This window comes from Heterodontus francisci, chromosome 9 (genome assembly GCF_036365525.1).
Source record: "Heterodontus francisci isolate sHetFra1 chromosome 9, sHetFra1.hap1, whole genome shotgun sequence".
NCBI classification, from domain to species: domain Eukaryota; kingdom Metazoa; phylum Chordata; class Chondrichthyes; order Heterodontiformes; family Heterodontidae; genus Heterodontus; species Heterodontus francisci.
The window spans coordinates 80,859,803-80,985,552 of record NC_090379.1 but is presented as its reverse complement, the minus strand read 5'-3'; the positions used below and the strand labels follow the sequence as shown (position 1 = coordinate 80,985,552).

General features: G+C 42.4%; 1 protein-coding gene across 3 annotated transcripts; it reads left to right on the top strand.

Annotated features, from left to right (window-relative positions):
• Nucleotides 1–6,045: 6,045 nt before the first annotated feature.
• On the top strand, nucleotides 6,046–92,357 carry aqr (aquarius intron-binding spliceosomal factor). 3 transcript variants are annotated; one of them, XM_068039379.1, is made up of 36 exons: nucleotides 6,046–6,407; nucleotides 8,959–9,069; nucleotides 9,564–9,620; nucleotides 10,040–10,080; nucleotides 11,135–11,170; nucleotides 11,301–11,421; nucleotides 23,399–23,539; nucleotides 29,490–29,558; nucleotides 29,809–29,909; nucleotides 30,184–30,245; nucleotides 39,433–39,497; nucleotides 39,733–39,849; nucleotides 43,145–43,258; nucleotides 46,359–46,462; nucleotides 47,856–47,958; nucleotides 48,063–48,183; nucleotides 48,304–48,445; nucleotides 50,104–50,282; nucleotides 50,738–50,905; nucleotides 51,520–51,689; nucleotides 52,970–53,211; nucleotides 53,500–53,643; nucleotides 55,339–55,408; nucleotides 55,558–55,668; nucleotides 59,902–60,011; nucleotides 65,714–65,849; nucleotides 70,587–70,796; nucleotides 73,091–73,228; nucleotides 82,040–82,111; nucleotides 82,560–82,747; nucleotides 84,009–84,180; nucleotides 84,441–84,611; nucleotides 85,407–85,492; nucleotides 90,151–90,325; nucleotides 90,432–90,545; nucleotides 91,879–92,357. In XM_068039379.1, exons 2-36 carry the CDS (start codon nucleotides 8,995–8,997, stop codon nucleotides 92,065–92,067), a joined length of 4,314 nt encoding a protein of 1,437 aa, XP_067895480.1. In that variant the 5' UTR covers nucleotides 6,046–6,407; nucleotides 8,959–8,994; the 3' UTR covers nucleotides 92,068–92,357. The 3 variants fall into 3 exon arrangements, with proteins under 3 accessions (XP_067895480.1, XP_067895482.1, XP_067895483.1); XM_068039381.1 differs by lacking the exon at nucleotides 6,046–6,407 and adding an exon at nucleotides 6,413–6,485; XM_068039382.1 differs by lacking the exon at nucleotides 6,046–6,407 and adding an exon at nucleotides 6,583–6,635.
• Nucleotides 92,358–125,750: the final 33,393 nt, after the last annotated feature.

Below are 125,750 nucleotides of genomic sequence, written 5' to 3'. Positions count from 1 at the left end.
GTGTGGAAAGAGCAAACATTGCACCACGGCCTCTGCCAACCAGGTGCTGGACTCCTCCATGCTCTTTGACAGTGACAGGAGGCTGTTTGGTAGGGCAGTCAATGCATCCAGCTTCTCAGTCATAGAGTCATCAGTGTGCATCCTCATCAGTGTTCTCATCCGTGACTTCTCGCTACAGTGAGCTAGCATATGAATCATCCATTACCCTTTGTGTGACTGCAACCCACTTGTGCCGGTGATTCACAGGTGGTGGCACTGATAAAATTCAGCCCTACAAGTGTATCCTGGTGTAGTTAAACATCTTTCAGGGCTCTTCTTTTACAATGCAACTTACTCCAGCTTTTATTTTCAAAGTTAATATTTCAAATATTTCATCCTCCCCCTTCTAAAGCTTTTCTTCAAGGCTCTGTTTACAATTTTGTTTAACTTTAAATGTATCTTGGCTTCGCCTATTGTCATAAGTGTTTTATTTTTTTTAAACTAGGAGGTCCAGGCACAGCCCCCCATGATATTACGTGCGGGGGCTGATTTAAATAAAGAGGGTGGAGTGGCCGCCCCTGATGATGTAAAGGGGGCGGTCGCCGCGTCCCCAGCAACGGCGTCGGGCGCTACCGGCGTGGGACGGCTGCCGCCAGCAGTAAGTTCATTTGCATCTAATTTTTGTTAATTTAAATATTTAGATGAAGGCCCCGCCGCCAAGCTGCTGGGGATGCGGCACCGAGGTCCCCGTGTCGCTGGTAATATGCAGCAGGCCCTTCTCGACATCGGGGGTCGAGGTGGGCCCCCCCCCCCCCACCCCCACCCCCCACAATGACCCACACTGTCGAGGGATTGGTAAAATTCAGCCCGTATCATGTGGAGCACATCTCTCCCCACACCCAAATGCTAAAATATATTTGCATAGCATTACCCATCACCACCCCAACAAACACACAACTTCACCAAAAATCCTGTATAGTTACCCACTGTTATAAAAGTGGCCCCTATGCCCACAAATTTTATGGCAACAGTTTTATTCCATACCAGATGTGTTTTTAATCAGGGATTTTATGTTAGTATTTCTTTTTTTGAGTATATTTTTTACATATGGACTAATTTTGCTGAGCTTTGAAATGCAGATGGTATTTCAAACAGCCTCCTTACAAAATGAAATAAATTAGCTGTTGCCCGTTAACCTGTATTGAATATAAAATGTGAATGCCACATACTGTGAATCTACCGGATACTTGATATGGGCATCCTGCATGGGAAACTATCATATAATAAAAAACAACCTTGGATTTATTGGAGCTGACTTATATAGTGGGGAGGGGAGGAAATTGTTAATATCATGTATATTTACTGTCTATTCTGCTCCCCAAGCTGGGAATTGCGTGTCAATTCTTAAGTACAACAGTTGCAAGATTTACTGAAGTGAAATTTTCTGCTATCTTGTCAAATCCATGACTCCTAAAACTATTCTACATTTCTATGTGAAGCTAAGCCATAGTCTGAGCTGGAGAATGCCTATTTACATGTATTTGTGCTGTTTCGAAGGGAATTAAAGATAAAATTGTATCTAGCTCTTTAAATTGTAAACTTTGACTTCTTTTGCTAATTTAAGGGATAAACTCAATTTCCAAGAATGTGAAAGATCTTTGTTAAGGAATCACAATGAATAATGTGGGTAAGGGGAGGTGTAAATTAGGTGTACAGTAGGTAAGAATTGAGACCAGTTCATCTGCAACTATAAGACCAAAGGTACGGTCCTCAATTACAACTTGCTGTTCCATTGGTATTTATTATTAAGATAAACAGAAAACTTTGGAAATACTCAGCAGGTCAGTCAGCTACTGTGGAGAGAGAAACAGCATCCGCAGTATTTTGTCTTTTGCTATTTATTACTATTGGTTAAGCTTTAATTTGCTAACAAATATAGAAAATATTTCAAGCCATTTTAAAAATAACTTTTACTTTAGCTCTTGTGTTGGAGTCTGAGGAAGCACAGCAGGGTGAAAGATCAGCATGTGAACTGGTGGTTTTATTAATGCTAACAGTTATAATAAGCTTACATTCCACATTACTGCCTCTGACCCTGCTGAGGTACCTCAGACATCACTTCATAAGGGGCTGTAAGCTAGATGTCCTCAAGTTGCCATGAATGTCCCACGTGACCAATCAGGAGTCAGGAAGTGCACTTAAGTGTGTTCAGACTTTATTTAAGGACACATGTGCACTTTGTCCCGTGGCAAGGGTGGCCTCTCAGAGGTGCTGACCTATAATACAGCTCAAAGGAGTCGTAGAGACTGACATTTTTGAGAAGTCAAATTGCAGCTCCTAGCAGAATCTCAGTACTAAACACCCATTTAGGACATTGTAACATTTCCTTTATCTTCGACCTTTTAAAGATCATTTAAACTTTATATTATATCAAACATAGATATGGGGACAAGATTATGCTGACAAAAATAAGGCACTAGCTCCTCTAATGATTGTTAATTGTCCTCTTTTCAGTGGATTAAATATAGTTGGCACTGCACAGAGATTTGGTCTGCCCTTATCCAAAGGACTGTTTACGACAGTCCCTTTGCTTGGGATGCACAGTGAAGGCAATAATGCTTCTGCAGGAGGAGAAAGAATGAGGTGAATGCTGCTTTGGATGGAGAATGAACATCCTCAGAGTTACCTGCCTTACATTTTTTAATTTAAAGAAGCAATATCAATTAAAGCTCCATCAAGAACATTGGAGTAAATTTTTGTTTTTGCTTAGATGGTTATCAGGTGATGAGCATCACTGCTCTTTATAGAATTTGCATAAAGATCAGATGACCCACTCTGTTCATTTACCACCCTGGCAATGAGGATAAAAATCTATCCAATCCCACCCCATGATATATTTTACCTATTTTAATGTCATGAAGCCAGCAATTTTATACCTTTCTGAAGTGAAGAGTTCAAAGTAATGTGAATGGGAGCAGACCATCAGTGAGGCTTTTATATCTGTATCTTTATATCTGGCCAAAACCTGAATACAGCATTCTGGGTGTAGCCTCATCAAGGCAAGATAGAATATTTAACATCACTTCCTTGGATTCGTAAGTCACACCCTTATACATCCCACAATTGGTTTGCAGCACCTGCAAATGTTGAACCAATAGTTTTAATGGCCTCTCCACCAAAGCCTCCTGATCCCTTTCCTGTATTGTTACACCAAGCTTGCTGCCATTCAATATGTACTGCACACTCAATCTGGTTTTAACCTAATTCCATATCTTTACCCTCATTATGTGTTGAATTCCATTTGCTACCTCTTTGCCCAGTGACGAGGCCAGTCCAGGTCCCATTCAATTATTGCACATTGGTAAACATCATTAGCCACTGCACCCAGCTTAGAATCATTGGTAAAGTTAGAATCTCGGGTAATATTCCTCACTCCAAGGCATTTATAAAAATCATAGTGTAATAGTCAGACCAGACATTTTGTGTCACGTTCAGCTCTCATCACCAAGACACAAAAGATGCATGAAAACACTGGAGGCAGTTTAGAGAGAAACCGAGAGGCCAATCCCTGGTGTCAGAGGTCCACTTTATGAGAAAAGACTAGAGAAAATTAGAGGGTTAAATTGGTTAGTCCCAGTAACAGTTGTGGGGATTGCGATGCATGACAGGCCCACACTCATCGACTGGAATGCACACAGCTTGGCAACCTCATATTGCCTGCTCATTATAATGATTTCTGCAGGAAGCAAGTGCTTCCCATGCTGTTCATTGGCTACACACTTCAGCAGGGGGCCCAAAGTCATTACTCATTTGCGCTACTTAGAGCTAGTCTGAGCCTCTTAGAGGGAAGGTGTATTGTGGCTGCAGCAGATGCTGGGAGTCATTCTACAAGTGACTCTGGCTTGGGGAAGAGTGAAGAATAGCTAACTGTAGGAGAGATTGGGCTCCCAGGTTTACGGACAATGCACCAGAGGTCCTGGTGGAAGAAGAATAGAGGAGAGATGTCCTGTATTCTCAAGGAGCAGGAGGTTCTCTAGACACACGATAAGAAGGCAGTGGGATCAGATAGTCATGGACATCAATGCCAGGAGTCTACCCCTGAGGGCCTGGTTGCAGTGCCACAAAAAATTCAATTACCTCACACGAATGGTCAAGGTCAGTGAATGTATCTTCAAATGCCATATCCTACCAACTGCACCACTAGCTGAGACACTGCTCAATTCACCACATCCCGTCACCCAACAATCTCTATCAATCTGGACTCATACCTAACATTCATATGCTTCATCTCTGCCTCACACACTTAGCACTGCTGGAAGCCACAAATCTACTTTCTCCCCGTCCCTCCCCACTACAACCTTACCTTGTCCACTTTTCATTTCAGATACCTAAGAACTACAACCTGCTCAGGCAGCAATGAATGAGCAGGAAGACAGTGAAGATGAAGACATATCTTCACACTAGCAACCACCAGCTCATATACTGCACAAATTAGAGAACAGCATTGAGGCGAGACCTGCACTTGGTGAGACTTGGGGGGAAATTGCACCCAAAATGCAGTTGAAATTGTGCTGGTTATGTTCCTGTTCAAGATACCAATAAAATTAATTTGCATAATCAGAAATGTAAAACCTTCCATGAACCAGCCCAATCAGGCACTGTAATAGAACAGAATTTTTTTTCTTTTTTCCATTAAAAAGTTTTCCTTGGTTAGCTGGTGCAGTTTTATTAAGAGCTGAATACAGGCTTCCCATTAAAAATAAACATTTTTAAAGCAAATGTCTGGTCCTCCACCTGTGTTGAATTAATAAACTATACACTGTTGCATGTTGTTGTATTAGTAGCATTGCAGGGCATTCTAGAGAAAGTATTAGACTCAGGATAAAATCAACGAACAACTCTTTTACTATACTCAATCTACACAAGCCTCCTAAGCTAGCATCCTCTGTGCTACTATCTCTTCTTCTGTTCAAACCATGTGACTGTTATATCATCACTCTTACAGTGGGAGAGGTCGCTCTCACTGTCTTCAGTATTAACCCTTTACATCCACATTTAATAATTTCATTAGTGTACACTAGTTAGTTTCCTAATAAACTAAATATTGTTTGATATGAAAAAACTTTCAAAATGTCCCTACTAGGGCCTGCGCGTCTAAGAAAATGAGCACAATTTGAAGGACCTTCCTGAATCAGCACAATTGGCAGAATCTTACAATATTGACCTGGGGGGTCGTGGTCAGTTTTATGGGGGTGAATTGAATCGTGAATGGTTGTGGAAAACATGAATGTAAGTGATTTGGGGCATAATTTATTTACATTTAAAATTCCCAATCTTTTGCGCTAGTTCAGTTGATTCTACGTGGATTATGCTGATAATACTGGCATAAACAAGAAAAGACTCAAATCTTTATTAAGACAAAAATTTCATGTACAAGATACGATGTGATAGTTTGAATGCATAATTCACAGATATTGTAATCCTTTACATTTTGGATGTTTTCAGTGGGATTGTGATAACAGCTGAGGAAAACTAAAACTGGAACTGTCAGTACAATCAGGAATTGTAACCAAATTATAAAAGAGAAAGGCTTGCATTTATGTAGCGTCTTCCATGACCTCAGGACATCTCAAAGAGCTTTACAGTCAAAGAAGTAACTTTGAAGTGTAGTCACTGCTGTTATCTAGGAAAAGTGGCAGCGTCCACAAATAGCAATGTGAAACTGACCAGATAATCTGTTTTTTGTGATGTTAAGGAGTAAATATTGGCCAGGAGAACTCCCCTGCTCTTCTTCGAAATACTGACATGGGATCTTCATGTGCATCTGAGTGGGTAGATGGGGGCCTTGGTTTAACATCTCATCCACAAGACGACACCTCCAAAACTACAGCACTCCCCCTCAGTACTGCACTAGATTGTCAGCCTAAATTTTTATGCTCTAGTCTCTGGAATGGAACTTGAACTGACAACTTTCTGACTCAGAGGTGTGAGTTCTACCGCTGAAACACACAGGCGGTGTTTCACAGACAGGGCAATTGGTTGAGGACCGGCAGCTGTGTGGCCTGTTACTCTGTGTGCTCTTCTTCAATGAAGAAAGTCAGGCAGGTAACGGCCTGCGACGCTGCTGTTCCAGGGGAATTGACGCGGCGAGCGAATTCTTCCCCCTTAGTGTAAAAACTTTCTACAAAAGTCTTTGAGATTAAAAAAAAAGGTGTGAGGAGTTCCGTTTATAAAGCAGTTAATTTTGTTAATCCCTCACCCGGGTGCCTCTTGACATTGCGGGTGGCGGTTACATCAAGAATTGGTGCCTTTGTTGGGTCGGAACTGAGTGTTTGGGTCGTTGTCGTGGGGGGGACAGGTTGAGCGGCCGGAGCGGAAGCGCATGGTGACGGTGGAGCCGAGAAGTGAGACCGAGGAACGGAACCAGAGTGAGTAACCGACCGACCGACCGGGGAAGGGGCCGGGGGGCCGGGGGCCCGCGGGGGAGTGGAACGGACTGGGAGAGAGTGAGTGCGGGTTAGGGAAAAGGCCGGGGGAGTGAGTGACCCGGAACCGGGCGGGGGGGCGGAGATGCGGTGGTGGGTATGAATGAGTGCGGGCTGGGGAAAGGTCCACTACCTCCTCATCATACCCGCCCTCGGGGCATGGATGAACAGGTTCATTTTAAAATTCAGGCCGGGGGGTGGTGGGGAGAGAGGGAGAGTCTTCCCCACTGCTCCCGGGTGGGGGTCAGGTTAACTTGCTTATTTCCCCTACATGGTGGGTGGAATTTTATGCTGTTCCCTCACGGTGGGTTCAGAGACAGGAAAGAGTTTGGAATTTGTGCTGGGGGCAGGTGGTGGGTGACCGCCACCATTTCATCTCCCCCACTGTGAGCATAAAATTCCCCTCGTGTCTATTTACTTATATCTCTCTCTGTCCTGCAGTTTTGCACTGGGCAGGAGGCAAAAGCTGTCTGTAACCTACAATCCACCTGATAGAGGCACAAGATATTTCAAAATGTTCAATAAATTATATAAAATGTTTTTAAGTATAGTCTCTTCATCTGTTGGTGCACAATAGACATTTATTGATGTTTCTTCATCACAGGGATTGTCTCAATCCCCATCAACAGCAAGTATTAAGGAAGGTTTAGGTTTCTGCAGTAGTGGGTCTGGTACCCTACAGTATTGATGTATTAGTCTGTTGAAAGTGGTTTAAGAGTGCAATTAGTTGTCTGACTATCATAGTTTTGAGGGCTAAAGGGGCAATTTTTATGTGGGGTGTGCATTATTTTCGTTACTGTAATTTCATGTGTGAATGGTGTTGCCGTGAGTTCTGATGTAATTTTGTTACCACTGTGATTTCAAAGCACAAACCCAGATTTTGCAGAAGTAATGACGGGAAAACTGTCAGCTTTCACTGTTGTTTCTCTTCTGAAATTGATAACTTTTGGAGTCTGCATATATGCAGAATAATGCAAAAATCAAGAAGTTGCTGTTGTTGATTCTATGCTCCTCTGTAGGGTGTGCTGTTGAAGTCCCCAAAGAGTGCAGTCAAGTAGAAATCACTGAAATGTTGAAAACTTGCCCTTTTATGCTATTAGTCTCTCTGTAAAAACCCTTGAAAAAGTTGCAACTTGTTGAATGTAGTGTACTGAGCTCGTAATTACTATCAAATAGCCTCACTGGTGTGTAAAACTAATTTTATATTTGTGGAATGTCAAATTTCTCCATTATGATAACATTTCATAAAAATTTTTTAGTGTTTACTTATGATATTGCAATGTCTGCCTTAACCCCATGTGTATGTCTCAATCATTTTTTTCATTCTAATATTTTAATTGAAAGTGAAAAATTCACTATTATGCCTCCTGGGTTGCTGTCTGAAAATAGTTCATTGTGATGGGCTGCTTACCCTGCTTAATGACAGCACTATCACTGGATGTCAGGTGGTCGCCTTGATATGGTGCCAACTGACGACGGGAAAGGGGAACACCATGCCGCAAAGATAGCTAGATCTTTGTGGGCAACTTTCTTCGCCACTGGCTGTGAAATCCAGACCATAGTTGTGAGGTAGTCACTGATACTGAGATTGAATTATAGACTAAAGGAATAGTTGTCACCTGTGCCTAATATGTAAAACAAAAAACACTTTTATTGACTGGCATCTACTCATTATGCTTTTAATGTTATGCAGGTGCAAAATTGTTTCCCAAATGCCTCTAATTTCTAGAATTCTATGTTGCAAAAATTAAACATTTAAATGGAGTGTTAAACATAGAATATCGCATTAAACTTAAATGGGGCATGCAATGTTAATGGCCACTTGTGTGTTGGTTTGTGCACTATAACATATTCATAAAGTTAAGCTGATCTAAAAAAAAAGACTTGGACTTTTCACGGCCACTAGACATCTCAAAGCGCTGTACAGCCAATGAAGTGCTTTTGAAGTGAAGTCACTGTTATAATGTAAGAAGCGCGGCAGCCAATTTGTGCACAGCAAGTTCCCACAAACAGCAATGTGATAATGACCAGATAATCTGTTGTGATGTTGATTGAGGAATCGATATTGTCCAGGACACTGGGGATAAATCCCCTGCTGTTCTTCAAAATAGTGCCATGGGATCTTTTACCCATCTACTCAAGTGGGCTGTTGGGGCCTCTGTTTAATGTCTTAGCTGAAAGTCGGCACCTCTGACAGTGCAGTACTCCCTCAGTACTGTCAACCTTTAATATGAAATTCATAAAGTTGAAACATATTTCCAAATATTTACAGTAATTTTGTAAAATTGTACCAGCCAGGAAAAAAAATGAATTTGCAACATATTTTTTAATATCAGTGATGCTGATGCACTTGATCATTCCCTAAATTCTGAAAAACAGAAATGGAAAATGACTTTTTTTCTACTCAGGCCAAGAGTACGTGAAAGATTCACTTAATTTTACAGATTAAATTGAAGGTAACACAAATTCTTACAGCCTATATCTTTCTTCCCAGTTTTGACACTCAAATAGCTAGCAGATTAATCAGAAAATGGAGACTGTCCCTCAAGGAAAGAAAATGGTGGCACCCACTGTATCTCAGATTAATGCTGAATATGTTACTCAGGTAAGATGTTGGTGGTATGAAAATGACAGAGCAGTATTTACATCTAGTCTTTTTTTTTGTATTTCATGACTGAAAAAAGATTAGTCAGATCTTGACACCTATAGATTTTGTAGATCACTTGTAGAAGATGCTCTTACTTTTAAGATTAAATACAGGATTGATCACACAAATGGTATGCCCATATAAGTTACGTGGGATGAATGTTATGCTATCAAGTGCCCTGTTTATGTTTAATTTAGTCCAGAAATACTGTTTTATTAAAGGGGTAAAAAGTTTCATGGTGGGTGAGTGGCTGAGGCCATCCTTATTAAATGTGACGCAGATAATGAAATATGGAGAGTATACCTGTTTTTAATCCAGTGGATGCTGTGTCAGATAAAAATATAAAAACTTTACAGTCAAAGTTGTGGTGTGGATTTGCACAGATCCACATGCCAGTTTGCGCTAAAGTAATGGTTTGGAAGTGTTTATAATATCTATCTTCATGTTTTCAGCTGTCAAATAGATATTGGGCACCTCACGTGAAGAAAAAAATGACATTTGATTCTAAGGTAAATCACGCTTTGTTTTCTTATGTTCAAAACACATGCACTGTACAGAACTTTTTGAAATGTGGTAGCACCAACAAAATATAAGATTTGTTATCACAATTCATGGCCAATGGAATATAGAAATCTCACATTTATGTTCCTGATGTCGGAAAATATTTCTCAATTGCGGATCTAGATAACTAAAGGTTATTGTGTAACTGGAGCTTGTAATGCAAATTAAATGGTCCATTGAAAGCACAATCCTCTTTCCATTGCTCTGTATGTAATCTAGCTGGACCACATGTCAACTGAACCGTTCAATAAATCTGTGTCTCTGCCCTAACCCCACCCAAATAAAGACTAAATATTTTTGTTGAGGCATTGGGAATAAATTGGTATTCTGGTATTATGTGTTCCCTTTTCTTTCTATGCCATAACAGGTCATTGAAGATGTGTATCAGAAAGAAATTGTAAAGACAAAGTAAGTTGCACCCACTTGAGACCGGGCTTTTTATTTCTGCAGCATACATATTACTTTGTACTAAAGAACCTCAGAATTCTAAAAATGCTCTGCATGACATCACGTCATTACGTTGGTCTTACTAGGAGAGGAATATTTTTGATACCTGAAGGTTTTCCACTGTAACTTGTTTATTGTTACAAATTGCCAGTGGACCTTTTATCCTATATTCTTTCATGGGATATGGGCGTCACTGGCAAGGCCAGCATTTGTTGCCTATCCCTAATTACCCTTGAGAAGGTGATGGTGAGCCGCCAACTTGAACTGCTGCAGTCCATCTGGTGCCGGTTTTTAAAAACGTTCCCTCCATAAAAGATCTGGTGTTTTGAAATTGAATTGAATGTGTGCATTTTGCACTGCTATTGAACAGACAAGGGTGGGGGTGAATAGATATTCCAAAGTAACCATAAGATGACAGTAACAACATTGCAATTCGCCATAAGAATTTGAGGCGAGGCAAGACAATGACAATGCACCACATGCCCTTTAATTTTCAATATAGTTTAAGGATGTAAGCATCAGAATGAACATATGGATCTTCATCTTTAATTACAATCCAGTTGTGTGTCTTGAAAGGCCTAATTTAAATGTGTGGCTTGTTTTCTAACCAAATATAAACTTTTCATTAAGCCCTGATGCTAAAATGTATAACATATTGGTCTCGAAAATGAGCTTTAGTTCAGTATCATTTTTTGACTTTGAGGAGGGAAAGAAATTATGGATTTAATTAGTTAAATTCTCACCCACTTCCTTGAGTTTTCCTTAAAGAAAAGAAAGGGAAATAAAACTTGTCACAATTAACAACTTTTTAAGAATAATTTTTGTGCTGAGCGAAGTGAAGAATCTTTTTTCTTGAAAGTATATGTACTGTGTTTCAGTGTCCATTTTAGTATTTTGGGAATTTGCGCCTGAGACTTTGTAATCTTGATGGCAGGGTTCAGGCAATACTGTTTTAATGTAGTATTTATTCAAAAATATATGCAAACAGCAATTAAATATTGTTCCTACTTTTCAGATTTGCTATTAGAAAAATTATGCTGCTTGAATTCAGGTAAAGTTTTGTTGATTTGGGATTGTTTTTAAAGAAGCAACATTTAAAAAAAAAAATGATTTTTAAGACAGTATTTTTAATGAATGTTATGCCTCCAACTTACTTTGTATTTTTTTTGTAATATTGACAGCCAGTATCTGGAGAACTATCTCTGGCCAAACTATTCCTCCGAAGTATCTAGCAATGCCTACCTGATGTCCATTTGCTGTATGGTGAATGAAAAATTTCGAGAAAATGTTCCTGCTTGGGAGGTAAGATGCAGCCAGTAATCTGTTTGTAGAGTTGAGCGTTGCTCCCTAACCTTTTATGAAAAAGTATATTCGGTGTTAAAGCCTGAGGGCCTCCCCCAGGAATGCTGCACCAAGAAGTGGTGGGGTGCATGTCTGAGCCTGTGATTTCCCCAAAGCAAACTGCTGGTATTGTTGTCAGTAGTTGCAAACTGGCACTCCTCGCCCCAGGAATAGAAAGAAATAAAATTACAGGAATGGTAGTCTAAATAGTTTTATTTTAGTAGCATCTTAACATTTGCTGCCTTTGTTTGAGAACTAGATTTAAAAAAAAGGGGACTGCATTGAATCTCAGCTAGCTCAGCATTTCACTGCCGAGTAGGTTGTGACTAAAGATCCAGAGCTATATAGGGCATTGAGAATGCTAAGGAAACTGGTCAAGCTGAAATGACTCCTGGGCTGTATTGTGAGAATCATTGCTATACACAGATGAGAACAGCTACTGTTTACTCAAATGAAAGCACATTAAGTTTGTGTGTGGGTTAATTGAATATTTTCAACAAATATTGCGCAAACACGACACATTATTTATTGTTCCACAAATGGGATAATACTTTTCATGTTGAGTTTTCCAGTTAGTCCTAAAGGCTGTCCGGGGACACTTGATACTCAAGTTGAAAATTGTGTTTTCCCATTTGTTCATGCAGATCATAAGATTAGGTACTAAAGGAGGAATAAAAAGCAAAAAATGATGGAAATATGCAGCAATTCAGGGAGCATTTGTGGAGAAACAGAAAGTTAATATTTCAGGTCAATGAAATATTAACTCTGAGCTTTCTTTTGGGAAAAAAGGTCATTGACCGTTAACTCTGTTTTTGTCCCTCTACAGATGCTGCCTGACCTGCTGAGTATTTCCAGCACCTTCTGTTATTACCTCCGATTTCCAGCATCTGCAATATTTTGTTTCTGTACTAAAGGAGGAAGTTCCTTTTTATAGCACTGCCATAAACAATGTGCATAAAATGGAATGTTCACAGTAGTCAATAACAGTAGTACTTAGAATCGCAGACATATTGTTTTTATACAACCAGTACAAATTACTTGAATACTGCTGAGTCAAAATGTATTTTTTGATCAACTTATCCTGTTATTACATTACCTGCATTTATCCTTATTTTACTAATTTTTTACTCTAAAGTTTCTGTTTGCACACATGATGCATGTCTCTGACCCATTGAGCATGACAATTCTTCAACAGGTTTTATCCAGTGGATATGTGACTTGGGCCGGACTTTTACCTATCTTAATCGGGTCCGTTCTGAGGCCTGTGGGTCGTAAAATGGCTTCCAATGACGTCGGGTCGGGTCGGGTCTCCGGTGTTATCACGTACAGATGCCATTTTACGATCCAGGCAGCCGGGCACGATCGAGTCGCCACTCCCACGCCCGACCGCAAGTAATTTCAAGGCACTTAAAGCAATTGAGAAGCCAATTGACTGGAAATTTACATGGCCGTTTGATTTTACGGCCGTAAATTGGGTCACTGATCATGTCGGGGACCCGGCAGCTTTAAAAGGGCAGAAGGCAGGTAATCAGTGAAGGTGTTGGAGGTAAAGTTTCTGGTGTTACTTATCGATGAGAATTTTGGTGTGTCATATAAATGTAAACATTTGTAGCTTGTGCAGAGGGCTCCAACTGAGTCTGATTCATTGCAGCTCGGGACCTATCTGTCCTGAGTCAGTGAGTGGAAGGAAGGAGGTTGTGTGTGCCTATCCTGACAGCTGGTGCTTAAGAGATTTAATAATTGAATCTCTTAACCAGTCCAACGATGGGAATTGTGCATTCTGGAGGCAGCACTGCAGAGGAGGAGGGCCATGCCCAAATCAGGAACAGGAGGACAGCTGGGCATGGGCATGCGCAAGCAGCTGGCCAAGTGGCTCCCCGTTATGTGGGAGGGAGAGCAGGTGGCAGAGTCGGGTGAGAGCGAACACATGTCAGGAGACGCGCCTACCCAACAGGCAAGGTATACCATCTGAGCTAACTGCAGCTGTCGGAACGCCAGTGCAGAAGAAGGCTGTGTCTGTCACGTGAGACTGTGACATTTCTCTGTGAGATGGTGGCAGTGGATGTAGCCTCAAACTGCCTCAGTGGCCATCCAATGCCAGTCGCTCTAAAGGTGACTGTCGCTCTTAACTTTTATGTATATGGCTCTTTCCAAGCTTCGATGGCAGACCTGTGCGGAGTCTCCCAAACAGCTGAGCACCACTGCATAAAGGTTGTGACTGATGCGCTGTTCAATTACAATTACATTAGTTTCAAAACTGACAACACCAGCCAGGCTGAACAAGCAAGAGGATTTAGCACAATAGCTGGGTTCCCAATAGTTCAGGGTTTTAGAGACTGTACTCATGTGCCAATTAGATCACCAGCAGGTCATTCAGGGGCATTCATCAACGGAAAAGGCTTCCATTCATTGAACATTCAGCCTGTATTCGATCATCGCAAGAGAATCATGCAGGTTTGTGCACGGTAACCAGGGAGTTGCCACGATGCATACATTCTGAGAAACTCCCAGGTGCCAGCTCTTTTCAGTTCACCGAACAGACTGGAAGGTTGGATACTTGGCGACAGGGGTTATCCTTTGAAAACATGGCTGATGACACCGGTGAGAATCCCAAGGGGTCATGCTGAGGAACGCTTCAAAGAGAGCCATGCAGCCACCAGAGTGACAACCAAACAAACAGTTGGCCTGCTGAAGATGAGATTCAGGTGTCTGGACCGATCAGGTGGAGCACTGCAGAACCCGCCAGCACGGGCATCCGGGATTATTGTCATTTGCTGTGCCTTGCATAACCTAGCGTTGGAAAGGGGAGACGCCATTGAGGAGGTTCAAGGTAACCGTGAGGCGTCATCAGATGAAGATGGAGTTTCTGATGAGGCCGATGGGCAACACCCACATGATGGCAGGGGAGAGGAAGCAGAATGTCCTCTGGAAATAAGAGCAAGAGAGACCGGAGATGTCCTAATAGGCAGGCGTTTCTCTTGAAGGGATCTCTCCATAGATTTCACTTTGTGGCATGCACTGAGCCATTGTGAGAGGGGAAAGACACACACATCCAAGGGAAGAGATGATCAGATTAAAAACAATATCATGTCACGATGAACCCAACCCAAGTGTGTGACATCTCATATATAACCGCTTCAGCAGCGCAACGATGTCTGATGCTACCTCATGGATGACATATGCAAAGTTAAATGTTCAAACCACAAATTTATTTACAGGGATGTAATGTGCAATTGAAATAAATAATTGGAAGGTAACCCAGTGAACCAGGAGTGATGTTACTATGATTTCCTAAAATGTTTGTGGGTTCTCTTGCATGTGGACGATCCCTCACCAGAGGCAGGTGGCTCATCGGGCTGCTGCCCTGCTCTTGATGACTGTGATGGACATCCTCTGCCTGCTCACGGCCTTGCAGACCGCAGCATGTCGGAGTGGTCATGAGAAATATCAGGTGCACCCTCTAACCTGGGAATTTGCGATTGGCATGCCACTAGCGGAGGGAGTTAGGGGCTGCATGATGCATCAGGAGGTCCTCGAGAGGAGCTCCCATGTGCGATCGGCTGCTGCCCCGTGCCCTCCTGAGGCTCGACTGGTTATCCAAGCAGACCTCAGAGGGATGAGCAGCCTCGACCTGCCGCACGCTCATCTGAGTTTGTGCCCTGATGGCCTGGTTCAGGGAGGCTACGCTCCCCCTGAGATCACGGATGGTTTCCAGTACTGGCCCCTCCACTGCAGCCGCCAGTCTGTCAACGGAGGATGCCAGATGGACAAATGCCTGAGAGTTTGCAGCAGACATGCCCTGGATGGAAGTTTCCAGGGTATGCGCTATGGCTCACAGCGTCTCTAGCAACTCTTCCAGATATTCATGCACCGCATGTTGAACCTGCAACATCTCCCTCTGAATGGATGTTCTCAGAGGCGCGTCATCAGCTTGTTGCTCTGCACTGGCCTGGCCTCCCACACTCCTCTGAGTGTGTGAGGCATTGGCCGGTTCTGCCTCTGGTGGCTGGTCCGGCAACTGTGATGTGCTGACACCCGAAAGTGACATTGTTTCCGTGTAGACAGTAATCCCAACCGTGGTGGAAGTCTCTGCGCTGGCACTTGGTGAGGTGCGATGATGTGACAGTGCACCCTCATCATCCGAGGTGGACTGTTGAGTCCCCGAGACCCCTCCTGGCCGCTGATGTGTTTCACCTGCAGGGAAAATCAGATTGATCAGTTTGATCAACACCACAGATTGAAGCGCATGTCCCTTACTGCAGTTTGCACACATTTGTGTAAATCAACTTTTATTAGCACACTTAAGGGCATGAGACAATCGCCACTTCAACTGCCCCCACCCCTCCCACCACATGGGTCACTCCCTCTTGACGACCAGGGCTGCCAACCTCTCCACCTGCCACAGCGCATCCTCTGTCCTCCCCTGCCAGCATCAAGGCATCCTCCTCCATACTTGTCAGTATGCTTGATTGCTGTGGCCACCACTGGTCTGGTTCTCTCCCGGGCATGGTGAGCCCTCTTCTCCTATTTGAACAAGCACACCTAGTTTAGACATATGGTTTGGTCTCTCGCACCCTCACCTATTGGGTTAGTTGTTGCATTTCAGCGCGTCTGCAATGCAGTGCCCAAATTGAACGCTATTGGATCACCATGCATCCCAGACCTGCCCATCCTGCATCCCAATACAATGCAGCAGGCAAGGACTGCTCATTGCTGGTTTCCACCTTGCTTAGTTAGGAGAGACAGACCCTTCCCTGACACATTCACAATGAGGTTAATGAGGAGTACACCTTACGCAGGCAGAGCGAAGCAGGACATTGAGTCGCTTGCGGCACTGGAGCCATGTCCTCCATACCACACAGCAGCTGCTGACCTCCTCGGCGACCTCCAGCCAGGCCCTCTTGGTAACTTCTGCGGGCCTTCTCCGGCCATCGGCGTTGAATGTTGCGTCCTGCCTCGACTCCACCGCCTGGAGGACGACCTGCAGAGATTCCTCGGAGAATCTGGGAGCTGTGGTGAACCTTCTCCCCTCCATTGCTCTGGATTTCTTCTGCAAATGTTTGCCCCTTTCCTGCCCCTGGCCACTGTCACTCTTACTTCACTTCTTCACTTTCCAGTCAGCTGGTCACCTTGACAGTTTTACTCACAACTCCTCCTCCGTTGTATTCCCTTGAGTGGCTGTTCCATTGTACTGCTGTCTGCCTTTTTAAAGGACTGACATTGGCCACGCCCCCAAATCCACTGATTCAGCTGGCTACACACACCCTGTTGGGTGCCGAATATGCCGAGGTGCTGCAAATTGGCAGCCCTGCGCGTGATGCCAGTGGGTGGGCGGCATGGGGCGGATTCGGTTTTCTCGGCTGCTTCCAACCCAGCGCCCTGGAGTCGCAGGCAGCCATAAATTTCCGGCTGCGGGCTCTCTGTTCATTATTTCAAAACTGGCATTGCATCAGGAAGTTGTGACCCCAATTTTGTTACCACCATTTTGATTTCACTTAATGATGAAACGTCTAAGATTAAAACCCAAATTTAAAAAAAAACAAAATAAGTCCCCTACCTGGAATTTATTATGGCTGCTGATCACTTTTTTTTAAAAACCTATGTATTACTGCACTGATTAACTGCAGCAAACTGGTAGCTTAATTGCTAATGAGAACTAGTAGTCATGGACATGTGATAGTGCATCTCCATTGGCCACTATAATTTGCTGCACAGTACTCTCATAGCACTGCACCTTGGTGATTGACAACACTAAGTTGAAACTCTTTTTAACAGTTCTGCAACCAGCTTGTAATGTTTTGTGGACTGCATTAAGTCAACGATTGAAACAGTTTGCTTCCCAGCACTTGGTTTCATTGCTCAAAGATTGAGACTATTGCAGTTATCAGACATTGTCCATTTTTGATTTGTTTTCCCTACATTCTCCTGTATGGTGTTAGGAGCCTGGGAATGAATTGCAGAATATAGTGTAAGGACATTCAGTGATTTTCTCTATCAACCCGTCAAAACAATTGGTAGTCTGATACATAGTGTCTTTGCACCTACGATATTTTCATGTGAAAAGTGAAGGTGGCTTTTTTTTATATTCATTCATGGGATGTGGGCGTCACTGGCTAGGCCAGCATTTATTGTCCATCCCTAATTGCCCTCGAGAAGGTGATGGTGAGCTGCCGCCTTGAAATGCTGCAGTCCATGTGGTATAGGTACACTAACAGTGCTGTTAGGAAAGGAGTTCCTGGATTTTGACCCAGCGATAGTGAGAAAATGACGATATAGTTCCAAGTCAGGATGATGTGTGGCTTGGAGGGGAACTTTCAGGAGTTGGTGTTCCCATGCATCTGCTGCCCTTGTCCTTCTAGGTAGAGGTTGTGGGTTTAGGAGGTGCTGTCGAAGGAGACTTGGTGCGTTGCTGCAGTGCATCTTGTAGATGGTACACACTGCTGCCACTGTGCGTTGGTGGTGGAGGGAGTGAATGTTGACGGTGGTGGATGGGTGCCATTCAAGCAGACTGCTTTGTCCTGGATGGTGTCGAGCTTCTTGAGTGTTGGAGCTGCATCCATCCAGGCAAGTGGAGAGTATTCCATCAAACACCTGAATTATGCCTTATTGATGGTGGACAGGCATTGGGGAGTTACCGGGTGAGTTACTCGCTGCAGAATTCCCAGCCTCTGACCTGCTCTTATAGCCACAGTATTTATGTGGCTGGTCCAGTGCAGTTTCTGGTCAATGGTAACCCCCAGAAAGATGTTAGTGGGGGATTCAGCTATGGTAATGCCATTGAACATTAAGGGGAGTTGGTTAGATTCTTTCTTGTTGGAGATGGTCATTGCCTGGCACTTGTGTTTCGTGAATATTACTTGCTACTTATCAGCCCAAGTCTGGATGTTGTTCAAGTCTTGCAGCATCTGGGCATGGGCTGCTTCAGTATCTGAGGAATCGCGAATGGTGCTCAAAATTGTGCAATCATCAGCGAACATCCCCACTTCTGGCCTTATGATGGAGGGAAGGTTATTGATGAAGCAGCTAAAGATGTTTGGGCCTGGGACACTACCCTGAGGAATTCCTGCAGTGATGACTTGGGACTGAGATGATTAACCTGCAAGAACCACAGCCATCTTCCTTTGTGCTAGGTTTGACTCAAACCAACAGAGAGTTTTCCCCCTGATTCCCATTGACTCCAGTTTTACTAGGACCATGATGGGACTTGACTAGGACTTGATGCCAAGCTCCGTCAAATGCTGCCTTGATGACAAGGGCAGTAACTCTCACCTCGCGTCTGGACTTTAGCTCGGTTATCCATGTTTGAACCAAGGCTGTAATGAGGTCAAGAGCAGAGTGGCCCTGGCAAAACCCAAACTTAGCGTCATTGAGCAGGTTATTGTTGAGCAAGTGCTGCTTGATAGCACTGTCCACGACCCCTTCCATCACTTTGATGATTGAGAGTAGACTCATAGGGTGGTAATTGGCCGGGTTAGATTTGTCCTGCTTTTTGTGTACAGGACATACTTGGGCAATTTTCCACATTGCTGGGTAGATGCTCGTGTTGTAGCTATACTGGAACATCTTGGCTAGGGTTGCAGCTAGTTCTGCAACACAAGTCTTCAGTACGATTGCTACAATGTTGTCAGGGCCCATCGCCTTTGCAGTACCCAGTGCCTTCAGCCATTTCTTGATATCACATGGAGTGAATCAGATTGCCTGAAGACTGGCATCTGTGCTTCTGGGGACCTTAGGAGGAGGCTGAGATGGATTATCCACTCGGCACTTCTGGCTGAAGATAGATGCAAATGCTTCAGCCTTGTCTTTTGCACTGATGTGCTGGGCACCCACATCGTTGAGGATGGGGATATTTGTGGAGCCTCCTCCTGTTGTTTAATTGTCCACCAGCATTCACAACTGAATGTGGCAGGACTGCAGAGCTTAGATCTGGTCCGTTGTTTGTGGGATCACTTAGCCCTGTCTAGCGTCTAGCGCATGCTGCTTCTGCTGTTTGGCATGCAAGTAGTCCTGTGTTGTAGCTTCACCAAGCTAACACCTCATTTTTAGGTATGCCTGGTGAAGCTCCTGGAATGCCCTCCTGCACTCCTCATTAAGCCAGGGGACAAATGCTGGTTCAATGTATTGGTATAGTGGGGGATATGCTGGGCCATGAGGTTACAGATTGTGGTTGAATACAATTCTGCTGCTGCTGATGGCGCATAGCGCCTCATGGATGCCCAGTTTTGAGTTGCTAGATCTGTTCGAAATCTGTTCCATTTAGCACGGTGATAGTGCCACACAACACGATGCTGGGTATCCTCAATGTGAAGACGGGACTTAGTCTCCACAAGGACTGTGCGGTGGTCACTCCTGCCAATACTGTCATGGGCAGATGCATCTGCGACAGGTAGATTGGTGAGGACGAGGTCAAGTAGATTTTTCCCTCTTGTTGGTACCCTCACCAGCTGCCACAGACCCAGTATAGCATCTATATCTTTTAGGACTCGGCCAGCTTGGTCAGTAGTGGTGCTACCGAGCCACTGTTGGTGATGGACATTGAAGTCCTCCACCCAGATTACATTTTGTGCTTCTTCCAATTGGTATTCAATATGGAGAAGCACTGATTCATCAGCCGACGAGGGGCGGTAGGTGCTAATCAGCAAGAGGTTTCCTTCCCCATGTTTGACCTAATGCCATAAGATGACTTGGGGAGTCAATATTGAGGGCTCCCAGGGCAACTCCCTCCTGTCTGTATACCACTGTGCCGCTACCTCTGCTGGGTCTGTCCCACTGGTGGGACAGGATATACTCGGTGATGGTGGTGTCAGGAACATTGTCTCTAAGTTATGATTCCGTGAGTATAACTATGTTAGGCTGTTGCTTGACTAGTCTCCCAATTTTGGCACAAGCCCCAGATGTTAGTAAGGAGGGCTTTGCATACAAACGTACGAATTAGGAGCAGGAGTAGGCCACTCGACCTCTCGAGCCTGCTCCACCATTCAGTGAGTTCATGGCAGAACTGATTGCTCCACATTTCCACCTACCCCCCCCCCCCGATAACCTTCCACCCCTTTGCTTATCAAGACTCTATCTAGCTCTACCTTAAAAATATTCAAAGACTCTACTTTCACTGCCTTTTGAAGAAGAGAATTCCAAAGACTCATGACCCTCTGAGAGAAAAAATGTCTCCTCATCTCTGTCTTAAATGGGCGACCCCTTATTTTTGAACAGTGACCCCAGTTCTAGATTTTCCCACGACTGGAAACATCCTTTCCACATCCGCCCTGTCAAGACCCCTCAGAATCTTTTATGTTTCAATCAAGTCGCCTCTTACTCTTCTAAACTCCAGTGGATACAAGCCTAGCCTGTCCAATCTTTCCTTGTAAAACAGGCCACCAATTCCAGGTATTAGTCTAGTAAACCTTCTCTGTACTGCCTCCAATGCATTTACATCCTTCCTTAAATAAGGAGACCAGTACTGTACACAGTACTCCAGATGTGGTCTCACCAATGCCCTGGAAAGCTGAAGCATAACCTCCCTACTTTTGTATTCAATTTCCCACGCGATAAACGATAACATTCTATTTGCTTCCCTAATTATGTGCTGTACCTGCATACTAACCTTTTGCAATTCATGCACCAGGACACCCAGATCCCTCTGCATCTCAGAGCTCTGCAATCTATTACCATTTAGATAATATGCTTTTTTATTTTTCATGCCAAAGTGGACAATTTCCCACTGTCCCACATTATACTCCATTTGACAGGTCTTTGCGCACTCACTTAACCTATCTATATCCCTTTGTAGCCGCCTTATGTCCTCTTCAGAAGTTACTTTCCTACCTATCTTTGTGTCATCAGCAAATTTAGCAACCATACCTTCGGTCCCTTCATCTAGGTCATTTATATGAATTGTAAAAAGTTGAGGCCCCTGCTCTGATCCCTGTGGCACACCACTCGTTACATCTTGCCAACCAGAAAATTACCCATTTATTCCTACTCTCTGTTTCCTCTTAGTTAACCAATCTTCCATCCATGCCAATATGTTACCTCCTACACCATGAACTTTTATTTTCTGCAATAACCTTTGATGTGGCACCTTATCAAATGCCTTCTGGAAATCTTAGTACAATACATCCACCAGTTCCCCTTTATCCACAGTACATGTAACTCCCTCAAAGAACTCCAATAAATTGGTTTAACATGATTTCCCTTTCACAAAACCATGTTGATTCTGACTGATTACCTTGAATTTTTCTAAATGCCCTGCTATACCATCTTTAATAATAGCTTCTAACATTTTCTCTATGACAGATGTTAAGCTAACAGGCCTGGAGTTTCCTGTTTTCTGTCTCCCTGCCTTTTGGAATAGAGGAGTGACAGTCGCTATTTTCCAATCTAACAGAACCTTCCCCGAATCTAGGGAATTTAGAAAAATTAATACTAATACATCAACTATCTCACTAGCCACTTCTTTTAACACCCTAGGATGAAGTCCATCGGGACCCGGGGACTTGTCAGCTCGCAGCTCCAACAATTTGTTCAGTACCACTTCCCTGGTGATTTTAATTTTCTTGAGTTCCTCCCTCCTTTCCATTTCCTGACTTACAGCTCATACTGGGATGTTACTTGTATCATCAGTAGTGAAGACTGATGCGAAATATCTGTTCAATTCATCTGCCATCTCCTTATTATCCATTATTAATTCCTCAGACTTAATTTTTATAGGACCAATGTTCACTTTAACTTTTTTTTAAATATCTATAGAAACTCTTACTATCTGTCTTTATATTTCTAGCTAGCTTTCTCTTGTACTCTAATTTTACCTTCCTTATCAATCTTTTAGTCCTTCTTTGCTGTATTTTATATTCTGTCCAATCTTCTTAGCTGCCTCCCACCTTTGCGCAATTATAGACTTTTTCTTTAAGTTTGATGCTAACTTTAACAGTTTTAGTTAACCACGGATGGTGGGTCCCACCCTTGGAATTTTTCTTTCTCGTTGAAATGTATCTATTCTGTGTATTCTGAAATATCCCCTTAAATGTCTGCCACTGCATCTCTATTGATCTATCTCTTAACCTGATTTGCCAGTTCACTTTAGCTAGCTCTGCTTTCATGCCCTCATAATTACCCTTATTTAGGTTTAAAATACTAGCTTAGACCCACTCTTCTCTCCCTCAAACTGAACGTAAAATTCAGTCATATTATGGTCGTTGCTACCTGGGATTGACGGGGCTGAGTGCGCCTTTATTGTTTCCAGTGCCTGGGTCGATGCCGGTGGTCCATCCAGTTTCATTCCTTTTATTAGGCTTTGTAGCGGTTTGATACAACTGAGTGGCTTGCTAGGCCATTTCAGAGGGCAGTTAAGAGTCACCCATATAGCTGTGGGTCTGGAGTCACATGTCGGCCAGAAAGGACTTTAGTGAACCAGATGGGTTTTTACAACAATCGACAATGGTTTCATGATCACCTAGCTTTTAATTGCAGATTTTTACTAAATGAATTCACATTTTACCATCTGCCATAGTGGAATTCAAACCCATGTCCCCAACACAGTAGCCTAGGCCTCTCATTACTAATCCAATGACTTGACCACTATGCCACCGCCTCCCCCCTAATGTGAACTGAATTCGAAGAGCATATGCAAAATGTAAAGACAAAATAAAAATCCCAGAACTTCAGATATGGCTCCTGAAATTTCAGTCCTACATATTGAAAATGGCGAACATTTGGAAATAATTTTGGCAAATCTCACAAACGGCATCTTTTGGAAGCTGCATTTGATCATAATCATAAAATCTGGTCCAATAGTTGCTCTTGGCAGCTTTCTATAATCTACAACGTACGACGGGAATTGTTTTACACTGGAGTTCATAAACTTCTTTCGCAGATACTGTTTAACATAGTTTATTCCCTTTCCCTTGATCTAATGAAATGTCTTGTGCACTTTTTATTTTAGACATTTACACAGAAGCCCGAACACTTTCCCTATTTTTTTAAGTGTATTTTGACTGCATCTCTTGCTGAAGAAAGTAAAAATCTTACACTGCGAGAACAGACTGTCCTCCTGGTCTTTCTTGATCACTGCTTCAACAGCTTGGTAAGTATGACCTTAATAAATTGAATATGTTCAGTTCTTCATATCACAATACTTGTGTTAGCAGTCAACTTCCTCCCTCCTCTGGTTCATAACAAATTGTTTCGAGTAAGCATGAGACACCTTGTAGTGTAGTATATTGGACAGACTTTATTGATAGGAACAGGAGTAGACCATTTAGCCCCTCAGGCTGGAACAGGAGTAGACCATTTAGCCCCTCAGGCCTGTTCCGACACGCCAGTCAAGCCTCAGAAACTCCTCAATTCACTACGCTCCCATCAGTCAATTATCAAGTATCATTTTTAATCAGGACTCGCGCCTTACATTTATATAACGTAGGAACAGGAGTAGCCATTTAGCCTTTCAAGCATATTCCGCCATTCAGTGGAATCATGGCTGATCTGTAACCTAACTCCATATACCTGCCTTTTCTCCATATGCTTTAATGCCATTGGGCAACAAAACTCTATCAAACTCAGAATTGAAATTTACAATTGATTTGGCATCAATTGCACTTTGTGGAAGTGTTCCAAACTTCTACCACCCTTTGTGTGAAGTGTTTCCTAATTTCACTCCTGAAAGGTCTGGCTCTAATTTTTAGACTATGTCCCCTAGTCCTAAACTCCCAAACCAGTAGAAATAGTTTCTCTCTACCTTGTCTGTTCCCCTTAATATCTTGAAAACTTCGATCAAATCACCCCTTAACCATCTAAATTTCAGGGAATACAACCTTAGCAATCTCTCCTCTTAATTTAACCCTTGGAGTCCAGTATCATTCTGATAAATCTATAGTGCACTCCCTCCAATGCCAATATATCCTACCTAAGGTGTGGTGCCCAGAACTGCTCATAGTACTCCAGGTGTGGTCTAACCAGTGCTTTATATAGCTGAAGCATGATTTCTACTCCCTTGTATTCTAGTCCTCTAGATATAAAGGCCAGTATTCCATTAGCATTTTAGATAATTTTCTGTAGCTGTTGATACACAGCACATTGATCAGCTCAATTGTATACAGAAAGAACAGTTTTTTAGTTTCCGTATCTTTTGTGCCCTCTGAAGAATCATTGGAAACCATGCTCCTTTATACACTATATTCCACCTACCTCAAAGGTGCATGTCACAGATAAGACCTCATGACATATGTTTTTCCAAATCTTTCGAAGACAGACTATTCATCTAAGCAGTTGTAGTTAGAACATAGAACAGGACAGCACAGTACAGGCCCTTCGGCCCACGATGTTGTGCCGAACCTTTAACCTACTCGAAGATCAAATTAACTACCTACCCTTCATTCTACTATCATCCATGTACCTATCCAAGAGTCGCTTAAATGTCCCTAATGTATCTGCTTCTACCACCACCACTGGCAGCGCATTCCACGCACCCACCACTCTCTGTGTAAAGAACCTACCTCTGAGATCTCCCCGAAACCTTCCTCCAATCACCTTAAAATTATGCCCCCTGGTGATAGCCCTTTCCACCCTGGGAAAAAGTCTCTGGCTATCCACTCTATCTATGCCGCTCATCATCTTGTACCCCTCTATCAAGTCACCTCTCATCCTTCTTCGCTCCAATGAGAAAAGCCCTAGCTCCCTCAACCTTTCTTCGTAAGACATGCCCTCCAGTCCAGGCAGCATCCTGGTAAATCTCCTCTGCACCCTCTCGAAAGCTTCCACGTCCTTCCTATCCTGAGGCGACCAGAACTGAACACAGTATTCCAAGTGTGGTCGAACCAGGGCCTTATAGAGCTGCAGCATAACCTCGCGGCTCTTAAACTCAATCCCCCTGTTAATGAAAGCCAACACACCATACGCCTTCTTAACAACCCTATCAACTTGGGTGGCAACTTTGAGCGATCTATGGACATGGACCCCAAGATCCCTCTGTTCCTCCACACTACCAAGAATCCTGTCTTTAAGCCTGTATTCTGCATTCAAATTCGACCTTCCAAAATGAATCACTTCACACTTTTCCAGGTTGAACTCCATCTGCCACTTCTCAGCCCAGCTCTACATCCTGTCAATGTCCCGTTGCAACCTACAACAGCCTTCCACACCATCCACAACTCCAGCAACCTTCGTGTCATCGGCAAACTTGCTAACCCAGCCTTCCACTTCCTCATCCAAGTCATTTATAAAAATCACAAAGAGCAGAGGTCCCAGAACAGATCCCTGCGGAACACCACTGGTCACCGAGCTCCAGGCTGAATACTTTCCATCTTCTATGGGATAGCCAATTTTGTATCCAGACAGCCAACTTCCCCTGTATCCCATGCCTCCTCACTTTCTGAATGAGCCTACCATGGGGAACCTTATCAAACGCCTTGCTAAAATCCATATACATCACATCCACTGCTCTTCCTTCATCAATGTGTTTTGTCACATCTTCAAAGAATTCAATAAGGCTTGTGAGGCATGACTTGCCCCTCACAAAGCCATGCTGACTGTCTTTAATCAAACCATGCTTTTCCAAATAATCATAAATCCTGTCTCTCAGAATCCTCTCCAATAATTTGCCCACTACCGACGTAAGACTGACTGATCTATAATTCCCAGAGTTATCACTAATCCCTTTCTTGAACAAGGGAACAACATTTGCCACCCTCCAATCATCCGGTACTACTCCAGTGGACAGTGAGGACGCAAAAATCATCGCCAAAGGCGCAGCAATCTCTTCCCTCGCTTCCCGTAATATCCTTGGGTATATCCCGTCTGGCCCCGGGGACTTATCTGTCCTCATATCATTCAAAATTTCCAGCACATCCTCCCTCTTCACCTCAACCTGTTTGAGCATATCAGCCTGTTCCACGCTGTCCTCACAAACGACCAGGTTCCTCTCACTAGTGAATACTGAAGCAAAGTATTCATTTCGGACCTCCCCTACCTCCTCCGACTCCAGGCACAAGTTCCCTCCCCTATCATTATCAGCCCTACCCTCACTCTGGCCATCCTCTTGTTCCTCACATAAGTGTAGAACGCCTTGGGATTTTCCTTAATCCTACCCGCCAACACTTTTTCATGTCCCCTTCTAGCTCTCCTAAGTCCATTCTTCAGTTCCTTCCTGGCTACCTTGTAACCCTCTGGAGCCCTGTCTGATCCTTGCTTCCTCAACCTTAAGTAAGCTTCCTTCTTCCTCTTGACTAGCTGTTCCACATCTCTTGTCATCCAAGGTTCCTTCACCCTACCATCCCTTCCTTGCCTCATCGGGACAGACCTATCCAGCAGTCGCAGCAAGTGCTCCCTAAACAACCTCCACATTTCTGTTGTGCGTTTCCCTGAGAACATCTGTTCCCAGTTTATGCTCCCCAGCTCCTGCCTAATAGCATTGTAATTCCCCCTCCCCCAATTAAATATTTTCCCATCCCGTCTGCTCCTGTCCCTCTCCATGACTATAGTAAAGGTCAGGGAGTTGTGATCGCTATCACCAAAATGTTCTCCCACCGAGAGATCTGCCACCTGGCCTGGTTCGTTGCCAAGCACCAAGTCCAACATAGCCTCCCCTCTAGTCGGCCTATCTACATATTGAGTCAGGAAACCTTCCTGGACACACCTGACAAAAACTGCTCCATCCAAACTATTTGCACTAAGGAGGTTCCAATCAATATTAGGGAAGTTGAAGTCACCCATGACAACAACCCTGTTACTTCTGCACCTTTCCAAAATTTGCCTCCCAATCTGTTCCTCCGTGTCTCTGTTGCTATTGGGGGGTCTATAGAAAACTCCCAACGAAGTGACTGCTCCTTTCCTGTTTGACTTCCACCCATAATGACTCAGTAGACAAACCCTCCTCGACGACCTCCCTTTCTGCAGCTGTGATACTATCCCTGATTAGCAATGCCACTCCCCCACCTCTTTTACCTCCCTCCCTATTCCTTTTGAAACATCTAAACCCCGGAACATCCATTCCTGCCCCTGTGATATCCACGTCTCCGTAATGGCCACAACATCGTAGCTCCAAGTACTGATCCATGCTCTAAGTTCATCACCCTTATTTCTGACACTTCTTGCATTAAAATAGACACACTTCAATCCATCATACTGGCTGCAACTTTGTCGTGTCAATTGTCTAACCTTCCTCACAGACTTTCTGCACTCGGTATCTGCCTGTTCAACAGCTACCCCATCCACTGATCCGTAGCTCCGGTTCCCATCCCCCTGCCAAACTAGTTTAAACCCTCCCGAAGAGCTCTAGCAAACCTCCCGCCCAGGATATTGGTGCCCCTCCAGTTCAGATGCAACCCGTCCTTCTTGTACAGGTCCCACCTTCCCCAGAAGGTATCCCAATGATCCACATATCTGAATCCCTCCCTCCTACACCAGTTCTGTAGCCACATGTTCAGCTGCACTTGCTCCCTGTTTCTAGCCTCACTAGCACGTGGCACCTGTAACAATCCTGAGATTACTACTCTGCTCGTCCTGCCTTTCAGCTTCCAACCTAACTCCCTATATTCGCTTTTCAGGTCCTCATCCCTTTTCCTAGCTATGTCATTGGTACCGATATGTACCACGACCTCTGGTTGCTCCCCCTCCCCCCTTAAGAATCCTGTGGACTCAATCCGAGACATCCCTGACCCTAGCACCCGGGAGGCAACATACCATCCGGGAGTCTCTTTTGCGACCACAGAATCTCCTGTCTGTTCCTCTAACCATTGAATCTCCTATCACTATCGCTCTCCTATACTCCCCCCTTCCCTTCTGAGCCAGGCTCAGTGCCAGAGACCTGGCCACTGTGGCTTTCCTCTGGTAGGTCGTCCCCCCCCAACCGTATCCAAAACGGTATATGTATTATTGAGGGGAACGGCCACAGGGGATCCCTGCACTGTGCGCCTATTCCCTTTCCCTCCCCTGACGGTCACCCAGCTACCTCAAAGCTACTTCCCTCAAACAAGACTTCGTGATTGAACTGTTCCCAGCCTCTTTTAAGAACAGGCTTATCAACCATTAGTTTTCTATACTATAGCTAGTGAATAACTCTACCTATGTTTATTCCCTTAAGTTACACTTAACTTACTCTTTAATCACTCATGGCTGACGTCATTGCTGTTATTTATCTCCTTACACAAGCACTTCAAACAACAGAAGACAAATTATACATTCTGCTCACGACACTTCAAAACCATTCTGTCTCTCTTAGAAAACCTGCTGCTCCGAGGTAGAAAGAAGGTCAACTTTGAATCCTTAACTCCCCAAGATATGCAATATGTAACTGTCCAGGAGGTCCAACACTTTGCGTCATGGTTTTTAGTTGGTTTTATTTCTCAGCAGAAATGACCCAGTTGGTCTGACTTTTGAGAGACTGGATCAATTAATTAGAAACTGACTAGTTTGCTTTTTCCTATCTTGCTGTTTGTGTACTGTGATAGTGAAAAATATGGCTCCAAACTGCTTGAATTTTAATTTCACTTGTGTTTTGTATAATTTTGATATTGGTTTTATTCATGAAAAATTTAACTGCAAAACATACAAATATTTTCATTTTTGATCCCCTTAAGTTTTGAGTGAGGTTAATACTGTACTGTGCCACAAGAGGGCCTCAGCTGAGCATATTAACTTTAAATTTATTTTCTATGGTGGTCTATTTGGCAGACAAGAATTGAGCATCATGTTAACCAATTTGACTATAGTTAAGTAATGCATAAAACTTTAGAAGGAGTATTCATGAAGATTTTCATTCTCTATTATCCACTAAACTGGTTCTTTTTCTTGGGCAAAGTCTTATTTTATAATATAATTGAGTTTTAAAGGAGATATGGCAACAGTAGGATTGGATTGATCATGTTCCCTTTCATATTTCCCAAAGTAATTTTTTCTGGAATTGGGGCTCATAATATTGCAATAAAATTAGCATTTACTTGCCAATGAATTAGTCTTGAAAGCATTGTTTCCATCAGTGTAAATGGTATTGTTTGTGAAAATGATTTCAGCCTGTGAAATACTTTGTTGTCCTCTAACAGGAAGTGGATCTAATTCGAGAACAGGTGCAGCGGCTTATCTCTCTGCCAATGTGGACGTGTCTGCTTTCGGTAAGTTCAGTGACCATTTAAAGTCTACATAAAAAAATTAATACAGATTAGTGACATGAACTTGCTGAGAAGTTTCTTTGAGGTTTATTATCTTTGAGCAAAAACTATTCCATTGCCTGAAGTACATAGTCATATATTTGGCATAATTATAGGCTTCGTTCATTGAAATATGGGACTAGGACAAGATTCCTGACTAAGGTGTCACTGATTGTTAAACTGTCTGTTAATATTAAATCTGTATTTTTATCAGTCACGACTTGAACATGAACTGAAAAAGACACCAAAGCTGAGGAAGTTCTGGAACCTAATTAAAAAAAAGGAAGAGAAAATGGATGAAAAATCTGCAGAACAGTAAGTCTATTGTAGTCTCCAGTTGCGAGTTCTGGACTATCCATTCTATAATTTTGTGATCAGTATAGTCTTAGTGATTCTCTGTTTGTTCATGCTGCTTGATAAAAACATAGCTACTGTATCCTCAAATATTGCATATTCTTCACTGGACTTTGTTCTGAGTTACCTTTTTGGGGAGGCCAAAGTTTATTTTGAGAAAATACTATTTTGTGAACTCACTTTATGTTGCACTGCAAATTCTATGCTAACATTATCTTTGTTTCTTAACCTAAAGGGCAGATCAAGAAAAGCAATTCCTTTCTCGTCTGATCAGAAAATTCTTTGGCGTGTTAAAAGGTAAGCACCTTTTGTTATTGTCTCTCTTGACTGCCATTCCATAAACTGTTAACAGTGGGCCCAAAATACTGATTTTCTGTGTTTCGAGAAAAGTTGTAGTTCTGGTGTAGGGGACAGAAATTTGGGGCGCCAAGTCAGCAGCACAATAAATTGTGGTAGAATTGGTTGTTGGCAGGCTAAGTGCCTGCCTCCAGAGTGGTGTTATGTTAATAACAGGAACGTCAGAGCAAAACCAACCATCCCTGAAATTCTGCCATTTACCCCAGAATTGCACCTGACTTGAGTTAAACCTGCAGAAAAGAGGGGTATGTTACCATTATGACTTGTTAAATCAGAAAGTGATTGCGTTCACAGGTTTTGTATGAAATATCAGCTTTGAATGAAGCAAATTAGAAAAATATTTTTGTAACTGTGCAAATAAGGAATGGTCTGAAAGCTGCCTTTTAGAGGTTTCAGGCAGGAAAGTCTTCCCATCTTTCTATCATGCAGCTCGAACTGCAGGGTTGACTTATGAGCATTCCCATATGTGCCTTTAAAAGGGAGGAAAAGAGAGAAGCACTTAAGATATGACTGCACGAAAGGAGAAGACCAGTTATGAAATACCTTTTCAACAAAGTCTGTGGACTCCCTTGGAGAAATCTACTTAAGCAAACATAGTCAATCTTGTCTCCCATTGCAAACTGACCTCTAAACATCCTCTCAACAACACATAATTCAGAACACTGGTCTTCATATCTCTCTGTGCACATATAGCTTGCTTCATATTACCACTGTGTCCATCCTTGGTTGCCCTCTGTGCTGTTCTTAAATCTGTCCTGATGGTGCTGGTGCCGATGTGATGAATGAGGGCCAGAGACCCGAGTGGTGCTTGACTACATGCTGCTATTATGAACTTCTTGGGGATAAGGTAGTTCCCTTCTCGTGGCTTCTGAGTCCTGAGAGATTCTAGATTGTGACACTACTGCAGGTACATGAGTAGCCTGGTTCCATATCCTAGAACCTACTCGAGCAGGTAACTGAGGGAACTGACTGGGCAAGTCACATGAGCAGTAGAGAGGACAGTATCATGAAGGTGATCGCTCACCACTTGTGCTGGATCATGGATCTGAGATCACCTTAGTTCTGATGACACCATCAGAATTTTGGGTCCAGTTTTAACATTTCAGTAGTTTCCATTTTATGATGATGACATACTGGTAATTTTTGCTTATTACCATGCAAGTATTTGATGGAAATACTGAATCCCAACTCCTAGCATAGTTCAGTGCCTCTGTGTTTTTTTTAATTGCTGCGGTAACGTGTTATTATACATTTTACACATGAAATTTGAGAAAATGTTAACCTGTAGTTATTCCAGTTTTGCATTTTTTTTGCTGAATTATGTATTTACCTTGTATATTGGATTGAATTGTAATTTTCAGCCCTCCCTTATCCTAAGCTTCAAAATTCAACTTTAAAAGTAATATATATTAGATGCAGACAGTTGAGTGTTTAACAACATTTTATATAGATCTCTGATTGCCATGATTTATTTTCTTGGCTATTGACTGTTCGATTAAATTATCTGCTTTTAATTCTATTTATAATAAAACATTCATTTTTAGTTTAGATACCGGGTAGTAAAATTCAAAATCGAACTGATCAACATTGAAATTGTTTAGTTTAATCCAATAAAAGTTTTACGCTGCCTCAATCAAAAGTTAGTCTGCAGCAAATGTCTTTGCTTATATACCAGTCTTATCAGGTGAAGGAGAAATGTGATATGTACCGAACGGCTGGCTCTACAGAGAGTGGCATGGACTCAATGAGCCGATTGGCCTCCTTGTGCCATTATGACTCTATATATAGGTCATTTATGGTTTGAAACTCTTGAGGTTATGTCATACCTTTTTGCCACTGTGCTGTAATGGTGTGGGCTTTGGATGATGGGAAATTATATTTTAGTCTTTACAGAATGAAGATTTTATTAAAGGTTTATTCCATACAAACTTGGAGATATCACTCATAGTTTTACTTTTAAAAAAAAAATCAAATTTATTATTTCATAGCAATCAACATTAAAGTTCTGAAGGTGAGCATTCCTGTAATGGTGTTAGAAATCTTAGAATTTACAGCACACATGGAAGCCCTTTGGCCCTTTGTATCTGTGCCAATGTTGTCATGAAGGTGCTTCGATTATTAATATTTTTTGAGTACTCGTGTTTAAAAGATTGTGAAAATTGGTTCATTTGAAAGACTGAGAAGATGCCTGGATTTTGTTTTTTTTTAAAAGGAGGGACACTTTGTCTCTTCCAGTAAGCATTTAAAAAAAAAAAAAAAATCCAATGAACTAAATAAATATAAGGAGCGTTGCTGGCTATTGGAGTTGTTTATAGAGAAGTCTCATGTCTAGGTTTATGGTTGTCAGGTGTTTTGGCTTTCTGTTTTGGGGCTTGAACTGTTTGAATGTTCATTTGGGGTATCATCTGCTAAGAGAGAAGCCACCCAACTCATCCTTTTCCACCTGTTTTGAAAAATATCCTGAGAATCCAGTGTGATAGCTGAAACTCCCGAAAAGCCTACAAGACTACTTCTCTGTGTCCTGAACAGAACTGCTCTAGAACCGATCCCAGTGACAGCTGTCTGCGTATACCTGGATGCCAGACCAAAGGCCATCTGGAACATTCCATACCTTATCCTGTTTCTTCAAGAATTGACAATACTTGGCCAAAGTATTTTTTTAAAGTTGATCTCTACAGAGCCAGTTATTTCATTTTTCTTTAACCAGTGTGTGTGCGTGTGTGTTAGGTTATTTTAGAAGGCTAGATATTTATACTTTGATATTTCGAACTGTGTGTTCCTAAGCTTTGCATCTTTATTGAATAAGTCTTATTTTATGATAAATCAATAATGTTATTGTTTATTAAACAAACCTGGTTAGCAGACTTTTATTCTGAAACTGATTGTCAGCTGACGAGCTATTAAGTATGGTGGAGCACTTGAAGATAGGTATTAGACCAAGAGCAAGGAGCCTAGTGGCCCGACAGCTGAAGTTTGAAGTGACAAAGCCAGAGGGACGACTGGAATCGGAAGAAGACAAGTTAACACTGGCACAGATACAGTTGGACAGAAAGAAGTTAGAGCTAGAATTTCAGGGGAGGGAAAAGGCAAGGGAAGGGGCATTTCAAAGGGAGCCAGGCGAGAGAAAAGGCAAGAGAAGGAGAATAAATGGAAAGAAAAAGGGAATACCAGCTTAAACGGCTGTAACTAAAACAAAAGGGTGGCCTTGACTCCAGGGAAAGTTCTGATGCGGAAGAACCTCAGGAAGCAACCCAGGCAGACTTGTATAGAATTTGAGAGGGGAAAGCAAAATAACTTTTGATCGTGGATGCGGGCCATGTATAAGACCCTTGGGGAAATAGTTCTGTGGAGGAATTTAAAAATTCACTCCCTCCATTCGTAAGAACCCATGTAGAGAACCAGAATGTTTTACCTGTCAGACCGACAGCTGAGATGGCTGATGATTACGAACTTGTCCACAAGTCCAAACCCTTTTTCCGTCACCCCCACAAACCCGAGAAGGATAGAAGGTGGGAGGGTGAAAGGAAGGCAGGTAGTCAGGGACGAGAAGGGACAGCTGGGAACGTACCGGGATCTCCTCCTCAGGCAAGAAAGGAAAGTGCTGAGGATGGGAGTGATCTGGAGGACTAATTGTTTCCATTTCCACATGGTGGGATACCTTCGTATGGATTGCTGGAAGTTACGGGGCTAACCCATGGGACTTATTGGGGTACACAACACCAATATAGAGAACAGGGCCATGACCGAGAGTACAACAGATCAAGCTGTAACTCCGACTGCAGCTGTAAGGCCAAGTAAAAAAGCCTCCGAGTGTGCGAGGGACATGAACAAGATACCTGAGAACTACAGGGATTTCTTGTCAAAAGGAAAATTAACTCCTTATTCCTCAGGTGGGCAGGTAAACCTATAGTTATACTTAGGGATACAGGAGCCACCCAAACTCTTTTGCTGGGGAAAGGCATGACTTTTCCACCTGAGAGCGCATTGAATGCTAAGGTTTTAGTGAATGGTATCAGCGGGGAGTATATACCTGTACCTTTGTAATGGGTGCACTTGGAGTGTGACCTAATGTCTAGAATGGTAACTATAGGAGTTTCCATAGTTTGCATGTAGACTAAGTTAACCTACTCTTGGGGAATGATTTGGCTGGAGTGAAGGTAGTAGCTTCTCCAGTAGTCATGGAAAGACCAAGTGAAGTCAAGGAGACAGAGTAGTTGCAGGAAAAGGTTCTAGGAAGTTTCCTTCATGTGTAGTGACTTGAGCAATGGCTAAACAAGTTCCATGAGGTCAAGTTGGCACCACAGACAGATATTTGGCTATTTGAAACTTTTTTTGTGGGATTTGGATAATCCGAAGGAAATTCTCAGTATGTCTTCTTTGATCAAGGCTCAGCAAGCTAATCCAGAGTTAAGTAAGGTGGCACAATCAGCTCAAACCAAAGCTGAGGCAGAGGGAGTTCCAGAATGCAACTATATTAAAAGTGGGATTCTGATGTGGAAGTGAAGACCTCCTTACAGATCCGCAGACGAAGAATGCACAATGGTTCACCAGATAGCGGTACCACCCATGTATCGCCAGGAAATATTAAGGATAGCCCACGAAATTCCTAGGGTGGGACATGTAGGGATCCGGAAGATCCAAGCACGTATAAGTCAACATTTATACTGGCGAGGTCTTCACAAGGAAATGGTGCAGTTTTGTAAAATGTGCTAGATTGTGGGAAAGCCACAATGTGCAATAAAACCGGAACCTCTCATTCCTATGCCAGTTTTTGGGGAACCATTTAGTCTGGTGGTGGTTGATTGTGTAGAACCTTTACCAAAACAAAATTGGGACACCAATGTATACTCACTATCGTGGATATGGCTACTTGGTTCCCAGAGGCCATTCCCTTGAGAACAATTTCTGCTAAGGTAGTGGTAGAAAAGTTAAACCAGTTCTTCACTTGATATGGATTACCGATTGAGATTCAGTTGGATCAAGGTTCCAATCCTTTTGTCTAAAATTTTCAGGCAGTAATGAGTAATCTGGGTATAATACAGTTAAAGTCCTCTGCATCCCATCCACAGACACAAGAGGCTTTTGAACAGTACCATCAGACCCTCAGAATGATGATCAGGGCATACTGTCATGAATATCCCCATGATTGGGACAAAGCACTGACATTTCTTCTGTTTTCCACCAGGGATTCACCGAATGAGTCTACTGGTTTTAGTCCTTTTGAATTAGTTTATAAACATGAGATAAGAGGTCCTCTGAAACTAATCAAAGAAAGGTTTTTAGAACAGAGGGACAAACCTTCCATGTTAGATTATGTATCTGTGTTCCAGGAGTGGCTTATAAGAGCCTGCAAAGTGGCTCAGTAACACCTTGAAGCTTCCCAAACAACCATGAAGAAATGGGCAGACAAGCATGCCAGGACCCAAACATTTCAACCAGGGGATGAGGTGTTAGTATCACTGCCTTTACAGGGTGAACCGCTGAAGGAACGGTTCAGTGGTTTATATAGAGTAGTCAAAAGGATTGGTAAAGTAAATTATTTGATTGACACCCCAGATTGCCGGAAAACAATTCGGCTGTGTCACATCAATATGTTGAAACAACATCACCGCCGGGAGGAGGATAAGCAAGCACATGTATGTCGGGTAGTAAGGACAGCGAAGGACAAAAGGGATAGTGAGGTTGAGGCAGAAGGAGGCCCAGACAATTCCCAAATTGAACCACGTACTATCCTGTTCGCTAACACTGAATTGTTAGGGAGATTGGACACGATGCTTTCATATTTTGATACAGTACACTGAGAAGACCTAACAAGGCTACTCACAGCATTTAAAGGAGTCTGTAAGGACAAACCAGGATGTACAATCTTAGCCGTATATGATGTGGATGTAGGAGAATCCTCTCCTATGAGAGAGCATCCTTGTCACTTGGGTCCAGAGAAACAGGTTCAGATGAAAACAAAAATCCAATATATGTTGGAAAACCACCTAATTGAACCTAGTCAAAGCAGCTGGAGTTCCCCAGTCATGTTATGCCTAACGCTGATGGTTCAACTAGATTTTGCATAGATTACAGAAAGTTTAATGCAGTAACAAAGGCAGACTTCTACCCAATTCCTCGTTTGGAAGACTGTATTGACAGTGACAGTGTCACATTTCTTACTAAAATAGATTTGTTAAAGGGATACTGTTAGATTCCTTTCACACTCCGAGCTAAAGAAAATCGGCCTTTGTCACACCAGACAGTCTTTTCCAATGCCAAGTGATGCCATTCGGGCTACAAAATGGCCCCAGCAACTTTCCAGAGACTAATGAACCAATTGGTAGCCAGTGTTGCTAACTGTGGTTTACATTGATGATATGCTGGTATACAGTGACACTTGGAACAACTAGAAGCTCTGTTTAGAAAATCACAGTTGGCTGATTTGGTAAATCTTGCCAAAAGTGAATTTGACAAAGCACGGGTAATCTACCTCGGGCATATAGTAGGGCAAGGACAAGTATCGTCAAGAACAGCAAAGGTACAATTATTGGTGGAGATCCCTGCTTCTAAGACTAAACGAGAAATCATGAGGTTTTTGGGCTGTGTGGTTTCTACCGCACGTTTGTACCAAATTTCATCACTATAGCTGATCCACTGACGGATGTGCTACAAAAGAAAGCCAAAGTAGTGTGGTCAGAGGCGTGCCAAGCGTCTTTTGAAAGGGTGAAAGCAATTTTGATTAATGAACCAGTGTTGGCTGCCCCAAATTTCGCTAAGCCGTTCAAGGTAGCAATTGATGCTGGTGAGCTGGGGGTTGATGCAGTCTTGTTGCAAAATTATGAATCGGGCATAGAAAGGCCAGTGGGATACTTTTCCAAAAAACTAAATCGACACCAAAACAGATACTGTACAGTGGAAAAAGAGACCCTGGGTTTACTAATAGCTTTTTGAAGGATATGTCTGCCACAGCTACAGGGAGACACTGATATATGCTGATCATAAACCCTTAGCCTTTGTGGAAAAATTCAAAAACCAGAATGCCAGTCTATTTCAATTGAGTTTACTATTGCAGCCCTCCTATCACTTAACGATTATCCACATTGCGGGGAAAAACAATATAATTGCTGATGCTTTGTCTAGAATTTAACTTTGCGCTCTGAGTTATCTGAGTACAAAGATGATATAGGGCATAACTATTAGTTACAGGTAAAGAGTGAATGAGAATGAGTGTAAATGTTTTAATTTTTTAACTTTTTTTTGTCCACACTTTATAATGAAACGCATTTTAAAAATGGCGTTTCATTCCTCCAAGGGTGGAGGTGTCATGAAGGGTCTTCCATTATGAATATTTTTTGAGGACTCGTGTTTAAAAGGTTGTGAAAATTAGTTCATTTGAAAGACTGAGAAGATGCCTGAATTTTGTTTTTTTTTAAAAAGGTTACTGGAAGGACACTTTGGATTTTTTTAAAAACACACTTACTGGAAAAGACAATGAACTAAATAAACACACGGAGCCTTGCCGGCTATTGGAGTTGTTCACAGAGAAGTCACTTGTCTAAGTTTACGGTTGTAAGGGGTTTTGGCTTTCTGATTTGGGCGTGGACTGATTGAATGTTCAGTTGGGGTATAGTCTGCTAAGAGAGAAGCCACCCAACTCCTCCTTTTCCATCTGTTTTGAAAAATCTCTTGAGAATCCAGTGTGATAGCTGAAATGACTGATGCAGTAATTCTCCCAAAAAACCTGCAAGACTACTCCTCAACGCCTGAGCAGAACTGCTCCAGAAAGAACCCAGTGACAGCCGTCCACGTCACCTGGAAGCCAGACCGAAAGTCATCTGGAACATTCCATATCATCCTTTTACTTCAAGAATTGACAATACTTGGTCAAAGTAGTTTTTTTTAAAGTTGATCTCTACAGAGCCAGATTTTTTCTTTAACCGGTGTGTGAGCGAGTCTGTTAGATATTTTAGAAAGGTAAATATTTATGCTTTCATTATTTCAAACTGTGTTAATAAGCTTTGCATTTTTATTGAATAAGTCTTGTTTTATATTAAATCAATAATTTTGTTTATTAAAGAAAGCTAGTTGGCGGACTTTTATTCTGAAACTATAGATAATGTATATAATTGGCTGTATCCATAACTGGGTGAAATATTTAAATATATGTTATGACCAGTGAAGTAGTGGAACGAGAGAAAGACAGTGCATCCCTCCAACCTCGGTCGTAACAGTGCTAGATCATCAACTGCATCTAGCTGCAATAATTCCTTTCCCTGCCCCCCTGCTTCAGACCCTTTTGTAGTCATTGTTTTCAAATATTTATCCAATTCCTTTTGCAGTGATATAATCTGTCTCAGTCGCCACTCGTAAAACTTTCAATGGTGTAATAAATCTCTGTGTGAGAACAGGTTTCTTCGAAATTCCTCCTTTTTATTCTTGTGATGATTCTCATTCAACAACCAGTGGAAATAATCTCACTATTTACCCCTTCGAAGCCTATCATCATTTTGAAACTTTAGTTAGGTTCCTCCTTAACCTTCTCTGTTCCAGTGAAAACAATCTGCTTTCCAAGCTTATCTTTTTATAACTGGAGCCTCTCATTTTTGGTATCTTTCAATGAATCTTTATGCTTTACATGATTCTAGTCTCCTTCCTATAATGGGATGCCTAGAACTTCAAATGATATTCCAAGTGTGGTCTGACCAATGTCTTGTACAAATTCAAGATCACTTCCTTGCTTTTAATTTGTATCCTCACATATATAAAACTCAGTTCTCAATTTCCTTTTTATGGCATTTAATCTGCACTCCCACATTTAAAGATCTATTTATTGAGAGTCAGCATTTGTTGCCACTTCTTCGACTTCTCATGACTCTCTTTTCCACATTCAGGAAATAATCTTGTGCAAAAGATCTTCACAATATATCATTCAAGAAATGTTTAATTTGTTTTTACTCTTTTTTTTTTTCCCCCATCTACCTTCAAGCCCCCAATTAACCATATGCGCATTATGTTTATCCTAAGTATGTAGCTACTCCTGCAGCTCCTTTTTGAGAAACATTTGCTTTTATGCATATATGGAGTTATTGATGAAAATCTACATTTTGCATTATTACATTAACTTGTTTTTTTCACTTATATGTAGGGCCAGTCAGCATGGATATTGTTCATTATTGTGAGAGATTTATCGAACTAATGATAGATTTGGAGGTAAGTAGTTTCTGTATTGACACAGAGGATGTGTATATTAATTCTAAAATGGCTTTGGTTAACAAATCAAAATAGTCTTTTGTGTTTTCTTGGACTGACATAGAGTTGAGTATTTGCTTATATATTTTTGAATATGTACATTTCAGTTTAGATTACAAGATAGGAACTTTTTCTTGATGGTTAGTTGAAATGAACCAAGATCTATTTAATTTGTATCATACACATTTTCTTAAAGGCACTGCTTCCAACTCGACGTTGGTTCAGCACTGTACTGGATGATTCTCATCTAGTCACTCACTGCTATCTATCTAATTTGGTCCAGAGGGAGAAGGAGGGGCGGCTTTTCTGTCAGGTGAGACATGGCAACAGCCAAATACTGCCACTTTTACTTACAGAAGGAAATGAATATCTGCTGATAGTTTCCTATAAGCCTTTTGAAATCCGAGCAGCGTGGGGATGCAGTGTATTCATGCTCCAGTCTGCTGTACTGTAAAGAGACAGGTTGTGGGATTGCGTTGTGATGGTGTTATGAATGCTGTGCTTTGTAACATGATTATGTTTTAAAAATTGTGATTTTTTTAAAGTTTAAGATGGAGGCCAGAAGGTCAGGTGAGCTCACATTCACTCTGCTAAAGGACAAGACAGAAATCTTGGTTACCAGGACAACAGGGAACATAGATCAATGACTTTTTTTTTGTTGAAAAAACAGAATGCAGTGGTAACACCTGAAGAACGGGTTTCACCCTACCTAACTTTTGGGTGATAAACAAGGAGTCAGTGATTCTGCAGATGCAAATGTAACAAGTAACTGTTAATACCTGGGAACAATGGAAGGCCCAGGTGGCTCTGTGAAACAGACTTCTGGACTCTGCATATTGGAACAGGTCAATAAGCTATTGGCTTTTGAGTCAGATTAAATTTAACAGATTTGCTGAAGGCAGGCAGGCTGTAAGAAGGGAACCCAGCAGTTGCAGCTTCAGAGCAGTCTGTAAGGAAGATAACCAGCGGTGACAGCCTCGAGATGCAAAATGGGAACACTTGCTCTCAGAAGCCTGAGACAGCAAAAGGTACCTGTTTTGAAAGTTGAAGTTTGCTGGGAAGTAATAGCCCAACAGAATCACCAGGAATCACCTTATTCACGGCATCCAGATTGAAAGTCTTGGAGAAGGGAGCAAAGAGGACATTGATTTTGAGAAGGTCTGGGAGATCCAACCCGTTGCAACTGGGAGGGGTTTGGAACTTTTAACCTAAAAGATTTTGCCATCAGAAAAGACTAACGTATAAGTGTGATGTGAGATTTTCAAGTATTTTTAGTAAGTAAACACATTTCTTTGTAATTTGGAATATCTGCTATTTACAGAGTACTATATAGTTAATGGGGATTTCTTTTACAACTAAAACAGAAAATGCTCGAAATACTCCGTCAGGCAGCATCTGTGGAGAGAGAGAAAAGGAGTTAACATTTCAGATTATGACCTTGGAGATTTCTTATAGTTTAGTTATAATAAAAGTCTTAAAATGTGAAATCTTGTTGCGTAATTCTTTAAATTGGTCTGTGGGTTCATATTCGTATTTTCAATGTTAAAGGTCTCACTGAGGTCGTAACAGATGGCCATAGATTGTGAGTTCCCACTGAGCTGCACTGTTGAGAGGAAATGTTAAGTTAAGGCTCTTTTTCCCCACTCCTTCATAGAGATTAGCATTAGCAGAGCCATTGCTGGCTGTTCTGTGGCTGAAGTATGATGTGTGGAATGGTGATATCTTGCCAAAGAATCGATCCTTCAGTCCTTCAGCTCAATGGCTTACACATGTTTTTCTGTTAAATGTTTTGCCACCCTTCAACTGCTGATTCACCTGTATCCTCCGGGATTTCACCTCTTCTAATACTTTGCCTAAGTGGCCATTATTCATGGGTGAGCTTAGGTCAGGATTGTCCAACCTGTGGTCCGTGGATCGCGTGCATCCCTTGAAGTGCAGGCAACTGAACCCTATTTGCACTTTTATTACACATTGGTTGGTTTGACCAGTTCACATTTTGAGAGCCTAGAGATTTAGAAGGAGTTGTTCCTAGTGCTGTTGCCTCGTTGGATGTTCAATCCAGAATCAGAACATCAAGAGCAGCATCTTGAGATGAATACAAATTTTACATGAATTTAAACTTTACATCCACCTTCCCCCTCCCCACCGACCTCCTCGGGTCCATGGTGCACAACTGTGTGGCCCACAGAGACAACAGTTTGGGCAGCTCTGGCTTAAGTTGCAGTAAGTGTTTTCAGGCTCTTTGGCCACATAGGGCATCATTACTGAGCCGGATCCTGCGCCCAATTAATATCCACCGGTCCAGTTTTGTTTAGGTGGTCGGCAGCTCCATTTTCAGCAAAGGTGCAACGGTACTCTTGTGTTGTATACCTTTCCACTATGTCCAGTCTAGAATGAATTAAATTTCTAATTAATTCGAGAATCTTGTTACATTAAATTGAAGGCAAAACCCAATAATTAAGAACATAAAGTGAGTGCCTTAACTATCATTGGCCTGGGTAACTGGATCTTACACAAGTATTTCAAAATAGTGACCCATTGCACAAAGTCACACTGGGAATTTGCTTCAAAATATTATTAAACTGGAAAACTGCCTGTCGTTTACTTCAGTGGTAATTCATTAACTGCACAATTCAAATGTTAGGACTAGGCAAGAAAGTGGTAAACAAAGTTTTTGTGGCCAATCTTAATTTCTAATGGCTGGGATTTTGTGTGGTCCCCTGAGATGGGGGTGGGGGGGTGTTTGGGGAAGAGTGCCCGTCGCCTCCCTGTTGCCAAATGATCTTCCCAGGGGTGGGATAGGCCAACTACAGCCTTCCTGCCCAGAAGTCAACTGAAGCCCTTAAGTGGCCTATTAACAGACAATTAAGGGCCTCTTCCAAGCGCCACTAGAATCTTAACGACTGCGGAGGGTGGCTCCGCTGTGCGGAGTCCTTGTAAATAGGGGCACCCTCCCTGTGGGCTTGATGGGTGCAGTGGTCCCTGCTTCGTGGGCAATTCATGGCCCATGAAGGACTCTCACTGAGAACCACTTTACCTCCCAGGACCCCTGGACTGCATGACCCCCCCCACGAGACCTTCTGCACTGGCCCCAGCGACCCCGCCTCATCTACCTCTGTTCTGGGATTCCAGTGCTGGGCCTGGGTCTGAGGCCTTTGCAGTGCCAGCAGTGGCCACTGTTCCCGGTGGCATTGCTGATCCTGTTGAGTTGCTGGCCCTCTGATTGGCCGGCAGATCTTGGAGGCAGGATCCCAGTCCTTAAAAGGCCGTGGAGCCTGTCCACTGAAACTTTGATTTAAAAAGACCAAGGATTGCTCCTGGGCTGGTGGGGTTGCATGAAAAGGCGGAGGCAGGGCTCTCCGCCTTTTCAGCCCGGCGCCGGGAGCCCTGCCTCCAGCATAAAATCCAACCCAATCTGCTTTTGTGCAGATCACTTTGGGTTTGACACATGCCTGCCTTGTTTTTGGTCTCTACTCTGTGATCATGCATTAGATCCAATTGAATTGACTTGGCTGCTCAACCAGTTTCACTTCACATCTTATCTCATTGAATTTGAACCTTGCGGGAATATTGTAAGGCTTTTGACTTATCCATCTGCTTATTTGTAGCTGTTAGAAATGTTGAAGTTCTACACTGGTTTTGAAATTAATGATCAGACTGGAAATGCTCTGACCGAGAATGAGATGACTACAATCCATTATGATCGCATCACCTCTCTCCAGGTAAGTTTTCTTTTGTTGGGTCTTCATTGCAAGATCGTGTTTACTTACATTTTTTCACTCACAAGATGGTAAGATATTAATCAGTACTTATGCTGTTCTGTAGTGAATAAGATATTTAAGCATTCATCAATATACAACTTTTATAAATTCATAATATTTATCACAGATTCTAACTAGTCTTTGGAAGTAGAAACATACATATAGATTTTTGAGAAGTTTTAAGTTACTGCAATAAAACTCTTGTCCAAAAGCCAGATATTAATTACCAGGCATTTTTTTCAGTGCATTAAATGTTGATATTTTGCTGTCCTTAGCTATATTTTGTAGCTTGAAAGAAAAAAAATCTTGCACATAATTAAACTTTAATATTAAGTTGGTCTAATTGAGCTGATTGTCTTAAGGGAAAACAAAGATTTCCATTCCAATCTGTGAAACACAATACCCTTTCCAATTTGCAAATTTTCCACTGGAAAATATACAGCAATTTAAGTGCAGTTCTACATTTTTACCAAGAATAACTAACTTGTGCCAAGATCCTGTAGCAAAGCTTTGAATTTTGAACATGCATTGTTTAAAATCCTTCTGGCATTGTTGAGTTAGAAAATTAAATAACTAGTGCGTTTCCACCTAGTTTTGAATTATTCTGCAAGAAGAAATCTGGTTTTGTCATTAAATGAATCTTAAATAACATTCTTTTGAGTTGAACAGGATTTCTCCTGCAAATTTCTTTCCCTTTTTCTTCCCCTTCCTCACACACAGAATCATAAGTTAAATGGCCTCCTTCTGTGTTGTATAATTCTATCATGCCTGTGCTGGCTCTTTGAAAGAGCCATCCAAGAAGTGCAGCACCCCTCCTTTTTTCCGAATGGCCCTACAAATGTTTCCTCTTCAAGTATATATTCAGCTCCATTTAGAAAGTTGGTATTGAATCTGCTTCCACCATCCTTTCAGGCAGTGAATTCCAGATCATAACATCACCTCATCTCCTCTCTGTTTATTTTATAGCGAAATATTAATGTGGTGATTAAAGTATGAAAGGTCATTCAGAAATGACATGATCATTACCTGTCTGGAGAGGGTGCTCTATATTACCATTCTTGGCACTGACTGGGAAGGAATGAGGGATTGTCAAAGTAAACTATCTCTCCTCATCTTGTCTGCAGCCTTTGAAATGGTTGATCACAGCATCCTCCTCCAATGCCTTTCCACTGTCATCCAGCTGGATGGGACTGCACTCGCCTGGTTCCTTTCTCATCCAACAGCCATTCGTAGCCAGAGAATCACCAGTAATGGCTTCTCTTCCCAGTCCTGCACTGTTATCTCTGGTGCCTACAAGGAACTAACCTTGGCTCTCTCCTACTTCTCATCTACATGCTGCCCCTTAGCAACAATGTCAGTTTCTAAATGTATGCTGATGACATAAGGCTGTACCTCGCCAACACCTCTCTCAACCCCTCCACTGTCTCTAATTTGGCAGACTACTTGTCTGACATCCAGTATTGGATGAGCAGAAATTTCCTCCAACTAAATATCGGGAAGACTGAAGCCATTATCGGTCCCTGCCGCAAAATCTGCTCCCTGGCCTATGGCTCCATCCATCTCCCTGGCAACTGTGAGGCTGAACCTGACCCAAGATGAGCTTCCAACCATATATCCATGCCATCATTCAGACTACCTATTTCCAACACTGTAATATCGTCCAACTCCACCCCTGCTTCAGCTCATCCGCTGTTGAAACTCTCATCCATGTCTGTAGACTTGACTATTCTAATGGACTCCTGGGTGGTGTCCCACGTTCTACCCTCCAGAACCTGAGGTTATCCAAATCTCTGCTGCCTGTGTCCTAACTCACCAGCTCCCTTTCACCCCTGTGCTTGCTGACCTGCATTGGCTCCCAGTTAAGCAAAGTCTCAATTTTAAAATTCTCATCTTTGTTTTCAAATCCCTCCATGGCCTCACCCCTACCTATCTCTATAATCAACTCCAGTCCCACAAACCCTTGACATATATGCACAGCTCCAATTCTGGCCTCTTGACATACTTGATTTTAATTGCTCCTCCATTGTTGGCCATGCCTTCAGCTGCTTAAGCCCCAAGTTCTGGAATTCTCTCCCTAAACCTCTGCAGCTTTCTACCCCTCTCTCTTCCTTTAAGACACACTCCTTAAAACCTACCTCTTCGCTGCTCTACTATCTCTTTATGTTTGGTAATGTTCCTATGAAGTGCCATGGGACGTTTTACTATGTTCTTGGTAAGCAGAATCATAAAAGTCAAGATTTAAGCATACTTCCACTTTTCCAAATATTTCTGCAACAGCATTTACTTAGCTAGAATTTTTTGTATTATTGAGCATGTTTAAATTCAGGGCCTTTATTTAGAATCTCCTGTGGTGGAATCAGAGCTCCAATATGCTTTAAATAGGCAAAATTCTGTGGTATTTATTTTTGACCTGAATTTAGATGTCATAATTAACTTCAGTTAGCTATGGTTGGGGCATTATACTTTTCTTGGTGTCAGAAAGCCAACAATATACCAAACTACCCAGGGATTTTCATACTTTTAGCTTAAGTTAGCTATATTAGCAATTTCCTCATCTTTGAAATGTCAATGTATTCTTTTTTTTTAATTATTCATTCCTGGGATGTGGGTGTCGCTGGCTGGGTCAGCATTTATTGCCCATCCCTAATTGCCCTTGAGAAGGTGGTGGTGAGCTGCCTTCTTGAACCGCTGCAGTCCATTTGGGGTAGGTATACCCACAGTGCTGTTAGGAAGGGAGTTCCAGGATTTTGACCCAGCGACAGTGAAGGAACGGCGATACAGTTCCAAGTCAGGATGGTGTGTGATTTGGAGTGGAACTTGCAGGTGATGGTGTTCCCATGTATTTGCTGCCCTTGTCCTTCTAGTTGGTAGAGGTCGCGGGTTTGGACTGCACTGGAGGACATTTCAAAAGAAGACTGTCTCAAGTTTAACGTGTAACAATCTTAACCCTCTGACTTGAAGAATTTTGTTCTCATTGCTACTTGATCATTGGTATGTTAGGTATTCAGTAGATAATCTGATTGCATAAATTTGACTAGACTGTACCTGATTTTCATTGCAGAGAGCAGCATTTGCACACTTTCCAGAACTACATGATTTTGCTTTGTCTAATGTCGCAGCTGTTGATACTCGAGAATCTCTAGTAACGCACTTTGGATCACTTAGGCAAGTGTTTTTTTTTCCTCCATATGGTTAGTACTGTTTCTGCACGGGTTGAGTTCACATATTACTTACAATACAGAAACAGGCCCAGCCAGTCTATGCTGGTATTTATGCTACACACCAGCTTCCTCCCATCTTACTTTATCTCAAAGTATAAAATATATTATTCTATTCTTTCTTCCACATTTAGCTTCCACTTTAATGCATCTCTGTGTTACGACAGGATGAAGAAGGGGTCCCAGGCTCCCCTCTTGCCCTTTCCTGATTTGGCCGTAACAGGGTTTATCTTTTAAAACACAGTGATTTTAGCTTACCACCTCAGTGAGCCTTTGCTCGCTGCACTCTAATTGTAGTTGCCAATGAAACAATCAGATAGGTTTTCATAAGTTTAACCAAGAACGATGTAAGTTTATTAGCTTTATCACTCTAACTCGGTTAAGATTACTAAAATATGCGACACAGCCATGCTAGCATGCATATGAGATATACACACAAATAGATACAGAGGGGGAGAAAGAATTGGGGCAGGGGGTGGTTGAAGTAGAGTTTGTAATGAATGGAATTCAGTTACTGGATGACAATGTCCTCAATTGAAGTTAAGACCTTGGAGTTCTCACTGGGGCCCGGTGCACAATTTCAAGCTTGCTTCTCTGGTACCAGAAGGCCGAAAATATGCTAGGTCTGTAGTCTTGAAGTGTAAAATCTGCCACCATGGCTTTCCTGTGACTTTGCTGGAGAGAGAGAGGGAGACCTTCCTTTTCCTTTCTGTTCAAATTGCAGTCAGTCCTTACTGTGTGGCACAATTCAAAAAGACCCCAGTCTGGCTGGCAGGTAGGTCATGTGACCATCTGTGTCAAACAGCAGCTTCTGGGAGGGTTATTGATTTGATAGCTTTTCAGACACACTTGGTGGGAGTTAGAGTTCTGGCTCTTATACAGACAAAGAAGGTTGATTATCACTATTGCCCAGACCCATCTTGTTAATTGAATCAGTGAACACTCCTATTGTCTCTCTGTTCAAGTGTCTCTCAAAATGCAAATGTGCAACCATGTTTTCAACTGTTCAGCTCCATTTTTTTAAGACAAGTTATGTGCAATGTCCAGTCAAAAAGAAGGTTCAAGTAGTGTCCCTAATGACAAAATTAATATGTTTCCATTTGGCAGGTGTGATTTCCATCACACATACGATTTGTCTCAACTACTCCATGTAGTAACTAAGTTCCACATTCTAACCACTGCTCAGTTCATCTTGTCCCAAAAGAATTTATTGAGACTCAACTTTTCAACTTCCTTCTATTTTCCATAACTTTTTCCTTCTAAATACTTAGGAGGATAACTTATGTGAAGACCCACAAGCAGAAATAAAACGCTAAATTAGTCTTGTTTTCCATTTGCAGCCCCAACACGCTCCACAAAGTGGCATCATACCTTTGTCTTCTGTCAACCCTGCCTGAAGTAGAGAATACTTGTTATGAAAAGGAATTTCTCTTGGAGATGTTGGTAGGTATTGAAGTGAAGAAGTTATTAGTTCACATAATATTGAAGCATTTTTTAAAGCAGAAAGTTGTTACTAATTTAAAGTTGTATTTTCTTTACTCTTACAGGTGTCCCGACATGAACGCCGAACATCCCAAATTCAACAATTAAATGAGATGCCACTTTACCCCACAGAAAAAATTATCTGGGATGAAAACATTGTACCAACAGAATATTACTCTGGAGAAGGTGTGATATATATTTAGACTTGTGAGCAATTTTTTTAAGACATTGCTGGGGCATGTTTGGTTTAAAAATCTATGCTTTGTCAGACAGATTTTGTACTTGTATATTTTTTTGTTGCATCAGGCTGCCTTGCTTTACCTAAACTGAATTTACAGTTCTTGACACTTCATGACTACCTATTGAGGAATTTTAATCTCTTTCGTCTGGAGTCCACATATGAAATTAGACAGGATGTGGAGGATGCAGTCAGCAGACTTAAGCCATGGTAGGTAGTAATGTGCATGATTGCACTATTCTGTTTATAAATATATTTTTTTTCTTTCTATATCTGTATTTTCTAATATTTTAAGTCTTTAGGTTGCATTTCTTTTTAATCTAAATGTGCATATATGGGCTGAATTTTATTAGTGCACCGTGCTGTGAAGTCTGCGGCCTTCTGACGTGGAAGTTCCGCTGAACAGCCCCCTGCGATATTACGCGCGGGGGCTCATTTAAATGGAGGGGGCGGAGTGGCCGCTGTCAGTAATGATGTAGAGGGGACGGCCACTGCATCCCCAGCAACAGCGTCTGGCGCCACCTCGTAGGCGCCGCCGCCATTCTTAAAGGGCTTCAAGCCCTTCACTTACATTTCAATGTTTAAAGTGACAGATTCTGTAATAGATTGCACTAAAATGTTATGCACACTTCAAATCCTCTCTGCCACCCTCTCAATGAATAATCAGTGTATTATTTGACCTATGCCCCCCCAAAAAATTTAAGTTTCCATCATAACCTTGCCCCCCGAACTTTCTTTTCTTTAACCTTCAACCCCTTCCCACCATCTTCCCACCCAATCGTGTTCGTTTTTGCCATTTCTCCCCCCGCCACCACCCTGAAAATTTTATTCCTCTGCCCTCTCCACCAGGTTCTCGCCTCAGAACTCCGTTTGGAGTTCCGAAGGCACATGAGTTGCGTTGGCGGCCGTAAAATTGGCATGGGACGGCCGCCATCTGCAGGTAAGTTAATTTTAAATTTCATTATTGTTCATTTGAATATTTAGATGAAGGCTCCGCCACCAGGCGGCGGGGGGGCTGCACCGAGGTCCCCCCGCCACCAGTAATATACGGCAGGCTCGCTCGACGCCGGGGGACGAGGCGGGCCTCCCCCGCAGATTTTTACAGGCACCCCCTCCCCAGCCGCGACCCACAGCGTCGAGGGGCTGGTAAAATTCAGCCCTATATATATATGTGCAGCATAACTTGTTTATTTAATAGCTTACAAACAGCCGACCATAATAAAGAAGTGATACTCCCCTCATTAACTGATGACACAGTGCACTGCCCAGCTCACTGGTCAGCAAAGGGGGAATTAGGCTTCCCAGTTCAGGCTACAGAGGGTGGGGGAGTTGCACTGTCCAGTCCACTCCAGTCCAGAGTGGAAACTGCAAGAGATTTACTTTAAAACATTCTTAAGGAGTTGAGGCTTCTTTTCTCTATATTTACCAAACCTTTTTTGAAATTAATATTTTACCTTTATAAACATTATTGTGGCTGAAGTGCAATGAAAGCAATTTTTTATCTTCTACAACTATTCCAGTGTTTAAAGTATATCTAAATCAACTACCTCTACTATTACGTACTGTTTGTTTCGAAAAAAACTTTTTTGATGCCAGTAATTTTCTTCTCATTGGATTACAATTTTGAAAAAATGTGTTCAAATCTTTCACTCCTGTCATCTTTTAAAGTGTATTTTTACATCGGTATTCTAAGATAAAGCTGGGATCACAACAGTTTCTGAAGCCATTTTTGTTGCCCATTGTTATTGAAAACAATTTAATATTTTAACTGTATAATGTTTTTATGAGACTATTTTATTGTGATTCATGTCAGATCATTGACTTACTCCATTTTGATTGGATCATTAATTTGTTTAATAACTTCATAGGCAGGGGGAGTATGGAGGAGTTGTATTTGGTGGCTGGGCTCGAATGGCACAGCCCATTGTCACTTTCTCCATTGTTGAAGTAGCAAAACCCAACATTGGTGAGAACTGGCCGGCAAGAGTCCGTGCAGATGTAACCATCAACTTAAACGTTCGATATCAAATCAGAGAGGAATGGGAAGGTAACTCCAGGCACTTGAATTATTTTGCAACGGGTATAAAGAGTATTGTTCTCTTTTTTTTTTTGCAGTTTTTTTTGAGGATATTGTAAATTCTCTCTTCCAATCACCAAATGGAAAGAAATCATGAATCTGAAGACAATCCAGATACTGAAAAATTGATTTGAATCGTCCACATAAATTTAAAAGAAAAAGAGAGCCTAAAATTACATTGTGCGAAATGCTTCAAAGATTCCATGTACTTATTTAACTAGATACACTTTGCTTGAATGTGTGTAGATATCGCTGACCTGATTTTGGGCAGAATTGTTCAACTAAAATGTTTTACATTGAACAGAGCAAATCTAACTGTTCCAAATAGCCACAGTGTTTGTGATGAGTGTTTGGTGAAATCAAAAAACAGGGTTGTATGTATTTTTTGTTTTCTGGGTTTATATGTTGCATTTTCAATTCTGTAGCACTTCGCAAACACGATGTATGCTTCCTTATAACTGTTCGACCAGTGTTGGCTTATGGCACAAAGTTTGATCGGAAGCAACCATTTGCAGAGCAGTATGGGCTTTTGTTTGTGCGAGGATGTGAAATTCAAGGCATGCTGGATGAGAAGGGACGGGTCATTGAAGAAGGTATAGTAAAAGGCTCATTTTTTTAAAAAAAGAATAAGCATGTATGTATATTCAGCACGAATAATACGCTTTACATTGTTTCATTTTGGTTCAGTTGCGAGCATTCTCGCCTGAGTCGAGAGGATTCCGGGTTCAAACCCTACTCCAGAACTCAAGCACTGAATCTTGCTTGATATTTCATTGCATTTCTGAGGAGTGCTGCATAATTGGAGATGTCTTTCAGATGAGATGTTAAACCAACACAGTCTGTCTGTTCAGCGAGACCTAAAAAAAACCCATGGCACTCTTCAAAGAGGAGCAAGGAGTTTCTCCCAGTGTACTAGCCAGCAATCATCTGTCTAATATGACTAAGAGAGATTACCTAATCATTTATCTCCTGTTTGTTGGAGCTTGCTATATGCAAATTGGCTTCTGTGTTTGTCTTTAAAAAAAAAAATGACTACACTTCAAAAGTACTTCCTGGCTGTGAAGCATTTTCAGATGTCCTGAGGATATAAAAGGATCTGTTGAGGTAGTTGTTTCCAGTTCAGCAAGTATATATATTTTATAGCTCTGGTAGTATATTACTGTGTGCTAATGTCAATCACACTGATTACTTTTTTCTCCTTGCACAGGTCCTGAACCTAAACCAAAGCTGAAGGGAGATTCACGAACCTACCGAGTATGGCTGGATCCCAACCAATATCAGCAGGACATGAGCTTCTCCATTCAGAATGGGGCTGAAGATGTCTATGAGACCTTCAATATTATCATGAGAAGAAAGCCTAAGGAAAATAATTTTAAGGTGAAAATGCAACTTGTAGAAATACAGTATTCTGTCTTTAAATCTCACCATGGCATTTTGAGAATTTGAATTCAGTTTTAAAAAGCGTAAAAGTCCAACCATAAATCTATTATATCATCAAAACCCAACTCACTGATGTCCTTTAGGGAAGGTATAATGACTCCAGTCCCATACCAATGTGGTTGACTCTTAACTAAGTGGCTTGTCAAACCAGTTATATCAAACCACTAGCAGTTTAAGAAGAAGGTCGACCACAACAGGGGCTCTCAAAGCAGCTAGAGATGGGTAATAAATAATGGCCTTCCACATCCTCAGAATGAATTTTTTAAAAGTTACACTATTTACTACCTGAAAACACTGATTCACATTCAACGCCTCTTAATTTCACAATGGAATACACTTTGTAACCTCGAGAGTAAATTAGTAATATGGTTATGTCTGTTTAAGAAAACACGGTAACCTTTGTGTTGGACCTTAAATAATGTATCTGTTCAGAATTCTTAACTTAGGTATTGATGGTCACAAAGGGCCAAAAATTGCCTCCTTTAACACTGACGCTGTCTCAATGTTGATCAAGTTTAGCAGTGACTTTACATATGTAATATATGTAAATATTTATATTTCAAATATTCACCCTAAATCAGATTGGAAACCAATGGCCTCTGGAAGTCTTGATTCTGCTGTTAATTTTGTTCGAAGCACATTATATCAAAGATCTGCTCTGAAATAGTCATCAGAGCAGACCACTTCAGTTCAACACAAAAAAAAAAATACTGCGGCTGATGAAAATCTGAAATAAAACCAGAAAATGTTGGAAACACTCAACAAGTCGGGCACCATCTGTGGAGAAGCAGAGTTGATGTTTCACGTCGATTACTTTTCATCAGAGTTCTATCGAAAGGTCATTGACCTGAAATGTTAACTCTGTTTCTCTCTCCATAGGGAATTTCCAACATTTTCTGTTTTCATTCGACTTCAGTTTAACTGCTACCCAACTCTCTTCTCTTCAATCACTGATCCCCTAGAACTTCAAAATTAAACAACTGTGTGCCTATTATAGTAAGCATAGTCTGTGGAATTTCCTCATAGTCCCTAAATGTTATATGGCTATCTGTACACTTACTGACATTTTCCAGTTGCCCTTTGCGTGTTGAATTGATGCTCAGAGGCAGCAAAGATTCTCTATATAATTCACCTTTAAGTAAGAGTTTTATTTTACAGTACTTCACTGTGGTAGCTTTCATTTGGAGTGACATTTTTCAAATTAATTTCATCCTCAGGCTGTGCTTGAGACTATCCGGAATCTAATGAACACCGAGTGTGTCGTCCCTGACTGGCTTCATGACATTATCCTAGGATATGGAGACCCAGGAAGTGCTCATTATTCTAAAATGCCAAATCAGATTGCCACACTGGACCTGAATGACACCTTCCTCTCTATTGTACACCTGAAAGCTAGTTTTCCTGGATATGCTATTAAAACAACAGTCGAGAACCCTGCTCTACAGAAGCCTCCCTTCAGGTGATATAAATTCATATGTTCAACCTTTACATAAAATAAAATGGTTTCACATTTCATACCCGTAAATATTAATATCTGAGTTTTTTGATAAATTATTTGGTGCAGGTTATCACCTTTTACAGTGTTACATTGTATGTCGAGTTGTACAGCATGAAGTCATTATAATGCTGAATGATATTAGTAGAATAATGTTAATGGCACAAAGATTATTGTTCCAGTTAATGAGAAAAATATGAAATACTTTTGTCATGACCAATATGAGAACTTGCCTCCCGCCCTAAACTTTAGGATCACATTCCCTGTACATTATGGAAAAGGAAAAAAACGAAAAGGGGATGATCATGACGGAGGGAAGGAAGAGATTCAAACTTTAATTGTTGAACCTCATGTGATTCCAAACAGAGGACCTTATCCATACAACCAGCCCAAGAGGTAAAGGCGAAGCAGCTTCTTATATAATTTAACTATTTATGTGCTGACTCAATTTGGCTATTTTGGCTTCTAACCAGTTAGATTTACTCGGCCCTGCTATCCATGTTCAATAAATTGCATATGCCATTCACACCGAGGGGTGCCATTTCACTCAGGATTCCGCCGTAAAGCTCCAATGGGGGTCAGTAGTCCGCACTGTGCGAGGAACAGTCACTCACCTGTGATTTTACCCCGAATTGGCCAGTTAATGGCCAAAGGGTAAGCTCGCCGCCCAATTGAGGAGGCAGGTGGGCTCACAAAGCTGGAGGGCCAATAGGAGGCTCTCCAGCACTGAAGAAGCAGCAGGATGCTTTTACAGGTAAGTGAGGGAGAGGGTGCCCCAAGACGGAGGTTCCCTCTCTCCAACTTCTTTAAATCTTAAATTTTAAAAAGGCCTTAGCAGCTAGGCCACCACTGTGCTGGGAGAATCTTGAAATTCCATGTCTGCCTCCATCGGGGCCTAAAAATTTGGACCCCTATTTCTGATCTGCTCAGGCACTGGATGCTTCAAACCCTACCAGTTCTGTTCCCAGGAGTTGGTCAAGGGAGAATTGTCAGCATCTGAATTTGGGTCACAATGAGGAAGGCACATCAGCGAATACTTTAAGCGGGGCGCATATTCATTCAGCACGTCTTGATGGCTGCTTAAACTTCCTGTTATTTTAAAACACAGGCTTGGAGTGAGTAGGGAAATGATTTTGCAAGGGAAATAATACATTGGTATGAGAAGGGTGCTTTGATTAGACTAAAATAGAAGGAAGTGATAGAAAAGAAAGAACTTGCATTTATACATTGTCTTATGAAGTCTCACGAAAATGTCCTGAAATCCTTCACATCGAATGAGCTACGTTGTGCACTTAATATTATGTGGGTAAATTCAGCAGTTATTTTGTGTGCAAGTAGGTTCTACAAACAGCAGTAAGGTGAATGACTAGTTGATCTCTTTTTATTGATGTTGGTTAAGGGTGGAATTTTGGACAGTGTGCAGCCATCTTTTAAAAAAAAAAAGAATTGCAGAATATTATGGCTGTTGCACTGTCTTGGGCACATTTTTATGAGCATGTTACTTGATACTTTGGCAAGGAAATGTGTTCCGTATTAATTTGAAGTGGTCTTTACCACTGGAAACAGGTTCTAACTGGACTATATGTTACTAGAACTGTGATAGTATGCAGTCATGTGTCAGGTTATGCATAGGTAGTTGGTAAACTCTGAGTGAAAACCATAACAGCCCCCAAGACAGGATCATATCCCTGTTTAAGGTCAGCCGCTACTTTGGACAAGTGGAATTTACCTTATCAGCAGTCAACTGTATTAAGAAGTCTAAGCTATCATAGGGTGGAAAGAAACATTTCAGACAGTTGAGTTTTAAAAATAGTTTTTGTTAATAACAGTGATGGCATTAGCAAAGAAATAGCAACATGATAGCCATGGAACGGCTGTGGGAGGCAGACGACTATTTTACAATGAAAGGTTATCTTGAGATGTGGGAAGTCTTGAAATGTAGATGATAAGGTAATCAAGGGAATTGAGCCCTGAATGTTGGACGATCAGCTCATAAAGCAAAATATTTTTTTTTTTTTTATTTTGACTGAAATATGCATGTTGCCTATAAGCTTATTCTCATGTATAACCACACTTGGGTTTTAATTGCAGAAACACAATTCAATTCACAACTACACAGATAGAAGCAATTCGGGCTGGTATGCAGCCAGGCCTAACAATGGTAAGAAAATTTGGAAACAATTTAGCTTTTACTTCCTCAAATTTTTTTCCTAATTTTAGCCCACGAACACTTGCTATGTTTAATGTTGCTCTCATTTTTTCCTTTTATTACTTCTTTTATTGCTTCTTTATTACTATTATTTATTATAGGTGGTCGGGCCACCAGGTACAGGAAAAACTGATGTGGCTGTACAGATAATTTCCAACCTGTATCACAACTTCCCAGAGCAGAGGACTCTCATTGTGACCCACTCCAACCAGGTATATCAACGATAAGTTTCTTAACTTTATCCACTAGTTTGGGTCATATTCTGTCAGGTTGAATTATTTTAATATTCATGTTATATGTAGCATAGGCCTCAGTAAAACTAGTTGTTGAAGTCCAGTTACATGTGGAATGCCCTGAGAAGGTGAATGATCCCTCAAAGAAAATTTTTCATTTGTGGTTTTTTGTGGATTTAACCCAATGGTCCCAACATTGACTTATTAAAAAAAAATCATTGATTTTAACTTTTGGGTGGGGGAAGGGGATGTTTGAATGTTTATCCTTATGAATACACTTTTTCCATTTTGACCATTAGGTGTCAGCATTGACAATCCCTTGGTCAGGAATAACACAACCAGGCATAGTAAAGTGTATTCTCCTCTTCCCAAACAACATGCCTAATCCTATTCTCAGAAGCGCACCCTCAGCTGTATCAATGTGATAATTTTTCTTTTGAATCAAACGTCAACTGTCCTTAGGCTTTAGTAAGTGAGGTGGTCACCTTGCCAAATCTGAGCTGTTTTTGTGGATCAGTCAAATTCCAGAGGGCACAGATGAAGCCTGCATTTATGGCCAACAATGCAAAGAGGCTGTCATCAGTCAGAACTACATTCAAAAATAGTTCTCAAACAATACATGACAGTACTCAACACATTTGAAGTCTCTGGTTTAGAAATGCAGTTTAGAAATGTGTTAGTAACTACAATTTTGACTGCCGCTCAATGCTGTAAAATAATATTGTTAATCAGTATGATCTTTCCTGATCATGTACTGAATGTTCTTTGAAATGAGTGCCCAAGCTCTACTTATACACTTCTTTTAATACCTATTTTAGTTCTGCACTGAAGATCTTGCTGATTAATAATTAGTTTCTGTGATGTGACGAGAATAAGGCATGATGCAGAAATGTGTGCTGTGACCTTTTAACCTGTATTGAAGTAAAGTTTCATTGTAGCCACTTACTCGATCTTTCCCAAGATGGCAAAGCTTGTTTCCTTCCTAGTATTCCTTTTTAATAATGTCTGTGTTTAAAAACCCAAGATTGGCATCTCCTCTCCACTTTATACTTTATTTCTTATTCTTTTTAGTCTTGGTGTTGTTTTACACTGGCATCGGACTCTTCATTGAGGTTTCTCACTTTAAAAAAAAATACATATTTGGTAAAGCTGCCATTTTTTTATTACAGTGATCAATTAGTCCATGCTGTATATGCGAAATGCATCAGCAGCCTGAATGTTAATTGATCAGAGAGGCTAATTTTGGATGCTAGAAACTCCAGCCATGTTACAGTAAGGTAAACCGATTGCAGCAGCTGCATCATTGGCAGCAAGCCACTTAAGAATGCAGGAAATACAGCTATTGACTTGAATAAATTTACCTTGGCAGTGATATTTCAAAACCAATACTAAATCATACTACAATGCTGTCATTTTTCCAGAATAAATTAAATGTTGATTTTTATAGTTAAATTTCTCAGAGCAAAAAGAATTGCTTTCATTCCAAGAGTGAAATATGGTTGATCCAAGCATCTTGGATTTTATTTTCTTTTGGATGATTAGCATTCCACATGTTGGATGCTTTAGAAGCAGATTATTTGCAATGCTTGGCCATGTGAGCCGCATGGAAGATGGCAGGATCCCCATGGACACATTGTACAGCGAGCTCGCCACTGGTATCAGACCCACCGGCCGTCCATGTCTCCGCTTTAAAGACGTCTGCAAACGCGACATGAAGTCCTGTAACATTGATCACAAGTCATGGGAGTCAGTTGCCAGCGTTCGCCAGAGCTGGCGGGCAGCCATAAAGCCGGGGCTAAAGTGTGGCGAGTCGAAGAGACTTAGTAGTTGGCAGGAAAAAAGACAGAGGCGTAAGGGGAGAGCCAACTGTGTAACAGCCCCGACAAACACATTTTTCTGCAGCACCTATGGAAGAGCCTGTCACTCTAGAATTGGCCTTTATAGCCACTCCAGGTGCTGCTCCACACACCACTGACCACCTCCAGGCGTTTGCCCATTGTCTCTTGAGATAAGAAGGCCAAAGAAAGAAGATTTGCAATGCAAAACACTTACTGCTGAAAACAATAATCAATAATGAAAAGGCAGCACACGATAGAACCATTTTAATTGGAGTCCAAGAAAATGGTTCCCACTGTGGCTTTTGGCATTTGGGTTGGTTTTTAATGCTAGTTTTCAGTCATAATGTTTTCACACAATACTCCACTGCAGATATATTCACTTGCCATTGAAGTACAACTTTGTCCTTGGTGAGGGCAATGCATGCACCTTTTAATTTGTAGCATAAAGCTTCTCAGCGTGGCCAGCTTTCACTTTTGTTGCCTACAGGGTTTTACATTTTTACCAATAATTTCAGCCCTTGCGTTCTAAACAAACCAATTGGTAAGCTGTTTGAGAACTGAAAGATCATACATCTTTAGTGATGGTAGCATTTCAGCATTAAACTTAATACATAAACCAAGACTGTTTCATGTCATATGACTTGAACAATGTTTAGTTTCTCAACATTTATGACTGATTTTTAAGTTTAAAAAATTGCTAGAAATTTACAATTGCTTTCAAGGAGAAAGACATATTTTTGAAAAAAAGTTCTTTAGTGCTGAATGGATCAGTGACCATTGGCTATTTAAAACTAAGTTTTAATTCTATTGGGATCCAACAGTTACTACACTTATAGTTACATTTTAGCAGATGATTGAACAAGAAACAATGCTAGGATTGCGTGCCTTCATAACAGTGCACTTGCTATGGTTTGTGACCTGCTTTCCACAAATGACATACTGAGTAAAACCTTTCGAAGCTGGTCCCTTTCTAGTATACTTTAAGATCAGAACTGGTTTGCACAAGTAGCTAATGAAAGATATTATATAGTTCCTTTTACACAGAATTATACTTCATTTAAAGACAGTGTTATAATCCTTGAGGCTCATTTATTGAGTGCTGAAATAAGTTACAGATGAAAGGCAAAGCCATGTTGTATGCCTCTAATTGGGTAAAAGTTGAGTTTCTAAATGGTTAATTCATCAGTTGGATTTCTGCAATTATCATCTTAAGCTCATCGCTATTTGACTAACCTTTAAACTTTGCCAAGTACTTCAGCTACTAAAATAAAAGGGATTGTGGAGGCATTGTGAGCAATTGTTAAGTCCTTAGCAAGGCGAACTTGGCTCAACCCAAGCATGATAGCTGAGGCAGAGGAACTAAAAACAGCATACTGGACAGCCAAGGACATAATGTGACAAAGCCCCATCAAAACTTTTTGCTAAGACTTCAACAATATGCTAGTTCCTTGACACTTTGTACATTGTCACGTTATAACCACACGCCCAGTGGTACATGAAAGATTTTGTAAACAGCAAAGGATTTTTTTTAAAATCAGATTGCCTGAAGGGAGAATGTGTAGAAAACTTTGGACACGCAAAGGGCTAATTTTAAGTAAACTTCGGTGGAAGTTGATTGTACCGTACCAGTCAAACACCAAATCAAAGGCAGGTGAAGAATCCGAATGTAGTTTGACTAGCAGTTAATATATAACTGAGGGTATTTTTAGCAATACCTCTTTGAAGTCTCTAGCATCATCTGAACTGTACTGAAACTTGAGGAAACCTGTCAGAATTTCTAAGAAACAACCCAGTCCAAAATGGAGGAGGGAGAAAGAAATTGGCAACCCCCAAAACAGCAAAACAATCCAATGAACAGATCTTGCAAAAACAAAAAAATGAACTGTGCGAATGACTTTTAAGAGGATAACTTATTAATTCTTAATATGATAGAAATTGAACAAAATAAATTTAAAATGGAGGACATAAGGAAGAAAAAGTCTATTCAGAAGGAGAAATCTACCTCTAATTGTTTGAACCTTTTCTGTTGACTGCTAAATAATACAGAAGACAGTAGATTAACTTCCAAGATGAACTTGCACATCTGTTGAAACATTACTTATCATAGGTTTCATCATATAAAATACATACTCTTCAAATTTTGGCCTAGTAGTGAATTGATGCAAAACATTTGACAGATATGTTCCAGACTAATAACTAGAAATATTCAATTCAAAGTTGATATAGTCATCCTTAAGCCAAGCTAACATTACATGTTGGCTGGACATACTACCAAAATAAGTTCCTTTTCACATACTGCAGCAAGTGTTTTAATTCTTTTCAAAAGTTATTCTTATTTCTAAATACTGAGTTGGCTGTTACTGTCAATCTACAGGCATTGAATCAGCTGTTTGAGAAGATCATGGCTTTGGACATTGATGAGCGTCACCTTCTACGTCTGGGTCATGGAGAGGAGGAGCTGGAGACCGAGAAGGATTTTAGCAGGTGAGAAGCTGGGAGGTGTGTGTAATAATAGGATGGAGAAAAAAAAACTGGAACAAATTATAATCTGACCAAAGTTGCTAACTGCCTATTTAGGGTATTTGTTAATTTTGAATGTAAAGGATCTGAAACAAAGCACTGGTGTATATACTTGCAAAGCCATGCAATAAAGGCTACATAAAACGTTTTCTTGATATCCATGTCTAATTTTAGGAAAATGGCCTTCAAAGTTACTTTTTGCAAATGGGAAGAGGAATTTTTGTTTTGCAGCCTTCAATGAGACTCTTGTATAATCTAGAATAAAACTTTTTATGTGTGCTCACAAGAGTTCATTTTGTATATTTGACTTTTGATAACTTGGTGTTTTGGTTGCCATGTTCATGTTTATATAAAAAATAATCCGGTTAGGATTTCCATCATCACAGTCGTGAAGAATTAGAATTTAAATCAGGATTGAATATCCTGTGGGGAAAAACAAGCCAACAGCATAACAATCTATTCTGTTCCAGCATAAAACAGGACAAGATGGTTTTAGGCTATAGTTATCTGGCAGATGTTGTTTTCTTTCTTTTGGGCCTCCTTATCTCGAGAGACAATGGATACGCGCCTGGAGGTGGTCAGTGGTTTGTGAAGCAGCGCCTGGAGTGGCTATAAAGGCCAATTCTAGAGTGACAGGCTCTTCCACAGGTGCTGCAGAGAAATTTGTTTGTCGGGGCTGTTGCACAGTTGGCTCTCCCCTTGCGCCTGTGTCTTTTTTCCTGCCAACTACTAAGTCTCTTCGACTCGCCACATTTTAGCCCTGTCTTTATGGCTGCCCGCCAGCTCTAGCGAACGCTGGCAACTGACTCCCACAACTTGTGATAAATTGATCACAAGATGTTGTTTACCCCCTTTAAGAAATGGTGTTTCTGCAGAATTCATTTGAAGCCTTCTGTAACTAGTGCCTGTTGCTTGAGTTCCTTGCTGCATTGTTGGTACTGTTGCTAATTCTTCATTGGCATTTTCAGGTTTTTACTCCTGTATGGCTTTGCCATTCTGGTCATTGGTTGTTTATGCCTCTTTGAAGGGTGAAGCTATGGTGCATGCAGGAGATGGTAATTATTATTGAAACTTGTACTGTAAGATTGTCCCCAATCTTAAGTCTAACTTGTGAAGCACTGCTTTGTTGCATCTGTGCTCTGCTGTCCGTGATTGGTGAATGGGTGTCATAGAGAGATACAGCACCAAAACAGGCCATTCGGCCCACCGAGTCTGCACCGACCATCAACCACCCATTTATACTAATCCTACATTAATCCCATTTTCCCTCTCACATCCCCAGTTTCCCTCAATTCTCCTACCACCTACCTACACTAGGGGCAATTTTTTACAGTGGCCAATTTACTTATCAACCCGCAAGTCTTTGGCATGTGGGAGGAAACTGGAGCACCTGGAGGAAACCCACGTGGTCACAGGGAGAACTTGCAAACTCCGCACAGGCAGTACCCAGAACCGAAACTGGGTCGCTGGAGCTGTGAGGCTGCAGTGCTAACCACTGTGCCGCCCCGTGTCATGAGCTATCCCTGAGAAAAAGAGACACAAGCACACACAAAAATGAAGTGTGAGATTATGCACTTTGGGAGGACTAACAAGGCAAGGGAATATACAATGGATGGTAGGACCCTAGGAAGTACAAAGGGTCAGAGGGATCTTGGTGTACTTGTCCATAGATCACTGAAAGCAGCAGCACAGGTAGATAAGGTGGTTAGGAAGGCATATGTGATACTTGCCTTTATTAGCCGACGCATAGAATATAAAAGCAGGAAGGTTATGATGGAGCTATATAAAATGCTAGTTCGGCCACAGCTGGAGTACTGCGTACAGTTCTGATCACCGCACTATAGGAAGGATGTGATTGCACTGGAGAGGCTGCAAATGAGATTTACCAGGATGTTGCCTGGGCTGGAGCATTTCAGCCATGAAGAGAGACTGGATAGGCTGGAGTTGGTTTCCTTAGAGCAGAGAAGGCTGAGGGGAGACCTGTTTGAGGTATACAAAATTATGAGTGGCATAGATAGGGTAGATAGGAAGAAACCTTTTCCCTTAGCGGAGGTGTCAATAACCAGGGGGCATAGATTTAAGGTAAGGGGCAGGAGGTTTAGAGGGGATTTGAGGGAAAATCTTTTCACCCAGAGGGTAGTTGCAATCTAGAACACACTGCCTGAAGGGGTGGTAGAGGCAGGATCCCTCACAACTCATTTAAGAAGTATTTAGATGAGCGCTTGAAACACTGTAGCATACAAGGCTACGGGTCAAGTGCTGGAAAATGGAATTAGATTAGATCGTGTTTGATGGCCAGCATGGGCACAATGGGCCGAAAGGCCTGTTTCTGTGCTGTATAATTCTATGACACCATACCTACAGTATATGTAATGAAGTCCTTTTCCTTTTTGGCCTCCTTGTCTCGAGAGACAATGGGTAAGCGCCTAGAGGTGGTCAGTGGTTTGTGGAGCAGCGCCTGGAGTGGCTATAAAGGCCAATTCTAGAGTGACAAACTCTTCCACAGGCGCTGCAGGTAAAGTTGGTTGCCGGGGCTATTACACAGTTGGCTCTCTCCTTACGCTACTGTCTCTTTTCCTGCCAACTGCTGAGTCTCTTCGACTCGCCTCTCTTCAGCCCCGCCTTAATAGCTCTCCGCCAGCTCTGGTGATCGCTGGCAACTGGCTCCCACAACTTGTGGTCAGTGTCGCAAGACTTCATGTCGCGTTTGCAAACGTCTTTAAAGCGGAGACATGGACAGCTGATGGGTCTGATACCAGTGACGAGCTCGCTGTACAATACGTCCTTGGGGATCCTGCCATCTTCCATGCGGCTCACATGGCCAAGCCATCTCAAGCACTGCTGGCTCAGTAGGGCGTACATACTGGGGATGTTGGCTGACTCGAGGACTTCTGTGTTGGAGATACGGTCCTGCCACCTGATGCCAAAGATTCTCCGGAGACAGCGAAGTTGGAATGCGTTGAGACGTTGTTCATGGCTGACATACATTGTCCAGGCCTCGCTGCCGTAGAACAAGGTACTGAGGAAACAGGTTTGAAACACTCGGACTTTTGTGTTCCGTGTCAGTGTGCCATTTTCCCACACCCGCTTGGCCAGTCTGGACATAGCAGACCCCTTTCCCATGTGCTTGTTGATTTCTGCATCGAGAGACAGGTTGCTGGTAATGGTTGAGCCCAGGTAGGTGAACTCTTGAACCACTTCCAGAGTGTGGTCGCCGATATTGATGGATGGAGCTTTTCTGATGTCCTGTCCCATGATGTTCGTTTTCTTGGAACTGATGGTTAGCACAAATTCATTGCAGGCCGCCACAAGCCTGTCGATGAAGTATTTTGACATTTTTTTATCAATGTAAATCAATGGCCGTGAAAATACCATATATTTATTACATAGCATAAAACAATTTATGTGAATAGCTATTGGCAACAGCATCGGAGATCTATTTTTATTGTATTGTCATGTAGGCCCCCACCTGGTTTTGTCACATGAACATTGATTTTGAACTGTTGCTAGAGCGAGGAAATGATTTGTTGAACAGATCAGCCATGGCTGGAAAAAGCATTTGCATACTATACTAACATACGTTGCTTGTGTAGACAAAGGACACATTCAATCCACAATGGGTGTTGATCACCAGACAGTGAGGGGATGGGGAAGCGCATTCCATGGCCTGCTGGGGTGATGCAATCCACAGGGGCCCGTACTGGTTGGACCAGAAGGTCACATGACTGACTGGCTGTTCCAGGGTTTTTTGAACTAGCCACAGAGTTTGAACTGAGACTGTTTGCTCCTGGTCTGAGAAGATCTCTCCTGTTTTGCTCCCATCTCTTACGGAACTCCAAATCCACTGAAGACACATGAACCCCAAGACAGAAAAGTCTCCTACAGCGGACAAGGTTTAAGAAGAATACTGCGCCCCAACGAAAAGCAAGATCTACCTACAATCAAGGACTATGCAGTGAGCTTGATGATCCGTAACAAAAACCCCCTTCAGAGATTGCCTCAAACTTTCCTCTTTGTTTCTTCAGTTCTATTCTGTCTCTATCTGCATGTGTGTATCGCGTGTGCATGCTAGCATGGGCGCGTCGTGTATCCGTAGGCGTTAACCGAATTCGAGTTTGTTTAATAAATTTCAACCTTTCTTCAAACCTAAGAAAACTTGTTTGCACTGGTTTCTTTGCCTTATAATTGGAAAGCAGTGAACAAGGATTCACCAAGGGGGAGCTAAAAACATGGTGTGTTTAAAATTAAATCCTGCTACGGTAAGATCAGGTGAAGGCTGAGAGGGACCCCTAGACACCTTTCTCATCTAGTCGTATCAGAATTCAAAATATTACGTCTACCATTTAAATTCATGAGCAGTCCAGTGGAACTATGTGTCAAAGTTGATGAACTTACTTAGCAAGAAAACTGTCTTCCAGACTTGTCACCTTACTGTTTGTTCAGGTTTGTAGAGGACTTTATTAGCTTAACTACTTCATATATCACCTAATTACTTTAAACTTTATTTCTTGAGTACTGAGTGATGCATTGAGTTATATTCTGACCAGTTACCTCTGGGCCCTGGGTTGAAATCCAATCCGGATTGTTGAGATGAAAATTTTCTTTGTCTGCAGTTTATGAGGGTTGTATACGAAATGAAGTTTTTTTTGTAGTTTCACTTCTCAAAGTGGCCTCCTAATATGACTTGAATTTGCATTCTTTGTCATCGCAAGGTAGCTGGTGTGGGCAATGAGAAATGTCGCCTTGGTAGTTCGAGGTGCTCTTCTGAGTGTGTATTGTGAAGTAGAATAGGGAGAGCTTTTCTCAGCACCTAATTGTGCTGTACTTGACATGGAAATATTTGATGCTGACACTTTAAGCATAAAATTCATAGACTAGCAAAAGCTATTTCAAATGAAGCTTAGTTTATTTATTTTGTTAATTAGAACAAAATATAGACTGACATTTTTATACTGCATTACCACATCTCCAAGAAATGACTCAAAGCACCTCACATACAATTAATGCTTTGAAGTGACTGTTATGAAGACCCACATGCCAACCATTTTGCATAGGGCAATATTCCCCTAGTAGTAATGAGGTGAATTACTGGCTAATCTATTTCTGATGGTAATGGTTGAGGGAAGAATGCTGGCCAAGACATCAGGAGAACACTTGTTTTGAAAAGTGCCATGGATCTTTAGTGTCCATTTGTACAATTGGAGCTGGCAGCTGGGGTCTCAGGTTTAATTTCCCAGCTGATGGATGATACCTGCAACAATGCAGCATTCTCTCAGTAATACACTGGACTGTTAGCCTAGATTATATGCCTAAGTTGTAGAATGAGGTTTGAACCTACAGTCGAGAGTGAAACCAATAGAGCCAAGCTGATGCATTAAAAGGAATTGCTTTTTCCAAATAGCTGTGATTTTTATGCTGATGCATTAACTAACTTCTGACTTTATGGACCTGTTCAAGATTTTATATTTTCCATTCTCAAATTAATTAAATTACAATTAACTTGCAATTAAATACTTTTTTTCCAATGCTAAAATGTGGACAATTTCACAGTCTAATCATGAATTGTAATACAGAACAAATAATTCCACAAATACTTGCAATATTTGTATGTGAGCAGTATAATCTGTAGGTACTACAGTCTGGTTTGTTTTCAATTTGCTTTATAGGTATGGTCGGGTAAATTATGTGTTGGCGAGAAGGCTCGAGTTATTGCGTGAAGTAGGACGATTGCAAGAGAGTCTGGGGGTGCATGGAGATGTGTCGTATACTTGTGAAACAGCTGGACATTTTTACCTGTATCAGGTAAGACATTTGCAGTGTGGAAGATTACCTCTGTGTCCAAGTTCAGTGTGGGTAGGTGTGGGAGCATTTGATCATTGTTCTCAGTTTCATTGTTTCTGTTTACTATTACAGTTGCAATTACACACCTCACAAGTTTGTTTCGGTAACTTGTGGCAACAGTAGGTTGGATTTTGCTTTGAATGTTTTATTTTGAATGGTCTGTCTATAAGGTACCTTTTTTCCGAGAAAATCTATCTTTGTAAACTGAAAATTCTTATATCTGGACATGTAGATTATTTTTTGTAATTGCACCTCGGATGTCTAACATTCATTGCACCTTTTGCATTAAAGCCTGGCTACCCGACCCGAGCCTGACTAGACCTGACTACATATCAGGTCTATATTCCGAGTCTAGCATTCGGGCTCGGGTGGGGTTGGGCTGTACAGTGCTGCTACCGGGAAGTCGTGGGATCAGGCTTATGCATGATTCCCCACAACTCCAACTGCAGGAATAGCCTGCTGCTGGAACAGATGAAGAATATTCATGTCAGGTTGGGCGTGAAAAAAAATTAAAGGACTCTGGCTTGGCTTGGGTTGGGTTCGGGTTGGCTTTGGTCGGGTCAGGCCCAGGTCGGGTTTTAATTTTATACCCGAGCCAGGTTTTATTTTGCATAAATATCACACAAATTTGACCTTCCGCTTTTCACCGTGCAAACCCGTTCACCCTCCTGCATTGCAATCTGTTTTCACAAATGGGAACTTCTTGGGCTGGATTTTGTTAGCCCCAACGGTGGCCACCCGGCATGGGAGGCGTGCAGCCACTTAGCATATTCATGGCGGCTGTCCCCTCATCATGTGGCAGGGCGGCATTGGCAACACCATTCACGGCATCTCCTGATGTGGGAGCAGGTGCTGGTGCCATTTTTAAAAGGCTGCCAGCCCTGCAGATAGCTCTACAAAATGCAGAGTTGACCCATTCCCCCTGCCCTTCCCTGTACAAATAGTGCAGAGTTGACCCCTTCTCCACCTTCCCTATATAAATACTGCAGAGTTGACCCCTTGCCCACCTTACCTATGCAAATAGTGCAGAGTTGATCCCTTCATCACCTACCCTATGTAAATCGTGCAGAGCTGATTCCCTCCCCACCTCAGTGGTGCCAGCTTTTTCTGGACGGGAAAGAGTGCCGCGCGTCGTGCTGAAGATAGGGAACTGAAGGCATGATCGCTGCAGATTATATTACAAAATCTGATTAGCATATGGAAAGCAGGGTCCCGTCGATTCTCTGCCCCCCCCCCACCCCCCCTACCACAGAACCCAATATCAGGCTGGAAACAAAATTGTGTGTGAATAATAAATGGTCAATGAACAAATTAGAATTATATGAAGAATTCTGTTTTTAAAGTTTACTTGTATATTTGCATTGATTCGTAACATTCTGGGCATATGAACTTTTTTTTATTGGTATATTTCTCTTCTGGAAAATCTCTCCACTGCCGATGTCTTGCCTTTTTGCCCATTCTTCACTTGTAAGCCTAGACATTGCTATCAGGCTAACAACCCATGGAAAGCATCCCATTTGAGCTTGATTCTATCCTCATTTGATCTCTGCAAGTGCCTTTTCAAGTTGGGAATCATAAGCTGATAATGAGAACTAAGAATGCTTATTTTCCTCTTCCCAGCTCAGTGGAACAGATCTCAGTTGTTACTTCATCGCTGTTGAGATTGGCTAGCTGAGGACAAATTGGTAACCTTTTGTTTTGTTCATTTAAGGATGGCTTTTCTAACTGAGTCATTTGGGCAGAACAAGAACATTTTTAATTCATCACCTTGATCATTGCTCATACCTACATAACGGTTACCTTTCTCTGCAGAAAAGAAAGCATTGTACCAAACATTTGGACACATTTTGGATGCAAAGTACATTCCTTCCTTCATTTGTATCATATGCACATATTTGTCTTTTAGTAATCTGAAATTTCAGAAAATTATACTCTTTTAGTCTGAGCAGACATTAGTCAGAATGTGGTGATGATCCTTATGCATTAAGCACAAAGCAATGGTTTTCATCCAAACAGGAGAAATCTTAGTGCATTATCCCTTTCAATCCTTTCTTGCAACTAATTCTTTGTTACAGACAAGCATGTTCTACCCAGTGTCAGACACATTCAAAGCAGAATTCTTAATGATTGCTTTAGCCTGAGCCAGTGCCTGAATTTAAGTATTTGCCTCTGATGTCATCAACCCTTACCAACAACAGTCATTAATAGAATTGTCAGTTATGTTCTCATGTTTATAATTTCAAAATGTGTTATATATTCCCTGTTTTTAAAATGGCTGAATGTGAAAAGTGGCATTGCTTTATCCTGCATGCTTTATGTGTGGAGCTTCACAGTGCAGCTCATACTCTCAGCACAGTTCTCTGGTGTTGGACCGTGCATTTACTGCAAAATATTGCAGGTATTCCTTGGCTTGCACAATGCCAAACTTCAACTTGATTCTTTCCCTTCTGGGTCAGCAAAGGGATCTCGGAACCCCTTGCCACTCATTCAGTCTGATCCAGTTTGTTACTTAAAAGAGCCCTTTGGGAGGGAGGGACAGCTGTGTTATTAATAAAGGAAGTACTACTTCGGTCAGAGTCAGACTTCCAACCTGCGCACTAACCTGGGGTCCTCTGGCACTCATTCCTCTGGCATTTTTGCTTAATTTTTTTCTGGATATGGAGGTTACTGTTGAAACTATAATTATTGTCCTTCCCTCATTGCCCTGAGAAGGTAACACTGGGCCGCCTTGAATCACTTCAGTCCTTGTGATGGTGCTTCTCACAATGCTGTCAGGTAGGGAATCCAGGATTCTGACCCACCGATGATTAATGAATGGCGATATATGTTCAGTTATGGATACTGTGTGGCTTAGAGGTAAATGGTGTCGCTAGGATATTGCTGCACTTTTTTTTTTTACCTTGGTGGTAGAAATTACAGGAGAGATTGTGGGGCGGCGCAGTGGTTAGCACCGCAGCCTCACAGCTCCAGGTACCCGGGTTCAATACTGGGTACTGCCTGTGCGGAGTTTGCAAGTTCTCCCTGTGTCTGCGTGGGTTTTCTCCGGGTGCTCCGGTTTCCTCCCACATGCCAAAGATTTGCAGGTTGATAGGTAAATTGGCCATTATAAATTTCCCCTCGTATAGGTAGGTGGTAGGGAAATATAGGGACAGGTGGGGATGTGATAGGAATATGGGATTAATGTAGGATTAGTATAAATGGGTGGTTGATGGTCGGCACAGACTCGGTGGGCCAAAGGGCCTGTTTCAGTGCTGTATCTCTTTAAAAAAAAAAGATGGATGCTGTTGAAGTGTTTTTGGTGAGTTTCATCGTGCAGATCATATGTACAGCAACAGCAGTGATCTGGTGGTGGATGGTTGGATATGAAGTCCAGTGACAGGGGCATTCTAAAGATGAAGAGATACCATTACTGCTTTGAAATGGAACTTGTTCATTTAGTTCCTGTTAAGAAAGTAAAGAGAACAAGATCTTCTTAGTGCAACAAAGGTTTTTGTGCACTTGACTTGAAAAGGCAGAGACTGAGGTAAACAGATTTTTGGTGTCTCAGGAAATCATGGGATATGGGGAATAGGCAGGAAGGTGGAGTTGAGGCCAGGAATCAGCCATGATCCTAATGGCTGGCTGAGCAGACTCAAGGGGGCGTGTGGTCTACTCCTCCTATTTCTTATGTTCATATGTTGAGTACATGCTCTGTTACTGATTCTGCCACTGGCGATGATTTTTATTTTTATATCCAAAGATTCAATAGACATTAGCAGATGAGAGCTTATATATTTTGCTTGAACTTGAATTTGTGGTTAGGGAAATGTTAAAATATTCTAATTGAGGGAATAAACTTGTCTGGAGTCTTGTGTTGAGGAGGCTTGATCTCAAAAGGAAAGAATTTTCTCTCGAAGATCATAAAATGGGTTTCCATGAACCAGGAAAATGCTGGGTTTTATTCTTGTTTCTTCATTCACTCTAAGAATTTGGCCCCTATGTAGAAAATAAATTCAACAAGATATCAAGAATCAGTCAATTCCAGGAAACACACTCATGGTCTTGGACCTCAAAAACCGTCACAATAGTACTTAGTTTACTCTTAGCTTGAACACTCAGTACATAGTACCCTTAAACAAATGGCTATCCCAAGCTGTCAAAAAGAATGCTATAATATTTTTGAGAAATTCAGATACCTCGTCAGTTAAGAACAATTCAACTGAAGCTGGTGCAAAATCCTTAAGCTCTCAATTCCAACTATAGTCAGTAAACAAGTTCAAACCTGTACAGGCCAGTAAGCTGTCACACCACAGATTAATTTATTTTGTCTGTTTGAAGCTGGTCCAGCTTTTGAAAAATGTATTGTGTAGCTTTTTCTCAAAATAAACTAATTTAGCCATTTCATTCCCCGCTCTCTCTTTTTTCCCCCCCCCCTCTCCTTCACCCCCCCTCCTCTCCTTCACCCCCCCCCTCCCTCTCCCCGCTCTATGTCTCCTACTTACCCCTCTCTTCCCTCACCTTACCACCATCTTACTCTTACCCCACCTCTCTTTTCTCTCCCTTCCCCCACTTAATCTACAATTAAGAATTTTACTTGTGATATTTGACTCTGAGGATTATCATTTAAGTAATATGAGGCTCAGGTTTATTCTTAATCCTTATTGTGTCACAGCTACACAGAAGAACGTCTGTACATTTGTTTTCCTTGTTTTCATTCAGGTGATGTCACGCTGGGAAGAATATCTCAGTAAAGTAAAGGCTAAAAGTGGAATGTCTGGTGATGTTACTACAGTGTCTGAGCATTTTCCATTCCATAAATACTTTGCAAATGCACCCCAGCCTATTTTTAAAGGTCAATCATATGAAGAAGATATGGAAGTAGCTGAAGGTTGTTTCAGGCACATTAATAAAATATTTACTCAGCTGGAGGTAAGCTGCACTTGGAAGCATAGCAATACATCTTGTGCCATTTTCAGGCTGATAAGTAAATATAATTCCATGATTTATTCACTGGTGTATTATTAAATATATAACCATTTATAAAATGTTTTGTTTTAGTATCTCAAACATCAAAACTAGCATTGTTACAGCACAGAGATCAGAAATTTTGAAAATGGGCTTCCCTCACCCCAAAAAAAGTCTCTGGTTTCTATGTTTAATGTCTGATTTCTCATTCTGCTTGTGGGTTGATGCTGATTATTTCTACAGCACTCTGTAATTTGCAGATAAAATGAGGCTCATAGTCCATAAAATCATGACCATGCTCTTGTTGCTAGTTAATGCTTAGTAAGCAGAGCCTGCCACATTCTTTAGAATGATTATTTACATAGTGTTATAAACCATAAACTGATTAAAATGTGAAAATCTACTATAAAGAAACCGCATTCACAATGATGAAGATGGGAAGAGAGGAGAAACACACACTGTTATTGTTTGGTGCTAAAGTTCCTTAACACAATCATTCAGAATCTGTTTTTGAATTCAAATAAACTATGCTTTCAGCAGGGGTAAGGCAGAACTAAACATTCCTACGTATTACATAAGTAAGTCGTGGGATGGGTGGGACAGTACTTGGGGGAAGTTGTGATCAAAGCCTAATCAGGTTTACATTGAGGAGAGAGAGGAATCAAAGGGTACTGGACTAGGAATTAGCAAATGTTGTAGTGAATGGAAATTGAGCCCTACGTTAACTGGTTGAGAAAATTGCAGATTAAGCAGTGGACTAATGGAAGGTATTTAAATGTAAGGTATGGATTAAATACATTCATGTTCAGAATGAAGGGGTACATCAAAGGTAAGATTTCACAAATTAGGAGAGAGGTTAGAAAGAAAAAATGTGCAATTATTAAGTGCCTTTTCAGGATTTCCCAAAACACTTCACAGGCAATGAATTACTTTTGGAGCGCTGTGAAGTAGGCAAACATAGCAACCAATTTGCACACAGCAAAGTTCCACAAACATCAATTGAGATGAGTGACTACATCATCAACTTTGGTCTTTTGCTTGAGTGATAAATGTTGAACATGACACCAGAAGAGCTCAATTAATGCAGTGGCACCTTTAACATTTAACTGGTCAAGCAGACATTGGTTTAACATATAAATGTTATAAATATAAATGCTGGCCTAGCCAGCGATACCTACATTCCATGAGCAAATAAAAAGAAACAGTTGATTCAAAGATGGCAGGTTCAATAATGCGGCACTGAAGTATCAAGTGTTCCAAAGTTCTGGAGAACAAGGTTACTAAAAACAGCACTTGATGAATATAGGGGGTGTAATACAGAAGGAAAGTGAAAAATATGAAATGTATATAAGGGAGATTAGAAGATTAAGGGCATTAATGCAAACTGGTGATGTACATCCAGGGAAGTATAAACATAAGTAAAAGGATAGTCATAGAAAGGGGAGGTCCATTTAGAGTGGAAAGCAAGGGCACCTCATACTTGACTCCGAGAATGGTAGAAAAGCTTAAGTATTTTGCATCCATTTTTACAGAGAAATATGGAAATAGGGCTGTAGGGTATCATAGATTTTCCAAACAGCACAGTACTAAGAAGGTTAATGCAACAGGGGATGATTTATCACAGGTGGTTATTGAGGCCAAGACCAAAACATAATTTGAAGTGTAATGGTATAAGAATGTGAAAAGGAAGAAAATAAAAGGGAATCTAGAAAAGGCAAGGAAATGGCACAAGAGTAGATAGTTTCAGCAGAGCTACTTTCAGTCTGCAATAATTGTCACAATTTTCTGGGATTTTCTGAGTTAAACGTTTGTGTGCCTCAAATTTTGAAAAAGGTTTATATTTAATCTGGCCAACTGATGTCAATGCCCCTCGTATCCAGAAATTGGATATTGCTTAAGTCCTTCCTGCATTATTCTCTAAATAGTGGCTCTCCCTTTCCAGGAGATCCTAAATGATGCATAGGTAATGTCAATCTGCTTATCTTAAATTTAAACCATTTTAAGTTTTTAGAATGAGCTTATTTTCTATCATGTGCAAGAAGTCAATTTTCTGTACGGCTTATGCTTCATGGTATCAAAAAGTGCAATGTTTGTTGAACATAAATCATTTAATTCATTATTGTCTAGATGCACGTCAAAGTCCAATCTTGTATTTTTAATATGTAGTCATAGTTTTACTTTGGTACAGAAGCAGGGTTTATGGAAAATATTTGTCGATTTGGTTTTGTTTTAACTTGCTTTCCTGCTCATTTTTGCAGGAGTTTCGAGCCTTTGAGCTGCTGCGCAGTGGGCTAGACAGATCAAAATATTTATTAGTGAAAGAAGCAAAGATCATTGCCATGACATGTACTCATGCTGCCTTAAAACGACATGACCTAGTAGAGCTGGGGTTCAAGGTAAAAAGCAATTCAACCCTTTAATACTGTAATTCTTGGAAGAGACTCAAGTATTTCAGAACAGCTTATCTCTTGATGCATTGAAGCTTGGTATGTTTCCAGCCTGGTCCTTTCTTTGTATAAAATATTCTGTGTTCTTGAAAGAACAAAAGGGAAAACTCTTGTCCAAGTACATAGGAGAGACCTGTAGTTTAGATGGGATTCAATAAATTTATTAGTGATTTTTTTTTAATTTAAAGTCTTTTTTTTAAATGACCTGCAATTACAATTTTTATTTGAACACAAAGCAAATGATTTAGTAAAGAATGTTGCATTTTAATCTGTAAAGACATGTTATTTAGTTTTCAAATTGGTGGTGCCAACTTCCTGGCCTTAGCTGATATTAATGTTTTCTCCCCTCAGGTATTGTTTCCCTCCTTTAATTCTGCCACCATCATCCCTCTCCTCAAAATAACCAACCCTTGGCCCCTTCATCCTTGAAAACTACAGCCCCATCTCCAGCCTCTCTTTCCCCTCCATAAGTGTGCAATCGTCTTCCAAATCTGTGCCCATATTTCCTGGAACTCACATGTTTCAGTCCCTCCAATCAGGTTTCCACCCTGCCACAGTACCGAAATGGTTCTTAGCCAAGTCACAAATGACATCCTATGTAACTGTGACATTGGTAGACTATCCTCCTCGATCTGTCTGCAGCCTTTGACACGGTCGATCACACCATCCTCTTCCCAAGCCTTTCCACGGTCATCCAGCTATGTGGGACTGCACTTGCCTGGTTCCATTCGTGGCTATCTAATCATAGCCAGAGTATTACTAGCAGTGACTTTTCTTCCTGCTCCCACAACATTACTCTGGTGTCTCCCAAGGATGTTCCTTGGCTCTCTGTTTTTTTTTTCAATTACTGGCTGCCCCTTGGCGACATCATTTGAAAACTGAGGGCTAAATTTTGTGCAGCAGGCGGGGCTTCCAACACCTGGCCAAAAAGGCAGAGGGTGGGGGGGGAACCCCACCTATGCATTATCTCAGACCCCCCAGAGTGATCCTCCAATCTTTTGGGGTCAGTGTTTAAGGAGGCAGGATCTCCGTCCCTTTAAAGACTTGATAGGGACAGGGATCCCACTGCCAAGAGCTGCCAGCAAATCGCAGGGCCGGCAGCTCAGCAGTATCTGCAGCACCACCGGGACCGGTGGCCATTGCCAGTACTGCATGGGACTCAGGCCCAGTGCTGGAATCCCAGAGAAGAGGTAGGTGAGGAAGGGGTCACCAGGGCCAGTTCGGAAGGCCCTGGCGAGGGGGTGGGGTGGGCATTCGGTTCAGGGGGAGGGGGGGGTCCCGGGGGTACATTTGTTCCCGGTGGGGGTCCTCCGTGGGACACAAATTGCCCACAAAGGAGGGATTTCCCCCCCCCCCCCCCCAAGCCCGCAGGAAGGGCGCCTCATTTTTCAAGGCGTCCCCCCCACCCTAGGAAGATCCCAGTGGTGGTGGGAAGAGGTCCTTTATTTGGCTTCTGGACAGGAAGGTCGTTAGTCTATCCCGCTGCCAGAAGAATCAGAACCGGGATTCCTGGTGTTGGATTCCGTGGCGGGCGATTCTGCCACAATTCTCCAGCCCCCCCCCCCACATCAAAAAACCCGCCATCGGGATGAGCACAAAATCTGGCCCTAAGTGTTAGGTTCTGCAAAGATGCTGTTGACACCCAGCTTTAGCTCACCACCACCTTTCTCGACCCCTCCTCTTTCTCTAAATTGTTAGACTGCTGCCTTTCAGATGTCCAGTACTAGATGAGCAGAAATTTCCAACAGCTAAATATTGGAAAGGTTGATGGCCATTGTCATCGGTCCCCGCCTCAAATTCCGTTCCTTAGCCACAAACTCTATCTCTCTCCTTGGCAACTGTCTGAGGCTGAACCAAACTCTTCGCAATCTGGGTGTCATATTTGACCCCGAGATAAGTTTCCAACCACATATCCACACTCTACTGCACTATCACCTAGACTCCCTATTTCTACTTCTGTCACATGGACCTGCTCCGCCCTGCCTTAGCTCATTTGCTGCTGAAACCCTCATCGATGCTTTTGTTACCTCAAGACTTGACTATTCCAATGCAGTCTTGGGCGGCCTCCCATCTTCGACCATCCATAAACTTCTAGTCATTCAAAGCTCTGCTGCCCATATGCTAACTCGCGCCAAGTCCTGTTCACTCATTACCTGTCTGCTTGCTGACCCATATTGGCTCCCAGTTTTAAAATTTTAAAATTCCTGTTTTTAAGTCCCTCGGCCTCACCTCACCCTAGCTCTGTAATCTGCTCCAGCCCCACAACTCTCTAAGATATCTGCATCCCATCTAATTTTAGCTGCTCCGGAATCCCCGATTTTAATCACTCCACTATGCCTTCAACTGACAAGGCCCTAAGCTCTGAAATTCCCAGCCTAAACCTCTCTGCCTCTCTACCTTTCTTCCCTGCTTTAGGGAACTCCTTAAAACCTACCTCTTTGATATGCCCTAATATTTCCTATGAAGCTTGATTTGTTTGACAATTGTTATATAGAGCCTTGGGGCATTTTATTTGGTTAAGGGAACTATGTAAATATAAGTTGTTGTTGTTTTCATGTAATATATACTGAACGTGCTAAACTCAATTAGGATTTGATTAGCAAAAGCAATAGATCAAGTAAGGCTGATTCTATGATTTCATTATGGTTACTTTTCTTCTTTTATAAGAAAGTATCCAAAAAGTAACTTTTCAACAAATTTAAAGCAGTTCTAATTCCCCCGGTTGTGTGGACTATGTCAGACTGGACAGTGTCAGATGTATCTGAAGAAACCCTATGGGACAAACAAGCCTGTGAAATTTCAGCCTTTGCAAGACCAGCAACATTCCATACTGTTCATGCCATAATGTCTGCACAGCAATGATCTGAGTATTTTAAGAACCATGTAACTCCTGTCATTTTATAGTCTGAGTTGTAGGATTGTGAATTTACAGCACCAGATTCAGTACTGTAACAATCGTTCTGCCACATTGTCTGGAATTTAGCTTTTGTGAATGTTCACTGCAGCATACTTAGTTCTAGACTAAGTATTGTAAAATGACACAAACTTGTACGTATATTTTTGTGATTTTGATGTGCCTCTAATGAAGAAAATGGCTAGCCCTAAAAACTGATTTTATTATCAGTTCTGATGAACAATTATTTATAAACTAAGAAAATAAACTTTGATTTCCTGGAAGCATGAAATATTTTCATACTCGGGGAATGAGCAGCATGGTGTCTTTTCACCCGAGTTGTGATTTGAACCTGGATCAGCAGACGAAAGTGGGTTTTTTCAGTGACTATAAGGATATTATGTAATATTAGTTTGGGCAGTTTTATAGAATTATGAAGATTACCACACAGAATGAGATCATTTGGCCCATTGTGCCTTTACTAATGCTATCTCTTCAACTGGAACAATCTAATCTCATTTCCCTGTCCTTTCCTAATATCATTTTATATTTTTCCTTTTCACATTATTCTATTTAAATGATGCATGGTGTTTGTCTTAATAGACACATTACATTAAAATATTTTGTGGGTTAATAAACCTTGGGGGGGGAAATTTTTTTTCAAATTTCCTCTTTGTCCAGCAATAATCCCAAGTCTCTACCGACTTTATCGCTCGCTAACCAGTTGAAACAATCTTTCACTGTTCCTGACCTCAAACTATTTATCATTTTAAAAATCACTGTTAGATCATGAGATAATTATGGATCAGGAAGGTCAGTCTACCCATCTAAATTCACCCATCCAGAAAGATCCTAAAGTCCCCCCCCCCATTTGTAACATTCAGTTGTTTCTAAAAATGCTTTCTGGGTTTTGCATCCACTATTTTGTCTGGAAGACTATTTTGTACATTTGATCTTTGACATTGCATATGTTTGATGTCCATCTAAAATTTGTTTTACTGATTTGAACCAGTGCCAACTTTTGCAGTTTAATTTAGCTGTCCAGCATTTACCTTTATGTCCTTAACTATCATGTGCCTCTCTGTAAGATCCACTCTCAAATGCCACCTTTCTAGGCTAATCCCACATTTTTCCAGCCTTTTCTCAAACATTTGACACAAGGGGCTGAACTTTGCTGACCCTCAACGTTGGGATGCCGTGGCACGGGGATGGGAGTGCCTGAAAAATCCTTCTGGGAGAGGCCTGCCACAGGCCTCAATGCCGGGAAGGCCCCGCCCCATTATACTGGCAGTGGCGAGGCCTCGGGGCAGCCACCCTGCCACTTGGCAAAAGAAACGTCATTTACATTTGTTAATAAAGCTTAATGAATGCAAATTTAATCTACCTTTCAACGACGGCCATCCCACGCCGATATTCCGACCAATGGCCAGAAGTCCTGTGCCTTCGGATCTCTGCTCGGAGATCCAAGCCGTAACACTGCTGGGGAGGGGGTAGGAGTGAAATTTTCAGGGCGGGAAGGGGGTAGAAGCAGCCAAAATTAATGCGATTGGTTGAGGGGATGGTGGGAAGGGGTTGAAGGTTAAAGAAACGAAAGTTCGGGAGGAGAGGTCGATCTGAAATTTAATTTTTTTGGAAGGGATGGTAAGAGGACAAACAACAAACAAATTATTCATGAGGGGTTGGGTGAGGGATTTGAAAGTGTGAATAAAAGTTTATTTTAATAGTTTGTACAACCTGTCACTTTAAGCATTAAAATACAAAGGAAGGGCCTGAAGCCCATTAAAAATGGCACCTGTACGATGGTGTTGAACACCATTGCCGGGGACAGAGCACCCACCCCCTCTACGTCATAGGGGGCGGGCGTTACCCCCCCCCCCCTCCATGTTCATGAGCCGCTGCGCAAAATATTGCTTTTATTTTCGGCAGTGAGCTGTAAAAATACAGCCCAAGGGATAGGCCTTACATCTCTTCTCTGCATTATCTACCCACACCCCCCCCCCCCCCCCCCGATCCCCCCACCCCCTCTCTTGCGTCTCAAAGACCAGAGCGGGAGAAATTTTTCAAGGTCCTGCCTCACCACATTCTTGTATGGTCTGATTGCAACCTTTTCTGACTTATTTTCTCTCTTTTGGCTGTGGAGTTTCACATTCTACTGGCATTGTTGATTGCTGCTCTGCAGTGGTTGGGCATGTTCAGCATTAAGGCTTCTGGGTCTCTCTCAACTTCATTTCATTCTTTCTACAGTATTCATGAAGTATGGGTACTGCCTAACTTTTACATCCTATCTGCATTACTTTTTGCATGTCTGCATTAAACATCACCTACCAGTGTTTTGCCATATAAATTTTATCTAATTCATTCTGTAATTTCTGAGCTCTTTCTTCCAGTGCCCATCATAGTTTGGTTTCATCTACAAGTTTGACCACTTTGCATTGAATTTTTAAATCCACGTCAGTTATTTAAGTTAGGAATAGCATTGGTCCAAACTCCCAAACCCTGGGACATTTGAGTTTCACTAATAGTCCTTTGTGTGTAGCTTTGTCAAATGCATTTTGACGTCTAGACAAGCCATATCATAGGGCCTTGTAGTCCAATTGGGATGTTACTTCCTCAAAGAAGTCAAGGAGGTTGGTCGAATGGGATCTTCCTCTTAATACATGTTAATTGCTGTTTACTAAGCTGCTCGTATAAATGTAGTCCTCAAGTTTACTCCTGATGATTCTGCAATTTGACATGGAATGGAAACAAGATTAATAGATCCACAGTTTCCTGTATCTGGTGTCACCCATTTTGTATATGCACATCCGATTGCCCTGTTCCCAATCCATAGATGCGTCCCTGATGGTGCCTGGCTCATACTTTTCATTGCCTAACAAAACCTCCTCCTTCGTTTTTTTTCAGCAATCTTTAGGAATATATGGTATTTATAATCATTTAGTTGTTTTGAGCTTTTTTAGCTTATGATTTGCATTCATTTATATTGGTCATTGATTTATCTCCCCCTTAGCCTTCTCTGTTGCAGTGAAAAAGATCAAATTTTTGAACGCTTCGCCATAAGTTATAACCTCTTTTTCCTGTATTCTAATTAATCTATGTAGTACTGTTTTCATGGTTGTAATATCCTTTCTGCTGTGACATCCAATATCCAATTGGCCTATCCAATGCTTGTTTACAAATCCAACATTGTGCTTATTGTTTTATTCAGTCTTCTTTGGCCTCCTTATCTCGAGAGACAATGGGTAAGCGCCTGGAGGTGGTCAGTGGTGTGTGGAGCAGTGCCTGGAGTGGCTATAAAGGCCAATTCTAGAGTGACAGGCTCTTCCACAGGTGCTGCAGAAAAATTTGTTTGTCGGGGCTGTTACACAGTTGGCTCTCCCCTTGCGCTTTTGTCTTTTTTCCTGCCAACTGCTAAGTCTCTTCGACTTGCCACACTTTAGCCCCGCCTTTATGACTGCCCGCCAGCTTTGGCGAACGCAGGCAACTGACTCCCACGACTTGTGGTCAATGTCACTGGACTTCATGTCGCGTTTGCAGACGTCTTTGAAGCGGAGACATGGACGGCCGGTGGGTCTGATACCAGTGGCGAGCTCGCTGTACAATGTGTCTTTGGGGATCCTGCCATCTTCCATGCGGCTCACATGGCCAAGCCATCTCAAGCGCCGCTGACTCAGTAGTGTGTATAAGCTGGGGGATGTTGGCCGCCTCGAGGACTTCTGTGTTGGAGATACGGTTCTGCCATCTGATGTCAAGTATTCTCCGGAGGCAGCGAAGATGGAATGAATTGAGACGTCGCTCTTGGCTGACATACATTGTACAGGCCTCACTGCCATAGAGCAAGGTACTGAGGACACAGGCTTGATACACTCGGACTTTTGTGTTCTGTGTCAGTGCGCCATTTTCCCACACTCTCTTGGCCAGTCTGGACATAGCAGTGGAAGCCTTTCCCATGCGCTTGTTGATTTCTACATCGAGAGACAGAGTGATAGTTGAGCCTAGGTAGGTGAACTCTTGAACCATTTCCAGAGCGTGGTCGCCAATATTGATGGATGGAGCATTTCTGACGTCCTGCCCCATGATGTTCGTTTTCTTGAGGCTGATGGTTAGGCCAAATTCATTGCAGGCAGCCGCAAACCTGTCGATGAGACTCTGCAGGCACTCTTCAGTGTGAGATGTTAAAGCAGCATCGTCAGCAAAGAGGAGTTCCCTGATGAGGACTTTCCGTACTTTAGACTTCGCTCTTAGACGGGCAAGGTTGAACAACCTGCCACCTGATCTTGTGTGGAGGAAAATTCCTTCTTCAGAAGACTTGAACGCATGTGAAAGCAGCAGGGTGAAGAAAATCCCAAAGAGTGTGGGTGCAAGAACACAGCCCTGTTTCACGCCACTCAGGATAGGAAAGGGGTCTGATGAAGTGCCGCCATGTTGAATTGTGTCATGGAATGAGGTGATGATACTTAGTAGTTTTGGTGGACATCCAATCTTTTCTAGTAGTCTGAAGAGACCGCGTCTGCTGACGAGGCAAAGGCTTTGGTGAGATCAATGAAAGCAATGTAGAGGGGCATCTGTTGTTCACGGCATTTCTCCTGTATCTGACGAAGGGAGAACAGCATGTCAACGGTCGATCTCTCTGCACGAAAGCCACACTGTGCCTCAGGGTAGACGCGCTCGCCCAGCTTCTGGAGCCTGTTTAGAGTGACTCGAGCAAAGACTTTCCCCACTATGCTGAGCAGGGAGATTCCACGGTAGTTGTTGCAGTCACCGCGGTCACCTTTGTTTTTATAGAGGGTGATGATATTGGCATCGCGCATGTCCTGAAGTACTGCTCCCTCGTCCCAGCACAGGCATAGCAGTTCATGTAGTGCTGAGAGTATAGGAGGCTTGGCACTCTTGATTATTTCAGGGGTAATGCTGTCCTTCCCAGGGGCTTTTCCGCTGGCTAGAGAATCAATGGCATCACTGAGTTCCGATTTGCCCTTTATTCAGTACCTTAAATATAAAACTGCAGAATCTTATTTTCTTTATTATAGCCTTCTCTGCTTACATTCTCACCTTTTAAAGTTCTATGTAGTTGTAACCGTAGATCTTGCTGTTCCTTCACTCTGTTAAGAATCTTACCATTTAGGATGCACATCCTTTCACCATGTTTTCCAAGAATGTAATACATAGCATTTGTCTGCATTTGACACATATCTGCCCACTTTATAAACCCATCTGTGTCCTGCTACAATCTTCTATTTTCTTATTCATTGCTTGATATTATGAGAAAACTTTAATAAATTCTTCTTTATATCAAAAGGGAATACATGACTATTTCCAATCCACTTCTGGTGAACTTGACTTCAAGCAGTGCATTTTCTCTACTATGACAGTAAATTGATTCAGAGTTCGCACAAGGGGGAGGAATCTCTTGGCAGCAGTAGTTGTTGTTTTCAGGCTAAGCATCAATACTCGAGAATTTTGTCTTCCTGGAAGCATGGAATATGAAGTTTACTTTCTTAGTTATGAAATAGTATTTTTTCAGAAATGACACTTAAAATCAGATTTAAAGAACTGGTGCTGTGCACTTACTAAAATTAAAAATCTGGTCCCTTGAAGGGGCGCACACACAAAGCTGTTACCATTGGGGCAGGGTAGAGGAGGGTTTTACACTCTATCTGATTGTACTATACCTGATCTAAGTGGAATTGATATCACTGGCTTCCTGAATTGCAGAATTTTTCATTATCTGGGCTGATCTCTTGCTTTGTTAATACTTGCATTCACTCACACATGTATATGCACTCTAGTTGATCTTTGTTTGGGGGGGTGGGGAAACAGGGTTGGCCTTTGACATTTGTAGAAATTGTTAAAAACTCTTTTTTTTGCAGTATGACAACATCCTGATGGAGGAAGCTGCACAGATTCTTGAGATTGAAACCTTTATCCCACTCCTACTACAAGTAATGTTTCTATCAGAAGTACACTAATCACATTAGAGGCGTGGTTCGGGTATTGGTATAGCTGCGATAATTAATTTGTTCTGTCATTTTTTGGGTCACTTTTTTTTCCAAGTTAGAACAAAGCAAATAATGTACCTCATGCTGAAATTTTGCCTGTGACTGTTAAATTTAGTGATATGGGATTAATCTGTAAACCTGACTTGTCACCCATACATTCGCAGTCATCAGGAAGTTGCCGTGAACTTCAGAAGTAAAAATTAATTTATTTCAAGCAAGGCATTAACTGTCCAATTTCTTATTAAGTATTTAAATTAAACTAACAGAATAAGGGACAAACCCTTGATATGCAGTCTTGTGAAGTAGTAACTGACAGTGCGGAGATTGCTTCCAATTTCTAGCAGCGTTTTTGGGACTGGGAAGTTATTTATTTATTGTCCATTTCCCTTAGAACCCTGAAGATGGTTTTAGTAGACTGAAGCGTTGGATTATGATAGGTGATCACCACCAGCTTCCACCTGTCATTAAGAACATGGCCTTCCAAAAATATTCCAACATGGAGCAGTCCCTGTTTACACGATTTGTTCGTTTGGGCGTTCCAACAGTGGATCTTGATGCCCAGGGCAGAGCAAGAGCAAGGTAATGAAAAGGAACTTAAAGAAAGAGAGAGAAAAAAATTCCCTTCCTGGTCCTCATGTTAGATAATATTGTTAACAGTTCTCTCTCTTCAGGTGTTGTCCCTCTCTCCTTTTAAATCTGCTGTCAACACCCCTCCTTAAAAAAATCCTTAACTCCATCATCCTTGTAAACTACCATCCCATCTCCATCCTCCCTTTCCTCCCCAAAGTTCTTGAATGTGTTGTCGCCTCCCAAATCCATGCCCATCTTTCATGGAACTCCATGTTGAAGACATTCCCACCCCACCCCAACCCCCGCCACAGTACTGAAGCAGCTCTTGAAAATCACAAATTACATCCTATGTGACTGTGACAAAGGTAAACTTTCCCTCCTTGTCCTTCTCGATCAGTCTGCAGCCTTTGACACAGTTGAGCACGCCATCCTTCAACACCTCTCTTGCTGTTGTCTAGCTGCGGGGACTGCTCTCACCTGGGTCCATTCTTATCTATCTAATCGTAGCCAGACAATCACTTGTAATAGCTTCTCTTCCTGCTCCCACACCGTTAACTCTAGTTTCCCCAAGGATCTATCCTTGGCCCCCTCCTGTTTCTTGTCTACATGCTACCCTCGTCCTAAGCTTTGGGATACCCTCCCTGCACCTGTCTGCCTCTATCTCACTTTCCTCCTTTAATACACTCCTTAAAACCTACTTCTTTGACCAAGCTTTTAGTTATCTGATTGATATCTCCTTCTGTAGCTTGGTGTCATATTTTGTTTTATAATGCTCCTGTGAAGCGCCTTGGGACGTTTTATTACATTAAAGGGTGCTATATAAATATAAGTTGTTATATAGCAGATTTCATAACCTCAGGTCAATGAGATAAATGATCTGATAATCTCTCTGTCTTTGGTGGTGTTGGTCAGGACATGGAGAACTGCCCCCATTATTCTTTGAATAGTGCCATGGGAACTTTTACATCCACTTGTGGGCAGATGGGGCTTTAGTTTAACATTCCATCCAATAAACACCTCTGGCACTGCAGTACACCCTCAGTATTGCACTGAAGTGTCAGTCTAGATAACGTGTAGTTATTGTCTATGGTGGGCTCGAACCCATGACATCTGATGGAAGTAAAAATGCTATCACTGAGTCAAGGTTATTTAAGGTTTTTGAAGAAACAGCAAGCAACACTGAAAAGGAATTTGTTCATTTAAACATGTCCACTATTTAACATATGTGCATCTCTTTGCTGACTTTTTCCCTACTTTATCTTCTGTTAAGTTTGTGCAACCTCTATAACTGGCGTTACAAGAAACTAGGTAACCTTCCCCACGTCCAGATCTTACCTGAGTTTTGTGCTGCCAATGCTGGCTTAGTGTATGACTTCCAACTTATCAATGTGGAGGATTTCAACGGAATTGGTGAATCTGAGCCCAATCCATACTTTTACCAGGTAAATAGTTGTCTTAATATCATTATAATTTTAAGTGTCTATAAAACGTAATTGACAGATATTGAAGATTGAATATTGAGATATTTTGCATCCTGATTATTTTGTAGTAAAACCATTTTGACATTCTTTTAAGTAATATTCAAGAATTTGAAGAATGTTTAAGTCTTTTTTTTTTGTTTACTTCGCATTTTCTGATTTGTGTGTATAAAATCCACTGCCTGATTTTCTGAAACCACAACTGTTACTCAACTATTTGACAGAATCTTGCTGAGGCTGAATATGCAGTAGCCCTTTTTATGTACATGCGCTTGCTGGGATACCCTGCAGAGAGAATCAGCATCTTGACAACATACAATGGTCAGAAGCATTTGATTCGTGATGTTATCAATCAGCGTTGTGGTGGTAATCCTCTTATAGGACGGCCAAGCAAGGTAAGATTAATTTTCAAATCTTGTTACACAGTTGACCTGGTTTACAGTAGGATAGTGAAATATAGTGACCTTTTGCAAGTATTTAAAAAAAAAAAGTTGAACTGGTTGGAAACTGTACGGGGCAGTGCGTAAAGAGTTCACACTAATTTCCCAATTTCAACCACATTGTACAGAGAATGACTGAGTGGAGATGAGGCATCTTCCTTCAATAGGGGTGGGGGAAGGAATATTGGTGAGCACTGGGTGTTATCAATCACTTCTCTTGGTGCTTTGCTAAGAGTGGCAATGGAAGAATCCAGGTGAGAGCTGTGCAAAGGAAGTTTTTTTTTAAAGCAGCTGATAAAGATAATCTGTCTCCCCAAACTAATTTCAGCAAATTCAAGACTAAATTATTTTGTAACTAAAGACTGTACAATATTGCGATTTAAGGAATATGAAAGAATGTAATGAGCAAAAGCCAATCATTCCATTTAAGGCTGCTCCTTTCAATGGATCATGTGGATTTTGTTCTGTCGTAGTCTAACTAATGTGATACGGAGCTGCCATACTACAAAAAGTATTTCATCATCTGTGCATATACTTATTTCTGTAACCAGCTTTCATAAGTTACTACAAATACCTATTACTCTGTCAAAGAATACTAAACCATGTATACATTAAAGCAGCTATATGCAATCCAAATAGAGTGCCTTTAGGTGACCATGGAAATTGTTCTGTTCCTCACTGTTGCTACTTCACCACCACCTCCCCCCCAAGTTTTCAGTTAGAAAGTGCAGATTTTTTTTCTTCTTCCAGGTGACCACAGTGGACAGATTCCAGGGACAACAGAATGACTATATTATCCTCTCGTTAGTACGAACTAAAGCTGTTGGACATCTCAGGTATGGCGTGTGGAATGATTTTAGGTCACTAATGAGCTACAAGATGAGACTGTACTGAATGACACCATTACAAGACTCATGCAAATATTCACAAATAAAGTACTTTAAGCATCTTAAAATAAATAGTTCATGTGATCACATCATTTGAATCTTGGGAGTCTTTTTAGTGGGTTTACTTTAAAGCCTTCATTATCAGCTATATCCTGCATATTCTTGAACATTGCTGCATGGTCTGATCGATTTTCTTTTATATCAATTTTCAGAAATGCCTTTCATATCATAAACACAGCGCACAATTTCATTAAAATCAGCAGGGCACTACTGTTCACTGTTTCAAAAGAAATAAGATATTATTTTCACTGGCTTGTAAAAATATTTTAGATAACTGATGAAATACGGTAGAAATGTACTGAAACATTGTAACTTGTTGGGATCATCGTTTTTTTAAAGTTATTTTTATAAAATAGAAAAATGTTTAAATGCTAGAAATCTGGTTTGGAATTTAAAAAATGATAGCAATGTTAACCCATCTTTTTCTTTCAGCTGCTGATCTGTCCTGTATTTTTAGCATTTTAAACTTTTATATATAATCTGTTTTTGTGCTGTTTAAAATAAATGGAAACTCCCTTTTCAATAATGGTTAATCTTCCCTTCACGCAACAATTATAATTCTACTGGCAATACTGATTAGCACCAAGGATGGTTGTCTGTCAGTAATCTAGGTAGATAAGTGGAGACTAAATATGTTTTTTTTGATTTCCAAAATATACTTTATTCATAAAAATCTGTAAAAATTACATTCCCAAACAGTTTAAAACAGCATCAAGTCACAAAATACAAACAGTGCAAAGGTGATCAGTTTCCTTCTATACAATCATGAGTTGCCTCACAACCCTTCCATTTCATTGTCATGCCATATACATTTTTACATTTACAGCACACAAAATTTTCCTGATACAGTTCGAGGGGTTTCCCATGGATCCAGCCCCTCAGTTCAGCTTGGTGGGGGGACCTGACACTGTGGCCTTTCCCCATTGAGCCTTTGCTGCGGCTGTAGTGCCCCAAGCTGTAGTGCGTCCCTCAGCACGTAGTCCTGGACCTTGGAATGTGCCAGTCTGCAACATTCGGTCGTGGACAACTCTTTGCGCTGGAAGACCAGCACGTTTCGGGCAGACCAAAGGGCGTCTTTCACCGAATTGATAGTCCTCCAGCAGCAGTTGATGTTTGTCTCGGTGTGGGTCCCTGGGAACAGCCCGTAGAGCACAGACTCCTGTGTTACAGAGCTGCTTGGGATGAACCTCGACAAAAACCACTGCATCTCTTTCCACACCTGCTTTGCAAAGACACATTCCAGGAGGGGGTGGGCAACCGTCTCTTCCCCACCACAGCCACTGCGGGGGCATTGCGCGGAGGGGGCGAGACTTCGGGCGTGCAGGAAGGATCTGACGGGGAGGGCTCTTCTCACCACCAGCCAAGCGACATCTTGGTGCTTGTTTGAAAGTTCTGGTGATGAGGCATTCCGCCAAATGACTTTGGCAGTCTGCTCGGGGAACCATCCGACAGGATCCCCCGTCTCCTTTTCCCGTCGGGCCTTGAGGACATTCCGTGCAGACCACTGCCTGATGGATCGGTGGTCAAATATGTTCATAACAGATGTATATCTATGGTGGTAGGATAGTACTTCAGTAGCAAGCTGGGCGGCACAGTGGCGCAGTGGTTAGCACCGCAGCCTCACAGCTCCAGTGACCCGGGTTCAATTCTGGGTACTGCCTGTGTGGAGTTTGCAAGTTCTCCCTGTGTCTGCGTGGGTTTCCTCCGGGTGCTCCGGTTTCCTCCCACATGCCAAAGACTTGCCGGTTGATAGGTAAATTGGCCATTATAAATTGTCCCTAGTATAAGTAGGTGATAGAGAAATATAGGAATAGATAGGGATGTGGTAGGAATATGGAATTAGTGTAGGATTAGTATAAATGGGTGGTTGATGGTCGGCACAGACTCGGTGGGCCGGAGGGCCTGTTTCAGTGCTGTATCTCTTAAAAAAAAAAACTATGTGAGCACATTTCTTCAAAACACATCACAGTCAAAGGGCCCTGGGTCAATTCCATATGAAACACTTGAACCCTGGATATAATTTACAAAAGACTCATTTGGCACCTGAAAATTGAAAATCATCAAGTCTAAATGGTAACACTGGTGTGAGAAACAAAAGCTGCTGAATTAAAATTAAACCAGCTCTGCTTTTTATAGGTTGTTTGTGCTATGAAAAATGTAGCTATTGATTGTGATCCTTAGTGAGAAAGGTATTCCTATTTATTTTCATTTTCATTTGTCTCAATATAATTTAAATGCATTAAGCATCTTTAGAAGTGCCAATAAAATTAGATGGACTATATCTCATGTTAAGGGATTGGGGAACCTGTCAAAGTATGTTATGAACTTTCTCATGAATAAGTTTCCCTGCTTTAAAAATTGTGTAGTTTTAATGTTATTTTAAGCTAAACCCATCATTCCTCCACTTGACTAGAAAATCTGTGTGCTATTTTTGTTCATGACTAGAAGAGTTATTTTGCCAGTTATATGATAGAGTTCACGTATGATTGAAATGACACCTTAAATTTGGGGGGGTGGTGGGAGGGGAGTTCCAATTTCTTCCCTTTCTGGAAAGTCTCATTATCTATCACACAATTATGCTCCCACCTCACCCTGTTCGAGATGCTCCAATCCAGCTTTTATCTTGCTCACAGAATATACACCACAATGGTCAAAGTCACCAGTGACATCCTGTGTGACTGTGACCCCAGTGTGCCCTGTCTCCTCATCCCCCATCTCCATCCCAGCTGTCCATTGACTACTGCATTCTATCAAATATCTCCTCCACATTCTCCTCTGTGGCACTGTTCCCATATGGTTCTACTTTTCCTGTTCCATCACCTTTTAACAATTTCTTCCTTATCCCCTCCTGTGCTCACACAGCCACTTCTGCTGTAACCCACTGTCTACCCGACCAGCTCGGTGACACTATCTATAATATGGAGTCAGCTCTCTCGCGTATAGAGCAGTGACAGTCAGTTGTGCCTACCAACTCCTCTGTTAATACCTATGTCTTTCCACGCTGTCTCTAATTTCTACCTGACATTAAGACTTGGATGAGTGAAAACTCCTCCAGCTAGATGTTGACAAAACCTCTTCTGCTCCCACAAACACTGACATGTCTCTAGGCTCAACTCCGTCAACCTCCCCACTTGTCACCTCACAAAGGTCCTGAGGTGCAGATTCTTCGTGTACTCCTCAATTCCTGTGCCACTTCCTCCCCACACCCGATCAATTACAAAAGCCACTTTCTTTCATCTCCTGACCATTGCCTGCCTCTGCCCTATTCTCACCCCGCCACTGAAACTCTGATCTGCGCCCTTGAAGATTTTCGATGTGCTTCTTGCTAATCTTCCCACTTGCGTTCTCCACAAACTGCAGCTCATCCAGAATGCAGTGGCCCATGTTCTGAACCTCACCAACCCCCATATTCCCAGCCTTGCCAAGTTCCCGTGGCTTCCAGTGCCAGCAGAGAACTGACAAAGATCCTTGTTTATACATTCTGGTCTCTCTGGAACCTCGCTGTTCTCTACCTCCCAGATCTCTTCAAGTTCTCTTTGTTCATTGAGCCCTCTGGCGCCAGATTATTACTTGCTTCCAGTTCCGTTGTTAACAGCCGATATTTCGGTTGCTATACTCCTACGCTCTGGAATTCCCCCTCTCAACATCTCCACTTTATCACAACCCTCTCTGCTTTCAAAGTTTTCCTATGAGCTTTATCTTTAAAAGCATGTTTGGTGTCTACTTGTCCAATTTCCTGTGAAAGGTTGCATGTGTTTTATTTTATGTTGATGAGTCTGGATGGTCTTACCCCCAGGATTCATAGGATGAGTAGCATCAGTGCTCTTCATGAGGATAACGTGTCAGAAAATACGAGTCTGGCATGGCCAATATCAGCTGTTTGTCATGGGAATCTTGATGTTGATTACTACGTACTAAAAAGTTCTAGCAACTCATGCAATCTGTTGCTTTTTGAATCCACAATATGATTAGAGGGCTGTTGCAAAATGGAGATGATAAGAGAGTGAGTTTCAGCGAGTAGGAGTATAGTGACTGAAATATTGGCTGCTGGAGCTGGAAACAAGTAATAGTCTGGCGCTGGAGAAGTTGACAAATGAAAATAACCTAAATGTCAGGGAGGTAGAAAAGAGTGAGATGACAGAAAGACCTGAATGCAGGAGAAGTTCAGGAGCATAGCTAATTAAAATAGAAACTCGATTTGTAATGAAAACCCATGTTGCCTAATATTAAAATTATATTAAATTGTAAACCATGATGTACTGCAGTGTTTGAATCTTACTGTGACTGACCTAAATGGTGTGTCACAGATAACTGGTGGTTGAGCGAGCGAATGATGAACATTGCTGTATGACCACTAGTTATCAGCTTGTGATTTTAGGTTTAGATTGCAAAACTGGTGACAGCATTGTGTTCAGATCATCCTTGCTGAAATGACATTTAGTCTTTGTAATATTTTATTTATTTTATGCTGGGTAGTTTTTCTACAGCAGTAAGCTTTGTTGCAATAACCAGGATATTAACCTTTTCACTACTTTTTTTTAATCCAGAGATGTTCGGCGATTAGTTGTTGCCATGTCAAGAGCCAGACTTGGGCTGTACATCTTTGCAAGAGTATCGCTCTTCCAGAACTGCTTTGAGCTTACTCCAGCCTTTAATCAGCTGACCGCTCGACCACTCCAGCTACACATTGTGCCATCTGAGTATCACCCGACTGACAGAAGGGTAACTTTTATTAAATGACCAACAATTTTCCTTTACGACTTGACTTTTAGCAGTAATTTTGAAATTGTTCTGTTATAACCATTGGCAACATTTGTTCTTTTTCCAGAATGCCAATATTCCAACCCATTTAGTACAAATTATCAAAAACATGCCTGAGATGGCCAACTTTGTTTACAATATGTACATGCAGATGATTCAGAATATGCACCAATACAGAAAGGTAAAGAGCTGTTTATATTTCCTCCTTGGTTCTGTGTTCTTGCAGTTAAAGTCTCTATTTTCGGTGAGCAATAAGCTCTCAACTAGATGACAGGAGCTTTAAGGTCAGGGGATTTGTGCCAGTAGCTTATAAAATTAAGAACAAAACTAATTTGCCTGTTCATTTCTTTTGTATGTCTGCCTTTCTCAAATATACACACATATCTTCAAAATTCTGCTATTAGAGGTTTTAATAAGTTAAGATGCATGTATCATATTCCTTTTTTTGATTTTCAACTTATATCTGAAATGGGTGTTCCTCCATCACATTCCTGGCATATAGAAAGTGTTATTAATTTACAGGCAGCAATATATAGTATTTTTCAAGCCTACAGCGCATATGAAATAATTAACTTGATCTATACATGTATGACAATAACTGCCTCAAATGCATCTTACTGGATAAATATAATGTTAAAGGCATTATATAAATACAAGTTGTTAAGTCGTTTGACTCAAAAAGTGGTTTTGGGACACTGCAACTGTAATAGACTATGGGGTAGTACAAATGTGAGGCAGAATGATAAAATAACCTCAATAGTTTGTGTTTTATATTTTTACTGCAATGTTCGTCCTATGAATTTGAGAAGTATTTAAATTTGGCAATTTGCAATTACATCCTTTTTTCTTTCTATACTGATAATTTCTCCATTTAATGAGGGAAAACCTGATGGCTTCACAAGGCTTTTCAATAAAATTTGCATGCATTTGAGTTGTTTACGCTCTTATGTTTTTGATGTTGCCGTGTTTGCTTCGTCAAGTTGCAGATTGTCAAACTTGCCTCATTTACACTGCAATGAAGAAATGGAAATGGTGGAAAATAATTGTACCAGAAAATGCATGCTTAACTTTTAAGATACGGACTAAATGTAGAAGCTCAGTAAGTGCTGGTTTGAGATTGACTGGAGTGGGGAAACTAGCTTTCGTTTACTCCTTTCCTTTCTCACCATGCTGTCTATTTTCAGTTGCAGTTAGATGCAGTGTTCTGATCTGGGTATGTATTTGCACGGGACAGGGCAGATTTGAAAAGTTAGGACCCCATAATGAATATGGGGCTACAGCATCAAATTTGGGATGTCCTGATAACGATAACATTGCCAAATATGGATTTGTACATTTACAAGCCTGGAGATTGCTGGTTGTCTCAACAGCTGTTGCATCTAGTTATGTTTCCACAGTTGTTTCAAGTTTCTTTGATATTAACAGAGCCATTACGTCAGTACAGTGTACCCATCAACAATTGTCATATTAGTACAAATATTCATTAAATACTCTTTTTATATTTTTCTCTACAGCAGTTACTTCCACCACCAGTCCCCAAATCAATTGAAGAGCCAGCTCCAGTTCCAGATATCAAGAATGTAGAAGAAACTGAAGAGTTGATTCCTGAGAATAAGGATGAAGAATATAAACAAATGCCTGAACATCCTGGCAGGGACAGTGATAGTGAGGGCAGTGGAGCAGAAGAAGACAAAGAAAGCTAATGGTTCTTTGTTCCAAAAATCACATCTGTAACCTGAAAGAACAGTTTTCGATCCCAGTGAATGAACATATGAAAGTTTGGCATCTCCTTGTAGAAGTGTCCAGATTATTTATAAAAAGCATTGATCGATATTCACCAGCGTTGTCATGTGGGTTGCAGGAAATAGTTTCAGTTCTAATTATGTGGGGTTGAGCAATCTATTTTGTATTATCAAAGGCGTTTTCATAAATTTTTGTAAAAATGTTTCTCACTATGAGCGTCTTATATTAATCTAAACTAATAAATTTTGGACCTGTATACTACATTTCATAAACTGCAGGATTATCATATTTTCAAAGCAAAGTATGCAAGAGACATGAATGAAATCCAGAGTGAGTTCAACTACAGAAGAAAGACGGTGCATGCTAATGCTATTCCAAATTCATTTAGCATGACTATTTCTTGAGTGTGAATCTAAATTCAACTTAATAATTTATCTTTTCCCTTAATTGGTGACTGACCTACTGTGTATTTCCAGAAGTTAAACTTTAAATGACTTGAGAGCAGAGGTAGGAGCATTCACACACTCAATACTTTTAAATCCATCCCAGGTGAGTTTAAAAAAGTGCCCGCAAACACTGTTTCTGCCAAAATTAATTGGACTGGACCAGATGAGCTACATACCAGAGTATTGAAGAGGTGGCTATAGAGATAGTGGATGCATTAGTGGTTATCTTTCAAAATTCTATACATTCTGGAAGGGTTCCTGCAGACTGGAAAGTAGCAAATGTAACCCCACTATTTAAGAAGGGAGCAAGAGAGAAAACAGAGAACTACAGACCTGTTAGTTTGACATCAGTAGTAGGAAAAATGTTAGAATCTATCATAAAGGATGAGATAACTGGACACTTGAAAAATAATGTGATTGGGCAGTATCAACATGGATTTGTGAAAGGGAAATCATGGAGTTTTTTGAAGATGTTACTTGTAGCATAGATGAAGGAGAATCAGTGGATATGGTGTATTTGGATTTTCAGAAGGCTTTTGATATGGTCCCACACAATAGGTTAGCAAAAAAAATTACAGCACATGGGATTGGGGGTAATATACTGCAATGGATTGAGAATTGGTTAACAGAAAGAAAGCAGAAAGTAATGGGTCATTCTCAGAATGGCAGGCTGTTACTAGTGGGGTACTGCACGGATCAGTGCTTATGCCACAGCTGTTTACAATCTATATAAATGATTTGGATATGGGGACCAATTGTAATATTTCCAAATTTGTGGATGGCGCTAAACTATGTGGGAATGTGAGTTATGAGGAGGGTGCAAGGAGGCTTCAAGGGCATTTGGACAGGCTAAGTGAATGGGCAAGCACATGGCAGATGGAATATAATGTGAATATGTGAAGTGATCCATTTGGGTAGAAAAAAACAAAGGCAGAGTATTTCTTAAATGGTGAGAGGTTGGGAAGTGTTGATGTCTAAAGAGACCTGGATGTTCTTGTTCATGAGTCACTGAAAGCTAGTATGCAGATGCAGCAAGCAATTAAGAAGGCAAATGGTATGTTGGCCTTCATTGCAAGGGGATTTGAGTACAGGAGTAAAGAGGTATTGCTGCAATTGTATAAAGCCTTGGTGAGACTGCACTTGGAGTATTGTGTACAGTTTTGGTCTCCTTCTCTAAGGAAGGATATACTTGCCGTAGAGGGAGTGCAATGGAGGTTCACCAGACTAATCGCTGGGCTGGCAGGATTGTCTTATGAGGAGAGATGCTGAAACTGGGCCTGTATTCTCTAGAGTTTCAAAGAATGAGAGGTGATCTCCTTGAAACTTACCAAATTCTTACAGGGTGTGACAGGGTAGATGTGGCTAGGATGTTTCCTCTGGCTGGTGAGTCTAGAACAAGGGAACACACAGTCTCCGAATAAGGGGCAGGACATTTAAGACTGAGATGAGGAGGAATTTCTTTACTTAGAGGGTGGTGAATCTGTGGAATTCTCTACCCCAGAGGGCTGTGGAAGCTTGATCATTGAGCATGTTCATGATAGAAATCGATAGATTTCTGAATACTAATAACATCAAGTGATATGGGAATAGTGGGGAAAAATGGTGTAGAGGCAGATGATCAGTCATTATCTGTTTGAATGGCGGAGCATGGTTGATGGGCCAAATGGCCTACTGCTCCTATTTCCTATGATAAAAGGCACTCTTAAATATATGAAAGGACCTGAAATTGCAGAAATGGTGAGTTTGGAGGCAAACACCATGATCAGGAGCATCGCTGTATATTTGAGCTGCAAATTATTAGAATGTCCATGTGATGTAGTTTCAGATAGACATTACCTGAATAGAGATAAGCCAGAGGATAGCCAACCTTGGGATTCTTCAATATAGACCTACAAGGTACAAACTCAAGTTCTGTGATCAAGTCAGAGAGTTTATTAAGTTAACTAAGATTTACAACGTTAATATTTAACAACAGCAGTAGGTATGCAGCAACACTCACTACCGGTTCTTGCTTCTGAGCTCGGTGGGGCACGGACTACTCCTCCTCTTGCTGTGTTCTGTTGACCATGGTCTATCCTCTCCTAAATGTGCCAACGATGTCACATAACCCCCTTTTATCCTCCTTTGGTGCTCGGATCTTACCATATTAGGCTATGAATTGTTCCAAGTATCCTAATTGGTGCAGGTTGACATAATTGTTAGACCCTAGTTAGCTAATGGTTCAATCTACACACTTTACAGATGCTTCCTGATTCTTTCTATTTTAGCAAGGATCCTAAAGATCACATTCTTGCTGATTCTGCAGTTTCACATTTATCTCATCTCGCCCCCTGCAAGGAGTGCTGAGGTCTTCAACCCAACTCTCTCATTGTTCTTGCACAAAGCTTTAAACAGAGTATAGCCTTGAAAAAACATTTCATAATAAAGCAAGCATTAGCTCAGACTACAAAATATTAGCGTACATGGCATATAATTAGTCCTCTTAGTGTATCTGTCCTTACTTTTCACAAATGTAAAACAATGTGGGCCCATCTTCCAGTTGCATAACTTCCCCTTTCCAGTTTAGGCTACATGCAATTCCACACACACACATTTCACATGACATTTTGACATATTTCAGTGAAGATGACCAACATGCTTTGCAATTCAGTCTTGACATTACATTTAGCCTTACAGAAAAAGTATTACAAAGTTACTCATTAAAAAAAAAAGCCATGCAAATGCTCTAAACCTTACAATGATAATAGCGTGACAAGATCTATAAAATAATTAAATGGCTGGATAGCATCCCTATTGATAGATTATTCCAGTTTAACAGATTCGTGGGGATTCGTGTTTCGAATGTAATAGTAGGAATAGACCAGATGTTAGACAAATTAAAAATACTGGAGATGCTGGAAATCCAAAATAAAAACAAAGTGCTGGAAATACTCAGCAGGTCAGGCAGCACAGTGGAGAGAAAGACAGTTAATGGCCGGAATTTTATGCCACCCCGATGAGTGGGATGGTGGCGTAAAATGGAGCGGGAGGCACTGGGAGACCATCCCGACCCGCTCCCACCTCCACCGTCACTTTACGCAGGGCGACGGAGATGGAAAACGGCCCCTCCACCCCAGGCCAATCAAGGCCCTTAAGTGGCCACTTAACAGTCACTTAAGGGCTTTCGCTTGCTTCCACATGGATTTTTGCTTTCGAGCGTCCTAGGGTGGTCCTCATGATCAGGTATCCTGTGCCTGATGGAGGATCGCCCCCCGCTACCCCAACCACCCCAAAGCCCCAACACGCCCCCCTTCCCACCAATCAACCACCCTTGCCTCGCCGGGGCCCGACCGATTATCCTCGGCGAGGCAACCAAAACTTACCTTCCCTCCTGGCTCCCAGGCATCTTGTCTTCATGCTGGGTTGCAGTCCCAGCAGTGGCCACCACTCCCAGTGGCGCTGCTGGGACTAAGCTGCTGGCCCGCTGATTGGCCAGCAGCTCTATTAGGCGGGACTTCCTACCTCAAGCAGGTGGAAGTCCGGCCTCTCGCCAACTGGAGCCTGGGGACCCGCAAAATACGGGCGAGGCGGAAGCGAGGACACCACCTAGTTTTCAGTCGGTGGCCAGCTCCCGTTCGCTTACCGTAAAATTCCAGCCAATGTTTCAGGTCAATAACTTTTCACCAGAGCTTTCATCAGGGTCTTAGGCAGTTCTTTTCCCAGAGAGTGGTGAGTCTCTGGAATACATTGCCAGCTGGTGTAGTGGGTGCTTACTTTCTCTGTCTTCAAGAGGGAGCTAAAGCAGTTCCTGAATGAGGCAGAGATTGTATCATATAGAAGCAAACTGTCCTTATAGATGTTACTTGGTCCATGTTATTTCCTGGACTGGCTTCAGTTGTCTGGGGAAGACGGAGAGAAATTTTCCAGAGTATTTTTCCCTTATTGACTCTTGTTTTTTCTCCTTTTATTGCCCCTCCAAGTAGATTGCATGCCTGTGGTGTTAAGTGGAAGGTCGGAAGCACGGCAAGAAGAAGGGTTTAGCTATTATGGCGTGGGGCAAGCTTGATGGACCAGCTGGTCAATTTTGTATGTACAAATCCTGGATCTCGTGGACAGTGTGCCCAATGGTTTCTCTCTCAGATGAACCACGCGACCTGAGAAAAAGCTGAAAATAGAAGCCATAACTCAGATTGAACCATGGCACTGGATGATGAGTGATCTAAAAAAAGACCTTAAATCATCTTTAAAAAGTTATTAAACTTTAAAAATTAACAAAGTTTTTTTTATTGCATTTTACAGTGTTTTGCATATACATTTTTTCCACATGCTCCACGTGGTGTGGAACCAAATAAAAAGCCAAGAACTCTCAGAGAAGTGGAGGGTAGGCGAGATCAGCTTCTGGAGGTTGCAAATCCGAGGACTTCTCAAAAAATAAGTCCGGTGGCTTGGAAGTAGGAGATGGAGAGCCTGTGCAAACCTTGGTTAATTTGACAGTTTTTCTGTTAAAAAGAAGACTGTCAAACCAAGAAACCCACGTAATGTTCTCTTTTTGTTCTGTGCAGGACAAGTTCGTGCATAACTTGTGGGAGTGGGTCCTCTGATCTTTAGTAGTTGATCTCGCATGAGGAGAGGGCCCTGAAGTTGCAAGGGTAACTTGCATTTATATAGTGCCTTCAACATTGTAAAATACAAAATATTCACTGAAGTTATCAACAAAATTTAACTCCAAGCCACATAGGAGATATTGGGACAGGTGACCAAAAGCTTGGTCAACGAGTTAGGTTTTGAGCATCTTTAACGAGAGAGAGAGAGGCAGAGAGGTGTAGGAAGGGAATTCCAGAGTTTGGGGCCTAGACAGCTAAAGGCATGGCCGCCAGTGGGTGGAACATTTAAAATCCGGTATGTGCAAGTGGCCAGAATTAGAGGAGTGCAGATATCTTGAAGGGTTGTCGGACTGGTAGAGGTTACAGAGGTAGAAAGGGGTGAAGACATGGAAGGATTTGAAAACAAGGATAATCATTTCAAAATTGAGGCAGTGCCAGACTGTGAGCCAGTGTAGGTCAGCGAGCACAGAATGAGGGTTTCAGCAGCAGATGAGCTGAGATAGGGGCAGACACGGGTGATGGTATGGAGGTGGAAGTAGACAGGCTAGGTGATGGACTGGATACATGGTGAGGATCTCAATCAAATATGATCCCATGGTTGCAAATTGTCTGGTTCAGCCTCTCAGGTGCCAGGGAGAGGGATAGAGTCAGTCGCTGGTGGATGGAGTTTGTGGTTGGGCCGAAGACAATGGCTTTGATCTTCCCAGTATTTAATTGGAAGAACATTCTGCTCATCCAGGACTGGATGTTAGACAAGCACTGTAACAAATCAGAGAAAGTGAAGGGTTCAAGAGAGATGATGGTGAGGTGGAGCTGAGTGTCATAAGTGTACATATGGAAACAGATATGTTTTCAGATGATCTTGCCAAGGGACAGCATTGCGATGAGAAATAGGAGGGGGCCAAGGATTGATCCTTGGGCGACTCTAGATGTAACAGAATGGGAAAAGAAACCATTTCAGGTGAGCCCAGGTAACTTTAAACTACAGTTAACTTGTAGTTAGGGATAAAATGCACCCACTATTAGAACAGTGGAAGAGAGGAGACTGGGGGAGAAAGGGCAATGGATGGCTCAGGTTAGAGGTGCACAGCAAAGAAGATTTCTAGGGAGCTGTCAGCCCAGGAGCCATCTGTATACAATCCTACATATGATGCCTGTGTCCTCCCTTTCAGTGTCACCAGCTGCAGTGAAAGTCCTGGGGAAGAAGGAATGTGCTGCTGGGGAGCAGGAAGGCAGCAGTTCTCTTGGCCTCCTCCTTTAGCCCCCAGGCTTTAAGCCAGGCACACAGACCTCGCAGGACTCAGCTGCTGAGGCTCACCCTCCAATGATGCAGTCAGCAACAGCCGCCTATCACAGGAGTTACCTAGTCCCCATGTCACCTCAGAGCAACATCTGGAACCTAGCTCTGATGAAAGGTCACTGACCTGAAGTGTTAAATCTGTTTCTCTCTCCACTGCCTGACCTGCAGTTTTTCCAGCACTTTCTGTTTTTAATCCAGAATCTAGTTTCCAACTCCCTGATCCTGATCAACATGTCACAGAGGCATGCCCTGGGTTCAAAGGTTTGTGCATGGGGAAGGTTAAGCTGCAGGTGCCCCTTTCATGCAGAATACTGCTCACTCTTGTAGGATTGAGTTTATTTTATCATAGGACTGTTAGAACTTAGTTGTCATATCCTTAAATATAACATTAAAATTGTATTCCATATGTAACATAACCACAAAGCATTATGTAGGCTAAAGTTCTGTACAAATCATGACATGTCAAGAAGCAATGGAAAGAGTTAATTCAGACTATGTAAAGACCCTTTATTTAAAAGTCATTAGACTGTGGATTACCCCAGAGAGACTGTTAGCTTTTTAACCAGTAAAGACTGTAAACGTATCTAGCCAAATAACTGTGAAACAGGACAAGTGCATATCAGTCTCATTAAGTGGTCACTGTGGATGAATACACAGCAAGGAAACACGAATCTGGAGCCCTCGTTGAATGACAATGACTTAAACAAGGCGCAAAGTACCATCATGGAAGGGCAGTTAGGTAATGACTGATCAATCTGATGAATAAAAATGGGGTTTCATCTGATATGCCACAGAACCAAGCTGGGAAAGGTGTATAAAGTAAGAACTTGTGAGACCCCAAAACCACGCATCATCATCATCATCATGAAGAAGATAGACTTCAATCAAGAGACAGGGTGCGCAGTTGACGGGAGGCTGAGGACTGGTGTTCCATCATGAATGCAACTGCTGACCACTGCCCTTTGCTAAGTATTGATTTTGTGTTCACTGTGGAAAACTTAATAAAGTCTACGAAGCTTGTGAAAACACTCTTGTACCAGTGTGGTTTTGTAGCTAGTCTGAGCTATAAGTCCCTTTTAGATCTGCTCTGCAAACTTAGCCTGTAATTGTAAGTCTTACAATTAAATTAAAGCAAACCTCAGATCTTACACCCTCACCCTCGGGCACACTTTGGACTGCAGTTGTAAATAGTTTTTAATTTTTTATAGTTATTCCTGGTGTTGTTTATGTTGTGGTTGTTGGAATATTCTTATTGTGTTATTTATCATTCTTAATTTTGTTGCTGTTGATAAGTTTATAAGAAATACAAACATATGAATTAGCAGCAGGAGTAGGCCATTCAGCCCCTTCAAGTAAAGCCTGGATACCCGACCTGAACCCGACTGGACCTGACTACATATGTTGGGTTCGGGTCGGGTCAGGTCGAAATTCCGAGTCCAGCATTCGGGCTCAGGTCGGGTCGGGCTGGACGATGCTGCTCTGTGAAGTCATGGGATCAGGCTTACCCATGATTCCCCACAACTCCAGCTACAAGAATAGCCTGCTGCCAGAACGGATGAAGGATAATCCTGTCGGGTCGGGTCGGGTCGGGCGCGAAAAAAAATTAAAGGACTCTGGCTCGGGTCTTATTCGGGTTGGCTGTAGTCGGGTCAGGCCCGGGTCGTGTTTTAATTTTATACCCAAGCCAGGCCTTACCTTCAAGCCTGCTCTGCCATTTAATAACATCATGGTTGATTTGAATGTGGCCTCAACTCCACTTTCCTACCTACCCCCGATACCCTTTGACTCCCTTGTTAGTCAAGAATTTATCTACCTCTGTCTTAAAAATATTCAATGGTCCTGCCTCCACTGCTCTCTGGGGAAGACCCTCTGAGAGAAAAAAAATTCTTCTCATCTCTGTCTTTAATGGATGACCCCTTATTTTTAAACTGTGTCTCCTACTTCTAGTCTCTCCCACAAGGGGAAACATCCTCTCAGCACCCACCCTGTCAAGTCCCCTCAGGATCTTATATGTTTCAATAGGATCAGCTCTCATTCTTCTAAACTCCAATGGATACAGACCCAACCTGACCAACGTTTCTTCATAAGATAACCTCCCCATCCCAGGTATCAATCAAGTGAACCTTTTTCTGAACTGTCTCTAACACATTTATATCCTTTCTTAAATAAGGAGACCAAAACTGTACTCTAGATGTGGTCTCGCCTACTTTTATATTCCATTCCCCTTGCAATAAATGACAATATTCCATTTGCCTTCCTAATCACTTGCTGTATCTGCATACCAACCTTTTGTGATTCATGTACCAGGACACCCAGATCTTTCTGTACATTGGAGTTCTGCAATCTCTCTTAAATAATATGCTGCTTTACTATTCTTCCTGCTAAAGTGGATAAGTTCACATTTTCCCACATTACACTCCATTTGCCAAATTTTTGCCCACTCACATAACCTATTATATCACTTTGCAGACTCCTTAGGTCCTCTTTACAACTTACTTTTCTACCTATCTTTGTGTCATCAGCAAATTTAGCTACCATATGTTCAGTCCCTTCATCCAAATCATTGATATAAATTGTGAATAGTTGAGGTCCCAGCAATGATCCCTGTGGCACTCTACTCGTCACATTTTGGCAACCCGAAAATAACCCATTTATGCCTACTCTGTGTTTCCTGTTAGCAAACCAATCCTCTATCCATGATAATATGTTACCCCCAACGCCATGAGCTCTTATTCTGCTTAGTAACCTTTGATGTGGCACCTTGTCAAATGCCTTCTGGAAATCTAAGTATAGCTCATCTACAGGTTCCTCTTTATCCATGTTGTTTGTTACTTCCACAAAGAACTCCAATAAATCAGTCAAACATGATTTCCCTTTCATAAAACCATGTTGACTCTGGCTGATTACATTGAGATTTTCTTAGTGTCCTGTTATAAACTCCTTAATAATAGATTCTAGCATTTTCTCTAAGACACATGTTAAGCTAACTGGCCTGTAGTTTCATGCTTTCTGTCTCCCTCCGTTCTTGAACAGAGGAGTCACATTTGCTTTTTTCCAATCTGATGCGACCTTTCCAGAATCTAGGGAATTTTGGAAAATTAAAAGCAATGCATCTATTATCTCAGCATCCACTCCTTTTAAAACTCTAGGATGAAGTCCATCAGGACCTGGGGACTTGTCAGCTTTTAGTTCTAATAATTTTTTCAGTACCTTTCCCCTGGTGATTGTAATTCTTTTAAATTCCTCCATCCCTTTCACCTCCTGATTCAGAATTATTTCTGGGCTGTTATTTGTATCCTCTACGGTGAAGACAAAATATCTGTTCAATTCATCTGCCACCTCCTTATTTTCCATTATTAATTCCCCAGACTCACTCTCCAGAGGACCAACGCTCACTTTACTTATTCTTTTCCTTTTTAAATACCTGTAGGCACTCTTACTATCTGTTTTTATATTTATAGCTAGCTTTCTCTCGTACTCTAATTTTTCCCCCCTTGTTAACCTTCTCGTCATTCTTTGCTGTTCTTTATATTCTGCCCAATTTTCTGACCTGCCACTCATCTTTGCGGAATGACATGCTTTTTCTTTCAATTTGATACTATCTTTAACTTCCTTTGTTAGCCATGGATGGAGCATCCTTCCCTTAGAGTCTTTCTTTCCCATTGAGAAAAGTGACATGTTCATCAATGGCGCATGAGTCCTAGCGATGGTTCCCTGTACCCTGGGGAAGGCAGCTATCCTACTGAAACTGGTGGCCTTGCCTCTTGGTTGCACCAGGGACATGTTGAACTTGATGAGGTCAGATGCTCTGCAGAATAACTGATATGTGACCTGTTAGTGTTTGGCTAATGTTACAGAGATGTCCAATGGCTGCCTGGAAGGAATCACATCTGTAGAGATTGAGTGCCATTGTTACCTTTGTAGCCACTGACAAGGCCCTGTGGGAAGTTTCACCTCTGATGGAACATTTTACACAGATAGCTGATTGCTTCCTTGTTGAAGCCCAGTCTGCACACACAGACGTCCGACATTGCTTCAAAAGGCACTCTGTCTCTCTAGACTCTTTAGTGAGGGGATGTAGGATTGAGATCTGCACAATATCTAGCCATGTTGTTTCACTTGATGTTCCTGGTCCCTCTGCTCCTTTTCCAGGTCCTCCATAATAATCAAAAACAGGGGAATAGCCAGTGGATAGGCCATTGCATTGCCTTAGCCATCTTCTCAGTGTAGAAAGAGCTTTGGGTCCTGAATATTATCACTTTCCAACACTAACAGGATTCTGGATGGCAGGCCTAGCAAGAAAAGACTGCCAAAACAGATTTTTAAAAACTCTTCAGATCAATTTCCAGACTGCTAGAGTAAGATTCCATGGCTGCAATGGTCCCTTTGTAGACCTGCCAGGTTGAGAGTCATATGAGGACCATAAATTACATCACTGACAGGTCACCCAGATCATTAATCTCCAGTCCTATGTTGTTGTGGTTCCATTAATATGAAGTAAAGGCATAAAGCCAGCAAATGCCCATTGATTTGAATGGGTCCTGAGCAATGTTAATGGCTGCAGTGAGACTCGTGGTGAAGCAATGCAAATAGTCCAACAAATACAGCTAAGATACAGATCAGCCATGATCTAATTGAATGATGGAACAGTATTCTTCTTCTTTGGCCTCCTTGTCACGAGAGACAATGGCTAAGTGCCTAGAGGTCGTCAGTGGTTTGTGGAGATGTTGCTGGTTTGCTGGGGATGTTGGCTGCCTCGAGGACTTCTGCGTTTGGAGATACGGTCCTGCCACTTGATGCCAAGGATTCTCCGGAGGCAGCAAAGATGGAATGAGTTGAGACGTCGCTCTTGGCTGACATACGTTGTCCAGGCCTCGCTGCCATAGAGCAAGGTACTGAGGACACAGGCTTGATACACTCGGACTTTTGTGTTCCGTGTCAGTGCGCCATTTTCCCACACTCTCTCGGCCAATCTGGACATAGCAGCGGACACCTTTCCCATGCACTTGTTGATTTCTGCATCGAGAGATAGGTTACTGGTAATAGTTGAGCCTAGGTAGGTGAACTCTTGAACCACTTCCAGAGCGTGGTTGCCGATATTGATGGATGGATCATTTCTGACATCCTGTCCCATGATGTTCATTTTCTTGAGGCTGATGGTTAGGCCAAATTCGCTGCAGGCAGCCGCAATCCTGTCAATGAGTCTCTGCAGACACTCTTCTGTGTGGGATGTTAATGCAGCATTGTCAGCAAAGAGGAGTTCCCTGATGAGGACGTTCCGTACTTTGGTCTTCGCTCTAAGATGGGCAAGGTTGAACAACCTGCGGTCTGATCTTGTGTGGAGGAAAATTCCTTCTTCTGAAGACTTGAACGCATATGAGAGCAGCAGTGAGAAGAAGATCCCAAACAGTGTAGGTGCGAGAACACAGCCCTGTTTCACACCACTCAGGATAGGAAAGGGATCTGATGAGGCACCGATATGCTGAATTGTGCCTTTCATATTGTCATGGAATGAGGTGATGATACTGAGTAGCTTTGGTGGACATCCGATCTTTGCTAGTAGTCTGAAGAGACCACGTCTTCTGACGAGGTCAAAGGCTTTGGTGAGATCTATGAAAGCAACATAGAGGGGCATCTGTTGTTTGCGGCATTTCTCCTGTAGCTGGCGAAGGGAGAACAGCATGTCAATGGTGGATCCCTCTGCTCGAAAGCCGCACTGTGCCTCAGGGTAGACGTGCTCAGTCAGCTTCTGGAGTCTGTTTAAAACGACTCGAGCAAAAACTTTCCCTACTATGCTGAGCAGGGAGATTCCACGGTAGTTGTTGCAGTCACCGCGGTCACCCTTGTTCTTATAGAGTGTGATGATATTGGAATCGCGCATGTCCTGTGGTACTGCTCCCTCATCCCAGCACAGGCAAAGTAGTTCATGGAGTGCTGAGAGTATAGCAGGCTTGGCACTCTTGATTATTTCAGGTTTAATGCCGTCCTTTCCAGGGGCTTTTCCACTGGCTAGAGAATCAATGGCGTCACTGAGTTCCGATTTTGTTGGTTGTTCGTCCAGTTCATCCATGACTGGCAGAGACTGGGCTGCATTGAGGGCGGTATCAGTGACAACATTTTCCCTGGAGTACAGTTCTAGGTAGTGCTCCACCCAGCGATCCATTTGCTTGTGTTGATCAGTGATCATGTGCCCTGATTTAGACTTGAGGGGGGCAATCTTCTTGATGGTTGGCCCAAAAGCTCTCTTAATGCCATCATACGTTCCTCTGATATTTCCGGTGTTGGAGGCCAGCTGAATACGACTGCATAGGTGTTGCCAGTAGTCATTTGCACAGGGCCTGGCTGTTCTTTGTGCAGTGCTTCTGGCTACTTTAAGTGCTACGGATGTTAACTCGCTGGGGGCGTTCTTGTAGTTCAACAGTGCAGTGTGCTTAGCAGCTATGACAGGTTCCAGCTCTTCAAAGTGAGATTGAAACCAGTCTGCATTCTGCTTCACAGGTTTGCCATAGGTGGTCATTGCTGAATCATAGATGACGTCTCTGATGTGGGCCCACTTAGTCTCTGCATCCCCTGTAGGAGTGTTTTGAAGGGCTTTTCCAAGTGAATTTAGAAATTTATGTAACAGCTGTGGATAAGAAATTCTGTTAGTGTTGATGCGCGGGTGTCCATTCTGCTTGGAGTGATGCAGCTTCTTTGGTTTGAGTCTAACTTTGCTGCACACCAGGGAGTGGTCAGTGTCACTGTCCGCACTGTGGAAGCTGCGTGTGATTTGAACACTGTTTATAGAGGCTCGCCTTGTGACGATGAGGTCCAGCTGGTGCCAATGATGTGATCTTGGGTGTCTCCATGAAACCTGGTGGCAGGGTTTAGTATGAAAGAACGAGTTGGTGATGCAGAGGTTGTGATAGGTACACAACTCCAACAGTCTCTGTCCATTCTCATTCATCTTTCCAATGCCATAGCGCCCAAGGCAGGAGGGCCATGAGTCATGGTCGGCCCCAACCCTGGCATTAAAGTCCCCCAGCAGGAACAAATGTTTGGTATTAGGAATGGTGCTAATGATATTCTGGAGTTACTTCTAGAACTGGTCTTTAACTTCAGGTGGGGAGCAGAGTGTTGGAGCATAGATGCTCAACACTGGAACAGTATTGAGGGGCTGAATAGCCTATTCCTATGGTCTTAAATTGCAGAGGATCAGAACTCATGGCGTATTTCAGATGCTCCACAAATTGCTGAATAGTTTAGCAATTATGTTAAGCCTTCATTATTTTTGGAACAACTTCCCAGCAATTTCGGTGAGTTTCACCAAGCATAGGTTACTTGCGCGTGCTCTTTTAAGCCACCTTTAAAACGTATTCTGCACATAAACTTGAATGACGATACTGTTAATAATCAGTACTTTTAGCAACAGCGCGTGTACTTTTTACTGCAGTTTTCAGAGAATCTGGCTCACTTCCTTTTTCGAAAAAAACCTTCCGCCTTTAGTAAGTCGGTTGACAGCCACATCCTTGATTTCAATATGCAAATTCCACAGTAGGTCTGGGGCAAATAGAAATTGTTATCGGCTAGTGAGCCAACATTTCACATAAAGGTATGTGGAGCGTTCTAACTTTCTGATACTCTATTTAGAGTTCAGCAGGATAGCATTCTTGAAAAGTTATTTAATTTAGATTAAAGGAATTTGGTGGCTTTTTAATAACAAGTCCCTGTTAAGTTGTTTCAATTGACTCAGGTGAGTTGAGGTTTTCCGCCCCCTTCTCGAGGGGACCTGAATGAGAGGGGACAGGTGAGACTTTGCTATTTTGCAGGGATAATTCTGCTCGTCTGCTTCATTTTAAAGAGAAACTACGTTATCGTGTTGATAAAGGGGAAGTTCTCCCCTCACTCCGCTCGGACAGATAGAGCCCAGGTTGTTACGGTACAAACCACAGAGTTTACCATCAGAGCCTTCCTCTCTCTCCGGGTCATCTCCCTGATGTACGGATCGGATGTTTGACACCCTACTGCGGCATGTGGTCACCATCTCAGCACAGTAGCGACTATGAAATGTAATGTACGGCTTGTTTAAGGTGACAATAGTGCTTACTTGAAATGTAACGATGTTGTATGCACGGTTTGTTTATGCTGACTTTAAATCATTATCCTGTCCTCACTACTCCAGCCCTTGGAATTGCTCCAGACCGATCGTGTCACTTTGCAGCTGAAATCAACATGGTGAGTGCGAAGGACATCCTCTGGTCTATTTTCTGGTTCTTGGTGCTCATTCACCTGGCCTGGCCGATCAGCATGTTCTTCGGATTCCTCTACGGTTTTGTCTCTCCTCTGACTACCTGTGTGGGACTCGATAAGGTCACCGAATTCCTCCTGAAAGGCGCAAGCCTGGGCCGCGCCTCCGCTGAGAACATGAAATGCAGTAAAGCGCTTTGTTAAAAAAAAGACTCTTGGGCTAACTTTCACCTCTTGGGAAAACCTCGTTGTACTGCGACCAATGTTACAACACCGAAAGATGCATCTTTCTCTTCACATGAATTCCTAACCCTACTGTCCGGCTCACCCTCCATGTCCTCTTTATCAAGCAATTTCCACTTCATCATGCAAAAACGTCTGTTGATGAACTTTAACCTGCTCCGAATTGTCTTATTGCCTATTGCCATGGACAACTTGATCATACAATCTCTGAACTTTTGTACAACGGTCTTTTTTTTAATAGCATTAGTAAATTTGTCCTTTTGTGTTGTATTATCGGTAATAAATAACTCCAGATTATAAATTATCTGTTTTATATTAATGAATTTTATAATTTTACTGTAAAGTGTAGAGGAAGTGAAGGACCTTGAAGTGTTTGTCCACAGATAGGTCCACAAAGGTAGCAGAACCGGTTGATAAGGTGGTTAAAAAGGCATATGGAATCCTTTCCTTTATTAGTCCAGGTATAGACTATAAGAGCATGGAGGTTATGCTGGAACTGTATAAATCATTGGTTAGGCCACAACTTGAGTACTGTGTGCCGTTCTGGTCACCACACTAGAGAGGGTGCAGAGGAGAATTACAAGGATGTTGCCAGGACTGGAAAAATGCAGCTATGAGGAAAGATTGGATAGGCTGGGGTTGTTCTCCTTTGGAACAGAGGAGGCTGAGGGGAGATCTGATTGAAATGTACAAAATTGTGAGGGGGCCTGGATAGAGTGGAGATGAAGGGCCTATTTAGCTTAGCAGAGAGGTCAGTGACTATGGGGGTATAGATTTAAAGTGATTGGTCGATAGATTAGAGGGGAGATGAGGAAAACTTTTTTCATCCAGAGGGTGGTGGGGGTCTGGACCTCACTGCCTGAAAGGGTAGTTGAGGCAGAAATCGTCAACTCGTTCAAAAGGAGTCTGGATATGCACCCCAAGTGCTGTAGTCTGCAGGGCTACAGACCAAATGCTGGAAGGTGGGATTAGAATAGGTGGATCGTTTTTCAGCTGGCACAGACACGATGGGCCAAGTAGCCTCTTTCTGTGCCATAAACTTTCTTTGATTCTATGATGTTATTGCCCATTTAGGTGAACAGGTTGCAAGGATTAAATGGGTAGTTACAAGTAGTTTGAATTTTATCCATTCCTTGATGAACGTGGTTAAAGGAAGTGGAAATTTGCACAACAAAGCTGTAGCTTGCTGCAAACTGCACATATTCCTTTTCAATATAGGAGGGTGTGTCATTGAAGAAGGTGGACAGATCGCTGAGGAAATCTGATAATGGCCTGGAATTTGCAGTTGTAATAACAGCAAAACAAAAGTTGCCATCAGTGATAATCTACTCCTACACAGGGTGCTGTTATAGTCTCGCAGATTCAATTAACACAGGATCAACGAGCTTCAACTTTTTCTGCACTATTGTCACTGTAAAAACTATTGAAAGTTATGCCTTGTTGAATGAGGTGAAACTGTGTTTTTACAGCGTACTAATTCATAATTACTGCTGAATGACCTCACTGTCTCTGAAAAACTAATTTTAACAATGTGGAGTGTCACCCCTCCATTCCATCATAAAAATTTCAGAATTTTTAAAAGATTTTATTTTATTTAAAGTTTGTTTATAATATTTCACCTTCTACCTTAATACAACAACTTCTATTTATATAGCACCTTTAATGTAATAAAATGTCCCAAAATGCTTCATAGGAGCATTATAAAACAAAATATGCCAGCAAGTCACAAAAGAAGGTATTGGGCTGGATTTTACCTTAGGTGGATGGGACTTCGCCACCGGCGTAAAAGTCGGTGGCAAACACTCTTCCACCTAGCCCAGGGATCCAACCCACATTTTATGGGTCCCCGGGCTTTAATTGTTCTGAGGCGGGACTTCCACCTGCTTGAGGGAGGAGGTCCCACCTCAGTGAGCTGCCAGCCAATCAGTGGGCTGGCAGCTGTTAGTCCCACAAGTGCCACCGGGAGTGGTGGCCACTATTGGGACTGCAGCCCAGCCGACACCAAGAAGCCAGGACTGCAGCCCAGCCGATACCAAGGAGCCAGGACCTCAGGTAGGTTGGGCTTGCCTCGCCGGGATGGGGGGGGGGGCGGGGGCGGGGGCTGTGGGGGTGGTCAGTCATGGGGGTGAGGCAAGGGTAGTCATTTAGGGGGAGTGGGGGGGGGGCGTCTTAGGTCCTGGGGGTGGGTTGGGAAGCGGGGGCAGCCCTCAATCGGGCACCTTTTGCCCGACTGCCATGGCACCCCCTGGGATGTAGAATGGCCGGCAGCTATCACCGGGCGGCCTTTCACGTCCCCAGCATGCCCGCTTGCCACAGGTAAAATACTCGTGGAGGCAGGCAAGGACCCTTAAGTGGCCGGAGGCAGGAGCAGGGCGGAAAGGCCTCGCTGAGCTTCTCGCTCAATTTTACACCGCCACCATCTGACCTGCTGGGGTGGCGTAAAATTAAGCCCGTTAGGTCAGCTGACCAATTGCTTGGTCAAAGAGGTAGGCTTTAAGGAGTGTCTTAAAGGAGGAAAGCAAGGCGGAGAGGCAGAGGGGTGTCTTAAAGGAGGAAAGCAAGGCAGAGGGGTGTAGTAGGGAGGGTAATCCACAGCTTGGGGCTTAGGCCTGAAGGCATGGCCTCCAATGCTGGAGTAATTAAAATCAGGGATACACAAGAGGCCAGAATTAGAGGAGCGCAGATATCTTGGAGGGTTGTGGGGCTGGAGGGGATTAGAGATAGAGAGGGGTGAGGCCATGGAAGGATTTGAAAACAAAGAAGAAAATTTTAAAATCGTTGCTTGACTGGGAGCCAATGTAGGTCAGTGAGCACAGGGAACGGGATTTGGTGTGGGTTAAGACACGGGCAGCAAAGTTTTGGATAACGTCAAGTTTACAGAGAGTAGAATGTGGGAGACCAGCTGGGATTGCATTGAAATAGACATGTCTGGAGGTAATGAAGGCATGAGTGAGGGTTTCAGCAACAGAGACAGGGCGATGTCGGTCAATATTACAGAGGTGGAACTAGGCAATCTTAGTGATGGCATGAAATTGATGTTGGAAGAGCATCTTGGGGTCAAATATGACACCAATGTTGGGAACAGACTGACTTAAACTTAGACTATTGCCAGGGAGACAGATGGAGTCGGTAGCTAGGGAATGGAGTTTCGAATGGGGATCAAAAACAATGGGTTCAGTCTTCCCATTATTAAATTGGAGGAAAATTCTGCTCATTCAGTACTGGATGTCATTTAAGCAGTCTGATAATTTAGCAACAGTGGAGGAGTCTAGAGAAGTGGTGGTTTGGTAGAGTTGAATGTCATCAGCCTACAAGTGAAACTAATGTTGTATTTTTGGATGATGTCAGTGAGGAACAGCATGCAGATGAGAAATAGGAGGAGGCCAAGAATAGATCCTTGGACAACACCGGAGCGAATGGTGTGGGAGCAGGAAGAGAAGCCATTGAAATGATTCTCTGGTTATGATTCGATATATAAGCATGGAACCAGGTGGGAGCAGTCCCACCCAGCTGGACGACAGTGGAGAGGCGTTGAAGGTGGACGGTGTGGTCAACTGTGTCAAAGGCTGCAGGCAGGTCGAGAAGGACAAGAAGGGATAGTTTACCTTTGTCACAGTCACATAGGATGTAATTTGTGACTTCGATAAGTGACAGGGGCAGAAACCTGATTGGAGGGATTCAAACATGGAGCTCTGGGAAAGATGAGACCAAATTTTGGAAGACAACAACCTGTTCAAGGACTTTGGCGAAGAAAGGGAGGTTGGAGATGGGTCAATAGTTTGCAAGGATTGTGAGGTCAAGGGTTGTTTTTTTTGTGGAGGGTGTGATGACAGCAGATTTAAAGGAAAGAGGAACAGTACCTGAAGAGAGAGAACTGTTAACAATGTCGGCTAACATGGGGACCAGGAGGGGAAGTTGGGTGATCAGCAGTTTAACGGGAATAGGATCAAGGGAGCAGGAGGTGGGTCTCACGGACAAGATGAGCTCAGAGAGGGCATGCGGGGAGATAGGAGAGAAACTAGAGTAAGATGCGAGTGCAGGGCTGGGGTGGGGGGTCATTATAGGAAGTCATAATACCATGTGTATATCTAATCTTTATTTCGCTCTCTATAAAATGATGAAAAAGTGAGTGATAATCCTTGCTTTTTACTTCCTGATTTGCTGTCTGAGAATTCATCAATCTGATTGGATGCACAGCCTGCATTTTGACATCACTGTTGCTGGAAGCTGGAGATCCCCTATAGATGGTACCAGAATGAAATTGAGGTTGTGATAGGAGATAGGGAAGCCGCAGAGCAGGCTAAATCTTTATAGTCTGCTTTCTTTGAGGTCACAATATGTACCGTCCCTTCACTGCTGACCCAAAATCTGGGCCATTTCTCGAACATTATGCTACGATAACACTTTGAATAAAAGTCCAATGTCACACAGTAATACTCTATACAAGTCATGGAAAATCTTCATGTACAGTTGCTGCAATATCTTTTCAAACAATTTTTCCAGTAGGCCTGATAAATGTCACAGGTTACAGACCAGGGTTGCCCAACATACGGCCAGCCGGCCGAAGGTTTCCATCCAGCCCAGGAAATGAAGGGGGGAACATGGAGCAGGGAGAACAGAGCGAGGGAAACACAGAGACAGAGAGAGGGGGGAGAGAGAAAGAGGAAGGGAGAGAGACAGAGACAGAGAGGAGGGAGAGAAAGAGAGACTGAGAGAAAGAGAGACAGAGATTTGGGGGTAGAGAGAGAGAGACCGGGGGGGTAGAGAGAGAGAGACCGGAGGGGAGAGAGAAAGAGACAGGAGGGGGGAGAGAGAGAAAGGGTGGGGGAGGGAGGGAGAGGCAGAAGGGGGAAGGAGCAGGGGAGAGGGAGGGGTGAGAGAGACAGAGAGACACACAGAGAGACATTGGGGTGAGGGGTGGGGGGAGAGATCAAGATCACTCCTGACAGATGGACATCTATCCAGAATACTCCACATCGCTACATCAAGTGCGTGGACAGAGATTGACTAGTTATTTATGCAAGCAAAAACAATATCGGGCATATCACTAAATCAATGTTCAAAATAGTGACAAGAAAGTAAGTCAATAAATTGGTCTTCTCATTTAAAACTTCTTCACAAAAATCCACATTTATTGTGTTTTGATTAATAGTAAGATAAATTTTTAATGCCTTTATCTTTCCAAAGTTTGTTCACCGGCCCCCTATTTAGGAAAATACATTGTAATGTGGCCCCCCCATGTGAAAAGATTGGACAACCCTGTTAAAGACCAACAGCAAGTAGGGAAAAATACGAATACCAAAAGGCCAGATTTTGTGGTGTCTGTTCACCACTACTGAATGTCGGAGAGACCTCGCAACATCCAGTGTGTGTACCTGCATACTGTAGCATGCAAATGGCAGTGGGCCAACTGTTGTGATATTGCTTTAACACTAGTTCACATACTACTGAATATGTAAATAGTGCAGTATACATCACAGGAAGTGATGCAAGTTGTCATGTGATACAGAAGTTGGAGCAGTGTTAGTTAGAATGTAACAGGTGTATTGAAGAGCTCTCCTGAATTCTGTTGTTCAATAAAGAACCCTTCATTTAGTTAAGTTTATGTTAAGAGCCAATAGCACAACACCAACCAATGCTGCTCCTGAGAGTTTGCTACTTCAAACAGCAAGTATGGAACCGGTGTGAATTTGGGCTAATTGCCACTACTTACAAATTAGTTACATCTAAAATGTTACACTTGTATTTCCAAGCCTATTGGCCTCCTCTTGATTTGCAAATACTTAATGAGGAGGCCCGCACCAGAAAGGATCTTTTAAAAGTTAAAATGGATTGATTTTTTTAAACATGGAACCTTTTAAAAGTCTAATAAATCTTGTTGAAAAGTAAAATCAATAAATTTTAAGCATGATTTATCAGATTTTTAAAATATCACTTTTCAAAATAATTTACCTGATCAAAATTCTTGTACCCTTTTTAAATGTTTAAATTTGTAAAAATATGCTTTAATTTTTTTTGTAAAATTAGTTATGTCTGCTAAATCTGATTTTCCAATGCCTTTTTTACAGCAGCAGCTACTTTATACAGTTTTGGTGGTGCAGTGACTATAAGCCACACCCACCACTGCCAGCAGAATCCTCCCACAGGACAACCAAAATTCTCACCACCAGGATCCTGGTAGGATCATGTGCAAATTTATTCGACCTCAGCAGTGAGTGCTATCGCCCCGCTGCTTATCACAAATACTGAACCAAGGTATAGTTTCTGCTTTGGGTGCAAAGCATTCGGCCTGGGTCGGACACACTCTATCACCACCTCCAGTACGTGGCTCCAATGTTAATGTGCTTTTTAAACAACCTTTCAAGTCTAGTTACAGTTTTTTTAAGCTTGTGCAGATAAGCAACAAAGTGGAAAATGGAAGTAAGGTTCACTTATGGTTGGGTCGGACATGGGAAAAAATGAAAGGACACGGGCTGGGTCGGATGTGATTCTGTCAGGCTCAGGTTGGGTTTCATTTGCACACCTGAGCCGGCCTTTAACCCAGATCCCTCTGCACTTCAGAGCTCCGCAATATCTCACCATTTAGATAATATGCTTGTTATTCTTCCTGTCAAAATGGACAACTTAGCATGTTCCCACATTATACTCCATCTGCCAGATTTTTGCCCACTCGCTGAACCTATCTATATCACGTTGTAGCCTCCTTATGTCCTCTTCACAACCTACTTTCCTACCTATCTTTGTGTCATCAGCAAATTTAGCAACTATACCTTCAGTCCCTTCATCTAAGTCATTTATATAAATTGTAAAAAGTTGAGGCCCCAACACAGAGCCCTGTGGCACACCACTTGTTACATCTTACCAATCTGATAATGACCCATTTATGTCGACTCTGTTTCCTGTTAGCTAGCCAATCTTCTATCCATGCCAATATGTTACCCCCTACACCGTGAGCTTTTATTTTTTGCAATAACTTTTGATGTGGCACCTTATCAAATGCCTTCTGGAAATCTAAGTACAATACATCCACCGGTTCCCCTTCATCCACAGCACATGTCACTCCCTCAAAGAACTCCAATAAATTGGTTAAACATGATTTCCCTTTCACAAAACCATATTGACACTGCCTGATTACCTTCACTTTTTCTAACTGCCCTGCTATAACATCTTTAATAATAGTTTCTAACATTTTCCCTAAGACAGATGTTAAGCTAAGTGGTCTGTAGTTTCCGGCTTTCTGTCTCCCCTTTTTGAATAAAGGAGTGACATTCGCTATTTTCCAGTCTAGCGGAATCTTTCCTGAATCTAGGGAATTTGGGAAAATTAAAACTAACGCAACAACTATCTCACTAGCCATTACTTTTAAGACCCTGGGATGAAGTCCATCAGGACCCAGGGAATTGTCAGCCCGCAGCTCCAACAATTTGTTCAGTACCACTTCCCTGGTGATTGTAATTTACTTGAGTTCCTCCCTCCCTTCCATTTAGTGACTTACAGCTAATTCTGGGATGTTACTTGTATCCTCTATAGTGAAGACCGATGCAAAATACCTGTTCAATTCATCTGCTATCTCTTTATTATCCATTATTAATTCCCCAGACTCACTTTCTATAGGACCATCATTCACTTGGTTAATTATTTTCTTTTTAAAATATCTATAGAAACTCTTACTATCTGTCTTTATATTTCTAGCTAACTTTCTCTCGTACTCTAATTTTACCTTCCTTATCAATCTTTTGCTGTTTTTTATTCTGTCCAATGTTCTGACCTGCCACCCACCTTTGCGCTATTATATGCTTTTTCTGTAAGTTTGATACTATCTTTAACTGTTTTAGTTAACCATGGATGGCGGGTCCCCCCCCCCCCCCCCCCATGGAATTTTTCTTTCGCATTGGAATGTATGTTATCGGTTATCCCGAGGGAATTGAATACAAAAGTAAGGAGGTTATGTTTCAACTATACAGGGCATTGGTGAGACTACATCTGGAGTACTGTGTACAGTATTGGTCTCCTAATTTAAACAAGGATGTAAATGTGTTGGAAGCAGTTCAGGGAAGGTTTACTAGACTGATACCTGGAATGGGTGGGCTATCTTATGAGGAAAGATTGGACAGACTTGGCTTGTATCCGCTGGAATTTAGAAACAGAAGAGGTGACTTGATTGAAACATACAAGATCCTGAGGGGTCTTGACAGGGTGGATGTAGAAAGAGTGTTTCCTCTTATGGGGAATCTGGAACCAGGGGTTGCCCATTTAAGACAGAGGTGAGGAGAAATTTTTTCTCTGAGCTTGGTGAGTCTTTGGAACTCTCTTCCTCAAAAGGCAGTGGAAGCAGAGTCTTTGAATATGTTTAAGGCAGAGGTAGATAGATTCTTGATAAGCAAGGAAGTGAAAGGTTATTGGGGGTAGGTGGTAATGTGGAGAAATCAGTTCAGCTATGAACATACTGAATGGCAGAGCAGGCTCGAGGGGTCGAGTGGCCTACTCCTGCTCCTAATTCGAATGTTCGTATGTATGTTTGTAACTGAAAATGGGTTTACCACAATAAATATAAGCATCTTAAATCACAACGTTGATTCACCACCTGTGAGTAACCCAATTTTAAATGACGGAAAATGACTTTTTAAAAATTTACAACATTATTTTCTAGTTAGATTGTGGTATAGTAGTGAGTTCCGTAGTAAATTTTAAAACATTCAAAACCTCTCTCTGCAACCAAAACATCAGCTTAACTCAAAGACCTGCAAATGAGCACAACTAGTAAAAACTCCTTATGGTGACAAATTTCACCTACGGACATGGCCAGTTTTGTGGGCAGTGCCTGCTTCTCGCACGATGTTTTTAAAACTAGCGCAAAAGATTGAGATTGAGTTGCAGTGAATGCAATGTATATTTAAATTCTGCAATCTTTTGTCCTGCTTACATGGAAACTGTTCCAAAGAAACCAACTGAATTGTGCGGAAACTCCAGGCTCCCATGTTTGTTTCAAATACATTAACGTTTTTTGAATTATTGGGTTAGTAGGAAATGCTATGTTTGTCTAATGATGAAATTTGATTAATATCCATCACGGAGTACAGGTAGGTTGACAAGTGGAATATAGGAATAATTATCTGTCTTGTGGCTGAGCAGCTGGTGTAGAAGGGAGGGTTTCAGATATCTGGACCATTGGGCTCTCTTCAGGGACAGATGGGACCTGTACAAGAAGGACGGGTTGCATATAAACTGGAAGGGCACTAATATCCTGGCTGCAAGGTTTGCTAGTGTCACTCGGGAGGGTTTAAACTAGTGTGGCAGTGGAGTGGGAACCAGAGCAGTAGGATATCTAGTGAAGTAAATGAGGAGGACATAGTAAATAAGGCCAGTAGGACTAAGAGGAAGAGCAGGCAGGGAGATGTTGCTGAGCACAGCGGGACTGGTGGTCTGAAGTGCATTTGTTTCAATGCGAGAAGTATAACAGGTAAGGCAGATGAACAAAGAACAAAGAAATTTACAGCACAGGAACAGGCCCTTCGGCACTCCAAGCCTGCGCCGATCCAGATCCTCTATCTCAACATGACGCCTATTTTCTAAGGGTCTGTATCTCTTTACTTCATGCCCATTCATGTATCTGTCTAGATACATCTTAAAAGACGCTATCGTGCCCGCGTCGACCACCTCCGCTGGCAACGCCTTCCAGGCACCCCACCACCCTCTGCGTAAAGAACTTTCCACGCATATCCCCCCTAAACTTTTCCCCTTTCACTTTGAACTCGTGACCCCGAGTAATTGAATCCCCCACTCTGGGAAAAAGCTTCTTGCTATCCAACCTGTCTATACCTCTCATGATTTTGTACACCTCAATCAGGTCCCCCCTCAACCTCCGTCTTTCTAATGAAAATAATCCTAATCTACTTAACCTCTCCTCATAGCTAGCGCCCTCCATACCAGGCAACATCCTGGTGAACCTCCTCTGCACCCTCTCCAAAGCATCCACATCCTTTTGGTAATGTGGCGACCAGAACTGCACGCAGTATTCCAAACGTGGCCGAACCAAAGTCCTATACAACTGTAACATGACCTGCCAACTCTTGTACTCAATACCCCGTCCGATGAAGGAAAGCATGCCGTATGCCTTCTTGACCACTCTATTGACCTGCGTTGCCACCTTCAGGGAACAATGGACCTGAACACCCAAATCTCTCTGTACATCAATTTTCCCCAGGACTTTTCCATTTACTGTGTAGTTCACTCTTGAATTGGATCTTCCAAAATGCATCACCTCGCATTTGCCCTGATTGAACTCCATCTGCCATTTCTCTGCCCAACTCTCCAGTCTATCTATATTCTGCTGTATTCTGTGACAGTCCCCTTCACTATCTGCTACTCCACCAATCATAGTGTCGTCTGCAAACTTGCTAATCAGACCACCTATACTTTCCTCCAAATCATTTATGTATATCACAAACAACAGTGGTCCCAGCACGGATCCCTGTGGAACACCACTGGTCACACGTCTCCATTTTGAGAAACTCCCTTCCACTGCTACTTTCTGTCTCCTGTTGCCCAGCCAGTTCTTTATCCATCTAGCTAGTACACCCTGTACCCCATGCGACTTCACTTTCTCCATCAACCTACCATGGGGAACCTTATCAAACGCCTTACTGAAGTCCATGTATATGACATCTACAGCCCTTCCCTCATCAATCAACTTTGTCACTTCCTCAAAGAATTCTATTAAGTTGGTAAGACATGACCTTCCCTGCACAAAACCATGTTGCCTATCACTGATAAGCCCATTTTCTTCCAAATGGGAATAGATCCTATCCCTCAGTATCTTCTCCAGCAGCTTTCCTACCACTGACGTCAGGCTCACCGGTCTATAATTACCTGGATTATCCCTGCTACCCTTCTTAAACAAGGGGACAACATTAGCAATTCTCCAGTCCTCCGGGACCTCACCCGTGTTTAAGGATGTTGCAAAGATATCTGTTCAGGCCCCAGCTATTTCCTCTCTCGCTTCCCACAGTAACCTGGGATAGATCCCATCCGGACCTGGGGACTTGTCCACCTTAATGCCTTTTAGAATACCCAACACTTCCTCCCTCCTTATGCCGACTTGACCTGGAGTAATCAAACATCTGTTCCTAACCTCAACATCCTTCATGTCCCTCTCCTCGGTGAATACCGATGCAAAGTACTCGTTTAGAACCTCACCCATTTTCTCTGACTCCACGCATAACTTTCCTCCTTTGTCCTTGAGTGGGCCAATCCTTTCTCTTGTTACCCTCTTGCTCCTTATATATGAATAAAAGGCTTTGGGATTTTCCTTAACCCTGTTTGCTAAAGATATTTCATGACCCCTTTTAGCCCTCTTAATTCCTCGTTTCAGATTGGTCCTACATTCCCGATATTCTTTCAAAGCTTCGTCTTTCTTCAGCCACCTAGACCTTATGTATGCTTCCTTTTTCCTCTTAGCTAGTCTCACAATTTCACCTGTCATCCATGGTTCCCTAATCTTTCCATTTCTATCCCTCATTTTCACAGGAACATGTCTCTCCTGCACGCTAATCAACCTCTCTTTAAAAGCCTCCCACATATCACATGTGGATTTACCTTCAAACAGCTGCTCCCAATCTACATTCCCCAGCTCCTGCCGAATTCTGGTATGGTTGGCCTTCCCCCAATTTAGCACTCTTCCTTTAGGACCACTCTCGTCTTTGCCCATGAGTATTTTAAAGCTTACGGAATTGTGATCACTATTCCCAAAGTAGTCCCCTACTGAAACTTCAACCACCTGGCCGGGCTCATTCCCCAACACCAGGTCCAGTATGGCCCCTTCCCGAGTTGGACTATTTACATACTGCTCTAGAAAACCCTCCTGGATGCTCCTGACAAATTCTGCTCCATCTGGACCTCTAACACTAAATGAATCCCAGTCAATGTTGGGAAAATTAAAATCTCCTATCACCACCACCCTGTTGCTCCTACATCTTTCCATAATCTGTTTACATATTTGTACCTCTATCTCACGCTCGCTGTTCAGAGGCCTGTAGTACAGCCCCAACATTGTTACCGCACCCTTCCTATTTCTGAGTTCTGCCCATATTGCCTCACTGCTTGAGTCCTCCATAGTGCCCTCCTTCAGCACAGCTGTGATATCCTCAACTTAGAGCTTGGATTAGTACTTGGAAATATGATGTTGTTGCTATTACAGAGACTTGGTTGAGGGAAGGGCAAGATTGGCAGCTAAATGTTCCAGACTTTAGAAGCTTCAGGCGGGATGGAGGGGGATGTAAAAGGGGTGGAGGAGTTGCATGACAGGTTAAGGAGAATATCACAGCTGTACTGCAGGAGGACACCTCAGAGGGGTCATGCAGCGAGGCAATATGGGTGGAGCTCAGGAATAGGAAGGGTGCAGTCACGATGTTGGGGGTTTACTACAGGCCTCCCAACAGCCAGCGGGAGGTAGAGGAGCAGATATGTAGACAGATTTTGGAAAGATGTAAAGGTAACAGGGTTGTAGTGGTGGGTGATTTTAACTTCCCCAATATTGACTGGGACTCACTTAGTGCTAGGGGCTTGGATGGGGCAGAATTTGTGAGGAGCATCCAGGAGGGCTTCTTGAAACAGTATGTAGATAGTCCAACTAGGGATGGGGCCATTCTGGACCTGGTATTGGGGAATGAGCCCGGCCAGGTGGTCGAAGTTTCAGGGGGGGAGCATTTCGGGAGCAGTGACCATAATTCCATAAGTTTTAAGGTACTTGTGGATAAGGATAAGAGTAGTCCTCGGGTGAAGGTGCTAAATTGGGGGAAGGCTAATTATAACAATATTAGGCAGGAACTGAAGAGTTTAGATTGGGGGTGGCTGTTTGAGGGTAAATCAACATCTGACATGTGGGAGTCTTTCAAACGTCAGCTGATTGGAATCCAGGACCAGCATGTTCCTGTGAGGAAGAAAGACAAGTTTGGCAAGTATCGGGAAGCTTGGATAACACGGGATATTGTGAGCCTAATCAAAAAGAAAAAGGAAGCATTTGTAAGGGCTGGAAGGCTAGGAACAGATGAAGCACTTGAGGAATATAAAGACAGTAGGAAGGAACTTAAGCAAGGAGTTAGGAGGGCTAAAAGGGGTCATGAAAAGTCATTGGCAAACAGGATTAAGGAAAATCCCAAGGCTTTTTATACGTATATAAAGAGTAAGAGGGTAACCAGGGAAAGGGTTGGTCCACTCAAGGACAGAGATAGGAATCTATGCGTGGAGCCAGAGGAAATGGGCGAGGTGCTAAATGAGTACTTTGCATCAGTATTCACCAAGGAGAAGGACTTGGTGGATGATGAGCCGAGGGAAGGGAGTGCAGATAGTCTCAGTCATCTCATTATCAAAAAGGAGGATATGTTGGGTGTCTTGCAAAGCATTAAGGTAGATAAGTCCCCAGGGTCTGATGGGATCTACCCTAGAATACTGAGGGGGGCAAGGGAAGAAATTGCTGGGGCCTTGACAGAAATCTTTGCATCCTCATTGGCTACAGGTGAGGTCCGAGAGGACTGGAGAATAGCCAATGTTGTTCCTTTGTTTAAGAAGGGTGGCAAGGATAATCCAGGAAATTATAGGCTGGTGAGCCATACGTCAGTGGTAGGGAAACTATTAGAGAGGATTCTTCGGGACAGGAGTTACTCCCATTTGGAAACAAACGAACTCATTAGCGAGAGACAGCATGGTTTTGTGAAGGGGAGGTCGTGTCTTACTAATGTGATTGAGTTTTTTGAGGAAGTGACGAAGATGATTGATGAGGGAAGGGCAGTGGATGTTGTCTATATGGACTTTAGTAAAGCCTTTGACAAGGTCCCGCATGGCAGACTGGTACACAAGGTGAAGTCACACAGGATCAAAGGTGAGCTGGCAAGATGGATACAGAACTGGCTTGGTCACAGAAGACAGAGGGTAACAGTGGATGGGTGTTTTTCTGAATGGAGGGATGTGACTCGTGGTGTTCTGCAGGGATCAGTGCTGGGACCTTTGCTGTTTGCAGTATATATAAATGATTTGCAGGAAAATGTAGCTGGTCTGATTAGTAAGTTTGCGGACGACACAAAGGTTGGTGGAGTTGCGGATAGTGATGAGGATTGTCAGAGGATACAGCAGGATATAGATCGGTTGGCGACTTGGGCGGAGAAATGGCAGATGGAGTTTAATCCGGACAAATGTGAGGTAATGCATTTTGGAAGGTCTAATGCAGGTGGGAAGTATACAGTAAATGGCAGAACCCTTAGGAGTATTGACAGGCAGAGAGATCTGGGCGTACAGGTCCACAGGTCACTGAAAGTGGCAACGCAGGTGGATAAGGTAGTCAAGAAGGCATACGGCATGCTTGCCTTCATCGGTCGGGGCATAGAGTATAAAAATTGGCAAGTCATGTTGCAGCTGTACAGAACCGAGTTAGGCCTCACTTAGAATATTGCGTGCAATTCTGGTTGCCACACTACCAGAAGGACGTGGAGGCTTTGGAGAGGGTACAGAGGAGGTTTACCAGGATGTTGCCTGGTCTGGAGGGCATTAGCTATGAGGAGAGGTTGGAAAAACTCGGATTGTTTTCACTGGAACGACGGAGGTGGAGGGGCGACATGATAGAGGTTTACAAAGTTATGAGCGGCATGGACAGAGTGGATAGTCAGAAGCTTTTTCCCAGGGTGGAAGAGTCAGTTACGAGGGGACATAGGTTTAAGTTGCGAGGGGCAAAGTTTAGAGGGGATGTGCGAGGCATGTTTTTTACACAGATGGTGGTGAGTGCCTGGAACTTGCTGCCAGGGGAGGTGGTGGAAGCAGATACGATAGCGACATTTAAGAGACATCTTGACAAATATATGAATAGGAAGGGAATGGAGGGATATGGGCCCCGGAAGTGCAGAAGGTGTTAGTTTAGGCAGGCATCAAGATCGGCGCAGGCTTGGAGGGCCGAATGGCCTGTTCCTGTGCTGTACTGTTCTTTGTTGGGTGAAAGTCATTCTTGGAATGAAAGCTTCCTTCATGCACCATTAGATCATGATCAATCTTCATAGTGCATGTTTGTTTGATTCTGATGGAGGCCCAGGTCCGAATCTCGCCTTGACTTCCTTATTGCAATACTGTGCTGAACCCTTAAAGGAACACTTCTGCATGATAAACAGTCCAGATAAAAAACTGTTCTAGAGGGTGGTTTTACAAGCAGTTGGTGCCAATGATTCACCCAGCTCGCTAGTGGTTTCAGATGCTAAACCTAGAGTGGGTAACCAAAGAGTCATGGTTGAACACTTGGCGAATTCCACAGGATGGATTATCAAATGCAGGAGGTAGCGGGTTCGAAAATTTGAAAATCCCATTCCGGAAGGCAGCACTGGATCCACTGCTTCCAGAACATGAAGCAACTTTTTTTGGAAGAGACACCAGGAGGTGGGGAACGGGAAACCCACACGCCTCCAATTAATGGGGGAGACGGTGGCAGAGTGGTAATGTCAATGAGCTAGTAATCTAGAGGCCCAGGCTAATGTCCTGGAGATGCGGCTCAAATCCCACCTGGGCAGCTGGTGGAATTTAAATTTAATTAATGAATTTTTAAAAATCTGGAACTGAAAGCTAGTCTTAGTAATGGTGACATGAAACTAACATCAATTGTTGTAAAAACCCATCTGGTTCACCAATGTCCTTTCGGGAAGGAAATCTACCATCCTTACCTGGTCTGGCCTACATGTGACTCCTTGACCCACAGCAATGTGGTTGACTCTTAACTGCCCTCTGAAATGGCCTCGCAATCCATTCAGTTGTCAAGGGCAATTAGGGATGGGCAACAAATGCCAATGATGCCCACATCCCATGGAAGAATTAAAAAAAAAAATTGGCTGTTAAGGTCATTGAGGATCTCATTGAAAGGCTTGTCAGGAGCAGTTTGTGATATTCAACAGAAGGGCCTGGGGAAAATGTGATGTCTGGAACTTGGCAGGGTGTAGATGTCGTCAACACTGCGGGGAGCTATGAAAGCTATTGGAAGGGCTGTTAAACATATATTAGAAGTGCAGAATACAGCTCAGCTGCTCAAACAGTGGCACAGACTAGTAATCCCTGGAAAGACTTGCATTTATGAGTGGTGAGTGGTAGGAATTTGGAGAGGGACATGAGGCCACTGGCATCACTTGGGCAGCTGGAGTTGGCAGGGGAAGCCCTAGTGAACGAATGAGTGCTAGCTGAGGATTTGAGATGGGAACAGGTTACTCTGACATTGGACTGAGCAGCCAGGATGAGCTTCAGCAGATGCAACCTTCTGGACATCAGGAGGCCAGAGGAGCAAAGCGGGGGACTGCAGGGGGAAGAAGGCACTACCCAAGAAATTGCCCAACAGTCAGCTATCTGCAAATGACAGAGCACCAGTTCAATGGGAGGCTGCGCCTATCCAGACAAATGGTCTTGGACACGTGTGCTGTAATTCACAATGACCTGATGCCTCACGGCCTCAGGGCAATCCCCTACCTGCAGCCATCAAGGTCACTGTCGCTCTGAAAGTTTATGCAACCAGGGATCATCTTGGTGGAATCTCGCTGTCAGCAGCTTATCACAGCCACATGGTGACGGGTGTGGGTGGTTCCCACTATTCAACTCGTACCCGACCGCAGCAAGTGTTTTTGTTATTAGGGTTAACCCCTTTGTGTTTTATTTATCAAATAAACAGACAGTGACAGCTTTTCTTGTAGGTTTAAAACAGAAGATTAATTATTTATCAAGCAATATGCTTTATCCCGAAATTGTCACAACTGCATCCACTCATGCATTCACTTGCGCGCGCACACACACACACATGCACTCTCACAAGAAGAGACAGCTAGAAAGGAAAGGGGGTAGGTGGTTTTAGGTGAGGTAGGTTTTTGGGGGTCATGGTAAACCTGTTGAATTCTCTCAGAAGTCAAGTTCTCGTTGGTTGCAGGCTTGAGGTGTTTGTAGGTTTCTCTCTTGGTTGAAAGTTCAGTTGAAGACAGTTTCAATTCACTGCTGCATCAGTAAAAATGTAGAATCTTACAGCAGGGCACTTCCCTTCAGTGTTGCTGGATTTCTCCCAGCCCCTTTAGCTGGAAACACGCTTCTGGATGAGGCTTCTTTCTGGGTGTCTCCTGCTCACTCATCATGAAGCTACCTTTAAGGTCAAAAATGGTTTCACGCCTTTGCCTCTGTGGGGAGATGTGGATCTTCCTCCCTGTGATGACCAACAATGGCCTAAGATGTGGCTACTTCACACCTTTGTTTCAGAAGAACCCATTCAATTCAAAAGTGTGTTTTAATGGGTTTAGGATGAGAATAATCTGGTTATGATGTTTCCACTTTATACCTGCTTTGTTTCAGAAGAATCCATTCAATTCAGGAATGTTACAGGATGCGTGCAATTGACCCCTCCCAGCTCAAAAGTTATTCCTTTGTCCCTGTCAGATAGTTTGAATATACAAAGGCCAAGTCGTTTACCTTCAGTGGCCATTTTTTGCAGCAATGTCCATTTTTTTTTTAGAAAGGTAAAATCAATTTTTATAATTCTTCAGTTTTAGTTTGTATTTTTTCCATCGTCGTACTTCTTCATTACACCCATGTAGCCATCAAGGCAAGGACAGACCAGCCAGTCATATTCCTGAACAGAAAGGGCTACCATACATTGAATGTCCAGCTGGTCTGTGACCACATCTTGCAGGTCTGTGTTCGTTTCCAGGCAGGTGTCATGACTCCTTCATCCTGTGAGAGTCCCAGGTGCTGCATCTCTTCAAGCCCACATCCAGACTCTGTGGGTAGCTGCCTGTGTGGATTATCCCCTAAAGAGGTGGCTCCTGACCTCATTCACTACCCAGACACGGATGGAGAGAGGCATTATACCCAGAGCCATCTACTAACACAGACCTGCAACAGACCATTGCTGTCTTGACGATGCGCTTTCATTGCCTTGACCGTTCGGGTGGTGCCCTCCAGTATGAGCCAGCCAGAGTGTCTCGTATTATGGTCATCTGCTGCACCCTCCACAACATGACAATGCAAAGAGGCCTGGAGCTGGATGAAGTGGAGGAGCTGAAATGCCACTCTCCCTTTGAGGAGGACTGGGAGGAGGAAGAAGAGGAGGAGGAAAGCTTCAGAGGTGGCAGCACCCAGGCATTGGAAGCTGATCGCCGTTGTTCTCCCAGACCTACGGGCGAACGGCAAGCTGGTAAGGCTACAAGGGCCGCGCTGATTCAGCAGTGTTTCACCTGAGCGCTTCCGAACCCTTATGACAGATGACCTCCCCTTCCAGCAAAGAGAGCAATCATACTGTAATGACCCATATCTGAGGAGTCCCATTGCCAACCATGACCATGGAGAATGAGGTTTTCACCGCCAACGTTCTCACAAACATCACAGAGCATGGAAATACAGCAATCCCAGGCCCCCGCTACACCCCCCCACTCTTGACACTCCATTCCCCCGTTTGACATGAAGCATCAATAACATGCATATTAGTTTGATTACATAAACAATGAAATTAAAATGAAACGGTATCCAGGTAACTCATTAAGTGAGATTAATGGCGTGGTCCCTTTCAAAGAACAAAGAACAGTACAGCACAGGAACAGGCCATTCGGCCCTCCAAGCCTGCGCTGATCTTGATGCCTGCCTAAACTAAAACCTTCTGCACTTCCAGGGCCCATATCCCTCTATTCCCTTCCTATTCATGTATTTGTCAAGATGTCTCTTAAACGTCGCTATCGTATCTGCTTCCACCACCTCCCCCGGCAGCAAGTTCCAGGCACTCACCACCCTCTGTGTAAAGAACTTGCCTCGCACATCCCCTCTAAACTTTGCCCCTCCCACCTTAAACCTATGTCCCC

What these genes read in the sequence shown, in the direction of transcription:
- aqr (XM_068039379.1), top strand. Translation starts at nt 8,995, where the DNA reads ATGGAGACTGTCCCTCAAGGAAAGAAAATGGTGGCACCCACTGTATCT. An exon ending in ATTATGCTGCTTGAATTCAG is followed by an intron (nt 11,171 to 11,300) that starts GTAAAGTTTTGT and finishes TAATATTGACAG; the next exon opens with CCAGTATCTGGAGAACTATC. An exon ending in ATTCTTTGGCGTGTTAAAAG is followed by an intron (nt 30,246 to 39,432) that starts GTAAGCACCTTT and finishes ACTTATATGTAG; the next exon opens with GGCCAGTCAGCATGGATATT.